Source organism: Molothrus aeneus, chromosome 8 (assembly GCF_037042795.1).
Source record: "Molothrus aeneus isolate 106 chromosome 8, BPBGC_Maene_1.0, whole genome shotgun sequence".
Taxonomy (NCBI): Eukaryota; Metazoa; Chordata; class Aves; order Passeriformes; family Icteridae; genus Molothrus; species Molothrus aeneus.
Genome location: NC_089653.1, coordinates 3,761,232 through 3,881,035, shown reverse-complemented (window position 1 = coordinate 3,881,035; position 119,804 = coordinate 3,761,232). Strand labels below are relative to the sequence as shown.

At 47.8% G+C, this 119,804-nt stretch overlaps 3 protein-coding genes across 4 annotated transcripts; 2 read left to right on the top strand and 1 right to left on the bottom strand.

The window, feature by feature from the left end:
* The first annotated feature begins 18,002 nt into the window (after positions 1–18,002).
* PAPSS2 (3'-phosphoadenosine 5'-phosphosulfate synthase 2) lies at positions 18,003–38,582 on the top strand. Its single transcript, XM_066554907.1, has 12 exons — positions 18,003–18,047; positions 21,515–21,620; positions 23,056–23,291; positions 24,163–24,301; positions 24,566–24,684; positions 24,804–24,917; positions 25,531–25,642; positions 30,549–30,754; positions 31,944–32,079; positions 33,057–33,325; positions 35,268–35,497; positions 36,443–38,582. Exons 1-12 carry the CDS (start codon positions 18,003–18,005, stop codon positions 36,582–36,584), a joined length of 1,854 nt encoding a protein of 617 aa, XP_066411004.1. The 3' UTR covers positions 36,585–38,582.
* Positions 38,583–40,084: 1,502 nt separating this feature from the next.
* On the bottom strand, positions 40,085–55,983 carry ATAD1 (ATPase family AAA domain containing 1). Of its 2 annotated transcripts, none has more exons than XM_066554338.1 (10): positions 55,815–55,983; positions 53,215–53,389; positions 51,845–51,943; positions 51,484–51,604; positions 49,440–49,640; positions 48,158–48,264; positions 46,265–46,354; positions 44,511–44,561; positions 42,397–42,533; positions 40,085–41,515 (listed from the first exon to the last, which is right to left on the bottom strand). In XM_066554338.1, the coding sequence occupies exons 2-10, from the start codon at positions 53,374–53,376 to the stop codon at positions 41,395–41,397; spliced, it is 1,089 nt and encodes a 362-aa protein (XP_066410435.1). In that variant the 5' UTR covers positions 53,377–53,389; positions 55,815–55,983; the 3' UTR covers positions 40,085–41,394. The 2 variants fall into 2 exon arrangements, with proteins under 2 accessions (XP_066410435.1, XP_066410436.1); XM_066554339.1 differs by having other exon boundaries at positions 42,427–42,533.
* A 3,228-nt stretch (positions 55,984–59,211) lies between these two features.
* PTEN (phosphatase and tensin homolog) lies at positions 59,212–108,034 on the top strand. Its single transcript, XM_066554303.1, has 9 exons — positions 59,212–59,404; positions 74,991–75,075; positions 79,257–79,301; positions 83,837–83,880; positions 87,690–87,928; positions 93,510–93,651; positions 96,056–96,222; positions 102,972–103,196; positions 104,407–108,034. The coding sequence occupies exons 1-9, from the start codon at positions 59,326–59,328 to the stop codon at positions 104,590–104,592; spliced, it is 1,212 nt and encodes a 403-aa protein (XP_066410400.1). The 5' UTR covers positions 59,212–59,325; the 3' UTR covers positions 104,593–108,034.
* The last annotated feature ends 11,770 nt before the right edge of the window (positions 108,035–119,804 follow it).

Sequence of the window (119,804 nt, the reverse complement as noted above, 5' to 3'; positions counted from 1 at the left end):
ACCTGGGCTGCAGGACACAGCTCTGCTGGCAAATGGGGAATTGTTTCCATCCTGCACAGAAATGGAGAGCTTTCAGGAGCTTGGAACTCGGCCATGGTTATTGGGCCACTTTGTCCAGAGCAGCTGTGGCTGCCCCTGGATCCCTGGAGGTGTCCAAGCCGGGCTGGACAGGGCTTGGAGCAGCTGGGACAGTGGAAGGTGGCCCTGCCATGGCAGGGGTGGCACTGGATGGGCTTTGAGGTGCCTACAAATCAGTGCTTGAATGAAGCACCCAACACTGGCACAAACAGTAAATATCACCCTGATATTTTAAGCTTATCATTTCTACCTATGACTGGCTTTTCTATGAGAGTGGTAAAAAAGCTTCTCTGGATTATTCTAAAAATAGCAAAATCGAGATTGAGTTTACCAAACCAGTAGAAGTTTCCCCACACATGGTTTTCCTGTGAGAAACCTTCTCTTAGTTGGTGGCAGCACACATCTGTCATGGTTGACAGCTTGTCTGGAAATCTGTGTGACAAATCCCACTAGGGAATGGCACAGGGGGGAAAGTGCTCCAATCCAGCAGTGTATTGCAGATCCTAAATCTGCTTCTGCACAGGAGTGAAAACAGGTGAGGACCATGGGCTTTTCCCTGTGCTGCCTGGCAAAGTGCTTGGTGCTCCTGCTCACGGGTGTCTGGAGATGGAGGGAGTGACAGGTAGGAGCTGCTGTCACAGTTGGCTGCTTTGTAAAAGGATTAGGATGAAATTACACTTCAAAATGTGACAGGAGCTGACTTCCCTGCCTGTCTGGGCTTGTCCAGCTCCAACACTGCCTGGCCCTGGGGAGGCTGGGTTTGAAATTGGCCCTTCCTTAAGTGATTCTGCTTCAATCCCCACTGTCCTGGTGGCAGTTTTAGCCAGCCTGGTATCTCTGTAGATACCTTTTGGCCTTTTTTTTTTTTTCTGCCAGCCTGCTTTTGGAAGAAGACATACATGGCTTCTAATCTGACTTCCTGACTTCCCAGATTACTGTAGGGAAAGTGAGGCTGAAAAAATTTCAGGAGCTGGGAATTTATTCTGGTATTGTAAAAGGAACAAGGCAGGGATATGGGTTAAAGTCTGTGATAGGGATAAGAAATCACGTAGGGCAAAGGCAACAGACCTGTATAGATAATTACACTCAATAAATAAATATCTTTACTGCAAAATGACACACCACAAAAGGATAAGAATCCTTGTTTGGCTTCCAAGCAAAGATACTTGTAATATCAATATTCCCTTCCTTGTAGAGTGTTGTCCAGGCCCTGATAGGGATATATATTTTATATATTTTATATATTTTATATATTTTATATATTTTATATATTTTATATATTTTATATATTTTTGTATTTTATATATTTTTGTATTTTATATATTTTTGTATTTTATATATTTTTGTATTTTATATATTTTTTGTATTTTATATATTTTTATGTATTTTATATTTTTATGTATTTTATATTTTTATGTATTTTATATTTTTGTATTTTATATATTTTATATAGTTATTATCTTGGAGCTGTGGTGTGCAATCAGAAGGAGGGCATAAGGTCTGTCTGCAAGTGGGACCTGGGATTGCTCTGGGTTCTGTGGGACTGGCAAGGAAACCTTGGAGGCACTGCAAGTTTATAGAAAGGCAAAGGGAAAATAGAAACATGAATTTAAAAATTAAAAAAAACCCTAAAAATGGGTGAGTGAGAAAATTCAAGGACCCCTGTCAGAACTTAGTTTACAGATCTGGTGGGCAGGAGCTGATGCCCAACAATTCACAATGCTGTGCCCTGGGCTCTGGGATGGCCCTGCTGGAGCAGGGAGGGGACACCAGGTGCCCACTGAGCCCCTGCAGCCTCACACACCCTGGCATCCTGTGCTGAGCAGTGCTTGGAGACATTTGTCAGGACAGGACACATTTGTACCCACCCTAAAAAAGAAAGTGACAGAAGCAGCTGTGAGCTTGATTAATTAGCATTTTTACCATTTCCCTAACGATTATGGGGGTTTGATCTGGGTGGGATGCCAGCCCCAAGGCTGGACCAGTTGCACTGGGATCCTTCAGAGCTGTCATGCAGCCCAGAGGCTTTGAGGAAAGCAAGATCCTGCTGGGGAGCAGGAGTGCTTGTGTCACTGAGGCATTAAAACCTGGCCTGGGCTGTTTGAAGTGAGCTCTGCAGCACTCTGAGAAGACCCAGGTAGGTGCAGAGCTCGTTCCTGCCTTGGGCTCCTCTCTCCCATTGTGAAATCCTGGCAAACTGGTTTGGAACTCAGTTTTTGGCTGTGGCAGTCCCCAGCAGCAGTGGGTGTTGCCAGTGCTGGAGGCTTCAGTGGCTGATTTCTTGTCACTTCTGGAGCTCTTTTTCTCTCAGCCAGCTTTCTGAAAGTTGGGGATGATCCTGTTTGTTTGAATTATGGAACAAGGAAAGGAAAAACATTTCCTGTTGTCAATAAAGTCCTGATTGCTGACTCCAGGAGGTAATGCCCTAACCTGGGATCTCTGGTGCTCCCAGCAATCTGTGCTTGGCTTTCATGGCTCATTTCTGATTTGCCATTTCACAAGTGAGGCTTTAGGGCTGCAGATCCACCCTTGACTTATACACAGAATTCAACCCCCTTTGTGCAAAGGGTGAAAGGTGAGGTGGATAAGCTGGAAGTGCTTGTTGGGGCAGTTCAGTATCTCTGGTATCTCTGCAGGCTGAGGTATTACGTGTGTTCATTTGGGGAATATTCAGATTTCAAAGGTACCTCATGCACTGGGGCAGGATGAACAGAATTTGTCCCCGCTCCCTGTGACTGCAGGATGCTCCATGAACTGGGTGACAGCTTCCCCTGGCACTTTGGAAAAACAAAGCCAGAGAATCTGAGAGGAAATGGTGCTGAAGGCAACAACTGTGTCTCCATCACTTGAAAAACTAAGCAAGGCACTTGTGGAAACCCAGAGCACTGGGATATTTCTCTGCTCTGGGGTGCCCTGACCCCCAGGGCAGCACTGACTCTGACCCTCATCCATGGAGAAAGTTTCCTAAACTCCAGAATAGACCAGAATCCACAAAAGTGTGCAATAGATTACAGAGAGCAGTGCAGGTGTATCACTGGGTGAGAAATTGAGGTTTTGGGATTTTTAGTGTGCTGTGGATGGAAGCAAGATGGAGGGCACAGGGTGTCACCCTGGGTTCCTTCTTCATCCATGGGTTTGGGTGGCATTTTGTAATTGGGCAGAAAAGTCCCCATTGCAGCTCTGTGGGATCAGTTATTGGGCAGAAAAGGGAAAATAATCCAGGTGTCAGCTCTTAACTGGATAGTTTAGTCTGAAAAGCCCTTGGAACAAGGGATTGTTGCCATTTTGTGCCTTCTAATGAAAAGCTGCTGAACTCACAGTAGTGAGGCTGTTTTACTGATAACAAATAATAACCACCCGAGTGTGAACGTGAGCTACTGTCTGATTGAAGTGCCTTCAGTCCAGACCCAGAGAAACCCACAACTGGGACCCCCACAGGCCCTGAACCTTGCTCTGCAGTTCCCTGGTGCTAGGAAAGCAAATTAAAAAGAGCAGAGGCAGCAGCAGTGGGGTAGTTTGAGTGCAGGGAGTAGGGGAGTGCTTTTCCACCTAGCAGTCATCAAATGAGGGAATTCCTGCAAGCATTTCAGAGCCCAGTTGTGCAATTTCAAAGCCAGTGAGCTCCCCCTGTATCTTCCCTGTGGGAGAGCTCTCCCAGGCACTGCTCTTTCCTTCCCTGGCATTGCCTGGGGGCTGATAGAGCAGAAGGGATGTGGCCTCCTCATTTCCACCTTGTAGGTGGCAGAAAGTGTTGGTGAAGTTATCCCCCTGGTCATGGCCAGCTTGGGAATGTTGATCTGAGTTTTGGTGCTTTGGGGCAATTTCTTGGGTAGTGCTGGGACAGGAATTTAGACTAAGAAAGTGATTTGGAATGGGGAAGATGGATGGAGCAAATGCCTCACAAGCAGCTGCTTGCTGGGCCTGTTTGGAGCAGTTATATATAGATTCTGCTCTCTGTTAGTGTGGCAGCTTGCACAATGGGCTCCTGAGAGAGCTCTTTCTCTAGGGATTTATTGTTTCTTTGAGATCAGGGTGTGAGAGCACTACAGACTTTGCAGGAAAATGCTGAATCCTAGTGCACAAGGGCAGGTGACAGGGGCATGACTTTCTTTTGTCCTTCCCAGTAAGGAGAGGGATCCCAGTTTGCTCCTGGGAAACAGAGTGAGAATCCCCACAAATAACAATATTCCCTGTAATCATAAAATAACTGAATGGTTTGAGTTGAAAGGGACCTTAAAGCTCATCCAATTCCACCCTGTGCCATGGGCAAGGACACTTTCTACTGTCCCAGGCTGCTCCAACCTGGCCTTGGGCACTGCCAGGGATCCAGGAGCAGCCCCTGCCTGCTTTGCTGGGATGCTGCTGCTTTCCCTGGCTGTGTGAGGCTGAAGTTCTTGTTCAATAGCCCAAGAAGTTCTTTGATGAAAATTGAGTTTCACTAATTTGTGTGTCTCTTTGAGGTAAGCAAGTGGATTTTTTTTTTCTCACTTAGTTTCTGATTGTTTCATCAGTTGCTTCCTTGAAAAGCTCCACACAAATTAAAACTTGGGACAATATCCAAATATATTTATTTCTTTATTATTATTTATTGTAGCTTAATATAATGAAAGTTCACACCATTCTTTGCATTGTGCTTGGGAAAAATAAATGAAAAATAGATTAAAAACCCTTAGATCTCTTATGCACTAAATATTTGCTAGAATTCTCAGGAAGGTTATGAGCAGTCAGTTTAATTCCTAGAAGGGAAATAACTTTGATGAAGTTAGAAGTGAAGAATGATGCAACAAATGGAGATAATGTTGACTCACTTTCTGTCTCACTGATGGGTATCTAGGGGAAACATGGAGGTGTTACATGCTCTGGATGCTAATTTTTCTGTTACATTGTGACACTAGTTTTAGGTCTTTCCCCTTTCCTTTCTACAGCTCACTTTTAATGAAAAAAATGTTTTCCTTCAGAAATGTCCTCTCTAGAGCCAGTTGTGTGCCAGGCCAGGGTGGTTTAGAGTGGTCTGTCATTACAGAAGCCCCTCTTTGTGCCTCTTCTTCTTCACAATCCCCTTTGTGCTGCTCCTTGTTCTTCAGTAAATGTGTTTCCCTGCTGGCCTTGGTCTGTTGGGCACCTTTTCCAGCCTTCTGCTTTCCTGAAGGTTCAGAAAGGCAAGGTAATTCACAAAGATGTGAATTTTAAGTGTACCAGAATGGACTTTTCCAATGGATATTGTATTCAGCCTTCTTTCCCTTTTCTTCCAGCCTTGCTGTGTTGCTTCTATGGCAGAAATTTAATCTGCCCTTAATTGAGAAAAACAATATGAGGAAAAGCAACGAATGAGAGATGCTCAAAAGCAACCCTGGTATTCTTTAGCTGATTTAATCCTGAATGTAATGCCATGGGTTTAACTGGAATTACTCTGGGGATTAGTTCAGCTGATAGCTGATCACACTCTAATAGCTGCCTGGCTTTGGAATTGGTTGAGCAGGTGCTGTTGCCTCCTTCCAGTCCCATTCCTTCACGTCCCTGTTTTCCCACAGTGGGCCCTGTTCAGATCTCATTTGGGGAGCCCCATTTATCCCTTCACTGCTCTCTTGGGGTTTCCCATTTTCTGTTTTAAGAGTTCATCAGGAGAATGGGGAGCATTGCAAAATCCCAACACCTTTTTCCTTTTCCTTCAAGGGGCTCAGTCAGGGCATCAATGATTGTAAACTCTGCTGGAATGAAGGACAGAGATGAAACAGGAATATTTTATGGACTGCTGGTGATCATGTGCTGAAGAGCTAAAGTAGGCTCAGCATGTTGGACCTGGAGGGAGCTTTGCTCTTGCAGGCACGACAAGAAGTGAGGTATCTCCTCCTAGAGGAGAGGCAGCACAGTTGGCACAGCCATCCCTGTGGCCCTGGGATGGATCTGTGGATGGGTATGGAGCAGGAGGCAGTGGTCCAGGACCACAAGTGCCCTGCTGGCACCGTTCACCCTCAGGTGTGGAATTACCCACCAGGATGTTCCTTTCTCTCTCCCTGGGCCATCCCAGGGTGTACTGTGGTTTCTCTCCACCAGGGCATTCCCTGCCTTTTGCTCTGTTTCACCAGAGTTCAAGGACCTGAGCTTTTCCAGCAGTGGGAAATGGAGGATTTGGGGCAGAGCTGTCAGTCACGGCATTTCTTTTCCCCTCACCTTCTGCACCGTTTTTGCTGGGAGGCTCCTCTGTGTTTTCTTTCAACTTTTTTTGTATTTTTGCCAAACCCTCAGTGACCACCCTCCAGCACTGCTTATTTTAAATATCACTTATACCATCATCATCCTCCTTAGGAGCTGCTTTTCCCTCAGTCGCATTGTGTGGGCTGGCGTTCCTCCTCCCTTCTCGGGAGTTTTGCTGTTAATTGCAGCCCTGAGATATGTGAAAAGTCTCTGTTTTAGAAGGAGCTGGAGTTCTTCAGTTTTTATTCTTGAAGTTGTTTATTATATCTTATCTATAACATTTTCCTCCTGCCCAGCCCAGGTCTGCTCAACAAGGCAGCTAGCGGCACTCTGACCACCCTCGGGGTGGTGTTGTCTTCTTATACTACAAACTACGTACAACATATTTACAATTACTTTCCAATACCTATCACCTATGTTAGACAGTGAACTTCTATTCTAAACCAATCCCAAAGTGCCAGCATCACAGCAGAAGATGGAGGTAGAGAAGAAGGAGGAGTGGACATGCCCAAATCCCCCTATCTTGTCCCCAAAACCCCCATTCTAAAAGTCCCAAAATCTACCTTTTCACCCGGTGATAATTTTATTATTACATTATTTAAACTTCTGTGACTTTTAGGTCCTCATACAAAGCTGGTAACTTGCTCCACGGGGCATAATCAAATCCACAGGTGTTCTGGGCTGCGTGCCCGGGTCTCCGAGCCCCTCGACAGGGGCCCCGGCAACTCTGGATACCCAGAGGGATGTCCTGAGTTCTGACACTCCCTCTTCCCTCCCCGGCCGTGGCAGCAGAGCCCCAAGCTCCTCATTTCAGGTCCCTTTTCCCAGGCACGGTGTCGTGCACTCCCCGCCCGCTCCTCCGGGGGATGAGGGCCGGAGCTCCCCGCCCGCTCTTCACGGGGGATGAGGGCTGGAGCGCCCTGCCCGGTTCCCGCAGAGGATGAGGGCCGGAGCTCCCCGCCCGCCCCTCACGGGGGGTGAGGGCTGGAGCGCCCTGCCCGCTTCCCGCAGAGGATGAGGGCCGGAGCTCCCCGCCCGCTCTTCACGGGGGATGAGAGCTGGAGCTCCCCGCCCGCCCCTCACGGGGGATGAGAGCTGGAGCTCCCCGCCCGCACCTCACGGGGGGATGAGGGCCGGAGCTCCCCGCCCGCTCTTCACGGGGGATGAGGGCTGGAGCGCCCTGCCCGGTTCCCGCGGGGGCCGGGCCGGAGGAGGCGGTGGCGGGGGCGGGCGCAGGGCGAGAGGGGCCGGCCCAGGGCCGCGCTACGTGTCCCGCAGCCCTTATAGGGCTTCCCCCGCCGGGCCCACCGCACCAGCAGCCGCAGCAGCAGCACCATGGCGAGCCGCGAGCACACGGTAGGGACGCGCCGGGAGCGGGGCTGGGCTGTCCCCGCTGATCCCTCTCCCTGTCCTGCGCTGGGATCCACGGGCAGCCGCAGTTCCGGCACTGCTCGGGAGTTCTCCAGCCCATCCATCACTCGGCATGGATGGTTGAGCTGGCTGAGCATCCTCCGCATCCCGCACCTGTCCCGCTGTGCCCCGCGGGTCCCCTGCAGGCACGGCCGGAGGTCCTGCCTCGCTCGTGGCTTTGTGGGTGTCCCCTGTCCCGGTGCCAGGCGGGGGAAGGAGCCCCACCGCCGCCGTCAGGCTCTCAGCATCGCTTCAGAACACGCGCGGCAAAGCGAAGGAATCGCAGCTCAGTGAGAAATTCGAATTGCAAATCGCAGCCACTGCAGGCGGACATCGCGTTCCGCTTGCCAGCTGCCCTCCTCTACTCCTTGGGGCTGGGATGGGAGCTCTGGGTCCCTCTGGCTGTGTGTGCGTTTTCCAGGTTTTAAATCAGAACCAGAAGAAATCTTGACGTAAGTCTTTAGGGCTGCTTTCTGCTGGTTGATTTGCTTTTTTTTTTTTTTTTTAAAGTTTGCCCTAAACTTTTCCGATGGATTTGATGCATTTTGGACACAGTGGTAATCTGTCCGGGGAGGAATGCACCCAAAGCCACACGGAACAAAGCGAGCCTGTGCAGCAGGGTGTTCTTGGAAACGCAAAAACCTGTGGTTTAGGGATTATTTCAGGCAGGGGAGGTGCGAGCCGTGAGCTGTGTATGGGAGTTCTGTTCATTGCTGTGACAGGAGAGAGGTATTGCTGAACTTCCAGAATAATCCCTCTCCTTTGCCTCCACCCTGGGCTGGAAAAATGACCTTTATAAGCGAGTTTGTGGCTGACCTTTGTGCCGTGGCTGTCAAAACAGATGCTATCAGCTTGACAGCTGTAGGTGGATTTTTGAGTGCTTATCTGCCAGGTATCCGATGGAGTGAGAAAAGGCGTGATTTCACTAATTACAAGAGCTTTGGGGAGTGATGGTGAAACGGTGATGTCCCATTAGTGATCTTCCTGTCCCTTGTCAGGAAGATGTATTGCACAGAGTGTAAAGGAAGTTCTCTCTCCAAAGTGCAACCTCAGCAGCTTCTTGGTTTCAGCCATCTCTAGTTTATATCAAAGGCCTGGATAAGGAATTTCACGTTGTTCAGGGTGCTTTGACCTTTTTTTGTGCCCACAGACACTTTTTGTAGCTGCAACAGCCAGGGGTGTTCCACTTTAAAATGAAGACACAATAATTTATCCTGTTGAGATCCCTATTGATACAGCAGTAGGATCATCCTTCTGTTGCCCCTTCTTATTCCCCATTCTTCGTTCTCCCAGTAACACCAATCCTTATTACGCCTAAAAATCCTTGTTGCTACTAAAACCTCAGTTTTCTCACAGTTTCTTTGTCCCACAGACCGGGTTTTGTGAGGCTGAATGTTACCAGCTTTGTTCACCAGCTGAGGGGATGTCAGAGCTGGATTTTGCAGGTGATAGTGTCAGCTGTCAGTTTTGGAAAGGCACAGCAGTGCCAGCTGTTGTGAGCTGGACCACTGTGTTATTTGACAAATTGAATAACTAGAAGCCCAGGTTTTAAATCCTAAATTCAGTCCGAATAATGCTCTCTAGAGTTTGAATCTGGATTGAGGATGCTTTAATTGCACACCTATTTATTAATTGCTAATATAGTAAGGTGTAAAGAAGAAAACTTTTTTTTTTTTTTTTTTTGCTTCTGCATGTGTTGTCCTTAAAAATGAGCATGGCACCTTAATTCTTCTACCTTGTGTGAGGACCAGAGTCTTGGTGTGCAGGAATCTCTCTTTGGCTGGTTAATATGGAAACGCTTTGTGCTCTCTTCATTTCTGCTCAGGACACTGCAAGAGGCATGAAGTCCTCTACGTGCCAGGCAGTGCCCTCCTGTTCCCAGCCCTCAATGACAGAAAGCATTTATTCCTGGCCAGTTTCAGGGCTGACTTTTTGGGCAGTTCTGTAATGATGTCCTTAGAGGCTCAATGTCCCTCCTGTGCGTCTCAGTGGCAAACCCTGCTGTCTCTCAGGAGCGAGCACACGGAGAAGGGAGTGCAGAGAGGGAGGTGCAGCTGTGGGCCTGCCCTTGTTCATTGTGTGGGCTCTTGCACAGCGTGGCTTTCAGGGCTGAGGGCTTCTTTGAGCTCTGTGCAAAGAGCAGCTCCTTCTCCCCCACACCTGCGGTGCCGCCGGTATTTCCGCAGCTCGCTCCCCGTGCCCGCCGAGCCAGCGGCGTTTTCCTGACGGCCAGGAGGACACAGATGGAGCACTGTGCTCCAGGGCAGCTTGCCACAGAGCCCAGAGCCACAGCCCTGCCCTGGCAGGGTCACTGCCTGCGTGGCTTCGTGTCCCCGGGGCTGTGTGGGAAGTGCAGCTCAGCGCATCTCACAGGATGGAGGCGTTGCGAGTCCTGCCCCCGGCCAGTGAAGTTTCTCTTTGCAGGTGCTTGGGGAGAATGAGAGCCCGTACTGAAAGTGCCTTTTTCAGAAGTGTTTCAGCTTTGTCACCTGCCTGGTCTGGCAGCAGCATCTCCAGGAATGTGGCTGGTGTGGCATCCCTGGCTGGCAGTGGGATGTGTTTCTGCAGCCCCGCAGGTGACAGAGCTGGAACTTCTGCTAGCTCACTTGTGTTTGTGTTGGGCTTATGTGCAAATGATGTGGGCTTATTTAAATTTATTTAAAGACCAGCAACAAACCCACAAGATCAAATCAACCCTGAGGAAAGAGGTTTAGTTTCCGTGCCTAAAAAACTGCTCTCATGTTAAAAAAACAGGAGCTGCAGGGCAGAGTTCAGATGGACAGAGTGATACCCCAGGCAGAGCAGGAACATATGTACATCTCCATCGATTTAATTGCCAAGCAACATGAAAGAAAAAGCTTAATAAAACACCCAAAGCATGCATTCATCACTCTCACACTTACTCTTAACTGTTGCCTTGAAAGTAAAGAGCAAAACAACTTGAACGATGTTTATTTTCAAAGCAGTTCCCTGTAACTCATTGCAGTGACACTGCCTGCGGGACTGGACAGCAAAGCCACGATTTCAGGGAATTAGCCTGGCTTGCTCTGCACTGAGTCACTCCATAAAGTGAGTTTTCTCAAACTCATGTTTTATCCAGCGAGTCACAGGCTGCTTGTTCTTACAGCATGATTTATCCTGTGGAACACAGTGCCCAGCTCACTGCACCGTGACATCCTAAGGTGATTGTTTCCCAGCTGCTCATTGCATGCTTGGGATTTCTTGCTTGATTTTCTATTACTTTGTTTGCTTTATATCTCTTTTCTTCAAAGACCATGGAAAGGTGAGCTGATTAACTTCTGTTATTTTGTTAATTATAACTTTCTCCCCTTTTCTTCAATTTCTGCGCTATTAGAAAATTCCCTTCCCAGTCTCTTGCTCTTTCATTCACTTGGGCTGCCAGTGTGCCAGACCAGTGGTTAATAACCACACTCTGCTCTGTTAGAGCAGACAGGGGGAATTTCAGGGGCATTCCATTGGGGGGATTTCAGGGAAGAAAAGCCAGGAAAAGTTGCAGGTTCTTAAATATGAATGCCTTCTCCTTTCCATGCTTGATCCCTCCAGGGCTTGAGGAATTAAATAACCATCTTGGTGTGGTCTGAGCACCTCCACTGGTGGTGGTTGGAGTGGTGCTGCCACCCCACACTACCCAGACATGAGCACTGCAGCTGCAGCTTAGATTTACGCCAGGGAGATTTTGTTTTTCTGGAAGGTTTTCAAGACAAACGCTGGCATATTTGCTTTTTAAAAAAATTATCATTATTAATTTAACTGGGCTGATGTTGATCCTGGAGGGTGCCTTTAGAAATGAAAAGCCCTTGCCTATCTGAAACCAGGTGTTTTAGATAAACTCACAGCTGTATGTGCCCCCAAAAGATAAGGGGCATGCAGAGCCTGTGTGAATGCTTGAACTTGTACTTTGGTCACACTTTGCTTCTCAAAAATCCATTAAGAAAAAGGCTGTGTAATTCAGGTTGCCATTTCTGAATTTGCTGTTATCATGAGCGGGGTGTCACAGCTGAAGGGAGTGAGAAATAGCTCCTTAATGGGTTCACAGCTTAATCATTTCCAAGTGAAAATTTACACAGAGTGTATCATTAACAAAAGGAGGGATGCAAAAAAGCCCTGCCTGTGCGTCATGCCACGGGATGCTGGGAGGTTGGGATTTGCCTGTGGGGCTGGCAGTTCCTTGCTAGCACTGCCTCCTAGCAAAGTCCCTCCCAGAGTGGTCTTTGCTCCTTTGCTCACAGCTTGGCTCGGTTACAGCTCCATGTGTCAAAAGCTTTGTCTGCTGAGCGGGTGCCAGAATGTGTTTGGAGAGCAGAGCTTGAGGAAGGAGTTGTTTTACACAGATTTGATTTGATTTTCTGTTAGCTGCAGCACTTTGTGGCTTGTTGAGATGAGCTTTTTCTGTGCATTGCTGGAAAGTAACTGTCTGCACCTACATTTCCAAGACTTTCTGACCTGGAGGTCTTCGTGGCCTCTCTGGCAGAACAAAATGTTTTCTTTGATATCAAACTGTATTTTAGCTTCCCATTGTGGTGCAGAAAGTGTGCTAGGGTGGGAGGTGATTTTTGTGGCCTGCCCAGCCCTTCTGATGGGAAGATCATTAGGCTGTGTTGCCAGTGAGCGTGGGAAGAGGAGGAAAAAGTCATTTTAGAGGAGGGGTTTTTTACAGGGCTGCTCTGGGGGTCTGAGCTGGGCACCTGCCATGGCTGGGGCAGCTCATTGCAGCCCTGGAAATGCTCATTGCATCTCTGGAAAGCTGATCTGAGACCCTGGGGATGGATGTGAGGGATGTGGAGCAGCCTGAAGTCCAGAGGAGCTGCTCTTCAAACAAATGTTCATTTCTATGTCTTAAATATTGTGGGAGCTGAAGTCTTCATCTCCTGCTGGTCTTACTCACCACTACCCTTCTGTGGTTGTAAAACTGGGGGTGATGCCACCCTCTGAGAGATGCTGGGAGTTTGCATGAACTTCTGAGGGACCAATTAACAACAATAATCTCCAAGGAAAATGTGGAAGTATCCTTGGACCAGCCTTTGAGCAGCGTGGAATGACCAAGGGCTGTGCCTACACCTGCTTTAGGGAGAGGTGGGGAAATGCTGAGCAGCCACTCATTCACAAGGGTCCAACATCCTTGGTGCTGATTTAGGCCAGGGTCTAGGTTAACCCTGTGTGCACTCACACATTAAAAACCCATCTTGCAGCTTGTAGGGCTCAGATAGACAGGAAGAAGTCCCCACCTTGCACTTGTCTCCTGCAGCTGCTTTTGTAGAGCAGCACATTCAGTGGTAGAGCAGTGAAAACAGCCCTGTCTTCATCCAGCAGGAATTCTGAGGGGACTGAGGGGTGCTCAGTGAGGGGAGGGTCTGGCCTTGTCTGTCGTTCCCAGTGGCATTCCCAGTTCTGAGGGGACTGAGGGGTGCTGAGTGAGGGGAGGGTCTGGCCTTGTCTGTCGTTCCCAGTGTCATTCCCAGTTCTGAGGGGACTGAGGGGTGCTGAGTGAGGGGAGGGTCTGGCCTTGTCTGTCGTTCCCAGTGTCATTCCCAGTTCTGAGGGGACTGAGGGGTGCTGAGTGAGGGGAGGGTCTGGCCTTGTCTGTCGTTCCCAGTGTCATTCCCAGTTCTGAGGGGACTGAGGGGTGCTGAGTGAGGGGAGGGTCTGGCCTTGTCTGTCGTTCCCAGTGGCATTCCCAGTTCTGAGGGGACTGAGGGGTGCTGAGTGAGGGGAGGGTCTGGCCTTGTCTGTCGTTCCCAGTGTCATTCCCAGTTCTGAGGGGACTGAGGGGTGCTGAGTGAGGGGAGGGTCTGGCCTTGTCTGTCGTTCCCAGTGTCATTCCCAGTTCTGAGGGGACTGAGGGGTGCTGAGTGAGGGGAAGGCCTGGCCTTGTCTGTCGTTCCCAGTGGCAGCCAGGAAAGAGTTTATGGCTGGGACACCAGTGCATTGTCCCCCGTTCCCACTGATTTACAGCCTGAGATATCAGAGGCTGTGCCTTTCCTCCTGATAGTCCTTGATAAACTTTCCTTCCATGAATTCATCATCATGGTTTTTTCCAGCTTAGTGAACTTTTGGCCTGCCAGGCAAAGTTCCCCCATTTAAACGTGTCCTGTGTGGTGCTTCTGGCTGAGCTCCCCTCAGCTCCTTCCTGCTGCTGCTTTTGCACTTTGAAAACCCTCAAAAAGCTGCTGAGGTGGACAGAGGTGTCCTGTGGCCTGCTGGTGACCATTGACCCCACAAAGTCAGGCACATGGGGCACAAGAGAGCAGGTTCAAGGCTGGGCATCCAACCTGAGGCAGGGAGAGGCACACACTGGGAGCCCACCAGCTTGGGCTGCAGTCCAGCTTTTTCCTTTCTTCAGGTCCTGCAGAGGAGAAGCCTCACAGAAGAATGAGTTCTTTTACAGAATCATAGGATTACAGAAAAATAGGATTATTTAGGCTGGAAAATCCCTGCCAGCCCATGGAGTGCCAGCTGTGCCCAGTGCCCACCTTGTCCCCAGCCCAGAGCACTGAGTGCCACCTCCAGCCCTTGCTGGGACACCTCCAGGGCTGGGCACTGCAAAGCTCCCTGGGCAGCCCCTGCCAAGGCCTGGAATTGAATTCCAAAATGGAATGATGGAACTGGGATTGTGGGTGTGGAGTTTGAATAGAAGTGTGTGATATCACATGATGGAAGAGTTAGAGTTTAAGGTTTTAGGATATAGTAATATATATAAACAAGATGGAGGTTTCAGGGCAGAGGCTGGTCCTTCTTCTTCACCTTCCTCTCCATGGGTTTGGGTAGTTTTGTGTAATTGGATAAAAAAGTCCACATTACAGGCCATGGGTGGTTGGTTATTGGGTTAAAAGTAAAAATAATTCAGGTGTCATTTCTTAATTGGACAGTTTATCCTTAAAAGGCCTTGTAGAGAGAGAGATGAGGCTCCATTTTTAGTTTGTTAGAGTGAAGTGCTGTAGAACTCAGGGTTTGTGAGACTGTAACTGGGATAAGAACTAATTCACCCTTTGCATGCAGAAATTGCTGCTGCTGTCCAAGCTGAGCCTCCCCTGGCCCAGCTTGAGGCCCTTTGCCCTTGTCCTGTCCCTGTTCCCTGGCAGCACAGCCCGACCCCCCCTGGCTGTCCCCTCCTGGCAGGGAGTTGTGCAGAGCCACAAGGGCCCCCTGAGCCTCCTTTGCTCCAGGCTCAGCCCCTTCCCAGCTCCCTCAGCCCCTCCTGGGGCTCCAGCCCCTTCCCCAGCTCCGTTCCCTGCCCTGGAATCAGAAATAGATGAATTTTAAAACCTGATGAAACTGCTTGAAACACAGATCCTCTGTAGCTCCTGCTGCTTGTGAAATCCCTGGAGCTTCTCTAAAGACAGAGGATTTCTTTCCTGAGGGATATGTTGGGCATGGTAAAAGGGGGTGTCTTATCCCCATGTCATTGAGACCTGTTCTCAGGTTGAGGGTGCCTGTCCTGCCAGTGCAGGAGGTGGGACATGTACAGTGCCATATATACCATAGAGAACCACAACCCACAAATTAAATTCCTGACTCTCATATTCAGGGGGGAAAAAATAATTATTTACATGTGGATACAATTCCTACCTGGAAATCCTTTTGATACTGAAGTTAATGTGTAGTTAGAATCTGTACCTTTGCCCTCTTTTCCTCTTGTTCCTGCAATCTGAGGGACTGATACTCAGTTTCCCATTTCTGTAGCCAGATCTTTTTCTCCAGGAGAAGGCAGAGAAGCAGGGCTGTGTGTTCTGGGTGGTTTTCCTGGCAGCCATCAAACCAAGGCAAGTTCTTCTGCAATGTCAAACCCATTGTTTGCAAAAGGAGCAGGGGCCCAACTGCTCAGGTGGGTTCAGCTGGGGGAGATAATTTATCAGAACTGCTCTGAATATTCAACTTTGGGCCACCATGGAGGGGTTTCCTGTTTAAATTGTTCTTTTTGACAAAATGCTTTGTTTGTTAAATATTTGTTGCCCCTGCAGCTGTCCCTTGAGATTTCAGGAATGAAAACGGGGAGATTTGTTTTTATAACATCTGTCCTGGCCTTCCAAGTTTATCCCAAAAATGCAGGAGCACAGGATGAGTCAGTGGCTTTTCTGCATCGAGGAAATGAGAGCAGTGACATCACTTCATTCCAAGATAAGGAAACGCCTGAGCTGGGAGCCCTCAGAGAGGCAGATTTCAATCCCCAACTGCTGATTTGGACTCACAGTGTAGAAATCAGCATCTGATTTGGGAAGTTACTGGAACATGAGCCTGATTTTGTTGATTTTCTTCTCTTTTTTTGTGTGCCAGTGTTGTATAAAACTTGATTGTGACAACCCAAGCTGTGTGAATTTATGCCAAGAGAAAAAATATTCGAGCTGCCGTCAGCAAATAAGGTCTTGCTAAGAGCTCAAGAATTCTTGTGGCTTAAGAAAACATGGCTTCAGCTTAAAAATCTTGTGTTGGTGAGGTTTGGCATCTGCAGCTGTCTGTCTCCAGGCTGAAAGGCTGCTTGTTTTGGGGCACTGGGATGGCTCTGCTGCTCTCCTTAAGGTTTTGTGTGCTACGTTCCTGGCAGGGCCCTGGGGGTGATGCCAAAGGAACAGGCAGAGAGTGCCAAGGAGAGCCTGAGCCTGCTGGGCTTTATGCAGAAAGGGATCCCAGCCCAGCATCCTGCCTGAACTGGCAGGGCTGGCAGCCCCTCAGCCTCAGCAGGGCTGGGAGGACACAGCAGTGTCACTGCCCAGCTCAGCCTGGAGAGAAAACACAGTTCCTGTCACCTCCAGGTGCTGGGAAAGGAGACTCAGCCCTGGGCAGGGAGCAGGGGGACAGCAGAGGGGAGCAGGGAGGTGGTGGCACAGCAGGGACAGCAGCATGGGAGCAGGGGAAGGTGGTGGGCAGTACAAAAGATGCTTGCAAGGTCCCACTTCCTCATCTGGGCCTGCATCCTGGGGTTAAACAGGCAAAATTCCCAGGGTAATTCCTCCTTGCTGGGGTTTTCCCTTGGGAAGGAATGGGGCTGGGTTTGCAGCATTTTCTGCCTTAGTGCAGTAAATGAATATCTGGGGAAAGTCCATAGGGTTTGGGTTACAAGAGCTAAGCTAGAGCGTGAGAGATGCCAAGGTTTCTCATTGTTCTTCACTATGATTGTAATCAAATGTCTGCTTCCACAGACAAAACCCCCATTTTCCCTCTCTTCCTCCTTTTCTTTGGAGTATCAGTTTTGCTCTTCTTCAGCAAATGCCTCTTTTACAGGAGGTTTTCCCCTCTGGTTGCTCATGGATACAGTATCACCCTTTTGCCATGGCAGCCCTGGTAAAAGAAAATAATTTTTTAAGGAAAACTTTGATACATGTAATTTTTTTATGTATCAGATGTAACTGGTAGGAACAAATGTTTTAATTTTATTTTTTTTTCAGTATGCTGGCAGGAGTTGGGAGGGTTTTTTTAATGATAGAGTAGCTCACTCTCCTGAGGCTTAGGGAAGTGTTTGACTTCAAACTCAGAAGCACAGAATCTCCTGGGCTAGAAGGGACAAGGATCATCAAGTGCAATTCCTCACCCTGCACAGGACACCCCAATAATCCCTCCATGTGCTTGATCCCACTGCTTGCCTGTGAAAGTGAAGGCTTGCTTGATCATTCTATCATTTTAAAAGCCCATTCTACCATTTGCAAATAGGATCAGCTGCAAACATTTCAAAAGCCTCTATTTTTATTTAGCTCTAATTTTTCCTTCCTGCAGACGTGTCCAGGCTGCTGTACCAAAATAGGGTGTGTGTGAAAAGCTTGACTGGAAAAAAATGAATCATATTCCTGGTGCTGTGAGCTTGCCCTGTAAATAAAAAGGCAGCTGGGGGAGTCCTGACCCTGCCCTGGCTGTTGGGTCAGGGTTTCCCTGGGGCTCTGAGTGCTGCCAGCTGGATGCTGGTGCTGGTGCTGAGTGAGCATGGGGCTGCTCAGCCTCAGTGTGATTTCAGGAGTGAGAAATGAAATCCCTCTCCAGAGCAGGATGCTGCTGCAGCCTGCCATGAGTGCAGCTCCTGGACAGCTTCCAGACCCGTGTCTGTGCCAGCTGCAGCAGGCAGGGGTGAATTGAGGGCACCACAAGGACATGGGCTTGGATCTGATGGGCCACCTTGGCTTTCTGGTGCCTCATCTCCTTCTGCAGCATCACAGAGCTCTGCCTGCTCTGGGTGGTTGAGCAAGGGTGTTGTGCACTCAGGAGATCTCTCAAATGTCCTGCTCAGCTCCCATCTGTCCTTCATTTCCACCTCTCAGCTCTGGAAGGTGACACTTGCAGGTGGTTCTTGCCTTGCTCCCACTCGTGACGCAGCCATGGAGGTGCTGGTTGAAGAACTGGGGATGTGGAGGCAGGAGGAGGTGCTGCCCTAAGGACCAGCGTTTATACTTGAAATCCTACTGGGAGATGGCAAAATGTTCATGCAATTTGTTGGGACAACCCTAAAGCCAAAAGGGCAACAGAGCTGGGGAGGGGTTCTGATGAGGAGCAGCTCAGGGAGCTGGGGAAGGGGCTGGAGCCCCAGGAGGGGCTGAGGGAGCTGGGAAAAGGCCTCAGCCTGGAGCAAAGGAGGCTCAGGGGGCCCTTGTGGCTCTGCACAACTCCTGACAGGATGGGGAAGAGCCTGCAGGGCTCAGGCTGTGCTCCCAGACAACAGGGACAAGATGAGAGAAAACAGCCCCAAGTTGTGCCAGGGGAGGTTTAGATTGGATATTAGGAAACTTTTTTTGTAGAACACTGGAATGGGCTGCTCAGGGGAGTGGTGAAATCACCATCCCTGGAAGCGTTCAAAAAACATCTGAATGTGGCCCTTGAGGACATGGTTTAGTGGTGAACACTGTGGTGGTGCTGGGTTGATTGTTGGACTTGATGATCTTAAAGGTCTTTCCCAGCCTTAACACCTCCATAAGTCTATGATTATAAATGTCTCTTGTCTGGGGCATTTTCTATTAAATGTGCAGTGGTTCTGCTCCCAACAAGCATCAGTGATGTCTGGGAGAGGCCCCACAGACCTCGTGCTTTTAACTGTCAGATGAGAGGAGAAGATGCTCCCTGATAAGATCTCCTTGAGTAGTCACACATCATTTGTGTGGGCAAGCACAGCTCCTCCTTTCCAGGGTTAATTACCTCAGGAGGAGCTGAGGTCACTCTTTGGGATGCCATGAATTGAGCAATGGTGGCTCTCAGAGCAGAGGACTCTGGTGGTTCCTGATTTCCAGCAAGATTCTCCTCTCTCAGAGGCCTCATCTCAGGAAAAGCCTTCTGCCTCTGGCTGCAGCCTGCTTTCACACAGCAGGGCAGCATCTTGGGGAAAGCTTCTTCCCTTGGCAAACTAAGCCAAGAGACCCTTGACAGGCAGCTCAGTCAAGCCTGATCCTAAAGATCTTGGTGTCTCCCTGTTTGCCAACCTTACGGAAGGTTTCAGTAGGAGGGAGACCAAAACCAGGGTTTGGTTTCTTGGTCTGCTGCAGCCTCAGCCCAAGGTTTGGAGCGATGTGTTTGTTTTTTTCTCATTTCCTGGATGAGGTAAGGCAGGGTGGGCTGAGCACTGAGCTCATCCAGACAGGGCCAAAGAGCAGTTTTCCAAGGAACGGGGAGAGTGTGGCAGTGTCATCTTTAACCATCTGTCTGGCAGGGGATGCACAGCCCTTCTTTGGAGATGCTGCTGCTGGGACATTTATTGATTTATTGCCTTGTTTGGGGCTGAATTATAAATCAGAAGTTCCTCTCCCAAACCTCATTTCCAGACTATTCCAAGACATGCTTACCAGTGTGCCAAACTGTCCCTGCTTTAGGGCCCAGCATCCAGGTGTTGATGTTGTGGTGATGATTGGATTATCTATTTAAATATGGTTGATTTGCAGTGACAGGGTTAAAACCCTGAGAATCAAATCAGCAGGACAGCCCTGCATCTGATTAAACCTCCTCCACTGCTTCTCTCTGCCTCCCAACCATCTTGCAGGATGTGCTGTTCCTAGACAAAATCTCTCCAGGATTTGCTGTCAGGCCATTAATGATCAGTTTTCCTGGTGCCTTCTCTCTTTTCTACCACACTTCAGCTCTGGCTTCCCAAACCATTCCTAGCTGGTGGATGATGAGGTGGGGAGTTGGTCTTTCCCATTCCCAGCTAAGCAAGCTCCCAGCCCAGCCATCCAGTTGCTCAGGGTTGGGAAGAGTTTCCTGGGAAGTTTATGAAGAGAGAGCAGAAAAACCTGAGGGATTTGGTACCATCTGGAGCTCCCAGCAGGTGGGAGAGGTGTGACAGTGCTGCTGAATTGCAGAAATGCCCTCAGTGCTGCTTTCCCAAGCTCCCAAAGGTGCCAGTGTGCAAAATAACAGCTCTGAGATGCTCACCCAGCACAGATTTATGGCACAGCACCCTGTACTTAGAACAATCTCCTTACATCAGCCATGTAGGAATGTGCCAGATCCTGCATCCTCCCGAGGCACGGACATTATCGTGGCTCATCTCCTGTGGGACACAGCCTGAACTCCTGGGCATGGGAGAAAATTAATCCATGGTGCTGCTGTCTCACCTTGAGAGCTCAAAATATTCAAACTTTTGACAACCCCCCACAAAAAAAGCCCACAAAAAGCAACAAAACAGAACAAACCACAGAAACCCAAGTCTTAAGCTAATGATCTTTTATTCTCTGAGTCACAGGATGTGGAGCATTCACTCACCTTTTCAGGGGCAGGTCTAGAGATGTTTTGGGTTTTTTATAGGAGCACAGACTGGTTTGTGTTGAAGGGACCTTAAAGGCATCCAGTTCCACCCCCTGCCATGTCAGGGACACCTTCCACTGTCCCAGGCTGCTCCAAGTGCTGTCCAGCCTGGCCTTGGGCACTGCCAGGGATCCAGGGGCAGCCCCAGCTGCTCTGGGCACCACTCCCCAACCTCACAGGGAAGGATTTCTTCTGTATAACTAACCTCAACTTCAGTCTGAACCCATTCCCCTTGTCCTGTCACTCTGATGAACAGTCCCCTTCCAGCTTCCCCATAGGCTCCCTCAGGTACTGGAAAGTTCTGTGAAACCTCCATGCAACCTTCTCTTCTCTCTCTGGATATGTATCCAGGATATATTCATATCCTTGTCCCCTCCTTGTTCTTTCCCTTGTGTGCCTCAGTTGGGAACATCATCCTCACAATGAACAAGGTCTTGTGGATATTTCATGTGCAACATTCCTTGTGGAGGTGCTGTTGCTGGAGCTGCAGGGCACAGCCAGGCTGTTTCACCTGCAACTTGTGGATACTTTGGGGTCAGCAAGGTTAGGAAGCACCAGAATTAGGAAGTACCAAAATTCAGGCCTCTGGCTCAGCACTGTGCTTGGACACATCAGAGGTTGTTTCCTCTGCCTCCCATCCCATGTCTGCCCAGCTCAGGGCTGCTCCTGCCCCAGCTGCAGTTCTTGTGTTACACAGCCAGTAAATTAGCACCTGAAATCACTCTTGTTTTGCAAGCCTGATTAAAATAATAGCTGAGGCTGTCTGTGTTTGAAACTGTCGAGAAGGCAGGGAGGGTGTCTCTGCCCAGGCTCTGTGTCCTGCCTGCATGCAGAGGGATCAGTCACCTGGCAGAGTCACCTTCTCCCTGCTGGCACCCAGGCATCACCACCAGAAACACCATGGGCAGAGGCAGAGAGCCTCCGAAAAATGAGTCTGTGCTGCTGAGACAGAAATCCAACTCACACCAAAGCACCATGTGAACCACCACCCTCATGAATGAATTTGCATTTCTCTCCCATCTGTTTGTCCCAGCAGAAACTTCCTTTCACCCTGAGAGCAGCCAAGGTAACAGAAGTGCTTTGTTCTGCTCTGTTTTCTCAGGGATCCACCAACGTGGTTTACCAAGCCCACCATGTCAGCAGGAGTAAGAGAGGACAAGTGGTCGGCACCAGGGGAGGATTCCGAGGCTGCACCGTTTGGCTCACAGGTATTTTTGCCAGGCTGTCAAATGAAAGCCTGGCCTCACCTGTGAAACTCCATGAGTGTGGAACTCCATGAGTGTGGCTGCCAGGTGGGGATTTGGGATCTGCAGGAATCGTCAGCACTCCCTGCGAGCCGGGAATTGCAAAACATCCCCACGTGGGAAACGCAGACACGCGGTGCTGGCGCAGCAAGATGTTCTCCCTGGCAGCTGCTGCCCAGAACTAATGTTTTGATGGATTTCCCAGCTGCTCTCAGGCTCCTTTGAACATGTCAGAGGCCCCCGGGGTAGCACTTGTTGTTCCCAAGTGTGTAGCTGAGGAAGCCTTGGCTCCAATCCAGCCAGTCTTTGGCAGTGGGACGTACCCGGAGTTGTCCAAAACGCGGATGTTTTCATTCAGGAGCAGTGGGAAGTTCATTGGGACATGTAGGTCTGCTGGTTTGAGGCAGCACGAGGCAGTCACCTTGTCTGGAGAATAAACACTCCCAGCCACAGAGGCATGCTGGAAGCAATCCCTTACATTGTTTTGTTGCCCTTCTCTTCTGCCTTGAAGTGTAAACTCATTGTTTGGGGATTAGGGGCTGCTAGAAAGGACAACTGCATCTCGCATTTCTAATATTTAGACAAGTCTGTCTTTTGCTAGTTGTCCAGTTGTTCCTTTGCTAGTTAAATATTGGCATTTTCTTTGGCTGCTGGAGGATGTTGAAGGACGTGCTTGGAAGGATTTGTAAAGCCATTCTGATTTACCTTCCCGTCACCTTAGTTTGTAGATGCTGGATTAAAGCACATTTCTGTTCTGTTCTCCTCCTCAATTTTCTCCTCCTCAATTGAAGTGCTCAATCTGCTTTTCTGAAGCCAAAAGCCCAACCCCAGGCAATTTCCTTCCTTTTTTGAGTATTACTCAAAAATCTTGTGTCTGAAAGATTTGAGCTACCTGGCTGATGATTATTCTTTGAAATACACTCCTAGAGAAGGAGGTGATGGGGGCCCTTTGCTGCTGGAACCTGTCCCACTCCACATGGTTGCAGCAAGAGCCTCTCCTTGGGTTCAGAATGGGAGAGCAGCTGGCTCTTGACAGTGGGAGCAAGGGGAGGAGGAGGAAGATGAGGAGAGACCTGGAGGAAGCAGCATCCTTTCAAACCTCCCCTGCTTCCTGGAGCTCAGCACAGCCCAGCAAGACACACTGCTAGGTTAGACCCCTCCAGAGCCTGGGCTGTAGATGCTTTTCTCAGGGCATTAATGCCACCCCTCCAATAATAAGGGTTGAAAAGGTGAAGGGTCACCTGTGAAGGTTCATCCTTCATCTGTGAAGGACGAATCCAACTTCCTTTAGGAAGAAATGAGGTAGAGAGCTTCAGACAGAAGGAGTTTGGCCACTGGTGTCACTTGTATTCACTCTCTTGACCTCAAACCTGACCCCTCACTCTTCTACCTCCCCCAGGCCTTTCTGGAGCCGGCAAGACAACCATTGGCTTTGCTCTGGAGGAGTACCTGGTGGCTCATGGCATCCCCTGCTACTCCCTGGATGGTGACAACGTCCGGCATGGCCTGAACAAGAACCTGGGCTTCTCGGCCCAGGACCGCGAGGAGAACATCCGGCGCATCGCCGAGGTGGCGCGGCTCTTCGCCGACGCGGGGCTCGTCTGCATCACCAGCTTCATCTCCCCCTTCACCAAGGTAAGGGTGTGAAGGTCCTGCTCTCTTCTCAGCTTCACCTCAGATGATGAGGCTGGTTTATGGACAGGGTTTCCTAAATGCACAAACGCTCGGTAGAACGCCGCTGATGCGCAACCGCGCGCAGTCACTGTTTGGAGGGCAGCGGCCTCGCTGGATAAATTCAGTGTTGCACACTGATGAAAAGTTAAGATGAGTTTAAGATTTCCCTACTATTAACTCCTCAGAGGTAGAAAAGAGTCACAGAAGCAGCACAGAGGTAAATGCACAAATGCTCGGTAGAGCGCCGCTGATGCGCAACCACGCGCAGTCACTGTTTGGAGGGCAGCGGCCTCGCTGGATAAATTCAGTGTTGCACACTGATGAAAAGCTAAGAGGAGTTTAAGATCTCCTTGCTATTAACTCCTCAGAAAAGAGTCACAGAAGCAGCAGCCTGTCCTAGACCTCTCACTGGTTTTGTGGAAGATTTGACTGCGATTTTCACTTCCGTAGCTGCTGTTATCAGGGTGATGCAAGCAGTTCCTTTTTTGGTAGAATCAAGGAATCACTGAGGCTGGAAAAGACCTCTGAGATCATCGAGTCTGACCGTTTTCACGTAGGGCAGATAATTATTCACAATCTAAAGTTCTGCTGTCCTGTCTAACGAAAAAGTCTTGAGGTTTTACATGGGAAAAGATGAAAACAGATCAAAGTTGTAGATTTTAACAAATTTTTTTAAAAGTATCTTTAAAGAAAAGGAGGAAAGTGAGATGAAAACCCTTATTAGAACTAGTGAACATTGATTAAATCTATAGGAAAGATTAATTTAATTGTGTCAAAATCCAGGGAGGTTTTTCTGCTGCAATTCAGATTTTTCCCATCTTTCTTCTAACAGGATCGTCGAAACGCACGAAAAATTCACGAGGCAGCTGGACTTCCTTTCTTTGAAATCTTTGTAGATGCTCCTCTAAATATTTGTGAAAGCAGAGATGTGAAGGGCCTGTACAAAAAGGCAAGAGCTGGAGAGATCAAAGGTATGGAGGAGTGAGTTCTTATTTTGCCTTTTGCTTTCCAAAGCTTTGGATGCCTTGTCCTGGCAGTGCCACAATAGGGGTGGGTGTCTAAAGGCCTTTTGTAGTGCACAAGAGGATCCTAATTCCCCTAATCTTACTGTCACAAGTGCCACTTGTTGTACCCAGCATGGTTGAATGCTCCCTGGTTGTTTGTACAGTGTTCTTGGCTCTAAGGCACTGATTATTCTATTAAACAAATTTAATTTGGGGGTTAATTGTCCGTAGGATTCACGGGCATTGACTCAGAGTACGAGAAGCCCGAAGCTCCCGAGCTGGTGCTGAAAACAAACGATGCATCGGTGTCTGAGTGCATCCAGCAGGTCGTGGAGCTCCTGCAGGCCCAGGTTGGTCACTTTTGTGTCACCATCACTGGCAGCCTTGGAACCCTGCTTTGGGACACTGCCTTTTTGGTGTTCCCCTTCAAAACAGTGTGTTACAAGTGCTGCCTGTCCCTGTCTTTCAGAACATCGTGCCCCAGGGCTCAGTCAAGGATGTTCTGGAGCTCTTTGTGCCTGAGGATAAACTCAGCAGTGTCCGGGCTGAGGCAGAGAAGCTGCCAGCACTGGAGATCACTAAGGTATTGTCACACACAGCTTCTGACACTATTTAGCTGCTCCAAGGATGGAAGCTTCCAGGAGGATGTTGCCAAAGGGGCCTGTGTTCTTCTGATGGCCCTGACCTTCTGTGGCTGTGGTTTATGGTGAGCTGAGGTGGGATCCTGGTCCTCAGCCATTTTCTGCCATGTGTGCTGCAGGGTGTCAGTCTCCTCTGCTGTGTTATACAGCCCCACAAGGACAAGCTGCCAGAGGGCAGGGTTTGGTGGGATATTGGCAGGCCCTGGCACAGAGGCTGTGGCTGCCTCTGGATCCCTGGCAGTGCCCAAGGCCAGGCTGGATGGGGCTTGGAGCAGCCTGGGATAGTGGAAGGTGTCCCTGCCCATGGCAGGGGTGGGATTGGATGGGCTTTAAGGTCCCTTCCAACCCAAACCAGTCTGGGATTCTAAGTTGTGCTGTGAAAGTGTGAGAGTCTGGCTTTAAAAGCCTCAAGCTACAATCCCCTGTGTCTTTCTCCCCCTTATGAATGTCCTGTATTCAAAGCAAAACAAAATGAAAATGCTGTTTCAGCAGAAAGGAAGGAAAAGCAACCTCTGAGTGTGACAGGAGTGTAACCCCTTTGGGTTTGTTTTGCAGCTGGATCTGCAGTGGGTGCAGGTGCTGAGCGAAGGCTGGGCCACTCCTCTGACAGGATTCATGAGGGAGGCTGAGTACCTGCAAGTGCTGCACTTTGGCACCCTGCTCAACGGTATGGATCCCCTGTGTCCTCCTCTCCTGCCTTGTGGCACACTCCTGAAGGTGGCCAAGGTCACCCTGCTGTGGCCACAGCCCTGGCTCTCAGCTCTGACATCTCTCATGGTGCTGCTCAAACCTTCCAGGAGTTGTTGTGTGGCTCTTGTTGAGCTTGGCTGTACCAGGGTGTAAATAGAGATGCAAACCCAAGGCCAAGGAAGCAGGGAGGCTGCCAGGCTCAGCTGGAGGTGGGAGGAAAAGGCAGCTGCTTCTTGGAAACAGGAGCAGAGCCTGGTTTTGCCCCTCACCCCATTTCCCTGCTTCTCCAGCATGTTAGCTTGAAGTAAATCTGATTTATCTATGCATTAGCAGCCTGCTAGAGGTGCTTCATCCCTGGAAGAGGCAAAGAGGGCTCAGGTGATGCCCATGCACAGCTGGGACTGGGGCACAGATGTTTCTACCCCATTTCTCAGCTGTGGATGCTCTTGCTGTGACTTCACCTGCACATGGAGTGCTCATGTTGGGGTTTGTAGATCCTGGCAGTGATCTCTGCAAAGGTCAGCAAGTCCCTTTGAGCCTTACATGTCTTCTAGACAATCCTGTGGTCCCACAGGGCAGAGATTTGCTGCTGTTGCTGAGATTTGGGCACAGAGGCAAAACTCAGGACTGCTCACTTTGCACTGTGGGAGTGTCTGTGTGTGGGGGCCCTGCTCCCAGACACACCATAGCCTTTCACCTCCTACCCAGTGTGCAAACAGCATTCAGAAGCACATGTCCCTGTTATCAGAGCCTCCTCTGTGGTCTTTGAGCTGCCTCTTGTGCCTGGGGAGGTCGCAGAGTGCCCTGGGATGGCCACGTTGCTCCACAGCCCCGTACTTTGTGCTGAGGGCTCATCCCAGAGCGGATCAAGTTTTGGGGTGCCCCCCCAAAGCTGCCAACAGCCCTGAGCACATCTCCTCTGAGCTCTGTGGGCAGGTGCTCAGGGTTTGTAGAGCTCTGTGGGGAGCAGAGACAGTGGCCAGGAGAGAGAGCAGCTTTGCAGGGGGATGAGCTCTCCAGAGCGAGCTCTGAGTAGCAGGGGGCAGCAGCATCTGGAGATCCTGTCTCCACAGGGGTTTCCAAACTCAGCATCAGTGTGGTCAGGCCCTCAGGGTGGCATCTGAGTGGGAGAGAGAACACCAGCTGCTCCTGGAGAAGCTTTGGGAAGTGGTGGAGGGCTCCATCTCACTGGTGTGGCACTGCCAAGGAGAGGCTTGAGCCTGCTCTTCCCAGAGCCATCGTGCCCTGGGCTGGCTGATAGTCTGAGCAGCTCCTGTGGGTTTTTGGGGACACTTGTTCAAGCAGCAAATCCCTCCTGGATGCCCCAGCAGGTGGGTGATGTGCTTTGTGTAGGGCCACCAGGAAGGGGGTGGATCTGCAGCAATGCACCAGCAGCCTGTGACACTGCCAGGAGGGGTGACAGTGACACTGGAGGTGCTGGATCACGCTTTGAGGCTGTGGTAGGACCATGGCCACTCCAGCAGGAGCTTTTAAGTGCTTTGAGTCTTGAAATGGTTTCTGTAGCGTGCCCCTGAGTGTTAATTATCTTAATTATGTTTGTGTTCTCCCAGGAAAGAGGCGCTTGGGAGCTGGTATGTATGGAACTGTTCTCAGGCTCTGCACGAATTACCTCAATTGAGATTCTTTTTGACTATAATTTTTTGAGATTTACCAAAAAAAAATCCCAAAACCCCTTGAAATTACTATGAAATTATTCCAGCCATGGCCCATTTATGATCCAGGCAGTTCTGACACACCCCGTGTCCCAAGGACCAGTCTGCACAAAGATCCCAGTTGTGTAATTTTGTAATTACCTGCACTGGAGTGATCTCTTGTTACCTCTCCATCCTACATTTGGAAGTGGAGCCTGAAGATCCTCACTTTCAGCAGCATTTGTTGGTTTCATAATGCAGCTTTATTTTTTTTTCCTGTGCTGGCTTAATTGACTGATCATTATTAATATGATTTAAATGTATGAAGTTGATATTGATTGGATCCCATGTGAATATAATTATGATTATTCATTGAAATTACTGCCTGGCAGATGAATGATAGCCAGTCATGAATTTAAAGTAAATGCAAATATTTTCATAAAAATTAAAGTAAAAATCTATATCATAGCCAAAATCCTCAAATTAAGACTCTCAAGGGTCCAACCTGATTTCAGTCAGATCAGAATAAGTTGAATCAGTGATTTGTTTGTGACTGGAAATCCATCAAAGAGACCAATTCTCCTGTAATAACATTGGAATATTGTTAATATCCAAATATCCGAGGAGAAGTGGGAGGACCTCAGTGGAACACTGGGAAATTGGGAGGGTTGGGTTATAACCAACATGATTTCAAGCTATTTAGGGACAACACTGAAATTAGAAACTAGGTGTGCACTTACAGACTCAGACAGAAAACAGATTAAACAGTGCAGAGATGTAAAGGAGGAGGAGTAGCAATATAGAGATAGCCAGGAAAAAACCCAAACAAGAGAAAAGCAAAACAAATTAAAACTGAGTGTGGTGGAAGAGGCAGCCCAGGAGGTGTGCAGGGAATGGGGTGCTCCAGGGAACACCAGCCTGGAGCCATCTCCACAGAGGTGGTTCTCCTGGAGGAGAAGGCATTTTCCAAGCACCTTGAAATTTTTCAATTTATCCAGGGTTGCATTTTGCCAGCACATTTAAATTTTTCACCTTCACAAGGAGCTAACGAAGAAGAACCAGGGGAAGGGAGAGTGGAGGAACTGATGAGATGCTCCAGGTATCCTGGAGACACCTCTGGCCCTTAGATAAGGAGCTTTTGTATTCTGCTAACATCACCATTTGTTAGCAGTGCAGAGAAAACTGCTGCAATGACTGATTTTCCATGCAAACCTCTGTTTCCTGTGCTCCCAGGGCTGCTTACAATGCTTGTCCATGCAGGAGGGTGTTCAACCCTCCCCTCCAAGGGTTGTGAGCATCCCCACGGTGCTGCTGGTGTCCCTGTGTCCTGGTTTAGGGTAAATTTGGGAGAAAACCTCCAAAGGGGTTCCTCTAAAAAGCAAATTCAAGCAGCCCTCCCCCAGCTGGTTCAGGAAAATATTTCCTTGGAGAAAGGTGGAAAAAAACCCTGTTTATTTAGCGGGCAAAACATTCACCAGCAGAAAAAATGAACAATGTTAAACAATAGAACCTCTCGCTGTTCTGAAGAGATGGCAAACTCAGAAAGTCCCTCTGTGGGCTGTGGCTTGGCTCACTCAGTCTCTTATCAGTCTCTTATCAGTCCCTCAGGTGCTGGAAATGCTGTGGCCCATGCCCAGCCTGGTGGGCCACAGGTGGAGCTGCTGGTGCTCTTCTGGGTGCTCAGTCCAGAGCAGGTTCAAACGGTTCCAAGAAAAAGAAGAAACACAGTCCAGGGAAATTTTCTGCCTCAGCTAGCTAGAAACTAACTAAAAGCAAAGGAGAGCTCTGTCCTGCCATCTGTCTGTGCTGCAGACAGCACAGCTGTGGCATTCACATTCTCTGATAAAATCCCTTCACCCAGGATTTTCTCCTGGGAAGCTGAGAAGCCTCAGAGTAAAAGGAAAACAATTCTTATCTCATTTGCTTCTCCTGTGTTGTGCTCACATGTGGAATGTGTTTGGAGATTGTTTACCCACAGGTGATTGTTTCATTGGATTCTGCTGGGAGTTGTTTTCACTCTTTGGCCAGTTGGGGCCAAGCTGTGTTGGGACTCTGGAGAGAGTCACGAGTTTTCATTATTATAATTTTAGCATTTTAGTAAGTATCTTTTTTGTTTTCTTTGGTATAGTATAATATTCTTTAATACAATATAGTATTATAAAGTAATAAATTAGCCTTGTAAGAACATGGAGTCAGATTCATCATGAATGATACCTGGGACATTCCCAGCAAATACAATAACACAGTCCAGGAGCAGGATGCAGGGAGCAAGCACAGTTTGTGATAACAAACTCCACGCTCCTTTTCTCCTCCTTTTGCTGACAGAACCAATCTTAAAGGTGCAAAACTTATTTCTGGGCTAAACAGAGCATAGAATTCATCACCATAAAGCTACACCAGGACATCCTACAGGACACATAGTGGCTGCAGGGTGCTGAGCTCTTCTCTGTGTCTCTGGGCAGACGGTGTGGTGAACCCAAGCAGCCCCCAGCCACAGGCAACCTTAGCAAGCTTGAGTGAGATCAGCTCTTTAGTGACTATCAGCTCATTGTGATTTCAGCCCTTCAGCTTGCTAGGTGCCTAGGCAGGCAGACACAGGGAGAGAGAGGAGAAGGCTGTTTGGAGTTCCACAGTGATGTCTTTATTGGGTCTTCTGAGAAGGGTTCCAGTGACAGCTCTTCTGCCAGAACCGGGCTAAACCAGCCCTTTATATAGGGTACAGGGGGATCAGAAATGGTCCAATGGCAAGGGGTAAAGGAAAGTGACCTACAGGGTTACAGAGAGATAAACAGGGGTTCCAAAAGGCAGAAAAGGGTCTTTCACCATGACTTGGCATTTCCTATCTTTAGGCTTCTGCACGCCACAGGGCCCTTGCAGAGCCTTGCACACTGCAGGGTGCTGAGCCCCTCTCTGTGTCTCTGGGCAGATGGTGTGGTGAACCTGAGTGTGCCCATCGTGCTGCCCCTGTCAGTGCAGGGCAAACAGCAGCTGCAGGGTGCTGAACCCTCTCTCTCTGTATCTTTGGGCAGATGGTGTGGTGAACCTGAGCGTGCCCATTGTGCTGCCCTGTCAGTGCAGGGCACACAGCAGCTGCAGGGTGCTGAGCCCCTCTCTGTGTCTCTGGGCAGACAATGTGGTGAACCTGAGCGTGCCCATCGTGCTGCCCCTGTCAGTGCAGGGCACACAGCAGCTGCAGGGTGCTGAACCCCTTCTCTCTGTGTCTCTGGGCAGATGGTGTGGTGAACCTGAGCGTGCCCATCGTGCTGGCCCTGTCAGCAGAGGACAAGCAGCGTCTGGAGGGCAGTGCAGCGCTGGCACTCAGCTTCCAGGGCCGCCGGGTGGCCGTGCTGCGCCGCCCCGAGTTCTTCGCGCACAGGAAGGAGGAGCGCTGCGCCCGCGTCTGGGGCACCACCTGCCCGCGCCACCCACACATCCAGGTGGGTGCTCAGCACTGAAACCTGCCCAGGGCATGGAGAAGGGAACTCTGCCAAGGTTTTGGGTGCCAGCTGTAAGAAATTGTGCCTGGCTCCAATCCGGCTAGCTGTGGACCCAGCTCACATCGTCTTACGTAGGACAAGAGGCGCTCCACGTGGGGACTGAGTCCTATTTTGTATCCTAGATTGGAGAGCACCAGGTCATCCAGGTGACTCCCCAGGTGGAAAAAAGAGGGAGTGGTCTTCTCCCAGAGGAATTTTGAGCTGAGGGGAAGGGGGCAATGTGATACAAGTGAGGAGGGGCAAACCAGGAGGAGAGCGCCAACATTGAGGCTTAGTGAGGGAAGGGGAGGACCATGTGATGATAGAATACAAATCATGTGAACAATGCAAATTACCAAACACCCTGTGCAAATAACTAAATAATTATTTAGTGCAATACAACACTGGTGGGTCCTGCCTCTCCCTCATGAGAAGTATGGCCTGGGGGTTGAAACCTGGCCAGGGGATGGAGAAGTGAACTTTGCCAAGGTTTTGAGGGCCATGAGCTTCCAGTCCAGCTCTTTGCTGGGAACCAGCCCATCCTGAGCAGGCAGGACTGATTTTATTTGGCCACCAGCCCATCCTGAGCAGGCAGGACTGAATTTTTTGGCTTTTCCCTACAGGCAGCCAGCAGGGTTGGTGTATTTTTGCAGCTTCTCTCTTCCCCCTTAGTCTGTGGCAGTACAAGGAGCATTGTCCCTGGGAAAGGGAGAGCTCTGGCTTCCACATAGTGACTTGAGCTTTCTGCTTAAAAAGGCTACAGCTGTGATAGTCCTTTCCCCTCCCTTAAAATGACTGGTTTAATTAATCAGCAGCAGGTGTGTGCCTTGCAACAGGCTCATTCCTCTTGTGTATTCCCATGAGGAAAGCAGAGGGGGAGCTGGAGGAAGGTCTTGTGCCTTCCTATAGACTGCTGGCTGCCAGAGGGGAGGCCAGCACCCAGCTGGGTGGGGACTGGGTGGCTGCTGTCCCACTTGGTGAGGTTTTGCTGCCCATGACATTCATTCACATGGTCACAGCAATGATGTTTTCCACCTGAGAGAAAGGAAGCTCATCCTACAACAGGGTTGAGCCTCAAACTTTTCAAAGGAGACTGGGAGAAGGAGGAGTGTGCTGTCCCCTTTGCACTGAAGGTGTGTGTAATTCCCAGATGGTGATGGAGAGTGGAGACTGGCTGGTTGGTGGAGACCTGCAGGTCCTGGAGAAGATCAAATGGAATGACGGGCTGGACCAGTACCGCCTGACCCCGCTGGCTCTCAAGCAGAAGTTCAGGGAAATGAATGCTGGTGAGTGCCCTGGGTTACACCACTGACAGGGCTCTTCCTGCCCCACAGGGCCTTGGTGTGATCCATGACTTGGTCTCAGCATTTCCAGGTGGCTTCTGGATGCTCCCAAAACGGGGTTGTTTGGGAGGGTGAGCAGTAAAGGGGACTCAGGGCATGGCACAGGTGTCACAGGGCTCTTTGGTTAGGGCAGTGCTCGTGATGGGCTGTGTCCCCAGGGGCTGCTCTAAGGGCTGGGACCCTGCTCACATCCCCCCTGGCAGGTCAGATCCTCTCTGCACTGACATGCCTTCACACCTGGGGAACAGCTCAGGTGTCTCCTCCCAGCTCTCTGTCCCATAGAATCCCAGAATGGTTTGGGTTGGAGGGACCTTAAAGCTCATCCCATTGCACCCCCTGCCATGGGCAGGGACACCTTCCATGCTCCCGGGTTGCTCCTGCTGGTGGTCCCAGCAGGATGGCAAGGGTCAGACACCCACCCTCACTTTGGGGAAAGAGCATGGGCCCTCCTGCAGGTGCCACTGAGCTTGGGGAGGTGACAGATCACTAAAGACATCAGTGCAGGTGTCCAGTGCTGTGCACAACCATTATAGGAAAGCTGATAGGGCTGAAATCAGCCCCAAAGGAAATGAATGCAGGGAAAATAACCTTGGCAGGGCGATGTGTGTGTGTGTGTGAAACACTCAGGGCCTTGTTTGTTTGGAGACAGGGCACATACAGGTCTGTCATGGTTGAGATCAGACACACACAGCTCTGTCATGGCACACAGGGCACACACAGCTCTGTCATGGCACACAGGGCACACACACAGCTCTGTCATGGCACACAGAGCTCTGTCATGGCACACAGGGCACACAGAGCTCTGTCATGGCACACAGGGCACACACAGCTCTGTCATGGCACACAGGGCACACACAGCTCCCTCCTGGCTCTGTGGAAGCTCAGAGTGTGGCAGTGACGCCCCCACCTTTCCCTTGCAGACGCCGTTTTCGCCTTCCAGCTGCGCAACCCCGTTCACAACGGGCACGCGCTGCTGATGCAGGACACACGGCGCCAGCTCCTCGAGAGGGGCTACAAGAACCCCGTGCTGCTGCTGCACCCTCTGGGGGGCTGGACCAAGGATGATGATGTCCCCCTGGAGTGGCGCATGAAGCAGCACGCTGCTGTGCTGGAGGAGCAGGTCCTGGACCCCAAGTCCACCATCGTGGCCATCTTCCCCTCTCCCATGCTCTACGCCGGCCCCACGGAGGTAAGGCAGCCCTTGGCTGCTCAGCAGGGCAAGGCAGGCAGCCTGTCCATGGGGTTGTACTCACAGCCTGCCTGGAAAACCCCAGGAAGGGGCTGGAGCTGTGTGCTCACTCTTGGCTCCCTGCATGGTTTGCCTGTGTTTGCTGCTGCAGCGTCTTTGCAGAGAACTCTGCTCCCATCCATCCCCTCCTGGGCTGTGGAGGGCTGGGGAGAAGGGATACAATCAGGCTTCTCCTTATTCTGGCAGGCAGGGACATTCATTTGAAACCCCTTCTGTCCCTAAATCAGTGGGATGAAAGGGGCAGATGCTGAACCTCCCCTTCCATGTGCTGGGCATCACCACCTTGGCACACCAAAAATTCAAGCGACCCAGCCTATAGGAATGTGCCCCTTGTTGATGGAGTGCCAAAACTGTCCTTTGTCCCCTTAAAAAGGAAAGAAGCCCAGAAGTTTCTCTCCTCAATTAGGTGAAAAGACAGCTCATAGGATCTGGGGGGCCTTCACCTCAAACTTAAGGACAGCTAATTGGGCAGGAGCCAAAAAGTCCCACCTGAGCAACTCACTAGAAAAAGAAGAGAACAAAGAAACAAATGGCTTTTGTGAGGTGTTTCACCAGGAGTAAGAACCTCTGGCACCTGGCTCAGCTTTTCTCTTTACAGAGTTTTGTTATTTTGCCTTTTATTAAAACATTTTTGTTCCCAACGCTGCCACAGAAGCCATCCTGCTGATTTTATGCCTTCTGAGGTAGCTGAGCTATCTTGGGTGTGAAACAGATCTCCAAGAGCTTATGAGACCTGGCTTGAGGAGACCCCTATTTCATCAGCCCAGTTCGCTCTCCATGATGCATAAATTCCATTCAAACCCAGGATTCTGTCTGGGCAGTGCCAGCTTCTTCCTCTGAATCCTGACGTGTCTTCATGGCTGAGTGAGGTAGGATGAAATTAATTTCTTCTGATAATGGAGCAATAAACTCTTTTTCTCTGAAAGATGTATGTGTCCTGTGGCTGCTATCTCAGTGGGAGTACCTCATTCCTTTCTTTAAAAAAATATCCCACATATATAGCTTCAATTTTAACATTTTGTTATAACCTAAAACTATATTTACCACACTACTTAAGAGAATTAATACAGCATAAGTTTCTAACACAACACATATGTGAAAAATGCATATTTTATGATTGGCTTTTCGCAAATGTTCAAATGAATATTGTGTGTGTTGTGTTAGAAAGTAATGCTGTATTAATTCTCTATTCTCTATTAAAATATAGAGAATATTAAAAACTATTAAAATATAGTTTTAGGTTATAACAAAATGTTAAAATAGAAACTATGCTATCTGGGATGCTTTTTTTCCAAAGAAAGGACTTGCACCAGATAGCAGCCACAGGACACCTGAATCTTTCAGTGAAAGAGAATTTATTGCTCCCTTATCAGGAGAAATGAACTTCTTCCCACCTCGCTCAGGATTGGAGATTAGGATTAGGAGGAATAAGTTGATGATGACCAGACAGAATCCTGGGTTTGAATGGAATTTATGCATCATGGATGAGGTGTATGAATATGCAACAGGCTGTTGCTTTTAAGGGTTAATCCTCTATTAATGTGGGTCCTTTTTTGGGCTTATTTTGCCCAGACAAAGGTACCCGGACTGTCCATATGTTTCTATTTTATATCCTCTTTGTTTCTACTGTCTCATATTGTCCTAATCCAAATTATCCAAATTATTATTACTCCAATTGTATTACTATTTTTACAACCATTTTATTACCATTAAACTTTTAAAACTTTAAAAACAAGCAATTGGCGTTTTCCACAACATATTCGTTTGAATATTTGCAAAAAAGCCAATCATAAAATATGCATTTTTCACAAAAAAAAAAAAAAAAAAGCCCCCAGTGCCTCCCTGTCCTCCCTCCCTCAATCCCTGTGTCCCCTCCCTGCAGGTGCAGTGGCACTGCCGGGCCCGGATGGTGGCGGGGGCCAACTTCTACATCGTGGGGCGCGACCCGGCGGGAATGCCGCACCCCGACACGCGGCAGGACCTGTACGAGCCCACGCACGGCGGGAAGGTGCTGAGCATGGCCCCCGGGCTCACCTCCGTGGAGATCCTCCCCTTCCGAGTGGCTGCCTACAACAAGCTCAAGAGAGCCATGGATTTCTACGACCCCAAAAGGTAAAGGCGGCCGCGGTTTCTTGGCCGTGTGGGGTTTGCGCGCGCCGCGGGCTCGCGGAGTTTTGGGGACGGGGAAGAGGCCCCAAGGAGAGGAATGGGGGCAGAACCTGGGAAAGGCACCAGTGTGTTCCACCAAGAGCTGTCACATGAAACTAAAGTGCCACTAGGGAGGAAAGGGAACACAGCCTCCCGCAGCTGGGAAGTGTTGGGGACACTGCAGCTCCCCTGGGATGAGGAGCCCTGGGGGTGACTCGGGCCTGTGCTGTTTGTGAGGGTCCCCAGGATGAGGGAAGAGATGAGAATCTGACTCCAAGTTCTCAGAAGGCTGATTATATTATATTATATTATATTAATCATATATCATATTATATTTATCATATATCATATCATATCATTTGGAATGTAGTCTGGACATTGTTTACCAACAGGTGAATGTTGGATTGGATCCATGTGAATTGTTTTTAATTAATATGATATGTATATAATATATATATAATATGTTATATTATATATTAATTAATATAAATTATATATTGTATTATATAATATTATATATTAATTAATATATAACATTACATTCTATTACATTATATTATAGTCATATCAATGCTGTACTAAAACTATACTCTAGAAAAAGAAAAGATACATCAGGAGGCTTAACAAGAATGATAATGAAAGCTCAGGACTGACTCCTCACAGTCTGACACAGCTGGCTGTGATTGGCCATTAATTAAAAATAATTCACATGGGACCAATCAAACCTTCACCTGTTGGTAAACAATGTCCAGACTACATTCCAAAGCAATCAGATAATTACTGTTTTCATTCTTGTCTGAGGTTTCTCAGCTTCTCAGGATAAAAATCCTGAGCAAAGAGGGTTTTTCAGAAAATATCCTGGTGACGTGGGCCAGCTGAGCTGATGTCACGTGTCTCTATTTCACACAGGCACGATGACTTTGACTTCATCTCAGGAACACGCATGAGGAAGCTCGCTCGGGAAGGGGAGAACCCCCCAGATGGCTTCATGGCCCCCAAAGCCTGGAAAGTCCTCACCACCTATTACCAGTCACTGGAAAAAAAGAATTAACTCCTCCTCCTCCTCCTCCTCCTCCTCCCTAGAAATACCTGTATTAATAGCGAGCAATGATCGATTGATTCCCTGTGACACAGATCACTTGGCATGACCCTGGGCTTTTCCGACCTGGGTCAGTGTTTTTTACCAATCAGAAATTCTTTCAGCCTGATCCTTCTCCCCCTGAAGCTGCTGGTGGTGTCCCCATGGAGTGGAAGGGATGGGGAGAGGGCCCTTTGTTCCCAGCTGGCACCAGGACGTGCCATGGTGCTGCCAGGGCCACTCAGCAGCTGCCAGTGCAGAGGGGACCAGGATAAATCCTGCCCATGCCCTGCCTGGAGCAGAAATGAAGAAGTGCCCTTCCACCTTGTGCCTTAGACAGTTTTTGCTAATTAACAGCAGAATCTTTTTAATGCCTCTTTTTATACAAAGGACTTTTTAAGATCAGCTGTGACCACCTCCAATTCCTTGTGGCTGAGCCAACTCCTCACTGCTTCCTTCCTTCCTTCCTTCCTTCCTTCCTTCCTTCCTTCCTTCCTTCCTTCCTTCCTTCCTTCCTTCCTTCCTTCCTTCCTTCCTTCCTTCCTTCCTTCCTTCTTCCTGCTTGACCTCTTTGGTCAAACAAATCCTGGGCTGAGCATTGCTTTTGCTCCAAGTTCAGGAGCCTGTGAGGATGTGCCATGGTGATCCCTGCACTCTCAGCTGGGGAGCCTCTCCCGGGAGGCACCATGAACCCTGAGATCCTGAGAAAGCTCTGCACAGCAAGGAGAAGTCAGGGATGCTGGCACTGTGCTTCCAGGTGTCCTCCCAGGTGGCAGGATGGGATCTCCCTTCCCTCTGCCCACACTCCTCCCACCCCAAAAGCAAATCCGAGACAAAACAGCAAAGTCACAGCACCAGGTGGGTCTGGAGAACCGGCTGAGAGAGGCTGCAGCTCCTGCCCTCATGCACACCTGTGTGGGTGCAGATGACCTGATTTATTCCGTGGGGACAGCCCGAGGATGGCAGGAGACCCTTGGTCCCCAGCCCTGTGTGCTGCTGCTGCTGAGCCGAGAGCCCGGCGCTGCCCCAGCCCTGGCTGTGGAAACTCGCGGCGGACATTGACGCCTTCCCCACCCTGACCCCGGCACGGACTCTGGCAAGGCCCCGCCTGAGGCTTTTCTGCTGGCTCGCAGGAGCCTCCGAGGTGACAGAGCAGTGACACAACGGCGACAGCACAGCCTGGGGCGCTGCCGGGGCTGCCAGGGACGGGGCTGGTCCCGCCCGCAGCCCCGCTGGGCGGTGGCAGCAGAGCAGAGTAAGCAGAACTCGCTCATTGCTGCCTCACTCCGGGGTTTTTGCACCTGGCCGTGCTCAGCAGCGGCCCCAGGAGCCGTCGGGATGTTCCCAAGGAAGAGCAATCAGCGTTCCTCTCTTCCTGTGCTCCTGTTTGAGTTCCAGCTGGATCCATGCTCACCAAAACCAACCTGCTCCTGCTTGGTACTGTGAGCTACAACCTGCTCTGCTGTGGCCAGGGCACACTGCTGCCCAAGCCTTCATCTATCACTGGAAAATATCCTTGAAAAAGGGCTTTTTGGGTGGCTTTTTAAGTCTTTTTTTTAAGCATTTGGAGGAAATCTGTGTTTTACCCCAAGGCAAATGCTGCAGCCTCCGTGGGAGCTGACAGAGCACCAGCACCAGCCTCACCCAGCCAGGGCCCAAAAGTGACATTCCCATTTAGGATTTTTAAGGAGTGAAACAGCACTGTTGGTGCTCATCATGAAATAATCCTGTCCCCTCCAGTAAATCCAGGTGGTCACAGCAAAACACAGATGTTGTTATCATTTTAAACCAGAGTAGTGTCCTGATTACCTCTGATTAAAGCACGTGGACTGGGGGGTTTATAGTCTATTTATTAAAGACATGAGACTGGAATTTGTACCTCAGCTGATGCATCTCATGATTTAATATATTCTGAACTCGATACTCTATGAAACACTCACTTTTAGTACAAATAAATATTTATATGTGTAAGTAGCTGTCACTTGGTGATTTTTGGGTGGAGCTTTGCTGGAAGCTGGCTCAGCCTGGGCAATGCTGTGCAATCCCTGGAGATGTGAGAGAGGAATTGGGCTCTTCCCCCCTTCAGAGAGGCAGGACCAGGTGCTGAGGGTTGGACCAAGCCTCTGGAGCCACGGGATGAAAGCAGCCACGTTCAAAACCCTCAGCCTTTGGAGGAAGCTGCCAGAGGGTTTGTGCTTCAACAAGGACTCCCACAGCAGCAGCAGGAGTGGACACGTGTGGAGTGTTCCTGGAGAAGTGGGAATTGCAGTCCAGCTGCAGAAATTTCCCCACAGGAGCAATCAGAAAGAACTCCTGGTGCCTCTTCAGCCCGGCCCCGATGAGCTTTGGGCAGCAGGGAAGGGCAGCTCCAGCCAGCAGTGCCCAGAGCTGGGATTTTGGAAACACCAGCAGGAGCTCAGGGCTCAGGCAGTGACCAGGGGCTGTCCCCGGGTTTGTCCTGCTGCCCTGCCCTCCCTCGGGCTGACATTAACCCCCCTGAGGACACACTTCGCACTCAATTAAAGCCAATTAACACCTGCCTGCGCTGCGGTTTTAACAAGGAGGAACCAGCCTGAAAATAAAGTACCAACAGCCCTCCAGCATTTGGTGCAGTCTGATGTGCAGCTGAAGAGCCAGCAACGTGTACTACTGCCCTTTAATCCAGATATTTCCTGGAGAAAATGAAACTCTGGGTGATATGGGGCAGCTTCGCTGTCATCAGCCCCTGGAGGAAATGAGAAGCACCCAGCACTAGAGGCAGGAGGTGCAGGGGAAGCTCCCAGGCTGGCATTCCTCAGCTGTCACTGTCCCAGCTGCTCCAGCCTGGCCTTGGGCACTGCCAGGGATGCAGGGGCAGCCCCAGCTGCTCTGGGCACCCTGTGCCAGGGCCTGCCCACCCTGCCAGGGAACAATTCCTCATTCCCAATGTCCCATCCAGCCCTGCCCTCTGGCACTGGGAGCCATTCCCTGTGTCCTGTCCCTCCATCCCTTGTCCCCAGTCCCTCTCCATCTTTCCTGTAGCTCCTTCAGGCCCCAATTTGGTGACCCCAGAGCTTCTCCTCTCCAGGTGAGCACCCCCAGCTGTGCCAGCCTTTCCTCCCAGCAGAGCTGCTCCATCCCTCTGCCCATCCTGGTGCCTGCCCTGGGCTCTCTCCTGGATGCCAGGCTCACCCAGCCCCAGCACTGAAGTGATTTATGGAATTCACATCCCAGATCCCAGACTTTTCCCATTTCCATATCCCAGCAGTTCTGCTGTGCCTGAATTCCTGCACCCCTGTGTTAGACCATTGTGCATCTCCCATTGCTTTGGATACAGGGAAGAAGTCTAAGCAATTATTCAATTATTTTTATCCACCCCCTCCCATTTGGTTTTAGGAGTAAATTGGGACAAACTCAGCCCTGCATTCCAGGGGGCAGGACAGCAGGGAGCAGGCTGAGCTTGAGGGACACTGTCACCAGCCCCTGACACCGTGTCATGGCAGGGCTCCAGCCCTCCTTATTTCACTTTATTTTCCTTTGCAGTGCATTTGGTTTTACATCATTCTGTGCCTCCAATGCTTCCCTCCCCTCACAGGCAGCAGAGCTGTGACACAGCTTCCCACCCCTGGGCTTTGAACATTTAATTCCCTTTACAGATTTGGGCTCAATTAGTGCACAGTTCATAGCATTATATGAAAAAACCTCAAGTTCTTGACTATGTCTGACAATAACTTCACTAAAAAAAAACCAAACCATTTTTGCCACTCACATTTGTAACCCTTGGCCTTTATCTCAACAGAACGTTACAAGAATTCACCAGAACTGGTACCAGCAAGGACAGCACGTTGCTAAACCACATCAATGAGCCCAAAACCCATTTCCTCTCTTTAAATCCAGAGATCTGAGCATGGGACAGAGTCAAACATCACACAGTGTCCCTGCTGTGCCTCAGGGCTGTGACACTTCAGGGGACGGTGCCACGGTGGGGCTTGCAGAGACTGAGGGAGAAGCAAGTCCTGGGGACAGTGCACAGGAGCTCAGAGAGCTCAGAGGACATGGGGCTTTAGGAAAGAGCAAGTGGGATTCTACTCTAACTGCTCACAGCAAGGGAAAACCAAAAATAAAATCAGCCTTCATTTAAAAAGCTTTCAAAAGCAGAATTCATAAAAAAATTAAAATTATTCAAACATTCTTACAGAGTAATTTACTATCTTGACTAAATGGCACCAGATTTCAAGTGGTCATGTGGAAGAAAAATCAGTAGCATTTCAAATGTTGCTTTGTTCTAGGAGCAGTTTCTATCCTGGCATTTGCTGCTAAAAGGTAGAAGTGAACTGAGTATCGAGGAATCTTTCCCCTGTACAGCTTCTGATTTGGTTTGCTTCAGGAAGGAAGTAGAAAAGATTTTCCATACTCAAGTTATCTACAGATTATGTCTATATATAAAAAAAAGTGTGGCTATGTACAGGTCCTGCACTCACACACCCATCTGTACACACCCAGCCCGTGCCAGCTCCTGCCCCTGGCCCTGGGAGCACCCACTCCTGCTGGGAGGCTCAGGGGCTCCCTGGGGACAGCACGTGGGCACTCGCTCTTGGTCTGGGCTGAATTGTTCCACTCATGATCTGTGCTTCCACTCCCAGTTGGAATTGCAATAACTTAAGAGGTTGTTGTTGTATAAAAACGATTCCAGGAACAGAACTCCCTTTGCCACCCCTGCTCCCACCCCCTGACACTGGTTTTTCTAACTGATTACAGAAGTCAAACTAAATCACATCAGGAACTGCAAACACACTCTTTTGTCTTAATCAAACACGATCTCCATGGCCAGGTTCTGCATGGAAACATCCTTGGATTTCCTCATCTTCTCGATGGCCCTGTGGAGATCCTGCTGCTGCACGGGCCGGATCTCATCTTCATCATGCCTGGGGAGGAGAGAGACAACAGCCAGGTGAGGGGCCAGGGGCTGGGACAGCTGTGCCCACCTCAGCAGCCATCCCTGCAAGCAGCAGCTCTGCATGGATCCACTAGAATCACAGAACCCCTGAGGCTGGAAAATCCCTGCCAGCCCATGGAGTGCCAGCTGTGCCCAGTGCCCACCTTGTCCCCAGCCCAGAGCCCTAAGTGCCACCTCCAGCCCTTGCTGGGACACCTGCAGGGCTGGGCACTGCAAAGCTCCCTGGGCAGCCCCTGCCAAGGCCTGAGCACCCTTTGCATGCAGAAATTGCTGCTGCTGTCCAAGCTGAGCCTGCCCTGGCCCAGCTTGAGGCCCTTTGCCCTTGTCCTGTCCCTGTTCCCTGGCAGCACAGCCCGGCCCCCCTGGCTGTCCCCTCCTGGCAGGGAGTTGTGCAGAGCCACAAGGGCCCCCTGAGCCTCCTTTGCTCCAGGCTCAGCCCCTTCCCAGCTCCCTCAGCCCCTCCTGGGGCTCCAGCCCCTTCCCCTTCCCCGGACACGCTTGAGCCCCTCAATGCACCCAGGGTTGCTGCAGGCATTGCAAACAGCAGAGGGATGTCCCAGCACCGTGGCAGCAGCAGGAGCTGGTGGCTCAGGAGCTGGTGGCCTGAAGCCTGGCACTAAGCAGTGCAGCAGCAGGAGCTGGTGGCTCAGGCCACCTCCAGCTTGGGCACCTTGGAACAACCAAGGTACTGAGCTTATTTTCGGAGCCAAAAGCAACAACAGCAACTGAGCTATGAAGGGTTGTGTATAGTGGCAGCTGGGCATGGCAGCAGGACTCTGCCCAGTGTGTGAGCCTGTGGGCAGGCCCAGCCCCAGGGGAGCAGCAGGGAGGTGCAGCAGCCCCACGTACACGTCCTCCTCGCAGGCGTTGTTGACGTACTCCCGCACGCAGAGCAGCGCCGCGTCCCGGCACATCTCCTTCAGGTCACTGCCCGAGAAGCCATCGGTCTCCTTGGCCACCTGCAGCAGGTCCACGTGGCTGTCCACCTGTGGGGAGATCCAGCTCAGCCCAGGGACACTCCAGAGCCAGTGGCTCTGCTCTGCAACAGTCTGAGATCGTCTTCATTTGGCATTTTTGGGGAGCTGAATTATTCCCTTGCTCTTGGAACCTCCAAGTGGTTCACACCATCCCATGTGTCAGCTCATCAAACTCTGCCATTGGCTTCAAACCCCACAGAAACCCCAACCTGCCACAGATGTATGTTATGAAAAATCCTTTTGTTAGGATCTTTTCTCCTGAGAAGCTGAGAAGCTTCAGCTTCTCCATGTTTTGCTGCCTTAGAATGTGATCTGGAGACTGTTTACCCAGCATGTGAAATTGTTTCTATTTGATGACCAATGACAGCCACCTGTGTCGAGGCTGTGAGCCTTGCCTTGCCTTTCCTTTCCCTTTTCCCTTTCCCTTTCCTTTTCTTTCCCTTTTTCCTTTCCTTTCCCTTTTTCCTTCCCTTCCCTTTCCCTTTCCTTTCCCTTTTCCCTTTCCTTTCCCTTTTCTTTCCCTTTCCTTTCCCTTTTCCCTTTCCTTTCCCTTTTCCCTTTCCTTTCCCTTTTTCCTTTCCTTTCCCTTTTTCCTTTCCTGCCTCCTGATGAAATCCTTTTCTTCTATTCTTTTACTATAGTTTTAACATATCATTTTCTTTTAATATAATATATATCATAAAATAATAAATCAGCCTCCTGAAACATGGAGCCAAGATTCCCATCTGTCCCCTCATGCTGGGACCCCTGCAAACACCACCACACCAACCACCCTGTACTCACCTTGGCATGTCCTGGTGGATCCATCCTTGGGACCCCTGAACATTGGTATATCCTGCACTAACCATGCTCCTGCCTGGCAAAAACTGGATCCCAGCAATACTGACCCCTTTGCCCAGGAGTTTCTCAGAACTCTGCTGTCTGCACACCTGATCCTGCTTTAAACAACCCCAAACTGGGGGATTTAGAGGCAAAATTCTGTGTCTAACTCAGTGCACTGGGTCAGGCTGAACTCTTGCCAGGCAAGACTTCAGGTTTATTCCATCTTTTTATGGCATTTATTCCTTTTCCACCATGTGCATCAGGATTTCTTTTTCAAAAAGTTAAATCCAAGGCAGTCTAATAAAAGGCTGAAATTCTGGGATGACTTCTTTCAAGAGGGAAACTATTCCCTAAAATTATGGTTTAAATCAGGCAAGGAAAAGGAGGGCAGATCTCCCCTTGCCATGTGAAGTCTGGACTTCAGAGATCCAATTCCTCCTCCTGTTGGATAACCACAATACAGGCTGGTTTTTTATCTCCCTGAAAAACTAATTTGTGTGGCTCCCTGCTGGTGAGCTGCCATTTTCAGGCCTCATCAACAAATTTAAGTTGGTTTTACTAATAAATTATATTTATTAGGCTGGAGCTCAGCCTACAGACATTTTGCAACATAAACTTGAAGGCAATTAGTGCTGCTGACTAAATTTGGGAGGAAGCTCTGAGGACAGGGATGGCCTGTGTGGGATGTGCTCACACCTCATCCTTCCCCTCTCCTCTGAAGGAAATCTGAATTCCAGATCAAAAGAAGTCATTCCTCCTTGGTTGACTTGAGCCAAGAAGGAGTTAAAGAGTCAGCATCTTCTTGATTTCCTTCAAATTTCCTTCCCTGATCTAAACATGATTCACCTGCACTTTCTTTAGAGAGAGAAATCTCTTCTCTTGTAACAGAACAAGCAAATGGAGACAGAGAAATGGAGTCACTCTGCTCAGGGGGGTGATTCACCACACAAGCCAAGGCTCCTGCTCACAAAGGAGCCAACTGCAGGGCTTTCATGTCAGGCCACACCTAAACCCACAAAAGATTCCCAGGTTCTCAGCAGAAGTGCCCTGGCAGATCAGCTCAGCCTCAGTGCAAGGCAGGCAATCACAAACCAAACCTTCTGAGGGCCAGGGCTGCACTGGGGCACCAATGCAGCCAGGAGCCACTAACAGGAGCCTACTTACATTTTCATTCTTCAAAATCAGCTTCAAGATGGCCTCTCTTTGCTTCAGAGCCTGAAACAGGAGAGACTGAGGTTACCAGAGGACAAAAATGAACATTTGTGACACCCCAGGGCTTTCAGTCCCTTCAGTTCCCTGGCCCAGGACGTGTGACACACTGAGGAAACCTCTCTGATGGCAAATTCCCTTCCACAGGTGATGCTTGGGGAATTCTAAACCAGATAAACCACCCACTGTGTGATTCAAAACTCCACCAAAACCCCACAGAAACCCCACAGATCCCACTGGTATATCCTGCACTAACCACACTCCTGCCTGGCAAAAACTGGATCCCAGGAACAGTGACCCCTTTGCCCAGGAGCCCACATGAGTTCCTCAGAACTCTGCTGCCTGCACACCTGATCCTGCTTTACACAGCCCCAAACTGAGGGATTTAGAGGCAAAATTTTGTGTCTAACTCAGTGCTGGAGGTTACTGAAGAATAAGGTGAGGTCTGAACAGATCCTTCCTAGGAAGGTCAAACAAAGGCAACAAACACTGGGTTTTGTGCCTGCCAAACCTCACTTCCATCATTAAAAAGGGGAAAAATCCCCCCACAGACAATCTAGCAGATGAAAAGTTGCTACTCTGTCCCAAAACCCACTCCTGCCATTTCCCTCTGCTTTGCAGGCAATTTTTGATGAGTAATCTGGGGCCTTTTCATCTCAAACTCAGTTATAAAATCTGCAAGGCTTTCCCTGCTGCCCCTGCCTGTTCCCAACCCACAGCACATCAATTATTGCACCTGCAGTGAGAGTCAGGGCCAGCCTGGGCTGATCACAAAGCCCAGAGGAGCAGTAAGCTCATGGCAGGGCTCTAGGGGGGAAAGGAAAATCTGTTCTCCTGTGGTGACCCTGATCCTGGGAGAGGGAGCCAATCCCTGTCATCTCCCAGGGCACATAATTCATCCTTCTAAAGATGGGGCTGGATAGAACGACAGCACAAAGTGCTCAAATCCCCCTCCTTGCCCCCTGCTAACTGCAGGAACAGCTGCAGGTGAGGAAGGTGTGTGGAACAGGTCTGGAAGCACAGCTCATAAATGTTACACAGGTTATAAATGCTGTTCCCAAAGGGATCCACTCCCATGGAGGGAAAGTCAGTTCCAGCAACACAGGCGTGGGAACACAACTCCTCTCTTGCACAATCAAGAAGAATTTTACTCCTCCACTTTGGTCTCTGGGTTTCAGCAAAAATGGATAATGATTTCTGTAGCCAGAAGGGAATTCAAGCACAACTGAACTCCTGATAAGACTGACACTAAAATGTCTGGTCACATCAGCAGGCATTCAAAGGTGACTGAAATAGCTGGAAAAGGATGGCAAGAGCAACCTTTGGAGCAAGGACAACTGATAAAGAACTTAATAAATCACAGAATCATGGAATGGTTTGGGTCCTGAAAGACCATCTCATTCCAAGCCCATCACAGGCAGGTTTTCCACACTGCTGTGGAAAAGGCCTGAGCAGAACTCAGTTACAAACCAGCCCTTCCCAGTGTGCAGCATCCAAACAGTTCCATTCCCAGAGGAGAGCAGGGCTGGGAAGCTCATGGTGGTGTTTCAGATAAAAGACCCAACAGACCAAAATTTCACCTTAAAAATCCAAGTTATGGATGTGCTTCAAAAACCCCAAACCCAGGTGAGCAGGAGGCAGCATTTCCTGGAGGAAAAGCCCCAGAGCAGTGGATCTGCTGCCTGGATGGCAGGGCAGGCAGGACTCACAGGCTGGTTGATGTGGAAGCGGGTGGGCATCCTCCTCATGATGGCAGAGTCCAAGTCCTGGGGCCTGTTGGTGGCTCCCATCACAATCACCTGTGTGACACCAAGAGACAGCACTGAAACCAGAGCTGGGAAACAGCCACAGGCTGGGAATGTCAACACCAGCCAGGGATCTCCCCCACTTTATCAACAGCAGCAACATTTACAGAAGTTACACAGAGGATTCCTGGCAGTGATCTCAGCAAGGGCAGCCCTGGTGCCACAAACACCACCTGGGGGGGAGATTTCAATGAGGCCAACTTGAAATTTCAAACGCCAAGGAGGAACTTAAAACTTCTGCTTGTGATGTCACTTTTAGTTCCTGGTGGAATTCAAAAGGAGATGTTTCAGTAAGGTGTTAAAATTGTGGTGCTTTTGTGCTGTGCTGGAAGAAGAATGACAGAAGGTTTTGGGTTGGAGAAGACCCTCAAGGTCACCTTGTTGTAAACCCTCCATGAGCAGGGCCACCTTCTAGGAGACCACCACAGCAAGGGGCTCACCTGGTACCCACATGGAGTCTTTCTTCTTTTAAACTCAGTAAGAGTTGAGTCAAGACAGAGAATGCTTTTCAAAACAAGCATTCCAGGAGCTCCAGGTCAGCAATGGGTTAAAGGTGTGCAAAGCAAGCCCAACACCAGGACAGTGTTTACCTCCCTGGAGCACTCCAGCTCTTAACTCCAGAACAAATTTACTCCCCATTCACAGCTGCCTTGTTCTCCCATTTCTTACTCCAAGCTGTGTACATGGCAAACACCCAGCCAGGAGAGTGACAAACGGCAAGGTGATTACCCTGGGCTCCAGGACAGTGACAAACGGCAGGGTGATTGCGATTACCCTGGCCTCCAGGGCTCTGCTGCCCTGCTCCTGCCTTTGGGCCAGGCCCAGCAGCTCCAGGAAGGAAGGGCCAGCAGGGCTGGTGGCCCAGCAGAGTCACCCTGCCACCTAGAGGCACTGGGATTGCTGCCTCGGGGATGATCCACACTTCTCTGGGCATTGTTTTCTGCTAAAAGGAATATTCTTCACCTGCCACACTCCAGATTCATCTCAGCAGGTTTAGCTCACAGCTGAGTGTGTGGAATTCCAGGTGGAATCAGCACATCCACCTCAACATCTCCTTACAATTTCCTCCAAGCATTTGGGATTCTGGTTTTTCTTACCAAAGGCAAATGCTGCTGAGCTTGAGAAACCCCAAATTGTCTCACTGCAGGGAATGAATAATTTCATTTGCTCCGAGGAATTGTCAGTGTGTTGGGTAAAAAAGGTGATGCACTGTGCTTGGAAGATGGTATCAGTTTCCAGTGAAGGGTTCATACCACTGGCTTTTTACTGATGGGAAGCTTTAACCCTCAGTACACACACATCACTGGCTTTTACTCATTTGGGGGAAAAATCAGCTGAAAAACATCTTTAGCACAAGCTTGGGAGAGGAGGATTTTCCCATTTATGGAAAAAATACACATTAAAAAGGCTGAAAATTTTCAACTTAGAGAACAAACATCCTCTTTAAGGGTTTTAAGAAGATTATTCCAGGTGACACCATGGCATGCAGGCTTTCTACTATATTCAAGTTATTCAGAATCCCAGAATGGTTTGGAATGGGAGGCACCTTAAAGCCCATCCCATCTCATGTGGAAACACCACTTCTTGATTAAAACCAAACTAAGCACAAAGCCAATCTTCTCAGGAAGAACAATGACCTGTGGATACAACTCCCTTCACTCCCTTGAAGCGCTGGGAAGCACCGACAGGTAAAGAAGCTTTGGCAATCCCTGTTCCCAGCTGCTCCAGCCCCAGTGTCCCAGCTGAAATCCCATCCCAGGGAGGGCATTCCCTCCTCCCAGCAGCCTGAGGACTCACCTGGCAGTTGTAGTCAGTGTCCAGCCCATCCCACAGGCTCATGAACTGGGCTTTCATCATGGCCGTGGCCTCGTGGTCGGTGCTGGATCGGTTCCGGAGGAAGGAATCTGGGCCAAAGCAGGGAAGGAGTCACTGCCAACCCCCTTCCCACAGGAATGCACTCCTGGGCTGCTCTCTGATCTCAAAAATGCATTTTTAATCACCACTGGCAGCAAACAACAAGCGCTGCTAAGGGTGAAAGTGGATTCTCCTCCATTCCTCAGCCTCCCTTTCAAAGGACACCACACAAGCGTGCACCCATCCCAGGAGATTCCCCACATCCTGTGCTCCAAATTTTCACCTTCCTGAACCCATGGAAAGCAGCCTCCCTGCTGGCTTCTCTGGCTCTGCATTGAAGGCATTTGAGACAGTGGTTCATGTTCAGACTCAGGTGTTTATTATTTGTTATCAGTAAAACAGCCTCACCACTGTGAGTTCAGCAGCTTTTCATTAGAAGGCACAAAATGGCAACAATCTCTTGTTCCAAGGGCTTTTCAGACTAAACTGTCCAATTAAGAGCTGACACCTGGATTATTTTCCCTTTTAACCCAACAACTGATCCCACAGAGCTGCAATGGGGACTTTTCTGCCCAATGACAAAATGCCACCCAAACTCATGGATGAAGAAGGAACCCAGGGTGACACCCTGTGCCCTCCATCTTGCTTCCATCCACAGCACACTAAAAATCCCCAAACCTCAATTTCTCACCCAGTGATACACCTACACTGCTCTCTGTAATCCATTGCACACTTTTGTGGGTTCTGGTCTATTCTGGAGTTTAGGAAACTTTCTCCATGGATGAGGGTCAGAGTCAGTGCTGCCCTTGGGGTCAGGGCACCCCAGAGCAGACAGGGAAATATTCCCAGTGCCCTGGGTTTCCACACCTCCCCTCCTATTCTTCAGCCTTATGAAATCCCCATTCCAGAGCTCTCCTAAAACCATATTTTACCTCTCAGTATGTGCCCTGACAGCAGAAGCCCTGAAGTGTATTTGTTACTGGGTTTCATCATGAACAAAAAATAAGTAGGAATTTGTTTTACTTGTGAATTCTTCCACTACCACCAGGAAAAAAAACTCCATTGTTTTTCCTAATGTGCCACCATTCCTTTACAATTCTATTTCTCTTACTGAGCCTTGACTCTTCTGAAGGAAAAGATGACAGCAGATCCATACATCACTGAGCCTACAGTTCAATGTCACTCTGCTATGGCTACTGATAAAAAAAAAAAAAGAGATTTTTACCTATTTCATCAATAAAAATGATGGATGGCTGGAGCTTTATGGCCAGGGAGAAGACAGCAGCAGCCAGTTTTTGGGATTCTCCATACCATTTATCTGTCAGCGTGGAGGGCTGGAGGTTGATGAACCTACACCCAGCTTCCTTGGCAGTGGCTTTGGCAATCAGGGTTTTCCCACATCCAGGGGGGCCATAGAGAAGAACTCCTGGAAAATTCACAGTGTTAATGCTTTGCTAGGACAGGCCTGGGGGTGTCCAGGCTCGAGTTTAATCCAGGTATTAAAAGGTAAGAAATCAAACCAAGGAAACACTGTTCCATCAATCAGAGGTTTTAAGGTAACCCCTATTAAATTACAGCTCAGAACAGCCAAAGAAAATTCCCTGTGGGGGAATTTCCCCCTTTTTAGACAGGAAAGCTGAAGCTGAGAGGAGACATTTGAGAGATGACTGATTTATTGTGGGGCTGCAACATCATCTTTAAGTTCCTTTCCAACCCAAACCGCTCCATGATTCCATTTTATTCCATCCCCAGGACTATAAAGGTTACAGAAAATTAACCCCTATTTATGTCCTGGCAGGCTTTGTTTGCAGCTCCTTCCAGCCCTGCTAATAAAACTTAGCACAGAGGAGTGAGGAAAGGAAAAATCCATCACACAACAGACCCACAGACAGTTTAAACAAATTACCCACAATTAAACATGACATCTTGTATTATTTTTAAACTTGTCACAGTGCAAGAATTCACAGGAGTGTTTTTCTAAACACAGTTATAAAGAAAACAATTTCAAGAGCAACATTCAGTTAAAAGAACCCAAAACACAGGGAATTATTGAGGTTTTTTTCTCTGTTTATCTGAGTGATGCCCACAAACATCATTACTCTGGAGCAGGGGCTTCCTATTAACACCTAGCACAAGCCACTCATAAAACTGGGGAGCAGCCTGAGCTGGAAAATCTGCTTTAAAAAAGATAAATTAAAAAATCATTTTTTCCTTCAGCTTATTAGATCATGGCATTCATGTAATTTTCCAGACAGCTTCAGTTTGTGACTTACTCAGAAAGCAGCCTGGAAAAACTAAACCAGCCACCAAAGTGCTGCATTTTCCATCCCTTGTGAGCACCCTTGAGGTGCTCACAGATCCAGGCAGCAATTAAGAGCTCCAGAAATCAATATTCCAGGGAACAAAGCTGTAAACTTGGGTGTTTTGTCCAACATTTTAGGTTTAAAGATTTTAAAAAAGCAGAATTTTTCTTCAGTAGCATACAACAAATATGGCAGTGGGGATTTCAGCAGAGGCCAACTTGTGTTTTACAGTGGAAAATGAATATTCCACCTGCCTTAAGGCTGTGGAACCCAACTCCAGAGAGAATCAAGGGATCTCCAGAGGAAAAATGGGATGTCTGTGCTGCAGAATGATGGCAATTTCTAGGAGTGGCAAAGAGCAGAGTTAGAGCTCAACTCTGCCCAAGGACAACACGGGGTGTAAAGACAATGAAAATGACAATGGAGGCAGTTAAAAATGCAGGATACATGGATTATAATGGCCTGGAGTGCCAGGACCAGGGGAATGGCTCCCAGTGCCAGAGGGCAGGGCTGGATGGGACACTGGGAATGAGGAATTGTTCCCTGGCAGGGTGGGCAGGCCCTGGCACAGGGTGCCCAGAGCAGCTGGGGCTGCCCCTGCATCCCTGGCAGAGCCCAAGGCCAGGCTGGACACTGGGGCTGGGAGCAGCCTGGGACAGTGGGAGGTGTCCCTGCCCATGACACTGGGTGGGCTTTAAGGTCCCCCCAAGCCAAATCATTTCATGATTCTGTGATTAGTGCACAAAAATGGACCAGCATAACCAAAATCCAGCTACTGCTTCATTATTCAGATAAAACCTCTTCACCAAAGCAGGGGAAGAGGGAAAATCTGAGGGTTTTCCCTGGCATTGGTCCTGATGTTTGCACTTTGACCTAGTAACCCACTTCCTCTTCCCTTTCTGAAAAACTGCACCTTTTATATTTCAAATCCCAAGGTATAAATCCACCATCACATTCCCTTCCTACCTTTTGGGGGCTGTAAGAGCCTGGAATTCTCAAACAAATATTTCTTCTTGATGGGCAAAATGACAGTGTCTTTCAAATCTGTGATGACATCATCTAAACCTGCAATATCACTCCAGGTCACCTGCAAGGGAAAAAACAGTGTTGGGAATGATCAGCACTGATCCTGCCAAGGAAAAGCACCCACCAGTGCTTCCAAGAGTGCCTTGAAAATAAAAGAGAAAAGGGATTAAAACCCTCTGCTGTCAGTGATGCAGTTTTAGACCACAGGACTGCTTCCTGTGTATTTCCACAGAGGTGCAGATAATGCAAGCCAGGGATAAAGGGGAATTTTGGAGGCCTGGGGAGCAGGGAAGGTGCTCACATGCATGCTGAGTGGGTCCACCAGGTGGGCAGCAATGCTCATCTCATACTCAGTCAGCTTGACATTCTTCACTCCTATCTGCTTCATCAGCTTTTCAGCCTGGGGGGAAACCAAACACCAGGAAAATCAAAGGAAAGAAATGGAATGCTTCACTCAAAAATCAGCTTTTTTGAAAGAACTGCTGGTTGTGGTTTGAAAAGCTTCTCCCTAAGAGGTGAAATCTTGTTTTAAGCAGAAGGTTCTGCTGTTTCCTAATGACTTTGTTGTCACTTGAGTGAAACCAAATCAGATGTCTCAGTTCCCATCAAACAAATGCTTGGACCATCACATGCCCAAACCCACAACTCCTCTGTTATGAGCTAAGAAACAACCAAAACAAACCTTAAAACACAGAGTGTGCCCCCCAAGCCTCCAGAACACTTGGAGTTTGGTATTTTCACATGAATCAAGGAGAGATTAATGTATTTTTAAATTCCCAGAAGGCAGTCAATTTCTAATATGTGTCCAGTGGCTTTTCCCTAATTTACAAGGAAAACTCATTGTGCCAACACACTTGCACAATTCAGTTTCTCTTTCTGCTCAAACTTGCAGTAAGTCCAACAAGGTTTTGGGACAGTGCAGCCTCTTAGACAACAGCTGGCACTGAACCTATGGGGAAAGCTGGTTTTCAACTAAAAAGCTCATTACAGAAGGAAAACCACCCAACACAGACTTAAATTGCTCAAAACCTGTGAAATTCTTGTCAGTCAGAAACCAAACCAAAAGGAAGCCTGCATATTTCCAAAGCAGACCTCTAACTTTTGGTGCTGAAGGGCTCCTAAAGCTTTTCCAGAGCACAAGTTGTTCCAGTTCAAGGTAAGCAACGAGGTTTTTCATTTTTTCCCTCCCCTTTCCAAGGTATTTTGACTGCTGGTGAAGGTCTCTGCCTTCACTAAGTTGCCAGAAATGCAGAACTTTCAATTCTAAGTTAAGAATGAACTGAAGGTTTAAGAATTAAGAATTAAATCTTAAGAATTAATTCTCAAGAATTAATTCAAGGTTAACAAAGAGATTGATGATTGAAGGCCACTGCTGCTCAGCAAAGGTGTCAGAAGCAGAGGAGGCACAAGGCTCACAGACTTGCTGAAAATCAGAGCCAACAGCTCTGATTTTCAGCAACATTTTGCTCTGATTTTCAGCAACAGATCAGACCAACAGTTTTGCCACCATTTCAAGCTGGAAATTGCAATTGGTTATTTGTCATTTGTTCTACACTGCAATTTGTTATAAAACCTGAACAGACCAACAACTAAACCCAGAGACAGACTAAAAAACTCCAGCTTCCCACATTCCTCAAGATCCCAAGGAAACAGTGCAGAATGCAATCCTACCTGCTTCTGAGCTTCCACCTTCTGCTTCCTGGTGGGGTCAATGGCATCCACCATCCATTTGATGGTGAAGTAGGTGACAGCCCCAAAGATGGTGAGGCGGAAGATCAGCCCCACCACCTCGTTGCGGCTCAGGGGCCGCGAGAAGGCCTCGGCGTGCACCATCCTCCTTCCTGCCCTGAGGGGAAAAGGGAGGCAAGGAAAGGACAATCAGAGCTGAAAAAACACCTGCATGGTGCTGGAATGTTGTTGGATAAAAGGTGTTGTGCAGGGAGTTGGGATAAGTGAATGGAGGGATGGAATACAGGGAATGGCTTCATGCTGACAGAGGATGGGATTTTGGGAAGGAATTGTTGCTGAAGGTGGGCAGGCCCTGGAATGGATTTCCCAGAGAAGCTGTGGCTGCCCCTGGAAAAAGGAAGCACAGGGAGGCAAGGAAATGAAAATCAGAGCTGAAAAAACACCTGCATGGTGCTGGAATGTTGTTGGATAAAAGGTGTTGTGCAGGGAGTTGGGATAAGTGAATGGAGAGACAAGACAAGGGGGAATGGCTCCCACAGCCAGAGGATGGGACATTGGGAAGGAATTGTTGCTGAGGGTGGGCAGGCCCTGGAATGGATTTCCCAGAGCAGCTGTGGCTGCCCCTGGAAAAGGGAAGCACAGGGAGGCAAGGAAATGAAAATCAAAGCTGAAAAAAACACCTGCATGGGGTTGGAATGTTGTTTGATAAAAGGTGTTTTGTAGGGAGCTGGGATAACTGAGTGAAGAGAGAGGACAAGGGGGGATGGCTCCCACTGCTGGAGTATGGGATTCTGGGGAGGAATTGTTCCCTGGCAGGGTGGGCAGGCCCTGGAATGGATTTCCCAGAGAAACTGTGGCTGCCCCTGGAAAAAGGAAGCACAGAGAGGCAAGGAAATGAAAATCAAAGCTGAAAAAAACCACCTGCATGGGGTTGGAATGTTGTTTGATAAAAGGTGTTTTACAGGGGGCTGGGATAAGTGAATGGAGGGATGGGACACAGGGAATGGCTCCCAGTGCCAGAGGGCAGGGCTGGATGGGATATTGGGAATTAGGAATTGTTCCCTGGCAGGGTGGGCAGGCCCTGGCACAGGGTGCCCAGAGCAGCTGGGGCTGCCCCTGGATCCCTGGCAGTGCCCAAGGCCAGGCTGGAGCAGCCTGGGACAGTGGAAGGTGTCCCTGCCCATGGATGAGTTCCCAGGTCATCCAACCCAAACCACCCTGGCATTCTATGCTCACAGTGGGCACAAAGGTGACATTCCCACTGAGACTGACATTTTGGGAGTGCTGCTGACCCTGAGTGCTGAATGCTGGAGCCAGGGAACTCCAGGATTTAAGCAGAGAGGTTTCTTCCCTGAGAGGAAGTTGACAGGAAAGGCACCCGGCTGCCACATTAAGGAGCAATCAGCAATTCCCATTTGATTAAAAGGAGGTTAAGAGCTGGAGCCTGCACCTGGCAGGATGTATGGGGAGTTATTAATATCCCTGGAAACCTGAAAATGCTGGATGTGGCACACAGCTATCCAGGGAAAAGCCTGACTGCTGCAGGAGCCAAGCCCAGAGAGCACAGCACCCTCAATCCTGGCAACAAAGGGCACAGAGGAAAGAACTTTGCTGAAACACTGGGAAAATTATTTATAAAATCAGGGTCAACTTCTTCCTCAGCTGCTGGGGGGGATCTGCTTGAGAATCCCCAAATCACTCCTTGGGCACTGCCCCATTTTCCTTCTGCAAGGGCAAAACCAGCAGCAACTCCTTTGGCAGCTCCTGCCACTCCCTGGCCACTCTCCAAACCAAGCTGGCAGCCAGGGCAATGCTGGAGCACCCACAGCCAAATTATCCCTGGATACCCCTCCCAGGGCACCCTGCAGCCAAATTATCCCTGGATCCCCCTCCCCAGGGCATCCACAGCCAAATTATCCCTGGATCCCCCTCCCCAGGGCACCCACAGCCAAATTATTCCTAGCACCCCCTCCCCAGGGCACCCTGCAGCACCCACAGCCAAATTATCCCTGGATCCCTGCTAAAGGATCTGAGGAAGTACTCCGGAGCTAGGGGATTCTGCGTGTCCTCGTCAGCCTGATTTATTCAAATAAAAGGGCTCTGTAGTCACTGAGCAAGGAGAAAACCTCCCCAAAAACCCTGTGCAGGAACCTCCTTCTTATGCAACCCATGCCCTGAGCGCCAACCGAAAGGAAAAGCTTGAACACGAGAGGAACTGAAGCAGAACCTCGCAGAGCGAAGCCTCAACCCCACACAAACGCTAAAACCCGACGGAACTCAGCGTTTGTCTCCCCTGAGGCGAGGGCTCCTCACTCGGGGCCCGCAGCGGCTCCACGCTCCCCGTTCAGGCGCAAAAGGGAAACCAAAAGCGGCAGCGGCGCTGGTTTCCGTTCCGCTCCGAGGGCACACTGCCGGGAAAGCCGGGCAGCCCCGCAGGGCCTGCTGCAGCGCGGGGATCCCCCCCGGTGCCGGGCAGCCCCGTCACGGCTGCCCCGGCCAGGGCCGGGCCGCGCCGCCCGTGACCTTCCCGCCGCCCGGCAGGTGCGGCGCGGCCGGGGCCGCTGTCCCGCCGGGTCACTCACCGTGCGGCGGCTCTCCGGGACACGGGGCGGGCCGAGCGGCAGCAGGAGGAGGAGGAGGAGAAGGAGGAAGGCGAGGAGGAAGAGGAGCAGGAGGGAGAAGCGGAGCAAAAACCGGCGGCGGCACCGAGGGCCCGGCAGCGGCGGCGGCGCGTCCGGCGCTTCCTCCGTCCGTGCGGCGCCCGCTGCCCCGCCCAAAGGTTCCGGGCGGTGGCGGCCCGCGCGAAGGTTCCGCCCACCGGATGCGAGGCAGCCCCGGCCGGGAAGGGCCGGGAAGGGCCCGGAGCGACCGGGAGCGGCCGCAGCCGAACCGAGCGGCTCCACCGGCACCCCCCGGGCCGCGGCTCCCGCCTACAACCGCCTAACGACAGCGGGAACTGCGCTCGAGCCCCGCTAACATATCCAATTCACGTTCAACACACGTACAACGCGTTAAGTACAAAATTATAATCTAAAACAAGACATATAAAATATAAAACATGCATATATGCACATATTTTATATATATAGATATATAATTTCTGTATACATAAAATATAAAACATGCATATATACACATATTTTATATCTATAGATACATAATTTCTGTCTACATAACCGATATAAAACGTACCTCACATATTTACATACACATAGTGAGAGAAGAGTGTCCAGGAAAAAGGTGGAAATGACAAAATCTAATAGCTGTAATTAACCCAGAGTTTTGGCAATTTCTCTTCAGCCCTTCTGCTCTCCAGCCAAGGTTTTCCAGCGGCGGGACAGAGGAAATGGCCTCAGGCTGTGCCAGGGGAGGCTCAGGTGGGACAGCAGCAGGAATTTCTTCAGGCAAGTCCTTCCCTTTCATGCTGCTCCTGCAGGCTTTGATGATATAAAAAGATTGTAATTTCCTGGAGGTTTTTGTTTTTCAGCTCATCTGGACCATTGTGCTCATTCATTCCTGGAAAAAAAAATATTTAGGACCCTTCTGGTTTTCTTCCCACTCCTGGGAAAAAAGTGACATCTGTTTTGGTGCAATTAAGGAGAAATGCAAACACACACACACACAGGAGGAAAAGCAGCTTGAAATCTACATTTTGTCACTGCTGTGGTGGCAACCTCTGAAAGAAATCCCATCCAAAAATACTTTTAAAAGATGTGGCGAAGTGCAAATTTTCAGGGTGGTGGCCAGAATTGGATTGGGCTGCAATTTATCCAGATATTGAGGGGTAGTACTCCAATTTATCCAGATATTGAGGGGTTGTGCTCCAATTTATCCAGATATTGAGGGATTGGGCTCAGGGTTGTGACTGATTTCCTTCCCAAAGTTAACGTGGGCTTTCCATTCACAGCTCCAGTGGAATGGGCTGGCTGGAAAATGGGATGTACTGGGAGCCACGGGGTTATACTGGGGGGGAAATGGTGGTGGCAGCTCTGTCCCCAAGCCCTTGGCGTGTTGGAACACTAAAAACAGATGCAGGAGGTGGGAGCACAAGTTAAAACTCAGACACAGGACGAGTTGGGATGGCTGGGAACCTCAATCCAGCTCATTCCACCCCGTGCCACTTCCACTCCATCCCACATTGCTCCAATCTGGCCTTGGGCACTTCCACGTTACCAATTTTGGGGTTTGCAGCTGGAGGAAAGGGGGAATGTGGAAATTGAGGGGGCTCACAGGGACCTCCGTGCCCACAAAGTGCTCCTCAAGGCCGGGGTTGGCACAAGGATAAGTGGATGCAGATCTGCCCCGAATATATTTAGCCTGAAAAGCGTGAGGAGGTTCTGGGAGCAGCTTTGCAGTGGGAATAATGGTGGCAAAACATCTCAAGGTGCAATTTGATATGTTTCTGAAAGGAATTATATCATAGAGCATTTGCAAGGACTGGAGGCTGCAGCAGCCTGGGAAATCCCTCTGCCTGATGTTCCACTCTATTTTGAGCCCTTAAAGGTGATTTAAGGGCTCAAAACATTAAATTTCCTGCAAAACATTCAATTCCCAAAAAGTTACAGTTCTCAGCTCAGAGTGTAAAGAGCCTTGTACAAATGGGGTTTATCCCCTAATGTTTTAAATAAAGACTGATTTAGAGATTTATAGACAGAGTGTTCTTCCCTGCCAGGGTGTGATCAGTGTGGGAAGGAGAATGGACAGAAAACTCCATGAAAATCCCACGGGCTGCTGGACCAGCCTGACTTGGGGGGACTGGCATGTCCCTGTCCCCCAGTTGGGCTACCCTGAGGACATCAGCAGCAATTTCTGCATGGAAAGGGTGCTCAGGCCTTGGCAGGGGCTGCCCAGGGAGCTTTGGAGGTGTCCCAGGAAGGGCTGGAGGTGGCACTCAGTGCTCTGGGCTGGGGACAAGGTGGGCACTGGGCACAGCTGGCACTCCATGGGCTGGCAGGGATTTTCCAACCCAAATGATTCTGCCCTTCCGAGGGCAGCAGGTGGCCCAAAGCCCCCTTCCCTCCGTGCCCCGGTGGCTGCAGGGGGCGACAGGCGCTCGCTCACCGCGGTTCCTCCGCTCCACGCCAATCCCGGGCGGCGTGAGGGGCGGACACAGAACCCCCTCAAGACGCCGGGCTGACCCCTCCCGTTCCCTTTCCCCGGAGCCCTTTCTTCCCCTCGCCTTCCTCCCACCCAGCTGGGCTGAGGAAGGAGGAGAGGCGGACGAGCGGCAGTGCCGGGGCTCCGAGGGGCTCGGGGGCTCCGAGGGGGTCGGAGGCTCTGAGGGGCTGGGAGGCCCCCGGCCCGCGCGGGCCCCTCACGGCCACTTCCGCCCGCGGGGGAGGCGCCGCCGCCAGCGCCCACGTGACCGAACGGAGCACCGTGCCGCTTCACTGTACCGCCGTATCCCTCCGCTCGCCGCTCCCCCCCCTCCCCCACCCTCTCTGTGTGGCGAGGGGAACCGGCGGGCAGAGAGGTACGGACGGTGCGTGCAGCGCCATCCGTCCCGCCGGTGCCCCCGGTGCGTCGCTTTTCCGCTTCTCCTGTGGCGGGGTGGGAGGGACTACTTTGTGTGTTGGCGGATGCGTCGCGTGGGCGTGGCGGCGCCGCCCGCCGTCCCTCTCGGAAGCCGCGGCCATGATGGGCGCCCCGCGCCGGCGAGCGCTGCGGGCCGGGGGATGAGCGCGGTCGTGCCGCCCTGAGGAGCCGCCGCCGGGAAGAGCTGAGGGAGCGACCGCCCGGCCCCCGGGGCGGGGAGCGGAGCGGGGCCGGGCCGGGGGCGCGCCCCGCGCCGCTGTCACCATTGCCGGGGCCCGGAGCGCCGCAGAGCTGCTCCCCCCGCCGCCGCCGCGCTCGCCCCAAACACGGCGGCGGCGGCGGCACCGCCCGCAGGGGCTCGGCGCGGCTCCCGACGCGCTCGGAGGAGGAGGAGGAGAAGGAGGAGGAGGAGGGAGCGGCAGCCGGTGCCGCCGCCGGGAGCCGGGCCCGCCCGGGGCTGAGCCGCCGGAGCATCAGCGCCCGGGGCCGCCCGGTGGTGCCTCGCGGCCGCCGCCCGGGCCCTGCGCGCTGCCCCGGAGCGGCCCCCGGCTGCCAGACATGACCGCCATCATCAAAGAGATCGTCAGCAGGAACAAAAGGCGATACCAGGAGGATGGCTTCGACCTGGACCTGACCTGTATCCTCCTCCCGCTCCTGCTCCCGCACGTCCCGCGATTGCATCAGACCCGCGCGGCGTTACCTAACGCGCTGCCCCCGGCCGCTCCGCCGCCCGCCGGGGCTCGCCCGGGCCGCCGCGCCCTCCCCCGCTGCCGCCGCCTCGGCCGCCTTTTGTCCGGGCCCGGCAGATTAACGGGAGCTCCAGGATTAACGCCAGCGCTCCTTGCCGGCCCTGGCGGCCCGCGGCCCCCCCCGAGCCGCCGAGGGGCCGTGCCCTCCCTCCCCCCGGCCCCGGAGCCCCCCGGCCGCTCCGGAGCTGCCGCTTATCTCCGGCTCCTTTGGTTTTTGGGCTCACGCAGCAAATGCGCCCGACCCGCCGTGATTTGCGTGCCCAGCGCTTTATAGATATATTTTTTTTTTAACTTTAGTAACTCGCCGTGTATCGCGATTATAATCGTGGCAGGCCTGTGGCTTTCCTCGGGTTGCTTCAGTGGAAGGCTGTGTCCTCTGCCCTGATTTCCAGCCCTCCGCTAAGGCAGAGCTGTACCTTAAGATGCAGCGAGGCTCTCCATGACAAGAGGTGGCAATCGCTCCTTCCAAATTAAAAAAAACCAAACAAAACAAGCCACCAAAACAGCCAAAACCCACCATTTTTTTTTTTCCCGGTGAGCTGCACGAGGATGTGTCACAAACGAGAGCGCGTCGGGTCTCATCGAGGAGGATTGTATAGAATACTTATTCTGGAATAAGTAATTAGCGTGCAATAACGGCTAATGAGGCAAAAGCCGGTGTGTAGTTTTTGGTGGCCTTTGGAACAGATGTGTTGGAGCGGCGTCGGGCAGATGTTTAGCTTGGAATGCCCTGCAGGGCTCACGGTGGGTAGGGGCAGGGTCTTGTTCCGTGGTGGGGAAAGATTGGTGCTGTGGGAAAGGTTTTGGGGCAAGAACTTCGCTTAGAAGTTGGGAAAATGAATATTGACAGTAGTGCTCAGAGCTGGACTTCTCCCTGTGGAGAGATGTTTCTGTTCTGCAACGGGATTAGGTGGAAATTTATTGGGTTTTGGAGCAATTGCATTCAGGTCTGGGCAAGTGCTCCAAATAAATCCAGTTTTTGAGCAGGATCAAAGCTGATAAAAGCTGTAGCTAGTACAGAGCTCTTGCTTTGGCATTGAGCCTTGGCCTAAAATTTCGATGGCTTTAAAACAACCTAAAAGGTTCTGGACTTTAGCAAGTGGCTGCTTAGCTTTTAGTTAAAAACCCAGCAGTTCTGGTTCATTATTCCTGCATTATGTTTGTGATAAAAATGCTTTTAGGCCTGGATTTTTAGTTGCTTGCACTTGGTGATTTTGTTGGCTTTATGGAAAGAGTTAAATGATGATAAGACCAAAAGGTTTTGCCTTCACAGTTGAGGAGTTTGGTGTTTCAGGCATCTTTGGCCAGATGTGCCCTTGGTAAGGAGAGATATTTTTGACCCAAAGACATCTTTTTAACTGGTCATATGCTCTCAGCAAGAAAATTAGTGAATGCTGAACTTCGACTTTCTTGCTCAAGATTTCCTAATGATGTGTCAAATGATGATTGCTTATTTTGAATTTTTATTCTTAGAATTTGGTGTTAAAAGAGGCTGTTACACTGGGCTTAGGCTGGTGTTTCTAAAAGGAGCAGCTGGCTGCGGTTCTGCCATGAAAATTGTGGAAAAGATGGGATGGTTTCTTTAGTGATGAAAAAATATTCTAGAAAGAAGTGGGGTTTTTTTGGTAGCTGCACATTTTGAACAGACAATTAATGAATGAAGACTTCTGTGCAGTGGCTTTGCATGAAGGCTGATGTTGCTGCAGAAGTGAAAGTTGAATTTTTTTCATCACTTTGTGCAGGGCTCCCATGGAATTGTTGCTCACCATTCCTGGTAGCTGGCAATAATAGCCTGGTAGCTTTGTATTCCTTACACACGTGGCCATGGATTTAGCTCTCCAACCTTGTGATATTAAGGGGAAAAAATAGAAAACCTGAAGCCCCAGTGAGCTGTTGAAGGCATGGCAGGAGCACCAGGTGTTGAGATGGCTGCTCAGTTCGGGGTAGCTGCCTCTGTCCAGCCAGAAGGGAAGGGAAGGGCAGCCAGGAGTTGGGCATGTGGGAAATGGAGCTCTGGGTTCCTCCTGCAGCTCAGAGCACTCAGCAGCTGCTGCTCACCTGCCTTTGGGAGCTGGGGAGTGAAAGGAGCTGCAGTGAGACCAGGTGAGGTGTCTGTGCTCTGTGCTCTGCCCTTTCCCCTGCCCCTCTCTGAGTGTCCCCTGTGATCAGAGATTTTTGGGCATGGACATCATCCAAAGGCCTTGCAGGAGCTCCTGGGTGCCAGAGGCAGGCTGGGTGAGGTGCTGGAGTGCCAAAATCCTTGGTTGGGCCGTGTCAGATCCTTTTAAAAGTGATCTTGATGAATGTGCAGGACAGGACGTTGTGCTTGGAACCCTCAGTTCCTGAGGAGCTGGTTAAGAATCCTTGTGTGTGTGATGTGGGATTTCAGCAAAGGGAGACAGCATCTTCCCAAAATCAGTGCAGAGTGTGAAAATGGGCCTGTGTGTCCTTACAAACCACACTGCTGCTGCTTGTCATCTAATCAGATGTTCTCTCTGAGCAGTCTTTATGCACATCTTGGAAAAAAGATTCTGAATTTAGAAGAAGAAAGGGTTTTAAAGGTGGAGACATTAAATCAGCTGTGTAATGCTTCAGATACTTCTTCCTGGTTTATTTGGGTTTTAATTAATTTCTGCACTACTGGATACTTTTTGGTGCCCACGGGTGAGAAGGAAAGTTTGGATTCACGTCTTTCTTCTCTGGTGGTTGCATTTCTTGATGCTGCAAGCACCAGAATGTTTTCTGAGGCACTCTATGTGGTGTTTCTGAAATTGTGCAGTTTGATGATGCCCCCTTTACTGCAGGGAACAGCAGAGAGAAAACACATCCGTGCAGCAGTGCATGGCTTGCCCGTGCCTTAAGAGCTCTGTGTGTGAATTTAGCAAGTGGGAAAAAATCAGTAACTGCTTCTTGTGGCTGTCCTAGCTCGGGTTAAACTTAGTCTGGTGTCCCCAGGCCTTCTGACAGGGGTGCAAACGGGCAGCTAAGCTGAGCCTAGGGCTTGACTGAAGCATGTGGAGCTCGTGACCTACATAGTGGTACAAACTGCAGCAACATTCAGGCGAGAGGAGATGTTGGGAGCAGTTTACACGTCTCACACGTCCTTTGTCTCGTGGAATGAAAGGCAGGGAATGCTGAAATTGCTGCAGGAAGCTCCTTAGAATCTCTCCTTAGAATCTCTCCTTAGAATCTCTTACTGCTTTATGCTGTTTGCAGTCCTAAAGCTCTTTGCATTTTTAATGAAATTTTAAATTATGGGACTTGACTCAAAATGGCTCAGCTTCCAGGAAAAAAAAAAGTGAATTAGTGGCATGAGGTCTATACTGTGTTTAAAAATAGAGCCCGAGCTGGAAATGCCATTTGTTTAAAAGAACTTGGTCTCATTTTAAAATTGAAGTTTGTTAGAGGTTTTGTAACGAGTTTGTCTTGTACACAAGCACAGGGAGGGTTTAGAAGAAACTAGAAGAGACCAACTGGCAATGCATTTTATTGGTGGGAAAGTATTTCTTTGTTCTGAAGTAAACCATGTTCCTTAGCAGTGTTTAGAGCCCAACAGACTGATTTTGCTTCTGGAGCCTGGGATGATGTTGGGTTTTGGACAAGATCAGTGCCAGTTTTGCTCTGGATTCATCTCAGAGGTCTGTTTGCATAGACAGCACTGCTGGCCCTACTGCCTGGGGACTCAGCAGAGTTTCAGTTCCCTGCTTGCTACAGGATGTGTTTGATCCCAGGAAGATTTCTGCACTTAGCAAGCATGAAGGGGTTTGACCTGTCCAGATGGAGAAAGCAAGGTGGTGATTGCTGTAAATGTGTTCCTGCATTTTCTCTTCTGGGGTTTGACGTGGGCTGGGTCATTCACTGCTCCTCACAGCCCAGAAAACCCCAAACCCTGTGCCATGGTTGCATGGATAGGGCTGTTGGGCAGCTGAAACCTTCAAACCCCACACTCCAGCAGGTGCTGTGGGGTGCAAACCCATCCAGACTCACCCAGCCCCTTCCTGCCCTGCTTTTTCACTGCTTTTATTCAGAAAGGGACTGAGAAAAAGCCCCCACAAATTACAGCTCGTCCCTTTGCACTTGTAGTGGAGAATTGTTAGGGAAATGCTTCAGCTTGGATCATCAGAAATTTTCAGTGCATGTGGAGATTGTTTGCACAAGCTAAACTCCAAATTCAAAAATACCTTCCTGTGCACACTTGGAAGTGGGCAGAAGCTGCTGAAGTGGTGGCTGTGTGTTCTTCTCAAGGTGGGCAGAGAAATGAGTGGACCCTGCATAGTATTTCTTATATGTTGACCTCTTAGAAAATGCCCAGCCAAAGGGATTGGTGATTGGAGCCTGGTTTTAAGCTCAGTTAAGTGTGTGGAGTCTTGAGAACATGCAGAGCTTTGCTGTTGAACGTGAGGAGGGTGATGCTGAATCAAGTGCCAGCTTTGCTAGGACCAGGTCTGAGTGTTTTTCAAAGGAAAAATCCAAGTTTTCTCTTGCTTGCACTAAGACTGATGAGGTGCTGGCACTTGAGGAGTTACTTTGTGGGGTTTGCTGGCTGAGGACAGTTCTGTCACTGCTGAGGACTTGTGGAAATCCCACCCCACATTTACTCTGTGTGGTCCAGCTGGAGTCTTGGAGGATGGTGAATTTTGGAAATGCATCTTTCTAGGAATCTCTGCTGGTCAGGAAAGCCTTTCTGTGCACAGGATGATTCCATCTGCCTTCCCCTGACCTGGGAGAGGATGGAGAACTGAGTGTGGAGCTTATGCAACACTGGAGCTGCTGTGGCTGCTGCAGTAGAATTCATGCCCAGAGATGGTTGGCTCTAGATAACTGCTAGGCTGGGGTTGCACATTTCTCTGGGACAAAATTCCTGTTGCTGCCTACCCAGTGCTTCACTTAGGACACCAAGAAGAACTTGCTGGTTTTGCCAAAGTGTTCTGGAGCACAGTGACTGCTGTAGAGACACTGAGTATTGATGTCTTAAAACACTGTGTAGAGGAATACAGAATTATCTTCATTTTCTCCCAGAAGAGAGGTGGCTGTGCTCTCCATTCTCTTCCTTATAGGTTGGTTTGGACACCTAAGTCCTCTTTGTTGTGGAAGCAATTGATATAATTTATTAAATAATAATATGGCTGAAAGGATGTTGTGTTAAAACCTCCCTGTGTTAAAAAGCATAAAGCCAAAACTAAACTTCAGGGAGTACAAATCCAAAGTTGAAATGTTATATGTAAAGCTTCTGTCCACCAAGTTTTTGCAGGTTGTGAATTGCTGAATAATTCCTTAAATGAAATTATATTTGTAATGGATTAATGTTGTTGCCATATTAATGCTGCATAAGCTGACAAATTATACCCTGGTACCTTAGCCAGAATCTTCCCCTCCAACAGGTTTAAACATGAAAATAGTTGTTGTATAATGATTTAAAGGACAATTGTTGTGTTCTGACAGACTGGAAGAGAAGGGAGGGAATAGGCAGCTGAGCTGTCAAATCCCTTAATTACATTAGAAACTAAAGATACTGTCATTACTCATAACTAACTCCCAAAGCCCAGCTCCTTCCTAGTTTGGAGCAACTCAGAGCTCTGTGTGATTTTTATTCATTTACTGTGCCTGATACAGGGTGGATGTTGAAGGTTAATTTATTGCATGGCTTTTTCAGGGAGGAAAATAGGATCTATAGCCTGGAGTTGTGTGTAGTAATTCCTGGATATGCCCTGTGCCTCATCTTAAATCCTAGGGGAGCTGTGGACTCCTTTGATTTGGGCATTTTTGGGATTAAAGCTGTGCAAGTTTGTGCTTTCCTGTGAGGTACTGGAATGGTGATTTCTGGACTGTAAGAAGAGAATTTATTTGGAAATGTGTGGCCCTGTAGAGCAGGATGTCTCCTGAAACATGGATTATTTGTGGGTGGTTGAGTCTCCTTTGGGCTCCGTTAGTTTTTGGATGTGTCTTAGGCCCAGGTTGATATTTCAGATGTAAACAAATCCTTGTTCCAGTTTCTAATTCAAGCCAGCATCCTCTTTGCTCCTGTCATCATCTGCCTCCTCTGCTGTCTTGCCTGTGAGGCCCTGGAAAAAAAAAAAAAAAGAAAAAAAGGCATTTTTGTTGAATGGAAGTAAATAATTGTGCAATTAGGCCCTGTATCATGCTGCATAAATCTAGGTTATCTTAATAACGATTCTTAGGCAATGGAGCTCAAGTGGTGGCTCTGTGATTCAAATGGTAATTGACTGTGCAGCTAAAAAAATTAAACTCAACTGCTCTGTGTTTGGGATGATGACTATTGCAAAAGCTGGCATTGTTCCCTTTAAAGATGAACTCCCAGCTCCACAGCCCCAGCGTGCAGCAGTGCAGAAAAACTGCTTAATATCCAGTTTTTTGTAGTGAAGTGCTTAAGAAATGTCTTTATAAACTTAATTCTGCCTTTGTGGAGCTGTAGTATAATAGCTTTTAATTGCATGATTAATTTTCTTAGAGGCCTCTGCTTAATTCATTGCATTGCCTGGGTATATATTGGGCTACAACTGAAGAGTTGTGGATTTTCTGTTCTTTCATTTCTTGTGTGGGTGAGTTAGAGAAGTAATGTCCTTTTTTTTTATGCTAACATTTAGAGGAGGGAAACACCAGATTTCATTTGGATAAAATTATCTCTTTGGAGCTTATTGTTTGAGTAGTGGTTTATTAGAATGGCCCTGGGTCTTGTTTTGCCACTCACCTTTATTTTCTTTTGACCCACCCCACGCACATTAAGGTTTGATAAATCCATACAAATCCTACTTTTTGTAGTTTCTGTTCTCTGAAGGTTTTTAGTGTGCTGTGTTTGTCCTGCAGCCTCACAGCTCTTTTAAATTCCCTTGTCTCTAAAAGTTTTTGGATGTTCTTTCAGGCTTGCAAAAAGTTGAGTCTGAGCCATTTTTCACTTCCTGTCAGTAAATATCAAAGTAGTGACTCCTCTGTGCTGGCTTCTCTTTACTGAATAAAATTCCTGTGTTTTTCTGGGGGTGTTTGAGGTTAGGACATGCTTAAGTACACAGTGGTGGTTCAGGGAGATCCTGCAAAGTGGGGTGGTGTGCTGGGAACACACGGTCACATCTCACAGCTCTGCTTGAAAGGGCTCCTGCTGAGTTGGCTTGGTGGTTAAAACAGGTCAGTTTGGCACTTAAAAACTAAATTGAGGTGTGCTAGTGCAGCTTCTGCCAGCATTGGTTCCTTGGGAAGGGATGTGCTCAGTCCTTGTCTTGCCTTGTGCACAGCTGGATGTGGCACCCCATGCTCTGGTGTGGGTGACAGGGTGAGGATCAGTCCCAGGGTGGATTTGATGATCCAAGAGCATTTTCCAACCTCAGTGATCCTGGGATTCTGCACCATCATCCTTGGGCCACCATGTTTTGTTTGCTGGCTATGGAAAGATGGGCTGTGGCCTCTCCAAAATGTCAGCAGAAACAAAAGAACTTTCTTTGCATATTTCCCCCTGGAAATCTCTTGGGATTGTAGGTCTGAGTTAGGGAGTTTAAGCCCAGTCTCTGCCTTCACAAGTGAAGAGTTCTGCCAAACTTTGTATCAATAACACAGAGTGTGGTGCATCATTTATGTTCCTGTTTGCTCTTAGCTCTTTCTCAATGGGAAGGGCAGCTTTTCTGTGCTTTAATCTGGTCAGCTATTCTAGAGGGGTTTCATGGGTTCCAAAGGATTCACAAGGATCATCAGAGTGCAGCTCTTGGCCTTGCCCAGGACACCCCAGCAATCCCACCCTGTGCCTCAGAGCATTGTCCAAACATTTCTTGCAGCTCTACACAAGAGCTTGTGCTTCCTTTACTCTCTGCATGCTTTTGTATCTTTATTTATGATTCCAGACCGTTTTGAAATTGAAGTTTCAGGTGCCTTTTTCTCAGCCTTTGTCAGTACAAGCTGTTCTCTAGAGCAGCCATCATCTTTCATGCCTTTGTTACCATTTTTTTCTATTTCTGCTGTGAGGTCTGTGGGGTTTTTTTCCCCCAATTTTAACATGACCCCGTTAGCTCTTCAGCAAAGCCTCCACGTGGCTGAGAGTTCCTGGACAATCTCCTACACCCCACAGATGAAGGGAGAGTCTCTTGCTCTGGGATGACTCCCAAATGCAATTTAATGAGCAGTCCAGAAGTGAGTTGTGGATGTAGACAACCTGGCATTTCCTCCTGAGGCATCTTCTGATTTATTTCTTTATGCTGTGGGAATTTGAGTTCCCCTCCAGACCTTTGTCAGCCCCATGACCTCATGTGGGCCAGCTTTGCCTCCTGGATATGAAAGAGTTGCAGTTATTCCTTATCTAGGTTGTTGCATTTAAATTGCAGGCTGAAAGTTTAAAAAAACCACTGAAAAATGGGGGGAAAAAAAGAATCCTTGTTGGAATATGGAGCATCAAGGGGTTAAATGCATTTCTTCTAAATGATAAAATGTTTCAGCCACATCTGAGTTGGTCCCTTTGCTTGTTGTTTAAGGCACAGATGGTAGAGTTGACAAGTGCAGCTGGCTGGCTACAAGGAATCCTCCTTTGCTCTGAAGAACTTTCTTCCTGTTCATTTCCTCTATACTTCCTGATGATCCAGGCTCCTAGAAAAATACTAAAATTATTTTGCATTTCATGCTGGCTAATGGAAATGCTGCCTGTTAAATAAAGAAGGCACTCATGGCTACAGCTTAAACAGCATGCATGTCAGGAAAGTCTTTAGATTTGCCTGGATCTATTTTCCTATGTCATTTTCTTTTTTGTTGTTGGGATGCTGTCAAGCAAATGGCACTAATAAGAGCTTGGCCATTTGTCAGGGCTCTTAAATCTGTTTGAGGATGGAGTGTGGACACTTCTTGTAACACTCCCCCTGTAGCTCCAGGCTGTCAAGCTGTTGAACAGTTAGAGCAGTGCTGGTTTTTTTTCTCCCTTGCTGTTGCTCTGTGCACTTGTTTAAGCTGGACTTAAAGGGCTGGAGGTCACCAGGGGAACGTTTCAGCCCAGCTGTGCTGCCAGACCTCCTCACACAGCTCCTGCAGCCAGAGTTCCTGAAACCTGCAGGCTAATTCAGACAACAAAGCAACTTTGGGAGCTTTCAAAGCCACGCTGTGCCTCTGCTCCTGGGCTTTGCTGTCACATGGGACGTGGCAGTGGCAGCTTGGCCACCCCACACTGGTGGCTGGGTCCCCTGGCAGGCAGGAGGGTGAGGGTGACACGAAGCAGAGCTGGCAGCAGGTGAGGACTGGGCTGGTGGGGAGCAGATTAAAGCAAGGCCAAACCTCCCCTGCCTGAACTGGAAGTGAAAATTAGCATTCCTGGCAGTTGTGGAGCTTGTTTCAGGCTGGAGATTCCTCAGTTTAAGGCTGTTCTTTGTTAAATGAAATTCCACGTTGGGAGAAATGGACTGTTGTTGTTTTATTTGCAGGTGTCAGGTTCAGGGTGTGCAGAAAGGTTTTTAGCTCCCAAGCACGGCTTGAACAGCCCCATCATCCACAGCTTCAGGAATACTCAGCTCCTTGGAAATTTCCTTTCTAAAGAAAGATGAAATCTAATGCTTGCTAGGTCTTCCTGAAGCCTTTGATTCACAGAATCCCAGGATGGTTTGGGCTGGAAGGAACCTGAAAGCTCATCCAGTTCTACCCCCTGCCATGGGCTGGGACACCTTCCATGATGCCAAGCCCTGTCCATCCTGACCTTGGACATTCCAGGGATCCAGGGCCAGCCACAGCTGCTCTGGGCAGCCTCTGCCAGGGAAGGATTTCTTCCCAATATCCAATATAAACCTTCAGTCTGTCAGTGAGAAGCCATTTCCCCTTCTCCTTTTGTTCCAGGCCCTTGCAAATAATAAATATTTGTAAAATTACAAAGGGCTATGAGGTTTAAAGCTCTTTTTCGTTTTTGTTTTGATGTAAAACCTGTCTCAGTATTGGGTTTAAAAAGCTGTGTGTAAATTCTGAAGTACTGCATGCTCTGGCCTGCCTATAAAATAGGAGATGAGGTCATTTGCTCTTTGTTTTCCTGTTAGAGCCACCTTAAGAGTGGAGTGAGGATCAGGGGTTAAATACTTGGAAGTATAGGACTTCATAAAATCACTCAGACATTCTAATGATGTTACAGTTACTGACTGGCAGTGTTGATCATTGCAGGAAAAGCTGCAGCTGTTGGTTTTTGCAGCTTCCTTGTGACTCTTTAAGAATTAAGAATTGGTAAATGTTTTGCTCTGCTTTTTTGGCCACTTTCCATTATTAGGAAAAAGTCTGAATTTGTGAGCAAAATCAGTTACAGGACCAACATGAGTAATTTACTTTTATATCTCTATCTATGTAAAAAATTGCAAGTGTATACTGCATATTCTTTAATTTGGTCTTGGCATAATGTGAATATATAGACAGCTATTTTTGAAAGTGATTATAACAGCTGATTTGCATAATGATCCAGAATTTTTCTCATAGCAACTGGAAAGACTGTCATCTTCAGCAATGTGGGAATGATTTCAGCCTTTAAGGAGAGTGTTTTGTTCAGTCTGTGAGCAGCCTTGGAGCAAAGGCATTTCTGCAGTGGCACATGGATCATTTGCATTGGTCTGGTTTCTGTATTGACAAAGCATCGTTGTGGCATTGGGTGATTTAGCAGATAATTGGCTGGGGTGATTTTGGGGTTCCTTGGGCACAGCACAGTGCTCTCTTGGCTCCTTTGGAAGTGGGGTTGTGTAGTTGGTGGTAAGAACATGAGTGGAGGGTGTTCTGGTGTTCTGCCTTGTGTGTCACAGGGCTCCAGAGTACAGAACAGGTGTAAAGCTGCCAGAGAGTGACCAAAGGAGGGACACAGGGGTGGGGAAGGGTCTGGAAGGGCCATGTGAGGGCACTGGGATTGTTCACTGGAGGAGACTGAGGGCAGAGCTCACCAGGGGCTGCAGCTCCAACTCTGCTCTCTGGGACAGGGACAGACCCAGGGAATGGCTGGAGCTGTGCCAGGGGAGGTTTGGGGTGGATTTCAGGGCAAGGTTCTCCCCCAGAGGGTGCTGGCACTGCCCAGGCTGCCCAGGCAATGGGCACGGCCCCGAGGCTGACAGAGCTCCAGGAGAGCTTGGACACTGCTCCAGGGTGGGATTGTTGGGGTGTCTGGGCAGGAACAGGAGCTGGATCCATGATCCTTGGGGATCTCTTCCAGCTCAGGATATTTGTGATCCTCTGATCATGGGTCTGTCCAATAATTTTATTTTATTATCAGCACTAAAATCCCAGCTTCCATGTTTACAAGACTGAGAAAGGAATGAGTACTTTAAAAACTGTTAGAACCATTTTTGGGAATGAGTATCTTAGGAAAGAGCTGCTTTGGCAAAATGTGGTAGGATTTATTTTATGCTTTTTAAAAAGCCCATTTCAAATCCTTGTGGATCCTTGTGGGTTCTTTCCAACTCAGCATATCCTATGAAATTTTGGTAGTTACACCACTTGGGTTGGCTTTGTTTTTGCATGTGTTGAACAGCCTCAGTAAATGACTGAGGCTTTTTCCATTTTTGTTTTCTTGTCTTAAAAAAAAAAGCCTGGAATCGATAATGAGCTTGTTGCACGTTTTAAATGATCAGTTCTCCCAGATTTCTAAAATTAGCAGTATGGTTACCAATTCCATGATGACTCAGAGTTCTTCCTTTGAATGGAAGCCCAGCTTCCCAAGCTCCTGTGTAAGAAATCTCATCTTGGTAGTGAATATCTTAATTTCAGCTTTGGAAATCGATGTTCAATGAAGTGAGGTGTGAAAAGGGGTGTCTGGGAGCTGCTGTGTGTGGCTGGGGAGAGCAGAGCCTGCTGAAGGTGATGCTCAGTGGGTGGTTGCTCCTGAGCTGGTCCTTGCAGTGATCGGGGCTGTCCCTGTCCCTGAAGAGGAGTTTCATTCCTCAGCATGGGGATAAAATGGGCTGGGAGGGATGCAGGAACAGCCATGCCCTCCACCTGCTGCAGATCTTGGGGTATCTTTTCCCAGGATGGGTGGAAGAAATTGGCTTTATGACAGCTTTTCCATTTAGGTGATGAAACTTCAATTTCTGCTCAGAGATTTGATTCATCTGTGCAAACAGCAGCACCGCTTCCATTCTGTTCTTCCATCTCAGTGCTCCCTAAAGCAAAGGCTTTCTTTAATTGTTTGAACCACCACAAGAGCTTCAAAGCAGCACATCGAGGCTGCCAGAGCTGCAGGAGCCCTTGGACAATGCTCCCAGGGATGCACAGGATGGAATTGTTGGGATGTGTGTGCAGGGCAAGGGTTGGGCTGGATGATCCCTGTGGGTCCCTTCCAGCTCAGGATATTTGATGGTTCTGCATCTCTTCCCCGTGCTGCCAGGAATATTTATGTCAGCATGTAAAAAAAAAAACCCCGAAATTCTCTCTCTCAGCAGTAAGAATGGGTCTGTGATTGGTGCTCCATGCTCTCCTTGGGAGCAGCAGCTGGAGCCTGGTGCCTGGCAGGGCGGTGCTGGGGCCGTGTCCTTTGGCAGCAGCCCTGTGCAGACACCAGGGTGAGTCAGCAGTGCCTGGGAGCTGCATTCCAGCCTAATGCTTTGAGATAATCACTGAGGTGCTTCAGGACGATTATATTTAGGTGGGAGAGACATTGGCTTGCCTGTATAAAAAAAATTATCATTTTTTTTAAAAAAAGAACCCTTTCTCCCTGTGAGGCTCACTGTTAGGTATTTCATTTTGAGCAACAGTTGAGTTGGGTTTTTGTGCTGTCAGGTTGCAAAGCTCAGATCACACAAAACAATTTTAGTGAATCAGCATCACAGGCTCACAGAATAGCTGGGGTTGGAAGGGACCTCTGGAGATCATCCAGTGCAGCTCCCTCTCAGGCAGGGCCACCTGGAGCAGCTGACACAGGAGCACTTCCAGGTGGGCTTGGAAAGTCTCCAGAGGCAGAGAAACTCAACACCCTCTCTGGGCAGTGCTCTGTTACCCTCCAGGGAAGTTTTCTTCCTCATGTCAAGGTGGAGACTCATACTTCCCACCTCCCTCCTTATTTCAAGTATTTTTTTCATTGTCTTTCCTTACTGGCATATTGTGGAACCCCTTTTCCAATTCCCACTTTCGGTTTAAAATGTAAAAATAATTGTAAAGGTCACAGAATCATGGAATGGTTTTAAGGGGACCTTAATGGTTTTAAGGGACCTTAAAGCTCATGGTATAAGGGACCTTAAAGTGGCACCCCCTGCCATGGGCAGGGACACCTTTGACCATCCCAGGCTGCTCCAAGCCCTGTCCAGGCACTGCCAGGATCAGCTTTAGCATTGCCAGTGCCTCCTGGTTGCCAGGTGGGGATCAGTCAGTCTGAGGCTGCTCTCCTGACCCTGGAGGGCTTTGCCTGGCTGCAGTTTGGGAGCAGGAATGGCTGGGAGCTGTGCCCTTGAGCCAGGGAGGAGAGCAGGGAGAGAGTCAGGAGCTGAGGAATTGAGCTTGCAGCAGCCTGGGAGCACCCAGGTTATTTTGGAACTTTTTATCTGCCTGTGCCTGCGTGCTTTTGGAGGCTTTGGTGTTTGGAGCAGTGTGTGAGCAGGCTGGGAACGCTGCTGTTAAGATGTTCTGTTCCCTTGGCTCAGGGGGTGTGTCTGCCTCTCTCCCATCTTGCACCAGCTGGAAATCCTGGAAAGTATCTCCTGTCTCAGCCCCTGGGAGAGGAGAAGCATCTGAACGTCAGGGAAAGCTCAGGATTGCAAATAAAAGTGTGAGCAAGTCACTCACAATTCAGTGAAGTTTGGGCAGCTGTCCCATGGGTGATGCTGCAGCTGAAACTGAGTTTTGTTTTGATGTGTCAAAATGAAATTGTTTTCCCCCTGTTGCCAGCATGAGGGCTTGTCTTCCATGAGAAGTGCTATAGAAAGCAGAGTGATATACTGGATTATTTTGCTGTGGTCATTTCTGGTTTGTGTAGCCCTGCTGCTCAGAGCAGGATGCACGGGGATGGGCTTTGGAGGAGAGATCTGGAACTGGGAGTGGGGAGGAATCAGGCTGAAATTGGGAAGGAGGAGGGACTGATGGGGTGTATTAGCCAGGTAATTCAGTTAATATGATACAGAACCAGTTGCTTCTGCTTATGGCAGGGAATAACCGATAAAACAGTGAAGACATTGCTAATTATATCACACCTTTTGTTAATTAAAGAGGTGTGAACTGCTTGCTGAGTAAAATAGATCAGAGGGAAACTCCAAGTTTGTGATTTGAGGTTATCACAAGCTCTGTAAGGTAAGCACTTTAATGTTTTGTTGGGTTTTTTTCCCCAATATGTGGTTTTTTTTAGTGTTTGGGCAAGTACAGAATAAACTGGAAACCAGACACAAACCTGTTTCAGTGTCTGTATTTAAAACAGCCACAAATATTTATTTGGCTTACTCCAAAGCTTTTTCATATTTTTCTCTTTGTCTGTACAAATGATCTGTTGAATGGCCCAAGCAGACCAATGTCTATTAATACTTGGATTACAACACAGTAAATGCTAATTTATTTTTTTTTTCCAAGAGTACAAAACATTATTTCCGTGTATTCAGTTCCTAATGTTTTTCTGAAGCCTTGCAGTTAATGGTGTCAATGCAGAGCTTGGTCTGTGCTGCTCTGCTCTTGAGCACTTGTGGGAATTTTGCAAGGGTGGAGTAGAGTAGTTTGTGTCCTACTTCAGGCTTTTCTTTGTGCACAAGCAACTGGAATTTTTGTCTCTTGGAAGCCAGTGCAGTATCTCCCATTCTGGTGTGATTATTCTTTGGAGCTTTGGTATATTTTGACCATGAAAATAAAAACGAGTCTTGAAAGGTTGGGATAATTTAGGTTGAGAGGGCCCTCTGGAAATCACCTCCTCCAGCCCCCCTTTTTAAAGCAGAGCCAACTTCAAACATATCATGCTTTGTTCTTGCTCCTGCTAAAATTAGTTTGAGGAGGAGTATGTTAATGTGGCAGGGTATGGGTTGTTTCGAGCTGCTGCTTTCATTTCTGGTTCACTCTTCAGCTGAGCTTTTTCATTACATTATCATTTCTAATAATGCTTTAAACTTACGAGGACTTTCTTTTCCAAAACTCTGTTAAAAAAAATTCATATATCATTTCACCACAGGGAAAATAAATACCAGTAATTTTCTAGCAGTTTTGAGTTCTTTACTACATCAACTCTAAATGTAAACTTAAAATTTTCTTATTTGCCCTTTTTCCTTAGCACTGGTTTGTTTGGCTAAGAGGTACTTTTCTTAAATTCTTTTATCCTGGGTTGCTTTTGGCAAATGAATTGCAGGTAGTTCAGAATAAGAAATGAGAATATTTGTGCAGAAGTGGGTAATTGTTGGGGTTTTTTTGATAAGCAATGTATATAATCCTTTTCAGATCTGCACATTCCCACCTATTGCATGCAGTGTGAGTTGTTGCTCTGATTTGGGTACAGTTAAACATTTGATTAATATCCATTTAATGCTTTTGTAGGCATCTCCCATGCTTTATAAATATTTCCATAACTTGCATATTCAGATATTTATCCAAACATAATTGCTATGGGCTTTCCTGCAGAGAGGCTTGAAGGAGTGTACCGCAACAACATCGACGATGTAGTAAGGTAAGGCTTTCTTTTTCTTAACTTCAAAAACTTGGAATAATCTTTTGTATACTCATTTATGTCCTGCTGAGGAAAGCCTGTGTGTTCTGACTTGTAGAAATGCTGAGGTTTTTTTGCATCTTGTAGATGTTGCCTTAATAGCTATCCTGGAAAATGTTGGAAACAACAAAAAATGGCCAGGCTGCTGCTCTGGGTTGAACTCAAATGCATATAATCTGCTTTTTTAGTGGGAAAATTTGACTTCAGTAGCTTGTGTTGGAGTGAAAAGAGGTTATTTACTTATAGAAAGACATCAATCTAATGGCTCTATTCATTGTCAAGAGTTTCCTCAGGTAACTGATGGTATTTCAGGATAAGTTTGCCCTTATCCTTTCTTCAGTTGATAAATGAAGTGCTTGATTAGTAAATTTTGATTTCAAATAGCAAATGTAGTAAACATTTGTTTCAAATAGTGAATTTGAAACATGTGTTTCAAATAGTAAATGTAAAAGTAAATGACTTTTAATAAAGGCTTTTACATTTGGTTGTGTTGAATAATTATGGACAAGGAGAAAGATGACCTGAAATCTGATACTGCTGGTAAAAAAGCCCCTATAGGTTGTAATTTTTAATTTCAGATAAAGTCATTACCCTGAACTGCTGGCTACAATTGAGAAAGAGGTGGGGAGTGTTGTAGGAACACTGTTGTAATTAATTGAGTTAAAACCCTACCTGGAGAGTGTGAGAAGTTGCATTAAAAACCAAACTCTTGGTAGAAGCTGCCAAAAGTTTGTGGTTTTAGGGTTCAAAGTTGTGATTTTCTTTTTTGAAAAGTGGTGCCTTGGAGGGGGGAGATTCATTTGAGGTCCTGAGCTCAGTAGGTCTGTGAGAGACTCAGCCTTTGGGGTGAGTGATCATGCAGGAAGGTTTTCAGGGAAGGTGTTGGGTGTGTCTGGGCAAGGAGGTGTTTCTCCCAGCTGGGAGGTGCCACGGGGAGTGTCTCATAATTGTGCAAAGTGTTCCCAGCCAGCATCCTTGTGTCTGAACTGGAGACACAGGGATTTGATGGATGGAGCCCTCAGGCTGGATGGCTGCAGGCAAAGTGCTGTGGGCAGCAGCTCTTGGTCCCTATGGAGTCCAGGGGACAATTGAGGTCTCTGAGGGGCTGGTGCTGCTCAGCAGCTCTGTGGGTGACTCTGACAGAGGGATTGAGGCACCCTCAGCACATCCAGCTGTGACACTGGTGGATCCAGAGGCACCTGGGCAGGCTGGAGGGCTGAGCCTGCACCAAGCTCATGGTGTCCAGCAGAGTGAAGTGCTGGTGCTGCCCCTGGCTCAGGGCAGCTCCCAGCATCAATCCAGGGGATGAGCAGCCCTGGGGAAGGCCCTGGGGGTGGGAGCTGGGAGCCAGAACCCCCCGTGCCCTGGGCTGAGCCCCAGCGTGGGCAGCAGGGGAGGGGGGGATTCTGCCACCTGGAATTCTGGGGCTTCCAACTTAAGAAGGATGTGGAACTCTTGGAGCAAGTCCAGAGGAGGCCACTGAGTTCTGATGGGGCTGGAGCCATGGTAGGTGTGGCACTGGATGGGCTTTAAGGTCTCTTCCCACCCAAAGTGTCCTGAGATTCCATGATTCTACAGTTGCTGGCAGGCAGAACTAGGGCTGCAGGCATTTCCATGGGGATTGCACCCAGGCTGGGACAGAAGTGAGCTGAGCTCCTCCATTCCCACCCTGGCAGGACTCATCAGCCTCACCTGACAGTCAGAGCTCTGGAGGCAGTGCCTCCCTGCACAGCTGCACTCAGCTGGGCTCCAGGGGCTTGGTTTTGCATGTTCTGCTGTCATGACGAAAATCACCAGCCACAAATAGCACTGAGAGTGTCAGAGCCTGGAGCTGAGCTGGCTGGGGGAGGTGCAGTGCTGCATTCTCTGCTGCCCTGCTGAGCATGGGGCATTATTCCCGTGGGAGATTAGATTTTGGGAAGGAATTCTTGGCTGGCAAGGTGGGCAGGCCCTGGCACAGGGTGCCCAGAGCAGCTGGGGCTGCCCCTGGATCCCTGGCAGTGCCCAAGGCCAGGCTGGACAGGGCTTGGAGCAGCCTGGGACAGGGGAAGGTGTCCCTGCCATGGCAGGGCTTGAAGGAGATGGGCTTTAGGGTCCCTTCCAACCTAAACCATTCTGGGATTTATCCAAAGTCCAGCCTTTGCCCCTGTCCCACAATTTTCAAATGTGGAGTTCATCAGGGACTGGATATTCCATCAGCTTCATGAAAAGGTGGCTGGAAGCAAGCTGGCTGGAAATGTGGAGTTCGTGGCTTGGGAGGGACCTAAAATCCCATCCAGTGCCACCCCTGCCATGGCAGGGACACCTTCCACTGTCCCAGGCTGCTCCAGCCTGGCCTTGGGCACTGCCAGGGATGCAGGGGCAGCCCCAGCTGCTCTGGGCACCCTGTGCCAGGGCCTGCCCACCCTGCCAGGGAACAATTCCTCATTCCCAATATCTAATATAACATGGGAATAATGTAAATAAATATTGATAGGCAGGAGTCTTTGAAGGCCCTCTTCCATTCACAGCCTTGATTTCAGTAGCTTCTGGATGAAGGAAAAGACATTTTAGTGGTTGAGGAGGTAGATATGTGTAAATTAGATTTTGGAATGCCTATATAATTATGAAGCTGTCCATAAACACTGATCAAAAGGAGCAGTGATCACCTAAAAGCGTCATCAACCAAATTAAGATAAGCAGAGATGTAAATTAAGTGGCTGTAGGGAACTGGATGCTCAAGTATTATTACATTTGTTACCTTCTCTTTTTAAACAAGAAGAAAATGAGATCATGCAGCATTCTGCACGTTGCAGTCCTCATCTGCTCCTGTCATCTTTTTATTGGGGAGTTTTTTTCTGAGTGCTTTTTATGCAGAAATCCAAAGTGCTCAGGCTCCTGAGCAGTTGATATTGAGCCAGGATCCAGCAGTGGGCTTTTTCTGAATAGCTGCTACCCTGACAAATTCCAGGCTAATGCTGGATGAGAAGTACAACCTGCACTGCTGGCTGTCTCCTGTGAGTGACACTTGGAGAGGTTTTGGATGGAATTTTGTCCTTAAAAACATCCTACTCCACTGTGTGGATATTCCTGGCAAAGGAGAGCCAGCTCTCCTCACTCTGGAGTGTGTTAACCAACAGGAACATCTCCTGAAACAAATCCCAGTGCCCACCATCTTCCTGAGGCTCTCCAAGGCTGCCAACAGGGGCACCAGTGGCACTCAGGGAATTTTTTTCCCGCTGCACTTGGAGTTTCACACTCACATCTGTTCCCATTTTAGTGCAGGCCTTTAACCACAGAGCTGTTCTAGGTTCTTCTGGAATATTATGAGTGATAACCAGAGCTTGTTTTTGCTTGAGCTTTCCAGGATTTTAGCAGCTAGTGTTTCTTTTCAATTTGAACAGCATGTTCTGTCATGGCTAATTAAATTCCTTCTGGCTGATGTGCAGATACACACTGTTGATGATGTTAAGTGTAAACATTTGCATGTTATTTCTTCTTGCACATTGCCAGGTGACACATCATATATAATCACAGCACTTCTGATGAATCATGCTTGCAGTTTGGCTTGCTGAGGCTTGTAGGGGAAGTTTGTGTTCCAAAGTGAGCATGGAAATGAAATGAGTGTGAAAAAGTCGAGTGCTCCTCCTTCCAAAACCCACAATATCACTGGGGACAGATTTCAGTGGCAAATAATAAAAAACCTGGGGTTGAAGTGAATTATTCTGGCTAGAACTGGAACACAAGAGTTATTTTACCTGCTTTTCTTCCTTGTGGTAAAATATTTGGCACAGGTGATTAAATAGGAAGTGTTTCCAGATACCTGGTGTGATCTGTGCTTTCTGTTTGAAAACAACTGAGCCTTCCTCAGCTTCTTACAGTGACCTGCAGGTGTTTTAGGAATCAGGAAATCAGTCCATGTACAGTAAATATTTCAGTTTCTGGTCAGACCTTGCTTCCCTTCCTTGCATTAGTGGTGTTATTGATGCTGTTGGATTATTTGGATGACTGAGGTTTCCAACACTCTGCCTCCTTGATTTTTGGGGCACTGCTGGGACTGGGAATGCAGAACTGCTCATGCTGGGTGCTGCTTTAAGGATGCTGCAAATCGAGGTCAATATTGTTCAATGTATATTCATACATAATTTTTTTTTCTCTTGAAGGTTTTTGGATTCAAAGCATAAAAACCATTACAAGATATACAATCTGTAAGTATGCTCTTAAATATACATTCTCCAAAAGAATGACTTCTAAAAATAGCTGAGCAGTGCAAGGCTTGTTGCTGTCCTGAAACAGAGCTGGGGATGTTTTGCACATTTCTTAAAACAATTAAGGCTGATTGAGAGCACTGGTACTTCATTTAGTGGAGCTGAGTGAGGTTAAATGAAATGCTGGTGTGTATTCATGTTACTTGAACGTTTTTAAATGACTTGGCATCCAGCCCATCTGGAGCTTGGGCCATGTGATTAAAAAGTGAAAAGTAATTCACAGCAGGCTTTCTGTCCATGTATTAATGTCCAGTTGCCAAATGAATCTTTTCCTGGTATTTTTTTTCTCTATTTTTTAAAAAATCAAACTGCATTGGTACCAAGGCTCTGTTTGCTTCCTCCCTTTTCTTGTGTGTCCCTGTTTATTACTTTAAAAAAGCTGCTGGAGCACTTGGTGGTGGTTTCTGACTTCTCTGAAAATTTAGTCCTGCAGAAAGCTGGTACTGTTACAGGAGTTTTCTGGTTTTGGTTTTATTTTTTGGGGGTTTTTGTGCTGTTCCTTCATCTAATTTATTCATTAGCTTAGACTAATTTCATTTGTATAAATGATTTAATTTTGTGGTTTTCCTACCCCTTCATTTTTTTCCTAAAAACCCAAGTTGAAGATTGACTCTCTGAACTGTTACAGCTTTATTATTTTTTTAAATTAATATTTTTAAATATCTACAGTAAGAGAAAAAATTATTGTAGTACTGAAATGCATGACATTATAATCTGTCAAGTCATTAAAGCAAATATTTAAAAATAAGGATTTAAATCTGCCTGTAGGTTAGCTAAAGGATTGTGCATCAATTTTCCCTGATATTGGAGAGAAGTGACAGTAGAAATAGAGGAATCTTCCAGTGGTCATTGAAGTTGTTGTGGGGCAGAAAACAAGAACAGCTTTTTAAAGTTTGTAAGTGAGAAGAGCAGTGATAAGACAAATGAATTTGACATTTCTGTTGCTGCTCTGTGTGTTTTCAGCTGTAGAAAAAACTTGTCCAGGTGTGCTACAGGTTTTTGTTTTCAGTTTCCTTATATAAAAATTGATTTTCTTGTTATTAACTGCAAAACCATCACAAATGAATCGTGCTGGAATTACTTTATTCATACTCAGAGGAAAAATTTCAGAGGATAAAACTGTCTGGAGATATCTTAATGCTTGTGCAGGCAAAATTTATAAACATCAAATGCCATCAGGTGGATTGTGGCAGTGTTTGGTCAGGAGATGGGAAGGAATTGCATCCATCGGGTATTCCAGAGAACTCAATTTCTTCAGATTAAGCTGATCCTTTGTAAATAATGATCTATTGTCTGTGTTTCAAAGGAGGAGGTGGGAGTTCAGAGGAGTTACATGATTATAGTCAGAATTATTTCAAAATCTGTCATGGGATTTGAGTTCCCTTAAGGTAGCTGTTCCATGGAGTTGATAATAATGTGTGTATTGAGCAGTTTTATCTAAAAGGATTTAGAGATTTTTCTGAAACTATGTCAGTTATGCCCCATCCTCACATCTTGGCTTTTAACTTCCCAGCAGTTTGAGCAGTTTAATTTTCCTTCTTGTGTTGCTCCTCTCTTGTTTGCCTTTGCTGTTTCTTCAGTATTCTCTTAAATCTGTTTTAAATCTCCTTTAAATCTGTTCTTGCACTTGCATCTCCTAGCTTCCCATGCTGACAGATTGTCACCTGCCCTGCTGTAATCATCTCCATCTTCTCCAGTGGGTTTCCTTGAGCTGTCCTGCAGGCAGGTGCTTAAAGGAAGGAGCTGTGATGAAAATGGGCATTTTCTGTGCTTGCTGTGTCCCTGGGGCTGGGCTCTGGCAGAGGAAGTCACCATGACTGATGGTGACTTTAACCTGGCAGCATTTGGCTTCTGGGTTGCTTTAAGCTCACTTTAATCCTAAGAACAGCCAAACCCCTCCTTAACCCCAGAAATGCAAAAAAAAATTGAGATTTCATTTGGAGATCTGATGCTATTTGAGTTATAATAGTGTTTAAAACCCCACCCCAAATGCACTTGAAGCATTAAGCCCTACCAGTATCCCCAGAGTGTGTGTTGGTGGGATTTCTGCTGCAAATACCCACAAATTGAGTGCAGCTGAGCCAGCAGCTCTGCATTGCTTGTGTTCAACCATTTCTTGTGTATCCTTGGGATCAACAAAACTATTTTTTAATCCCTCATGGTATTCTACTCAATGATACTCTCTCAAAGTTCCAAATTTGATGTTTTTTCTACCCATTTGTGAATTTTTCTTTAATGTTTCGAAGACTTTGATCTCTTAGTTCCCATTTGAGCTGGGTGTTTCTTTAGAAGGAAGCAGGAAAATTTCCTGGATAAGATCTTTGTGGTAACTGCTTTGCTTCCCAGCAGCTTCCCCAATTCCTGTGCTGCAAGAAACTTTCCTGGATAAGATGCTTTGCTTCCCAGCAGCTTCCCAAATTCCTGTGAGTTTGCAGCTTCCCAAATTCCTGTGCTGCAGGAAACTTTCCTGGATAGGATGGTTTGTGAGTTTGCAGCTTCCCAAATTCCTGTGCTGCAAGAAACTTTCCTGGACAAGATGCTTTGTGAGTTTGCAGCTTCCCAAATTCCTGTGAGTTTGCAGCTTCCCAAATTCCTGTGCTGCAGGAAACTTTCCTGGATAAGATGCTTTGTGTGTTTGCAGCTTCCCAAATTCCTGTGCTGCAGGAAACTTTCCTGGACAAGATGCTTTGCTTCCCAGCAGCTTCCCAAATCCCTGTGCTGCAGGAAACTTTCCTGGATAGGATGCTTTGTGAGTTTGCAGCTTCCCAAATTCCTGTGCTGCAGGAAGCTTTCCTGGATAGGATGCTTTGTGAGTTTGCAGCTTCCCAATTTCCTGTGCTGCTGGCTGCTCCATCCCCCTTGGATGGACACCCTGCATCCAGCTCTCTTCTCCAAGGCTCCAGTGCCTTTGAGAAGAATATTTTTGGGAGTCCCCTCTTAAGTGCCAGCTTAACCTGGTCACTTGTGTCCCAGAGGAAGTGTCAGCAATGTGATTGGAGCTGTGAGAGCTGCCAGGCTTTTCCCTAGCACAGAGTAGAGCTCAGAAGGTTCTGGAATTCAGGGAAAGGGAAGCTCTGAGAGCAGCCCCAGCAGACCTGCCTGTGGCTGTGTCATGGGCAGAGCTCAGGGCAGCACTGGGAGGCTCCAGTTGCAGTCACACAAGGAGCAGCCCAGAGGTTTGTGTGTCTGCAAGTGTCAGCTCAGCTCCATGTGGCTCCAGAGGCTGCAATCATAACATACCTGGGGAGCAGAGATGAGTTCAGAGCAGCCCTGAAACTGCTGTGGGAATTGGAATAATCCTGGGAAGAGCACAGGCTGTAACCAGAACTGAACATCCAGGTGTGATTTTCTGCTGAAATGACTGCAGCAGTTGTGTTTCAGCCTGGTGTCCTCTTTGATAGAAGCCCAGGGTGGTTTGGGGTTGGAAGAACCTTAAGCACCATCTTGTTGCACCCCCCTGCTGTGGGCAGGGATGCCATTCCCCAGGTCAGGCTGCTCAGGTCCCCATCCCAGCTGGTCTTGGCAGGATCTAAGGCAGGATTGTTGTCAATTTTCCTTTCTGAACTTCCACTCACATCATCCTCCCTGCAGGGAGCAGCTCCAGGGGAAATTCTGGAGGGTGTCCACTCTTGCTTTCTTTCCCCTTAACACAAAATCTGGTTGTCCTTAGCCTGCTGCTTTGGCTTTAGAGCCCAGTGAGGGGTGGTTTGTGTCCCATCACTGCTGTTTATCCCTGGGAAAAGCAAATCCAGTGTGATTTGCTGTGTTTTTGTCCAGCTGGAGAGGGTCTCTATGAGTGGGGAGATACTGGTACAGCTCCAGAGCTTTCAGAAATGGGCTGCAAATACCCACAGATTCAGTGCAGCTGAGCCAGGATTGTGTTCAGCCATTGCTTGTGTATCCTTGGTATCAACAAAACTATTTTTTAATCCCTCAATGTGCCATCTCCCAGGTCTGAGGGGAAATGTGGCTGCTTGGCCTTCGAGGGTCACTTAAATTCAGCAATCAGTGCCAGTGCCAGAGCAGTGCCACAATCTCTGCTTGATCCAAGTGATCTCTGATAATGTTAATGGTGGATATCCTTGTGATCTCCACTGCTCTGAGCACCCACACTGCTGCTGAGGCACCCTGAGCTGTGTTCTGGGTTCAGCATCCCTGCATGAAGGTCACAGCTCTCTGCTCTCAGAGTTAGAAGGTGCACACTCAACTCAGACTTGCATAAATTGAGTCACATTGACTAAAACATAGCAGCCATGCACTACAATTACCAGAGGGTAAGTATTTGCCTTTCAGTAAAATAATTCACTTTTTAGTAAGCAGTCTGCTGCAAAACTTTTTTTTTTTCTTTTTTCTGTGTGTAACCTCTAGTTTTAAATCATAAAGGTGATGGGCATGCATGATTTTCCAGGGTGTGACAGATGCTGGGAGTGCCTCAGAGACTTGGTCTTGAACTCTTGTCTGTTTTTCTTTTTCAGATGTGCTGAAAGACATTATGACACCGCCAAATTTAACTGCAGAGGTAGGTTTTTACTGCCTGATGTGTGTTCTCTTTAAACCTCAGTGAATGAAGGCCTAAAGGAGGAGCTGATGAATAGTCATGGAGGAGATTTGGGCACAAGGAATGATGTCAGATTGCTTTGAGTCATTGGAAAAACTTGCTATATTCTTGGTGCTTTCAAAAAAGTGGGCTCCTGACAGTTAAAGATCAAAATCGAATAAAAAGTCTGCAGTTGCAAAAAGATTTCTGCAGAGTGGGTTACACAGAAGTTTCAGTTCAGTGAAATACAAATTCCTTGTGCAATTTTGTGTGAAGTACAAATTCCTTGTACAATTTCGTTTGAGGCACAAATTCCTTGTACAATTTCGTTTGAGGCACAAATTCCTTGTACAATTTATGTGTGAAGCACAAATTCCTTGTACAATTTATGTGTGAAGCACAAATTCCTTGTACAATTTATGTGTGAAGTACAAATTCCTTGCACAATATATATGTGAAGCACAAATTCCTTGTACAATTTCGTGTGAGGTACAAATTCCTTGTACAATTTATCTGTGAAGCACAAATTCCTTGTACAATTTTGTGTGAGGTACAAATTCCTTGTAGAATTGACATGTGAAGCACAAATTCCTTGCACAATATATATGTGAAGCACAAATTCCTTGTACAATTGACATGTGAGGCACAAGTTCCTTGCACAATTTATGTGTGAGGCACAAGTTCCTTGCACAATTTATGTGTGAGGCACAAGTTCCTTGCACAATTTATGTGTGAGGCACAAATTCCTTACACAATTTATGTGTGAGGCACAAATTCCTTGCACAATTTTTGTGTGAGGCACAAATTCCTTGTACAATTTATGTGTGAAGTACAAATTCCTTGCACAATTTTCGTGTGAGGCACAAATTCCTTGCACAATTTTCCTGTGAGGCACAAATTCCTTGCACAATTTTCCTGTGAGGCACAAATTCCTTGCATAATTTTCGTGTGAAGCACAAATTCCTTTCACAATTGACATGTGAGGCTCAGAAGAGTCTGGTTTTTATGAAGGATGGAAATGGAGAACATTTAAACCATTATCACTATGTGTATATAGCAGCTTTGGGAAGATCTGGCAGAGCTTTCAGATGCTAAAATAAAAATTAATTCACCATGTGATGTCTCTAAGAGATGAGTTGGGTCTTAGACACTGCAGAGCTGCCAAAAGCAGTGGGGAATCTTTCAGGGGTGCCTTTTGACCTTGACTGATGTAGCTGTTGTGTCAGAATTACCTCTCCAGGTAATAAATAAATGCAGATTTACCTTTGTTCTTTGGGCAGAGGAGCATTTCTTGCTCAGAAGTTGTGGTTCCTTCAGATGAGGGTAGATGAGGAGTCCTTGTGCCTACAGAGAATCGTAGGAGATGAACAAATTCTGGGCTTCTTCTGCATCATAGCAATGGCTCAACTTCTATTTTTCATTATTATTATTTTAAACCATCCATCTAATTATGAAAGAGGGTTTAGAACGTGACCAAAATGTAATTGGCTGCTTTCATGTCTGAATATAGAAGGGCTGAAATTGTCTTGTTGAAGTTGTCAGCGCTTCTGATTTGCTCTCAGGATGTTGAATGACAGTGCCCAGAAACCTCACTCCATCCTCACCAGCAAGGAAAAAATATTTTAGGATCTGCTGGAGCAGTGCTTTGGGGAAGAAGAGAAGAGGACATGTTCTAATATGGCCACAGCATATGTTTGCTTGAGTTTCTGCTTTCTGATACGGGGGTGCTCAGCTCCCTTTGCTGTCAATCCCAGCCCCAAATGCTGGTTGTGACAGCACCTTTCACAGCTCCTCTGCACAAGACATGCTGGTTTTTCATTTTCATCCTTGAATTAGTTAACCTCAGATAACCAAATTGGTGACTCAGGGCTTCCTTAAGCAGAGGAACAAAAGTTGTGCTTGAAAATCTCCTGAAGTGAACTGACTGCAAAGGGAACTTCTGATTGTACTGAGCTTGAAACACCAGAATAGTTCATTATTCACCCAGGATGATCTTGTATCACATTCAAACCTAAACACTGAGGGCTCTTCATCTTCTTTGGGAAGTAGCTTTGTGTCCATGGTTTTTCCAGTTTCTGAAATCCTTTCATGTTAGAATTGTCTTCTGCTTTGCCACAGATTTTCTTTTTTTAAACTCTTCTAATGTGCTATTGCTTCTTGCAATGTGTAGGGCCTGGGAGAGGGCAAGCAGGATTATTCTCCATTGTAAGGAATCAAAATCCATGGAGAGCTGCACCTTCTCAAGTCCCTGCTCAAGACTGTGCAGCTTAATGTTTCCTTCCTCTTAATCCCTGCACACCATCCCAGGCATCCAGTTCATCTTCTCACTCCAGCTTTGAAGAAACTATCACAAGTTTTGCCGTTGATTCCAGAACTTTTGAGAGCATCTTCAGCATCCTGTGACTACTTGGGAGTTTTCAGGCTGTTCTTTCAGGACTCCTTCACTCCCCTTTTCATGGAAACCTTGCTGGCTGTAGTTGTGATAAACTCAAAGCTGTACAGACAAATTTTCAGCATTTATGCAGCTTCTTTTCTTAGAGATTTCTAAATAAATTCCATCTTTAATTTCACATAAAACTTTGGGCATCATTTGGAGAGCCTTTGGATCTTCCATGTGAAAGAGTTCGCGTGTTCATGTTGTGTTGCCTCTTTAGCAAAGATTATTTCTCAGTTTCCCCATTTGTTCTGAGATGAAGGGGACAGTCTGAAAACCAAAAGGCTGTGGACTTGTCCTGCAGTCCTTCAGCAGTTCCATAACTTCATCCCTCACTTGTGCTCTTGGAGTCCTTGGGGATTCATCAAAAGGAGCCTTGCATGTGTGACTACAGAGTGCTGCTTACGAAACCAGTATAGACACTTGCCAAAAAAATGAAATGTATTCATTTTTAGCCCAGAAAAGGAAATGGTTTTTCTAGCTGAGAATTTTGAAGTGTCCCAGAGTTGTGTTTGTAAGATCCCAAGGCTGTAGGTGGAGAATTGGGGTGTGCTTTCATCAAGTGCTGTTCTGCTGAAACCAGAACATTGTGTGTGGTTCTGCTGGTCAGGGTGATCTTGTCCCTCATCTGATCTGAGGTGGGAGAAGTTTGGGTGCTTCTCTCTGCTTAATGCTTATTTTTAGCTCTCTTGAGTTTTCTTGCATTTCCTGCATCGCTGGAAATTCTTTTCATCCCTAGATGGAAAAGTGTGTGTGAATACACCCATATCAGAAAGGACAGCATTGTTCAGTGCTTTGACTCTAAACCCATAAGCATTGCCAGTGCATTACCTGAGGTTTCTCTCCCAGTTACCATTTTTGAAATATGGAAATGGCAAGTTTTTGTTTCACAAGGCCTTTGAGCAGATTTGGAAACTTTATTCCCAATGTAGACCCAGCCATGTTCAATAATTTTTCAGCAAAGTTCCTGTTGTCTGCTCAGTGACTGAGGCCTGGCCTTGTTCTCTCTCAGCAGGTAGTTTAATTATTGCTGGAGTAATGGCTTTTCACAAGGTTATTCTGTGTGCCAGCACGCTCTTAAATTCTGGAAAATTCACATTACAGAGCCTGTGCAGCTCAGCTCTATAGAGGTGTGACATAGTTGCTCCATGGAGCAGGATGCCTGCTTACAGATGAATGGAGAAATGTCTGCTTATGATACACTGAATAATACTGGAATTATGTGAGATTTATGTGAAATATCTGAGATGAGGGGGGGCTGTGATTGAATAACTTAATTTTTACATGCTTGTCACAAAGTCGACCTGAACTTGCTTTGCCTTTTGAGGTTCTGATGAACTCCTCCTTCTCCCTGCAGTTGCACAGTACCCTTTTGAAGACCATAACCCACCACAGCTGGAGCTCATCAAACCTTTTTGTGAAGATCTTGACCAGTGGCTAAGTGAAGATGACAATCATGTGGCAGCAATCCACTGTAAAGCTGGAAAGGGACGAACTGGTGTAATGATTTGTGCTTATTTGTTGCATCGAGGCAAGTTTTTAAGGGCCCAAGAAGCCCTAGATTTCTATGGGGAAGTAAGGACCAGAGACAAGAAGGTGAGCTGTTGCTGTTCTTCTGCCCCTCTACCTAAAACTTGCTGCTTTTTCCTCCTTGAGATCCATTTGATGCTCAAACCCTTTAAGTTGTGTTGTCTGATTTAGCTCCAGTAGGATTGGATCAGTGCAGTTGGAAATGGAAAAGCTTTAGTTACAACCTTAAACCTGATTTTAACATGTCCTGTCGAAGAAGACCTGGACAGTTGATTTTAAATGGCTTTTTCAACACTGTTCTGCTGAAAACCAGAGGGGCAGTGAATTTTCTCATTCAGCATTTTCAGCCCAAATGAGAGGATTGTTCCAGCTGATTTTTGCCTGAATGGATGAGTTGTTCATCTCCTCAGGGTCCCTTAACTGCTCTGGTGGGGCTCGGAGATGCATAGGGGAATATCCCATTACCCCTTGTCTGTAAAGGGTAGTTAAGGACCTTTCAGGCAGGGTTAGGCCTCATTAATGAGAATTTAACCTCCTTATTTGAAATCTTCTCCTAAGATGATAAGATGTGACTTTTAAGGTCATTTTAGCAAGTTTCCCTGCTCATCTTCCATTATTTCCCTGAGTGTGTTGGTTGAGCATCCCAGGGGGATCATCCCTGCAGGCCAGTTTCAACCTCCTCAAGCACAGAGCTCTCCCTGTTCCTGCAGTATTTACACAAAGGAGTCATTTCAGTGTGTTGATCTCCAATAAGAAGAGCTTCGTGTCTGAAAGCTCTTGAGAGCATAAATGTCACATAAAGAATTTTAGAATTTGCCTGTTAAGTCATTGGAAGGAGCAAGAAGCTCCTCAGTCTGCTCTGCTGACAAGGTGGAGCTGTTATTCCTTGGACTGAGTTGGTTGTGGTGTCATGTTGGGAGTGGAGACAAGATCAAGGTTTCCCATCAAAACTTTGTGGCTTTTGGTAAAAGTGCATGAGAGAGGCTAGGAATGAGCAGTGTGCTGGATAAACAGAGTAGATCACTCCTGCTGATAAGGGTTATCTCCAGAGCTGGAGAAAGCAGCATGAAAACTACAGAACTGAACAAATACACAGTGAAACGCTGTGCCTCAGTTTCCCTTTGTGAAAAGAGGCTTGTATTTCTGCAAGCTGGGTGTTTGTCAGTACCCCAGGGTACTTGGGCATCTTGGAGGGGAGGGAGAACTCAGCAAACAGGAGTAGGGAGAGCCTTGTTTACCTGACTGTAAATACTGTCTGGAACCAGCAACTTGTTTTGGTTGCAAGAGTTGAATTTTTTTCCCTTCCCAGCTCCACTTGAGCTTGGTTATCTTGATGTGGCCAGTGGGCAGCATGTGATTCACATAATCCTTCAGCAGTGTTTATAAACTGGTATTGCAGTACAGGTTTCTGGAGCCTTTCCTTCCCTTGTGGCCCATATTTCAGTGTTATATGTCAAGTGCTGCTCTCTGATTTGATATTTCACCACACCTTTGTATAACTGACTTCCTCAATTCAAAGTCAATGAGGCATCAAAAGAGCTGTTTGCACAAAGGCACAAGCAAATGCCTTTTTTCTTTCTTTTTGGGCCAACATAGATATGATAAAGGAAAACTGGCTTTAACAGGGACCAGATTTTCTTGGTTTAAAGCAAGGACAACTTTGCACCTGTAGCTGCTGAGAACAGCTCAGCTCCAATCCCTGCTGCCATTAGTGCTCAGAGCAGAGTGCTGCTGTGCTGGCAGGAAGTGTGAGTCTAATTGCAAGAGGAAGTGTGACTAATTGGTCAAGAGCACAGCCCTGAGTACTTCTGGAGCCAGCTTTTCCCAAGTGCCTGCTGGGAAAGGCAGCTCCAGGGAGGCCTTTGCACCATCAAGTGAGAGTTGGTGGAGGTGAAGCTCAGAGTTGCTGTTTCTGTGCTGGGCAACAAGACATGGCAGAGCCCAGGCTGTCTCTGAGCAAAGCCTCTCCTGGGGTATTTTATTTCCTCTACAAGCTGCCTCTTTTGGCTTCTGAAACTCTTTGTAGTGGGGGGAGCTTAGTCAGAAGAAGGGAGTGGTGAAGATTAGGAAGTGTGGGCTGCATGGTTGTGTCTGTCTGGCTCCACCACTGTAGAACAAGAGTGACTTTTATTTTCCTTTTGAACCAAAGGAGACAAAGGGTTTGCTGAAATGGGATAAAGACCAGTATTTGTTGTCAGAGCTGAGGAAGAAGAAGCTAAAGAAGCTGCTGCTTCCAGTGTTTGAAGTGATTAGTTTATCCCACTTTTTTCTGATGATAGATACTGACACACTACTGTGGTGACAAAGGCTGGCAGCTTACCTTCCCACAGCTGGAGAAGGTCTTTATTTATTCCTGTTTCTGCCTTGGAGGGTTTTGTGGTGAGGATTAGGCTTGGAAAGCAGCTCAGAGGATAGGGATCAGCTGTTCAAGTGCTGGAGATGATCCACTCAGGAGCATTCTTTGAGCACCATGGAGTTTTATTTTCAAGGATGGCTCCTAAGAGTTCTCCTATGGGGAAAGGCTGAGAGAATTGGAGTTCTTCAGCCTGGAGAAGAGAAGCCTTGGGGTGACCTCACTGTGGCCTTCCAGTACTTGAAGGAGCTGACAAGAAAGATGGAGAGAGACTCTTTACAAGGGCCTGGAGGACCAGGACAAGGGGAATGGCTTCATGCTGGCAGAGTAGGGTTAGATGGGATATTGGGAAGGAATTCTGCCCTGAGAGGGTTGGGAGTGCCCAGAGCAGCTGTGGCTGCCCCTGGATCCCTGGCAGTGCCCAGGGCCAGGTTGGACATTGGGGTTTGGAGCCAGCTGGGACAGGGAAAGGTGTCCCTGGCCATGGTGTGACACTGGATGGGCTTTAAGTCCCTTCCAGCCCAGACCATGCTGTGTTTCTGTGGTGTTGCTGTGACAGAACAGGAAGTGAAACCCAATTAGTTTGTGTGAGGAAGCCTCAGAATGACCCTGTGAGCAGGGCAGAGTTCCCATGGCTGGTGTCAGAGCTCATCACTGGGGGTGTCTGTCTGGGGGACGTGCTCAGGTGCCAACCTCTGCCACACCTGCTGCTCTGAGGCTGCAGCTTCACCCTCACAGTAGGGTGTGTTCTAAAGGGACTGTGGCAATATTGTTTCCAAAATATTTGTTCTTCATAGTCCTGCCTGTGCTATATTGAGAGGAGAACCTGACAATGTTTGGGAAGCTCTTGCATAGGGACCAGAGGAGCTTATCTCACATGCATTTAAAAATTGTGGTGGTGATAGATGGGAAATACAAGCTTGAACCACTTCCCTGTCCTTACTTTTCTGGAGTAAAAGTGAGTGCTGCTTGACTGCACCCCATGGAGTATTGTTAGTTTGTTAGGAAAGTGTTCTGCTTGGAATCCAGACCTTTGGAAATGGAGAACTCTGAGTTCTGCCTCAGTGGGACTGCTTTTAGGGTTTTAGGGTCTCAGGATCTAAGGGCTGTATCTCCAGGGAGTCAGACTGTGGCTGCAGGGCTGAAACTGCCCTGTTGGACAAAACCTGGCTGTGCTTTGCTGTGGTTTTGACTCTCTCTCAGTGTGAAAATGTTACCTGGGTTCTGGTCCCAGCCTTGCTCGTCCTGGGGTTTTTCCTCAGGACACATCCATTATGGCCTGAAGAAGCTCTGGGCAGGGAGGAATGTGTTCTCCTCACCTCTCTGCTTTCCTGGCAGCCCTGGCAAGCACTGCTGGGGCTGGCATTTGCTCAGTCCTGAGGCTCAGATCCCAGGAAGGAGAACTTTAGAGCTCCTTTAAGGAGTGGGTGTGATAAGCACTGAGGACATCTGAGCCAAAAGCAGGGCCAGTGTACAAGGCTGCTTGGGAAGGTCATTGTGCAAATGCTGCAGGGAAAGGGCTTTTGTGTAGTTTAGAAGCAGCTCAAGTGATAAGGAGACATAATAATCAACATTAAAAAAAAATGGCAGGAAGTGACTATTTTCATGTGTGCATAATAGAGATTTACTAAATTAAAAGCACTCTTAGCTCCTGGCTGTTGTGAGGTGAAACGAAAAGTTTATAGAAAGATGAGGTCTAGGTTATGTCACCAAATGCTCACAGATTTGTGTATGAAAAATCTTTGTTTTTCTCCAGTTTATTCCAATTCCACATTCAGTTTTAATCAGAAAGATTCTTTACTGATGCTGTTGCAAATCTGGAGTTACAGGTTGTTCTAGACCATGTCGTGCATTTTCTGGGAAATAAAACAATTTTTCATCTCTGTCAGTTTTACTTGAAAGTATTGGCTCCAAAAGCTTTGAAACTTTTCCCTTATTTAAGCTTTCAGCTGATTTAAAATCAGTAATAAAAACATCCTTAGGTTTTATGCTCTCAAAGCAAATGTTTACCTCAGAGTTTGAACACTTTGGCCTGTTGGGCCTGTTTTAATGAAACTTTCCACATTTTTGGGAAAATATTCCAGGATGTTTTATGAAGAGAAGGCAGCACCAGTCTGGAGTACAGTGATATTAGCAAACATTAGTCTTTTGACTTAAAATCCTGTCAAAATGTAATGGCTGTAGTGGTTGATTTTAGAATTCCTAAATGTAGTGGTGCTTTAAAGTTTGAGTATGTTCAAGGCACCTCTTGTTAAACATTTTTTTGCTCTCCATCCCCAAAAAAGCAGCAGCATGAGACTATTTTTGACATGACCCTCAGGCTGTCTGTGGTGTTTGTTTTTAAGAAATGAGAAAAATCTGCATTCTTTGCTTCATTGCTGGACATGGGTGTTTGGAGAGCACAGAATCACAGAAGGGTTTGGGTTGGAAGGGACTTCAGAGGGTTGTTCCAGCTCTCCTGCCATGTCAGGGACACCTTCCACTGTCCCAGGCTGGCCTTGGACACTTCCAGGGGCAGCCACAGCTGCTGTGGGCACCCTGTGCCAGGGCCTGCTCACCTTCCTAGGGCAGGATTTCTTCCTAATATTCCCTCTGGCTGTGGGAAGCCATTCCCCCTTGTCCTTGTCACTCCAGGTTCCTTTTCCATATTTCCTGCAGCCCCTCCAGGCACTGCAAGGCCACAGTTTGGTCACCCCACAGCTTCTCCTCTTTGGGCTGAGGGATCCCAATTCCCTCAGCCTTTCCTGGTGGCAGAGGTGCTCCATGCCCTGAGTAGCTGGCAGAGCAGTGCCCTGCTCTGGTGCTGCTCAGCAGTGACTGAGCTGCTCTTGGGGCTGGAGGTGGTGAGCAGGAACCAGGTTGTTCAGCTCTCCTGCCATGTCAGGGACACCTTCCACTATCCCAGGCTGGCCTTGGACACTTCCAGGGGCAGCCACAGCTGCTCTGGGCACCCTGTGCCAGGCCCTCACCACCCTCCCAGAGCAGGATTTCTTTCCAATATCCCCTCTGGCTGTGGGAAGCCATTCCCCCTTGTCCAGGTTCCTTCTCCATGATTCTTGTTGGCCCCTCCAGGCACTGCAAGGCCACAGTTTGGTCACCCCAAAGCTTCTCCTCTTTGGGCTGAAAGATCCCAATTCCCTCAGCCTTTCCTGGTGGCAGAGGTGCTCCATGCCCTGAGTAGCTGACAGAGCAGTGCCCTGCTCTGGGTGCTGTTCCTTGGACTGGAGGTGATGAGCAGGAACCCTTCAGTGATGCTGCTCCAAGGTTTTTAACCCTTGTTTTCCCTCTGTTTAGGGAGTGACAATTCCCAGTCAGAGACGCTACGTGTACTACTATAGCTACCTGTTAAAGAATCACCTGGATTACAGACCAGTGGCACTGCTGTTCCACAAGATGATGTTTGAAACAATTCCCATGTTCAGCAGCGGAACTTGCAGTAAGTACCAGCAGCCCTTCACCTCTGCTAGGGAGCCTGGTGGCATTTGGGATGGGGTGATGGCACCCAGAACTGCACATCTTGGAGGAAATCACATGGAAACACCTCATAGTCCAAAATCTTTGTGGGCTCTGTCCTCTGGGATCTCCCAGGTGTAGGCTGTGAAGCACTCAGGATTATTTTACTACATGCAAGTGTGTTAATGGTTTGAAAAGAAGTGATTCCATCTGGAAAAAACCTCCAAGATTGAGTCCAGTCTGTGCCCAATCCCTACCTTGTCACCCAAAGCAGAGCACTGAGTGCCACATCCACTCCACCATTTTATGTACATTTGGGTATTTGTTCCTTACTTTTATGAAAAAACTCCTTTTTTTTTTTTTTTTAAACACAGCAACTCTTGGGAAACATGAATTGCTGAAAAACATTTGCCTAATGGCATGTTGGCTTCCAATGCAGCAACATCATTCTTCCCATGATGTTCCAAAAAAAAAAAAATAAATGAATCAGTTCAACTGGGTAAATACCTAATTAACTCTGGAATAAACTTTTCTTTATGTGGAAGTTTTTAAAGCATTAATACACCTGTAAATGATTAATCTCATCTGCTGATACACTGCGTTAGTGAGGAACAGCAGATTTTGTGAAGTTTTGAAATACAAAAACAAATTCTGCTCTGTCCTGTGGGCTGTGTTACAGGGCAGTGACTGCCTTGTGTTGCGTGCTTGGTTTTTGGTGGTGGAAAAAATCTGATCGTTTTGCTTTGGGGATTACAGCAATGTGTAATTAATTCCAGTGCCTCCTGTGGCTTTGATTAAAATTGCCCTGTTAATATTGTTGTGAGGCAGTACCTGAACATGTAACACACACAAGAAACAATGGAGCAGCTTGTCAGCCTGTACAGGAGGAGGGAGGGAGGAGCCTCTGCCAAAATCCCTCTGCCTTAGGGAAGAGGTGTGCAGGTTACAGGTTTCTGCAATTACCACTTATTTCATATTTTGGATGAACTGGGCTGTGTTTTTGAGGCTGAACTGCTCAAGTGAGTGCTGACTTGTGTGTCCATGGGAGGGTGTTGGGACAGACAACAGATTGCCCAAGCACCTGAGAAGATAAAATAACTGTCAAGCTCAGCAGTTGTATGCTGCAATATTTTAAGTTTCTTTGGAGTTCTCAGTGATTTTTCAGAATGTGAAATCGATGGTGTTGTGTCTTTAGTTGTGTTGGCAGCAATTTTACCAACCTGGTAACTTTGACTCTGCCTTCCTTGGTATCATTCTGCTGCTCTGAAGGCACTGACAGGGCAGAGCCCAGCCTCTAGGGCTGAACGAGGGGGTGACAGAGTTTCACAGCTCTGAGGGCTTGAGGCAGATAAGGGCAGGAAGAGAAGAGTGTGTGGGAGACCTCACAGCACCTTCCAGGGTCTGGAGGGTTTACAGGGAAGCTGGAGAGGAATTCTGCAACAGGAGCTCTGGTGATCAACAGGGGGAATGGCTTGACACTGGCAGAGGGGACATTCAGGTGAGATACAGAAGGAATTGTTCCCTGGGAGGGTGCCCAGGGCAGCTGGGGCTACCCCTGGATCCCTGGAGGTGCCCAAGGCCAGGATTTTGGGGTTTTGGAGCAGCCTGGGACAGTGGAAGGTGTCCCTGCCCATGGCAGAGGTAGGAATGGGTGGGATGTAAGGTCCTTCCAACCCAACCCAAGCCATTCTGGATTCTCTGAGCCTGCCAGTAATGGTGTCATCCCTGGGCCCTTCAGCAGCACACTGTGGGTGTGTTTAGCAGCTCTACTGGGCTGTGTCTGACCTGACCATTTCCAAAGCACCTCTTCCTAAACTGGACCAAAAACTCCTTTTATTTAATTTCAGTGTTACCCCATCAGATTTCATTGGGGAAGTGATGCCATGGCTGGCACTTCTCTGGTGCTGGTGATTTATAGGACCAGCTTTTAGGCTCTTCTGATTGGTTTTCAGTTCAGTTTTGTCCTTGTTTTACTTTATTTGTGTAAGCCTAGAGTCATTTTGTGCTGACATGACCAGCCAACAGCTGGAAGAAGAGGTGAGAGAGAATAAAACCTCTCACTTTGGTCTGTGTAATAGAGAGGAGGGGGAAAATGCAAGGAACAGTCAAGTAATTCACATTTTACAGTCATTATATTCAAAAGAAATAACATTTTAGGAACTCCCTAGTGGCCTGAAAGTATTGCCATGAAGGACAGAAGTCTCAAGGCTGTTTCCAGTAGCATCTGGCAAAGTTTGATCCCCTGTGGTGTCAAACCCTTAAGAGAAATTTAGCTAACTTTGACAACATCATAGCCCACGATTTTATTTCTGCTACCAGTGTTGTGGGGGTTTGTTTGCCACTTTGGAGGTTTTTCTCACCAAGTGCCACTCTGTTTTGTCCCACAGATCCTCAGTTTGTGGTGTACCAGCTAAAGGTAAAGATATTCACCTCCCCTTCAGGACCCTCACGACGTGAAGACAAGTACATGTACTTTGAATTCCCTCAACCTCTGCCCGTGTGTGGTGATATCAAAGTGGAATTTTTCCACAAACAGAACAAGATGTTGAAAAAGGTTGGTTTCCTTGCTTTTTTTTTTCTGAAAAATGTTGTCAAGCCAGCCCCTGATGCTTGGGGGTTGGGATGTTGGTTATTTTTCAGGGATGTGGAATCACGGCGTTTAATTCTTTGATGTCTGGTTTTCCCAAGGAACCAATGGACCACAAAATGAAAGTTGGATGTTTGGGGAGTTGTGAGATTAAGTACAAAGGTTGGGTAAAAATGATCCTGAGGTCTGTATTGCAGTCTTTTGGGTAGTAGTGAGTAATCTAATTGAGGAAGAAACATTCACCTTCTAAAAATAGACTTGCATACTGAGCAAGTTAACTCCAGCTGTTTTCTTCACTAAATTTTCTTGAGGTTTGAGCAGGCACAGAAGATCCTGTCTGTGCTGTTGGCTGATTTGTACCCATCTGTCAAATTTAGCTGAATTTCTGAGATAATTGAGTTCCCACGCACTTTGTAAAAGTATCTCTGCAATCTCTTCACCACCTCTCTGTTCCCAGCTGCAGTGCCTTGACATGAGAGGTTTAGAGAATTCCCTCTGAGCTGAGGATTTTATTAGGGTCTCAGTTGTGGGAAAAAAAAAAAAAATTAACCTAGGACTTACTTTGAAACCAAAGTTAGCCAGTTCTTAAAGCTAAATTCTTGAGTTTCTCTAGTTCTGGTGGTTGTGGAGCCACTTTGGATCTACCAGACTGAAAGGTGAGGATGAGACCGTGCTGATTAAAGGCAACCTTGATATTTGCTATTTAAAACTCCTCATCAGTAGTTCCTCACAGTTGAGTGGAGGTTAGAAGATTTCAGAGCATTCAGTGAGTGAGTTCATAAAAGGAAGAAATGCTCAAGTGGATCAGGAGAAGAGAAGTGATGAGGTAACATCACTCAGAGCTGTGCACCCAGGTTGTACCTGCCAGCTGTGTGTGAGTGAACATGCACACTGTTGTGTGGGCTTGCTTGTGTGAACAAGTTTAACTCAGGTGCTGCTGTCTGTAGAAGTTTCTGGACAGTTCCTTAGTGGCCCTGTTTTCCTTCTCTGCCCGTTTGAGGAGATGTTTTAGTTGGTCAGTGCAGTTATGTGCAGTACAGAGGCTGTAAAAGTATTTCAAAAGTAGAAATTGAGTTTCCAAGCTGAGATTATTGACATGCAAGCAGCCAGCTCTGAGAAGAGGCTTCTGCAGGAGCACCCAGCTGAGTACTGTGGGCTGAACATGAGGATGCAGGGAGGAGCTGATGCCAAGCCCCAACATCTGAGACATTTATCTCCCCTCTCCTATCTGAGCTGTGAGTTTATTGTTCCTTGCCATCTCCAGTAACACGTGGATTGCAGACAGACCTGATGGGAAGTGCTGTGCTGCCCTGCCCATCCCTGAAACACCAGTGTGCAACTCAGGATCTTGGCTCTGCAGCCCCAGGAACAAACTGCTGTTTTGTTTTAGCCCTGGAGATTTGTTTTCAAATTTGTTTTACCCCTGCAGAGAGCACTGAGATGCTGAGACTCTGTAGTGAGAGCCCCTCATGAGCACCCACAGTTTGTGCAGTGTGAGTTGGGTCTTCAGGAGGGTGTAGAAGTGCAGAACCACAGCAGGAGCATTTCTGTGCTGGAGTTTCATTTCAGAGAGTCAGAGTGTGGTTTCATTTCTTAAGAATCTTTGTCAATTCTGAGTAGCTGGTTGTTGGGGGTTTTTTTTGGGGTTGTTTTTTTTTCCTTTTTGTCTATTCTTATCAAATACCCAAACTGTTTGGGTTCTGTGGATTACAGGTAGTGCAGAGGTGCTCAGTTTCTCAGTGTTTATGGCCAGGTAGAGCCAAAGAAATGGTAAAGGTGGTTCTTTTCCCATCTGCAAACTTTTCTGAGATGGAAACTGCTCCTTCATCAACTAGTTAAAAAAACACCTTGATAATCTCTCTAAAATATCTGTTGAATCAAGTGTCTTATTGTCTCAGCTTTCAGTATGAATGGAGGACAGAAGAAAATAGGTGTGAGATGTTCCACAGTTGTGGTGAGATCACCTCTGTTAGCTCTGCTGCAAACTCAGGAGCTGATCCTTCCACATGGTCCTTGCACAGGTTGTTGCATAAAGTGAATAAGGTGAGATCAGGGCAGAGGGGACCATTGGTGCCAGAAGATCCTACCTTGGCTCAAACTGAACACATTTCTCTGTCCAGCTGTTCCACATCTGCTCCTGTTACTTTTCTCTATCAACTATCTACACAACTTTACCCAAAACTGAAGACCCTCCACTGTGGAGACTGGTATTTTAAAGATCCATTTATGCAATGATCACCTAATTAATGAGAAGCAGCATAATTAGGAGCAACAGCATCTTATCTTTCAGAGATTCTGCTTTATTAACCAGGTTTATGAAAAGTGGAATTTTAAGTCTGTTGCCTGTCACTGGTTCTTGTTCTTCACAGATTTTCTGTTAGCAGATCAGAGGTAGCTAAAGAAGTCTTAAAGACACCCCATATTGACCAGTGTGCATTTTAACTTTAGCATAATAAAAAACCTAATAATATCAATTAAAAGTGTAATTCCTGTTCCATTCTGAACCTCAGGCTGGAGAATGGCTGTGTCTCATCTCTGGAGATGGAGAAAGCTTTTTGTCCTGGCTCTGGTTTGGTGTTTGATAACACCGATCTCAGCTGAAGTGCCCCAGATTCCCTCACCTGCATTTGCTCCCAAATTTCCCAGTCCTTTGAAGAACAGCATTATCTGCAGAGCTCTCTGTAAGGAGGGCCCTCCTCAATTTTGGATAAAATTATTATCCATAAACCAGACCAAACCTAAATGACTGCAGACACCTAAGGTTGTAGGGTCAGTGTGAGATTTAAAGCAGCCACATGTCCTTTCTTTTAATGGCAAAAGTTAATTTAGGCAAATTCAATGGCTTTTGGGAGCTGACCTCAGCCACAGGATCATTGGTACAGGGCTGACAGCTCTGGAAAAGTTCATCCCTTCCATGGTTTCTGCCACCTGGTATCAGTTAGGAAGTCCCCAGCTCTTGATCTTTTCTTGTCTAATCAAGTTGTTTACTTTATCCTCAGACTGTTTCTTCAGTGAGCTGTAGCTACTTCCTTTCAAGAATGAAATGCATGCCCACATGAGAACAAAATGGCTTGAGGCTCAAGTGCTGTGACTGTGGATGAATTTCTGATGGGTAGAAGTTTGTAATTTGGGGGATTTTTTTTTTTTAACATGGCTTTTTCTTGTAGCTTGACTGTTTGTCCATCTCAGACTGCTGCTGTAGTTTTGCTGGGGGTTTTTTTTGTAGTTTTTTCCTCTAGTTTTGCTTCCATGGATCCCTGCAAAGCTTTTTTCTTCCAGTTATTGATGTTGACACGATAATCTGAAAGTATTTCAGAGTATCCTTAGATCACTCGGTTCAATGGGAGCCTGTTTAAAAATAATGCAGAAATCTCCTCATCTTCCTGCCTCCAGAGCCTGGGGCTGAAGGAGACCTTTTTTTGGGAGTCCTCCCAGTACAAATGAGAGGGAAATGTTGATGTGGGTTTAATTTGTGAGAGTCAGTGGTGTTTTATCCCCAGACTCCAGCGTGGGAGGGCTGACAGCATTGTTTGAGCAGTTGCATTTCATCTCTCCAGCCTAGAGATAAGTTGTGCCGCAGAGTTCAACAAGACTTTGGGCAGTTGCTGTTAAGCAAACGCTGAGGAATGAACTCTGAAAATGTCAGAAGACTCAGTGTTGATCTGCAGAATGGTACAGGAAGTTCCATCAGGGGAACAGGCTGAACCAAGATCCCCATTCTTGGAGAGCATCCCCAGCCCCTCAGCGGGTGCTGCAGACTCACTGGGAGTGCCTGGGGATCTCTCTGCAAAACTTAAACTCTCAGGAGGACATGGGAACTCCTGACTGATGCCTTAAATCTGGGATTTGGATCCCAGTCTGCAGCTAGAGACCAGCTCTAGAGTGGAGAATGTTTTTCTGTCAGTGTGAGGCACTGCACGAGGTGGGGACAAGCACTGTTTGTCAGAATTGTGGGATTAAATCAGCCTCTGTCTCATCTGATACTGCACTGGAGATTTATGGCACAGATTTGGTTATGGGAAGAAGTACATCTGTGGTTTATTTTTTTTTTTAAGACAGATGTCTGTGATGTAACTGGAAGTGAAGCAAAACACATTGAAAAACAGCCTCTAATACTTTTTTTTTCAGAAGTCTATTCATTAACTTGTGTTATGTGAGCACTTGGTCTGGTATTTTGATTTGCTATATAAAGCCTGAGTTCAGTTCATGCCTTGATTTTTAAAATTCCTATCTTTGGCCCATATTACATCATCTTTCTTCCTTGTCTCCCATGAAATATCTTGGGTCCTGATGCTTCAGCTAAATCCTCACTTTGAATAATGGATTTGCTCTTCAGTGAAAACAGTGACACAGTTATCAGCCTTAAGAACTAATTCCAAAAAACATGACCAAGTCTTCCCTTAATTTGAGTGGCCATGCCATGTTCCAAGACCCATAAACTCAGTTTATTAGGCTAATTAAGTTGTGCAATGGGAAGGAAAGAAAAATAACTTGATGCTTTAAAAAGCTGGAGGGAGATAAAAGGAGAAATGACCAGCTCACCTGAGCTGTAGTGTTTAGTTTGAGTCCCTGAAGACCTCTGCAAATTTGTCCTGAGGAACAGAGATTAAAAGCTGTCTAGGGAGAGGTTTGTGAGTCCCCCCAGCCCTTGAAGTGCCAACTGAATCCCTCCTGGTTCTGCACTCATGGAGCTGAAGGTGAGGCATGACAAAACTCTGCCTTCTGCTGGCACTGATTCCACCCAGGGCCTCTTCTGTGGCACTGGGGACCAGCACCAGAGGGGTTTCAGCAGGAAAGTGCTGCTTGCCTCTGGTTTGACCTCAGCAGGAGTGAGCCTCTCCATCTCTTTGGAGTTTTTTTCTGAGGAACTCACTGTGTGGGTGAGGAGAAACCTGGGTTGGGTACCCTGAGCTTGTCTTCACCCAGATTTTGGCTGCTGCTTCTTCCTCTGGGGCAGAGACATCAGCAGAGTGAACCCAGGATATTCATCCTCAACTCCAGACCCAGGCAGGGAATTTTTAAGGCTTTTCTTGGGGAAAGAGGAGGGTATGAAATGTGTAAGCAGGGCCTGGCAAGAACCTGCCAACTCCTGCCTCCCATGGAAGGGCTCCAGCAAGGCTTCTTCAGAGGTGGGGTGGCTTGAAGGGACTCAGTGGCAGTGGGAAACATCTTTTAGACTCCCCAAACAACTCATTTGCTAGATTTGATTCCCAAAGTGCTGCAGACAGGCACGTGGTGAAGTGGGGAACTCAGCTACCAGAAGTGTTCCTGGCTGGATTTTTAATTTCTGTCCTGGGGTCTCTCAGGTGCTTACAAAAATGCAGACAAGCTGGAAGTGGTTTTGTAGGCTTTACCTAAAATACTGAAAATGAGTCTGCTGACCTTTGGCAGAGAGGAACACTTGTGAATTCCCAGTATCCTGTTGAAATAAATTTTTGAGGAGGATGAGTGTGAGTTAAGTAGTGCAGCTCTTCCCTGCATTCTTTCATTGGCTCAGGAAAATGTTGTGGTATTTTGCTGGTGCCAAACTGCCTTCAGCAGGAGGCCTGCTCGTGTCACACACACTGGAACCACTTCTGTTCCACCTCTCATTTCCCCCCTGCTTCCTTACCAGCAGAGATGAATGGGAAGATAGGGCAGGACATGGATTTTCCAGTAAGAAATTGGAATTAGAGCTCCTTGGTAAACCAAAATATGTAAGTTAGCTCAGAAGGAGTGAGTTTGTGCTCTGTGTAATACCAAGGAATGTTAGGTTCTGCTTCCTTTCCCCGCAGCTTTAGCAGCAATACTGACCCTTGTGGGAGGAACTGGCCATTTGCACCTTGGATCTTGAGCCTGAAAAGGCACATCAGAGTCAAAGAGCAGATTTTGTGTGTAAAGAGCAAGTGGATGTAGCTCAGTGTCAGTCAGAGAGAGGGGTTTGGTGTGCCAAGGAGAGCTGACCTTGGAAACAGCAGCTCAGGGCTGGCAGAAAGCTGGCTCTCCTTCAGGATCTGGGATCCTGGGGTGTCCTGCCTCTTGGTGCAGCTGGGGCTGTGGCAGAGTGGAGAATCAAACTGCCCAAGGTCATCTCTCAAGTTCTGCTTGAGCTGAACCTCCTTCAGCTGCTTTGGCTTCTCCCTAAAAACTTCCTGCTGGACAGGACAGCAGGTACTGGCTCTGCCTTCCTCTCAGTGCTGCTCAGCAAAGCTCTGGCTGCATGGAAGCACCCATGAATCCTTTACTGATTTGTGGTTTTGCTCAGTTGAAGCTATTTCTGTATAAAAACAAGACAAGCTTTCTGTTACAGGGGAGATTCAGTATTACTCACCTCAGCTGGTTCACACAGGTTGTCTCTTGGGTTTAGGGATTGCTTGGCAAGTTATGAGCAAAAAATAAATCTATTTATGCCTTGTGATTGCAAGTTTAAGTTTATTGAATTTATTATCACCTGCTTTTATTGAAGATATGATAGCTTTAAGCTTAGCTGTCTATGAGTGACTTCTAAAAGCTTAATTGGTTAAAATTGAGCTTGATGAATGCAGATTTATGTGTGTTGTCCAGGAGATGTGGTGAAAATGTCTTTGCATGCAATGTAACAAATGCCATACTGTTGTCCAACCAAGTTTTGCCTGATATTACAAATCTATTTTTGACCAGATGCTGATAGCAGTCTAATTAACGTGCCATTAGTGAATACTAAAACAAGCTTGTTTTCTGTGTTCTTCCTCCCCCAGGACAAAATGTTTCACTTTTGGGTAAATACATTCTTCATAGGACTGGATGAAAATTCAGACAAAGTAGAAAATGGAAGTCTAGTTGCAGATCAGGAACTTGATGGTATTTTCAGTACAGAGCGCTCAGATAATGATAAGGAATATTTAATCCTTACATTAACAAAAAACGATCTAGACAAAGCAAATAAAGACAAAGCCAACAGATATTTCTCTCCAAACTTCAAGGTCAGTATATTTTATGTGTGAACAAAGCTGAAAAGCTGCATGATTTGTTTGTTTTGCCTTTGGAGGGACCATGTGAAACTGTTGTGTAGAAGCTGAGTTCATGTGTCAGTATTGCCATCACTTAGCAAAGCTCTGAGCTTTATGCTTTTATCTGCTTTTTGGGGAGCTGATGCATGTTGAGAGGCTGGGGTTGAAGTCTTCAGGTTGTTCCAGGTGTTTGTCAAAGCCATCAGAGGTTGGGAGAGCTGCTGGCCAGGTGCCATCTTCCCTGCCTGAGCTGTGGGCTGGGCACACTGAGCTCCTGAGCTGGTTTGCAGCTGTTCCATGGGAAGCACAGGGGGCCACAAGGATGATCTGAGGAGAGGAGCTGGGCCTGGTCAGTCTGGAGAAGGGAAGGCTGAGGGGGATCCCATCAATCCACACAGACATCTCCAGGGGCTGCTCTGTCACTGTTCCAGTGACAGGATGAGGAGCAAAGGCCATAAACTAAAACACAAATTCCCCCTCAACACGAGGAAGAACTTCTTTCCATGAGTGTGGCAGAGCCCTGGAACAGCTGCCTGGGCAGGGTGTGGAGTCTCCCTCTCTGGATTCATCCCAAGCCCACCTGGAAATGCTCCTGTGCTTGGGCAGGGGCTTGGGCTGGATCATCTCCAGAGGTCTCTTCAAGCCCAGCTGTCCTGTGATTCTGGGAATACCTTACTTACCCTGGCACTTGAGCTTTGGGGAGTATGAGCCATTGCCAGCATTGTTTTAAACATGCAAAAGGCATTTGTAAGATTCCAGCATTTTCTGACTTGCTCATAAAAGATCAGCCAGAGTTTGTTTGAAGGTAATAGTCATAGCTTGGAATATTGCTTGGGTCAGACTTCCCACACAAGAGTCACCCATTAGAGAAGGTTTTGTTCACTCCTGTGCACTCACTCTTCCTGCAATCTCCTGGTGCTCTGGGAGTTGGGGAAGGCAGGAGGGTGTGCTGGGGTGTCCTGCTGCTGCAGCTCAGGAGCACCTGAGCACTCAGCCAGACACAATTCCTGCAGCTGGGCTGGAAAATCCTGCTGCTTTGCCAGGGCTGGAATTGAGGGGCTGGCAAACCTCTCTCTGGGGAGAGGAGCACGGGTGTGACTCAGGGTAGCCAGGACCTGTGCTGTTAAAAATTGCTCAGTTAAATCCAGGTTCCCTTTTTAAATGTTGTTTTTTCCTTCCCCAGGTGAAGCTATTTTTCACAAAAACAGTAGAAGAGCCATCAAACCCAGAGGCTAGCAGTTCAACTTCTGTAACACCAGATGTTAGTGACAATGAACCTGATCATTATAGATACTCTGACACCACTGACTCTGATCCAGAGAATGAACCTTTTGATGAAGATCAGCATACGCAGATTACAAAAGTCTGAATATTTTTTTTATCAGAGATAAAAAAGAACCATACAAAAAAAAAAAAAAAACATGAAGACAGACAAACTTGAATAAACTGAAAAAAAAAAAGGACCTTTCTAAATGGCAAAAGGACATAGTGTCAGATTACCAGTTATAGGAACAATTCTTTCCTGACCAATCTTGTTTTGCCCTACAAATCTACAGGGTTTGACACTTGTCCAGTCGGGGGGGTTAAAGAAAGGTTACGTAGCTCTTATGTATATACCTTTTTGTGTCAAAGGACATTAAAACTTCAATTAGGAACTATAAACATGGCACTTTCCCATTTTATTCCAGTTTTATAAAAGTGGAGACAGACCTAATGTGTATGCGTAGGAATTTTTCCTTTTGTGTTCTGTCACCAAACGAAGTTTCAAAAACCGAAAAGAAAAAAAAAAATTTTTACAGGTTCACATCCTGCCCCTTTTTTTGCACTTGTGTGGCAACAGAAAAGTCTGCAGTTGGCTAAGAGATGTTTCTAGAAGGTTTTTCCTACATTCTAATGCATGTTTTTTGGATGGGGGCTGGAAGGTGATGCTCGGAAAGGAGCGTGGCCTGTGTACCGTGTCCGGCTGTTCCATGCACCTTTCCTCAGCATGCTGCCCTAATTCATCCGGGACAATGGGTGAGGAGTCGCCGCTGTCACTGCTTGTTGTTTGTGCATTTTTCATTTTTTTTAAGTGTAATGGTGCTAGAAAAGGCAGCTAGAGAGAGTGATTCTGTCTAGGGGTACAGGAATGAACCTTCACGACACCCACGAGACCCGCGCTATGAAGGGAGACAAGGAATTGGGGTCAAGAGAAACAAAAACAAACAAACAAAAAAAAAAAAACAGCAAAAGGAAACACAGCAACAATGACTTAACCATACAAATGTGGAGGCTATCAACTAAAGTAAGAGCTTGAAACAAATGGTTACCAAATTAGACAATGATTTATTGGGATTTTTTTCTGAATTGTAATGGCTGCTCCATCTCCTGTGTAATCAAGGCCAGTGCTAAAAGTCAGATGCTCTTAGTGCAAAAACATCAGTCAACATCTTACATTTATATTAGTAGTTTTTCAATCATATTCCTGCTGTGAATACTTCATGTGCTGCCTTGCAAGCTTTATTTTTTTTTTTTTTCCCTCTCATGAATATAAAAAGATTTTGTAATGGTGCACAGGAAATGTCATTGGAGATTCTCCAGGTTAGTGTTTGTTTGGAAGATTTCTGATGCATTTTTTCAATCAAACCTCTGTCAGCCGTTCCACCCCTTTGACCTTACACATTCTATTACAATGAGTTTTGCAGTTTTGCACACTTTTTTTTTTTAAGAAAAAAAAAAAAGTCATTAACTGTTAGGGAATTTTACTTGAATACTCATTACCTGCAATGTTTAAAAAACGGACATTACACACCAGAGACAGGAAACCAGTGTTGCAGTAAATTCTCAACGCTGTAAATGAAGATTAAAAAGCAGAACTTGTCCCAAATACATTACTATCAAAAACAACCCCTCAAACCACCCAAGAAATTGTTTTTCTAAGCCAAGTGGCAGTGTTGGATTATTTGTTCCTAGGGTAGGGCTCAAAGTTGGCTTCTGGTGGATGATTGTCATGCCCAGCCTGAGGTGGCTCAGGAGTCCAGCTGCTGGCACATCCAGATGTGAATGGGCCATGAGCAGCTGACCCCAAATTGATGCTTTTTTTTAGGGTGTAGTACACACATCCCCCTGCTTAATTAACTTCTTGGTGCTGACATGGAAGTTCATGAGCTGTGTTCTCAGCCAGAATTATGAATGGGATCTGTCAGAGCCCTGTACAGCAGCATTAATGGTTGGAATTGGAACCACACAAGGCAGGACTTTCACTAATTACAATTGGGAAACTGAGGTGTAAAGGGCTTTTAAAGATTTTTTTTTCCTTACCTGGTTTCTGTTGGTCAATTCTGCTCCTCAGATTCATGATTCTAACTTCTAACAAAGCTGGTAATCCGTTCTGACTTACAGGTTTCATTAGACTTTAATGGATCAAGGTTCAGTGCTCATTGTGACGAGCAGGAGGTGGTTTTCCCTTGGGAACAGGAATTTTAACTCTTACCCTTCCAATCGTGTTTTCACCCTGTCTGGTTTATAACAGTTGAAAGTTGTGTTGTGCTTAAATAAAGCCAAGTGCTCGTGCTTGGATAGTGTTGGGATCTTGGCAGTGCTGCGTGTCCCACTTCGGATAATCAGGATTGGATGGTGCAGCTCCAGTCGGTGACGCCGGATCGGGAATCAGGACGCAAGGATGGGCTTTTGCACTGTTCTTTTTCCTTTGGAATGTGAAGGTTGGAATGAGGGTTTTTGGTGTTTTGTTTTGTTTTTTTTTTAATTTTTTTTTAATGTTTCGACGTCTTTGAGAAGCCTTGCTTACATTTTATGGTGTAGTCATTGGAAATGGAAAAATGGCATTATATATATATATATTATATATATAAATATATATTATACATACTCTCCTATACTTTATTTCAGTTACCACCCCCATAGAAGTTGACAAGAATTGCTATGACTGAAAGGTTTTTGAGTCCTTACTAAAACTTTATTTATGACAGTATTCATAATTAGCTTGAGCTGCATTCTCTAGGTAATCTTTCCTTGAGTTTCCAGACTGTAGGCTTCAGCCTGTTGGGATGTGCAAGAGCTTACATGTCTGAAACTACTTGAAGGCATCACTTTGGTAAGAGCTTAAGTGTAAAGGCCCTGAAGCATCCCCTGGGCTTGGGCAGCCCCAGTGGAAATCTTTGCCACAGCTCCTCCAGGGCAGCTGTGCAAAATCAGCCTCCAGATTCCTCCCCGGGGCACACATTGTAAACTGAAGTGGAGTTTACATGCAGCATCGAAATTAGCTTTCCAAATTCAAAACAAAACAAAAAAAAAAAAAAGCCACCTTGAAATAATCCAAGAAGAGGATGCTGGTGTGCAAGTTCCATGTTTAGTCCTAGCAAATGTGTGCAATATGTTAACGATGCCTGTGGTTGCCACGAAGTGCCTCGTTTACCTTCTCAATACTGTTGGAAAGTGTCGTGCATGCAGATGGATGGGGTGGGACTGTGCACTAAAAGGGGCTCCAACTGCAGCGTTTTGGCAGAGCTGCCTTTCTCTGCCACTTCAAATTTTCCAGTCTGTTTTCATATAGCATATATATATATAGATACTAAAAGAAAAAAAAAAAATCAGTCTGTTAAGCAGCCTTACTCTGATTCAGCCTCTTCAAATACTATTGTGCTGTGCAACAGTGGCTCTGTGTGTAACTGAGAATACACAAAAACCAAGTATGACATGTACAGGATAATGCCTCATACAAATCAGATGTCCGTTTGTTATTGTGTTTAACAACCCTTTATCTCTTAGTGTTAAAACTCCACTTAAAACTGATTAAAGTCTCATTCTTGTCACTGTGTGGGTGTTTTATTGCAGTGTTCTGAGCTTGGCAAACAGCTCACACGTTGTGCTTGTAAAGCTGTGGAATTTGGAGCCAAGGGTGCTCCTTGTGCATCCAGGGATCGGAAGGGAGCTGCAGCTCCAAAGGCTGCTGTGTCCCAGAGGTTTGACCAGGGCAGCAGTGGAACTCCAGATGTGTGCAGGGATGTCAGACCCTCACTTTGGTGTCCTGCTGAGGGGCAGGGGCACCTCCTGGGGCGTCAAACCACACAAGCAGTGTGGTTGTGCCTGTCCCCAGTGCCTGAGGAGCTGTAGGAAAGATGGAGACAGACTGATGACAAGGAAAAGGGGAATGGATTCCCACTGCAAGAGGGATATTGGGAAGAAATCCTTCCCTGTGAGGGTGGGCAGGCCCTGGCACAGGGTGCCCAGAGCAGCTGGGGCTGCCCCTGGATCCCTGGCAGTGCCCAAGGCCAGGCTGGACTCTGGGGCTGGGAGCAGCCTGGGACAATGGAAGGTGTCCCTGCCCATGGCACTGGATGGACTTTGAGGTCCCCTCCCTCCCAAACCAGTCTGGGATTCTCTGTTTAGTCTCCATGAGAACTTAATTAAAAATTCACCTTGTAAATGGTGTAATGTTGCATCTGCTGCATAATGAGATCTGAATCCCACCTGAGAGTTCTTTTCCTGAAGTAGCTTTACATTGACAAGGAGATGCATTTTTCCCTATAGAATCATAGGATTGTTGAGGCTGGAAAGGCCCTTTGAGATCATCAAGGCCACTCTCAGATGAGGTCAAGTAGCTAATTTTGGGGTTCTGGTTGGTTGGCTGTTTCCAAGCCAGATTTTAAAGTGGCACCTCAATCCTAGGAGGTGTTCCCTGTTCCCAGGGTTACCCTGGGCCTGCAGGGCTCTCAGAGGGGTGGGGAGGTGACTTCAGGTGGCTCTTGTCACTCCTCCATCCTTCCCTCTGCTGCTAACACCAGCCCTGGCCCACGTTTGGCTGAGCATCCCCAAAAATCTCCCCTTCTGGTGGGACAGGGGAGGTTTGGGGGGCAGTGTTGGCCAGGTGGGGTTTGCACCTCAGCACGTGCTGCTGCCCAAAGCTGTCAATGCATGTTGACATTGACAACTGAGCTTGGTTTGCATCCAAAAAAATGAAATTAGGGTGGGAAGAGGCAGAGGAAGGGCAGGAAGCTCAAAGGAGAGTGGTTTGAACAGGGTTCAACATGATGAGGAGTTTCTGTAGATACAGAGATCTCTCTCTATGAAAAGATTCTGCTCTGGAGACAGAAGAGAAGTGCTATGGGCAGAGGATTTATATTTATTTGACTTTTACACTCTTGTCCCATTGATGAAAGTCCCATGGCCCAGCCCCCAGCAGCTAAAGGTGCTTTCTATGAGCTTTCTATGCTCATTTTTCCCACTCTGGTGACCCTTGTGGTGACAGAGCTTCCCAGGGAGGTGCTGGGTGCCAGCCCAGAGGACAATCCCTGTGCTCTCCATGTCCTCTGAGCCCCTCCAGCTCCAGGGCCTGCCTGAGCTTTCCCAAGCCCAGGGAGCAGCAGCTCAGTTCCATCAGATCCCTTCCTAGGTGGTTAATAATTAATTGTGTCTTCTTTTAAAGCTGCAGCAGAGCTATAAATTGCACTCTTTTAAGAAGGAAAGACGTTGGTAGGAGAATTTTGAAGTGTTTTTCCTGCAGCTGGTTGGTTCTTCTTTGGCTTCTTGTCACCCTCATTCTTTGGTGTCTTCTCAAACCCCATCTTTCCACATCTGTCCCTGGTAATTCTCCTCCTTTCTTTTTTTTTTTTTTTTTTAATTTTTTTTTTAATTTTTCCTACACAGTCCTGTGCTAGGCAGATGAGAAAATCCCTTTATTTTGAACTGATGGGCCCATTAAAATAAAAACCCTTACTTGTTTCTTTGCCTTTTGCTCCCTGTTCTTTTGCTCCTTTTCCTAGTTGGGCTTTCTTATGGCATTTCATTGTTTTTGCATTTTTCCATGTGTTTTCTCTCATTTCCCACCTATCTTCTGTGCTTTCAAACTTCTCAGCCACTGCTCTGTGTTGCAGTATAGGACAGGTAATTATTTTATGCCTGGGTTTTTTTAGGTTTTTTTTTTTTTTAGTTTATTTGTTTGGTTGTGGTTTATTTTTACCTTTTTGTCCACCAAGCTTTATTCTGAAGACCTAGCAAGAAGAAACACTTTTAGGGTGCCTTTTTTTTAAAAAAAAAAAAGAAAGAACAGCTCTGAGAAACGTCAGGGTTGTGCAGGTTCAGCAGATGTGTTTGCCTTGGTGAGCTCCTGGTGCTCTGCACAACCCTGGATGTGTTTGTCTGGTCTAATGGGAACCATGGGACTTGTGATGAGCAACCTGAATTAAAAAACTTGTTAATGAACTGCTGGGCTACACTTTCCAGCTGCAAATGTTGCTCTATGGGCTGTACTGGCTACAGAAATATTTTTTACAAAGGGGTTTAGTGTGGTTTATTTTTATTTTTTGAGGGCTCCTGTGCTTGGTAATTTACTTTGTCTCCCATGACTAAGCCCTGAAATAAATTCATGGTTTTTCTTTGTGATTTCCTGTTCATGGAGGGGTTTTAAGCTGATAAAAGGTGATCTTTCAGAGGCTGAGCTTTGTGCTTTAAATGACCCTTTGTGTAATTCAGGCTGCTTCAGGCCCTACTGGTGTTTTTTTGGCCTTTAACAAAATAATTGTAGCATGAAGGTGATGTGGGGTCTGGGAGAGGCTGAGAGCAGCTGGGAAATGCTGGATTGAGGAATTCCAGCAGCCTGCACAGAGAGATCAGGGCTGCCCCATGGCAGCAGGAAAAAATGGGAAGGATTCTGTCATGGAAATCTGTGCAGGAATGAGCCTTTAAAAGGGAAATTAATGAGTCTGGAGGAGAAGGCGGCAAAGGCTTTAATGTAAAGCAGGGTTTGGTAATGGGAGAGTGAAACCTGGTGGGTGGAGGTATGGAACTTGTGAGGAAAGGGGTGATGGCACATGTTTATAGAGATTTGCTGGGCTTCTGCAAGGATGGGATGGAGCAGCTGATGAGAGGTGGCTGAGAGGCAGCTGGAGGGAGGGAGATGCCTTTGGGAGGTTGGCTTGGGGATCCTCTGCTTTAAAAAGTGTTTGAAACTATGGAAACAGGAGGGCTGACAGCTCCAGACTGGAGTTGGGACTGCAAGCAGCTCAGGAAAACGTTGGGATTTGCGTTGGAGGATGGGAAAGATCAGCAGTGAGAGGAGACTGATAACATCCACTCAGCACACAAAAAGGAGTGAGCGCTGGTTATTCCCCTTCCCTGAAGAGCAGCTCTTGGGAAGGATTTGGCTTCTCCCTGAAATCTGAACGTGCAGAAAAGCAGCTCTGGCCCGTGGTTTTTGAGTGTTTGAAGGTTCAGGGGTTCTCAGGCCTCACTCACCCTTCAAACCAACCTGGGGAGGGCTGGGGGCTTCCTGGAGAAGCTGCAGCCCCCCCGGGAAAGGGAAGGGCTGGAAGCTCCACTGAGCTGAGGAACACAGAGCAGTGACAAAAAGCCAAATAGGAAGGTTGGAATTGTTTTCACCCCAGCTAGTCCATCCTCTTGGTTTTTAATTTGTCTCTTTTGTGTTGAAAGGAAAGAAAAGCTTTGCACAAGAGCCCCCAGCTCAGGTGTTTGTGCCTTGAAGCAGGAGAAGGGATGGCACCCAGGGATGGCACGCTGGCACCCAGCGTGTCTGTGTCCTTCTCTGAGGGTGGGGGCTCTGCTGCAGCACTCCAGGGAATGCTCTGCCTTCCCCTGAAGGTTGGAGCACAGAAAAAAAGACTCTGCAAGGGGAATTTGCCACCTTCATCTCTTTGTCAGCTCCCCCTGACAGACTTCACTCCCCAAGAGCAAGATCTGGAGAGTTTATTGTGGAGGAGCGTGAGCAGAGCTGCCAAACTCTGACATTCACACAGGATAAAGCTCTACCTACCTGCTGGACAAAAACTGAGCCTTGGCAAAGCATCTCCTGAGCAGTAGCTGGAGGTGGGAGTGTGAATGACCCTCAGCCAGCCCAGTGCTCATGGTGTGGCCTTTGTGTCCTTGCTGAAGGTCCCAGACTGTGATCAGGAGCTTGCACAGCTTTGCAGCAGTTTCATCCATCCATCATCCATCATCCATCCATCCATCCATCCATCCATCCATCCATCCATCCATCCATCCATCCATCCATCCATCATCCATCCATCCATCATCCATGCATCCATCCATCCATCCATCCATCCATCCATCCATCCATCCATCCATCCATCATCCATCCATCCATCCATCCATCCATCCATCCATCCATCCATCCATCATCCATCCATCCATCATCCATCCATCATCCATCCATCCATCATCCATCCATCCATCCATCCATCCATCCATCCATCCATCCATCCATCCATCCATCATCCATCCATCCATCCATCATCCATCCATCCATCATCCATCCATCCATCCATCCATCCATCCATCCATCCATCCATCCATCCATCCATCCATTCATCCATCCATCCATCCCTCTTCTTCTCTGTCTTCATAGCAGAAATAAACTTGGGATTGGGAACTTTTGATCACTTTGGTTCAGAGCAGAGCAAGGGCAGCACTCCAGGCCCCTCAGGGGAGCTGGGGTTTGTTTTTTAGGGATTTGGCAACGTGCTTACAGCAGCATGAAGGGGATGGGTGGACACAGCCCCAGGCAGCCCCCGAGGTGGCTCTTGGCAGGGAGGAAATGCAGGAAATGAGGAGGTGGATGTGCCCTGGAGTCACTTCCACTGTGCAGAGAGGGGCTGAGTTATGGGGATGGGAAAGGAAATAATTTGGGGGATCTGTGAGCAGCTGGGGGCCCTGGGGCAGCACCTACACCCTCACCCAGGTGCTGTGGCATGAGCTGACCAAGAAGTGCTGCCCAAAACTCCCATTTCTGTAGTTCAGGAGATGTTTTTTCTTTTCTTTAAAAAACTAGAGTGCAGCCAAGGTTGTCAAAAAGGTAAAATGTGGAGCAAACAAAGACTCATGCACATGTTTCACTGTGTTGTAGAGGTGTGTTCTGAGATAGCAAAAAAAAAACTAAACAACTGAGCTGTCTATAGCAGCAATTATCATTGGTTTTAATAATATCAAGGCTGTCCAGTCTTGATATACATGAAGTACCCTACATGCATGGCCAACATATTTCACTGTGTTGTGGAGGTGTGTTCTGAGATGGTAAAAAAAAAATCTGAGCTATCTGGTGGGTTTTTTTTGGCCTTTGACAAAATAATTGTAGCATGAAGGTTATGTGGGGTCTGGGGTCTATGATTGCTTTTAATAATATCAAGAGTGTCCAGACTTGATACACATGAAATACCCTACATGCATGGGTATTTCATGTTTCAACATATTTCACTGTGTTGTAGAGGTGTGTTCTGAGATGGTAAAAAAGAATATCTGAGCTGTCTACAGCAGCAATTATCATTGCTTTTAATAATATCAAGGCTGTCCAGTCTTGATATCCACTAAATACCCTACGTGCATGGCCAGGGTGCTCAAGGTGTGCTTTTGACCCAGGTTAGCGGCCATGACCTGATGTCCTCTCCTCAGTACTTGCCTTCCCTTTGAAAGGTGCATTGTTCTGACAAAGCTGGTGGATGTTTTGGGCTGGAGCTCAGTGCCCAGCTCATCTGCAGCTGAGCTCTCTCAGAGCAGCCACTTCCTGCAGCAGCTGCAGGGGAGCTGGGCTGCCCCTGCATGGCCTGAGCCCCAGAGCAGTGCCCAGGGGTCAGATCCTTGTGCTCCATCCCTGCAGCTCTGGGGGACTCTTGGGATTCCAGCTGGTCACAGTGACTTTGAGATGTGTCAGAAAATCCCTTTTCCCAGCCCGGCTGTCAAAGGAGGAGTCAGAGCTCTTCAGTTCTCGTTCTCAAGGTTGTTTATTGTTTCTTATCTATAAAATTCTTTCTCTGGCCTGCTGAGGTCTGTTCAGCAGGTCAGACAGAGGCACACTGGTGTTATCTTTTTATACTAAAAACTACATATGCAATATTTACCATAACTTCTGAATACCCATCACCCATGTTAGACAGTGAGCTTCTACTCTAAACCCATCCAAAAGTGCCACCATCACAGCAGAAGATGGAGGCCAAGAAGAAGAAGGAGAAAGGCTGGACAGGCCCAGATTCCTCCATCTTGCCCCCTGAACCCCCATTCTAAAAACCCCAAAAAATCTATTTTTCACCCCGTGACAAACTAATTATTATTCTACTTAGGCTTTTGTGGCTTGCAGATCCTCATATGAGGTTGGTAACTTTTTCCATGGGTCATAATCAAAGTCACAGGTGCCTTGGGCTCTGTGCCAGGGTCTCTGAGCCCCACCCTGGCAGGGGTTTGAGCCATCCAGCACAGCCAGAGGGATGTCCTGAATTCCAACAGGTGACTCCTCTCCATCACCCTGCCTGGGAGATGACTCACAAGTGGCCCTGCTGCGTCCCTTCCCTGTGACCAACCCCTCCTGGGTGCTGGGCTGCCCTGCACATCTGCCTCTGGGGCTGCAGGGGCTCATTCCCAGCCTGTGAAGAGCTGCCCAAGTCCTCTCTCTCCCCTTCCCACATGGGGCACTTCCTTAATGAGCAATTAAGAGCCCTCAGGGAGCAGATGCAGCTCAGTGATGGAAACAGTTGCACAACAGAGGGTTTGATTAATGCCTTCTGACTTTTCCAAGAGTCAAAGCAAGCTTGGCTTGACTGCAGGCAAGAGGAGAGGTGAGAAGTCTGGACCAGGAGGTGTGAGGGAGGTAAAAGGAGCTGAATGTCCACATAACAACATCTGAAGGGAGACCTGAGAGGAATTGAATGGCCCACTGCCGACTGCTTGCTTTGGGTGGTTGGTTTTGTGGTTTTATTTAGCTCAGTGTCTTGCTGTAAAGCCTTCAAATGTAAAAGTGACAGTTTTGCATGTACAAGTGTGTAACTGCACAACCATTTGGGTTTCTGGCTGACTGAAATGTGTGTCCTGCCCTGTGGCTGGAGGTGCCTGCTCAGGGATGAGTAAGAGCAGGGGATGCACATCTGAGAGCAGCCCAGAACCAGCTGCTGGCCAGGGACCTCCTGAACCTGGGCTGGTTTTTGTGTTCAGCAACCTCCAACTCATCCCTCTGCAAGGCACTGCTCCCATTCCCCTCAAACTGATGCAGAAGCTCTGGGCATCCTCTGCCTCTTGGGACAAGGTGCTGGGGGAAAGTGAGGGAACATCTCCTCAATTCTGTCACACACTCCCAGTCCTTGTGCTGCAAGAGGAGGAGGAGGAAGGACAGCCCTTCCTCCTCCTCCTCCTCCTCCTCCTCCTCTTGGAGGCCTCTGGCAAAGCCACCTCCAGGCTGAAGCCTCCAAGCCTGAATGCAATCCCTCAGACATCTCCAGGTTTTCTGCCATGACAGGATCCCCCTCCCATGGCTGGTTTCCCCCTGGTCCCTCGTGGCACAGCTGTGGCTGCTGGACCTGTGCATCCCCAGAGCTCACTCGGTTTGTCACCATCCTTGTGACATGAGTTTGGTGGTGACACAGGCCAGGATGGCTCTCCCAGGGGTTTTGTCCCACGTGGCACAAGCCTTGTGTGGGCCATGGCCCTGTGAGGAACCACTGAGGGAGCTGGGGGTGCTCAGCCTGGAGAAAAGGAGACTCAGGGGTGACCTTACCACTCTCTACAGCTCCTGAAAGGTGCCTGTGCTCAGCTGGGGCTGGGCTCTTTCTCCAGAATGAGAGCACACAGCCTTAACCTGCACCAAGGGAAATATAGGTTGGATATTAAGAATAAGTTTTTTACACAAAGGGTGATAAAGAACTGGAATGGCTGCCCAGGGAGGTGGTGGAGTCACCATCCCAGGATGTGTTTAAAACCAGCCTGGATGTGGCTCTGGGTGCCAGGGTTTGGTTGAGGGGTTGGGGCTGGGTTGGACTCCATGATCTTGGAGGTCTCTTCCAACCCAACCCAGAGATTCTGGGGTTCTGTGATTCTGTGATCTGTGATTCCGTGAATTCTGTGAATTTTGTCAATTCTGGGATTCTGTGAGTGCCCCTGGCCCTCACTGCTGGAGCACTTTCCCTCCCTGCCCTGCATGTTGGATTTCAGATCACGAGATCAAAGTCAGCACTTCCTATCTCCAGCCTCTCCAGCACGTGTTCCCTTTTTTTGAAGCCCATTAAGTAGTTTAATTGGGAGACAGGAGCTCCTGAATGAGCATTTGGAATTGATGAGCTGCTTCATCCATGCTCATCCCTCACAGGGAGTCACTCCTCACCTGTTTTCTCCCTCTTTGCTGCATTTGGGAGGTGACCCAGGCTTTCCTTCCTTTTGTGTGGCTGTGGCACCGTGCAGGTGGCTGGGGAAGGGTTAATCCCCCTCTTTGGGGGTGTCCTGAGCAGGGCTGATGTTTGTGCTCTGCTCCCAGCCCCCAGCCAAGCCCCAGTGAGGATTTTTCTCTCTGTGTCCCCAGAGGAGCCCAGTGCTCTTGCAAACAGGCTGTGCACATCCTGGACACTTTGACACTTTGTTCTCACCAGGACTGCAGCTTTTCTGTTTGTCTGTCCCAGCTGCTGCCAAAAGCTGACTTTTTATCTGATCTGTGGTCTTCCACCACGAGCTGATGTGGTCCCACTCTGATTTGTGCCTCAGCCCCGCCGTGCTTGGTGCAGGTTGAGCTGTGGTCTCCCAGAGCTGAAGTTTTCCTTCAGCCTTTGCAGCACACAGAAATAAAAGCAGCGCCACTTGTGCTGCTCTCACCTTCCTCACCTCCATATTTATCCTATCCACCTCCATATTTATCCTATCCACCTCCATATTTATCCCTTTGGGTTTGTCATCAGCTGCACCCCTGTGGTCTGACCTCCTCAGCCTCCCCCAGCTGGAGCTGCATCCTCAGGGTGAGCTCCAGCATCTTTTTAAAGATATATTTTTTTTTCCTCTCTCTTTTCCCAAATAGGCAAAATATGCAGATATTGGACCATTTCAGGCTGGAGGTGGCAGGCACCTGGCTTCCATCCAAGGGTTTTCCTGGCTTTGAGGTTGAATCCAGTACCTGTGGACATCAAACCTGTGCTGCTCCACAGCAAATCCTAAATCCACAGGAAATGCCAACAGCCTGGCTCTCTCCTCCATGGATATACCTTCTGAGCACAGGGTTTGTCCTTCTTGATGTGACAGCAAAGGCCCAAAAACGAAGCCACTTCCCACTCCTGTGATCTCCCACCACTGTGTGTGTGCTCCCCCCGAGGGCTGGTGTCCTTCCCATCTTCCCCTTTGCTGTTTTTCCTGCTTTTCTGATTGAGCTGGATTCCTGGGAGCTCATCATCACTAATAATTTAATGAGTTAGACCCTAAATAAGTGGCCTGAGCTGAATTTTTTTTTCCTCCTCTCCCTGTGACACGCTGTCAATGACCCCGCTGCTTGCACAGAAAATCCCTGTTCAAATGGATGTTTTCCCATGAGAAACTCTTGCCAAATCAGTGATTTTTTTCCCCCCTACAATCTTAAGAAAAAATAAATCCAGAGCTGGAAAGATTCCTCACCTGTTCAGCTGAACAGCAGTGAGCTTGCAGGCTGTGCTGTAAGATCTGCCCACAAGTCTATTGAATAGAATAAGAGATTTTTTTTTTCCTCCCCAGTAAATGGAGATATTTTCAGGAGGCATTTGGAGGCATTTTCTAGCACACTTTTTATCCCAGATTCAGCTCAGATGAGGAGGGACCAGAGTGTGCAGAGCACTGTCTGCAGCCGAAGGGCTGGGAGCTGATGCAGCAGGAGATTATTTGGGAATTAACTCCACCAGAGCGGCCTGAGGGGACCTGGTGCTGCTGGAAATCACAGGGGCTTATCCAGGCACATCTGCCTGAGCCACTCTGAGCTCTCCTGCCCAGCTTTCCGAGGCTGCTCCTGCTCTGGGGACGTGGCAGTGCCCAAGGTGGGAGCTGTGCCCGCCCCTGGCCTGGCTCAGAGCTGGGCTCCTTTGCCCCCTTCAGCTGCCAGGAGGGGATTTTGCTCTTTCAGAGGTGAGACATTTGTGCCATGTGCTTGTGGGGCTCTGCCCAAGGAGTGCAAATCCTGCCAGAGGTTTTCCACATTCCCTTCAGTCTCCAGTGCAGGCCCCGAGACCCCAACCTATCTGCAGGGATTTCAGTGCGGCTGAGGGTCGGTGAAATTTGGGATTTGCCCTTCCTCTCCCTCGCAGAAAAGAGCCCAAAGGCTCCCAAAACACTGCAGATGTCTTTGAAAATGAAGCTCCCTGTTTGCCTTGGTGTAACCCAAGCTCATGTTGCTAAAGAAATTCAATTAAACTGAGAGCAGCTCCTAGTGAAATTCAAGTTGGGTGATTTGTGACTGACTGGACTGAGTATTTTCAGTTGAAAGGGACCTACAATGATTAAATTGGGTATTTTAAGTTCCCTGAAAGTTTTTCCTCCAAAAACCATTGAACATGGTTTCATAATTATATACAGTTTTATTCACTATTACATATAGAATCACTATTATGGGTAACTTGTATTGCATGCAGTCAGGTGAAATACTGTATGAAATATTCTAACAGGAAATCAAAAATGCTGTTTCTACCTTGGTAAAAATATCAGTGTTGCTGATTGTGCTTAGTGAAGGCTTGTGCTCTAAACAGCATCACATTTTAGCCAGGAGGCATTTTCTCTTTAAAATTTAAAAAAATAAATAAATTTAGAAGTCCCTGTGGAGAGCAGCCACCCTTTCTCATGGAGCACGAGCAGAAACAGGCTCCTCACCTCTGATTTCACCCCCCAGAGTGGGAGGCAGAGGGATCCCAAACACTTTCCTGCTTCACAGGGCACCAGAGCAGCTCTGGGATGTCACTGGTGTCTGTGAGACATCTCCTGACCAATGCTATTTGTCTGAATTCCCAGGAATGCTGCTGCTTGTTCTGCAGAGTGGAAAAATGTTCTATTTTTGGCCGTGACAACTTCTTTTTTTTTTCTTTCTGGGAATCAAATGATTCAAACAAAGCATGGCAAGGGTTTGTATAGGTCTGAGTGGTGTGGGATGGGGCAGAGCTTCAGGCAGGGACAGGAGGAATCCATTAGTGCTCTCCTCCCAGTTTAAGTGGATGGTGATGGAGATCCTGGCGTGTCAGAGTGGAGGCAGACGTGGATATGTGGGAAAATGTCTCTTGGAGCAGGAAAAAAAAAAAAAGATCAAAACAAATGGGTAAATAAACACAGGAGCATATGTCTCAAGACTGGGGGAAGAAAAAAAAAGATTGGATCAAAACTCAGAGATTGAGGTCTGGGGAGGGGGGAGAAAAAAATGAGATTGGATGAAAACTCAGCATCATTCCAGAGCTTGAGGTGGCCCTGGGTGAGCACAGGCGCTGCCAGGAATTGTGGCTGCCCCTGGATCCCTGGCAGTGCCCAAGGCCAGGCTGGACACTGGGGCTTGGAGCACCCTGGGACAGTGGAAGGTGTCCCTGCCATGGCAGGGGGTGGAATTTTGGGTCTTCAGGGTGCATTCCAACCCACCCCATCCTGGGATTCTGTGACTCCAATTGGTCCAAAATTGCTTTAGGCTTTACAGGTAGAATGGAGTTGGAATTTCGAGGTAACGTTACTGGGAAGGACCAGCCTGGATCACCCTTTAGGGAAGGATTTGGCTGATTTGTTGTTTTGCTGGCTCCCTCCCCTGTGATGGGTGATGCCCTGTTTTAGAGTGGTTTGTACATGAAGCCTTTTTCTGCCCACTTTTTAAACAAAACCAGCAACTGGAGAACCTCG

Excerpts from the sequence above, each read along its gene's own strand:
- PAPSS2 (XM_066554907.1), top strand. The coding sequence starts at position 18,003 with ATGGAGGTGCTGGTTGAAGAACTGGGGATGTGGAGGCAGGAGGAG. Across the intron at positions 18,048-21,514 it reads GGATGTGGAGGCAGGAGGAG|GGATCCACCAACGTGGTTTA; the intron begins GTGCTGCCCTAA and ends CTGTTTTCTCAG. Across the intron at positions 24,918-25,530 it reads CAGCACTGGAGATCACTAAG|CTGGATCTGCAGTGGGTGCA; the intron begins GTATTGTCACAC and ends TTTGTTTTGCAG.
- ATAD1 (XM_066554338.1), bottom strand. The coding sequence starts at position 53,376 with ATGGTGCACGCCGAGGCCTTCTCGCGGCCCCTGAGCCGCAACGAGGTG. Across the intron at positions 49,641-51,483 it reads GCTCTTACAGCCCCCAAAAG|GAGTTCTTCTCTATGGCCCC; the intron begins GTAGGAAGGGAA and ends TGAATTTTCCAG. Across the intron at positions 48,265-49,439 it reads CATTTTTATTGATGAAATAG|ATTCCTTCCTCCGGAACCGA; the intron begins GTAAAAATCTCT and ends GCTTTGGCCCAG.
- PTEN (XM_066554303.1), top strand. The coding sequence starts at position 59,326 with ATGACCGCCATCATCAAAGAGATCGTCAGCAGGAACAAAAGGCGATAC. Across the intron at positions 83,881-87,689 it reads CGCCAAATTTAACTGCAGAG|TTGCACAGTACCCTTTTGAA; the intron begins GTAGGTTTTTAC and ends TTCTCCCTGCAG. Across the intron at positions 87,929-93,509 it reads TAAGGACCAGAGACAAGAAG|GGAGTGACAATTCCCAGTCA; the intron begins GTGAGCTGTTGC and ends CCCTCTGTTTAG.